The sequence below is a fragment of the Lepidochelys kempii genome, chromosome 9, assembly GCF_965140285.1.
Source record: "Lepidochelys kempii isolate rLepKem1 chromosome 9, rLepKem1.hap1, whole genome shotgun sequence".
In the NCBI taxonomy this organism is placed as follows: Eukaryota; Metazoa; Chordata; order Testudines; family Cheloniidae; genus Lepidochelys; species Lepidochelys kempii.
Window position 1 is genome coordinate 5,356,390 of NC_136388.1, and position 142,287 is coordinate 5,498,676.

The window sequence follows — 142,287 nt, forward strand, 5'->3', positions numbered from 1 at the left end:
TCACTGCATGTCACTGATCAGGAGCATTGTGACTTTCCATCCCCTACACATAGACACTAATACTTTCTCTACTCCTTTATTTTTGGGGTCAAGTATCAAGGGGTAGCCATGTTAGTCTGTATCCACAAAAACAACAAGGAGTCCGGTGGCCCCTTAAAGACTAACAGATTTATTTGAGCATAAGCTTTCGTGGGTAGACGTGAGGTTTTTACCCACGAAAGCTTATGCTCAAATAAATCTGTTAGTCTTTAAGGGGCCACCGGACTCCTTGTTGTTTTTATTTTTGGTGTCACTGAGCAGAAAACACGTCCATACATCTTCATTCCCAGAAAAGGCCCTTTCGCACCAAATCATTCAGCACTAATCCTTTTCGTTTTGCTTCTTCTACAAGCAAACGCCCAGCCGGGCATCTGTCTTTCCCTTGTAAGTCTCACTGGGCTGGTGGCAAAGTAATGTTTGGTGTGGCTGATAATCTTAAAAAAAGGACACAGTTTCTGAAAACCACCACAGAGCTGCAGACAGTGTAAAAAAAACCCAGAGGACTACTGATGTGATAAACAGCGATTAGCATCTGGATAACACGGTAGGGAGATGGGAATGCCGTACTGTTGACTGAATAATGCAGGACTTTAACATACGTTTGCAAAAGGTTCCCTAGTGGACTTGGATAGTAATTATTCGATGCACCGTCAATAGCACTGTACGTTGAATGTAACACGGTTATCATAGAGCTTTTATTACTACCATTTGTATGATCGTAGCCATGTCATGGCCTAGTCATGGCCCATTGTGCTAGGCACTGTACAAAGAACAAAAAGACAGTCCCTGCTCCAAAGAGCTTGCAATCTAAGAGACAACAGATGGATACAGACCGATGGGGAAGTATCACTGTGATCATTTCTACATTAAGGCAGGCTTCTGTTTTTCCCTTAACACTGGGACTGGCATGGCTTGGTCTGTATGAGGATTGCAAAGGTAACCTTGAGTACACAAGCACACACCACACCCTTCACTTGTGCACGAACACGTTTGCGCCTCTTGCTGACGTGGCAGGTAAGGTCTTGGGTTTCTACTAAGGGGAGTAACACCTTGGGTGTTTCCTCATCAACTGGAAGCAGTGGGAAGGCGTGGGGTCTGCCCGGGCAGTGCCATGTGGCTGGAAGGGTGTGGTAATCAGGCTTCCCGCAACTTGCGTTTCCTTGCTTTTTAAGGTTGTGCATGGCAGTGGATTCACACGCCCCTTCTAAATAAAGCTTCCACTAGCAAAGCTTTCCCGTTCCTCTCTCCCCCAAAGCTATTCCACACGAGGAGACCATTCCACAAAGACACCGAAAGGAAACATCACATTTTAATGAGTGACCGAGCAGTTCTCAATAGCTGTGGGAGAACACTTTTCGGCATGGCGTGCCATAGCGTCCTGATGGTATACTTTCCTCTGCTGAAGCGGCTGGCTATCCAAGAAGGGAGGGAGAACTCACTGGCTGGTGTTACGCCAACGGCTGCCTTGCTTTTGTGCTCAAGTGATGGTTTGATTTTCAGCTATGGAGGAAAGTGCCCATCTCACCTGTCTTTTTGAGCGGCCTCACAATCTTACCTAGGGACTGGCTTTGAGCTGGATCCACTTCTACATAGAATCATAGAATAGAATCATAGAATATCAGGGTTGGAAGGGACCCCAGAAGGTCATCTAGTCCAACCCCCTGCTCAAAGCAGGACCGATCCCCAATTAAATCATCCTAGCCAGGGCTTTGTCAAGCCTGACCTTAAAAACTTCTAAGGAAGGAGATTCTACCACCTCCCTAGGTAACGCATTCCAGTGTTTCACCACCCTCCTAGTAAAAAAGTTTTTCCTAATATCCAACCTAAACCTCCCCCACTGCAACTTGAGACCATTACTCCTTGTTCTGCCATCTTCTACCACTGCGAATAGTCTAGAACCATCCTCTTTGGAACCACCTCTCAGGTAGTTGAAAGCAGCTATCAAATCCCCCCTCATTCTTCTCTTCTGCAGACTAAACAATCCCAGTTCCCTCAGCCTCTCCTCATAAGTCATGTGTTCCAGTCCCCTAATCATTTTTGTTGCCCTTCGCTGGATTCTCTCCAATTTTCCCACATCTTTCTTGTAGTGTGGGGCCCAAAACTGGACACAGTACTCCAGATGAGGCCTCACCAATGTCAAATAGAGGGAAACGATCACGTCCCTCGATCTGCTGGCAATGCCCCTACTTATACATCCCAAAATGCCATTGGCCTTCTTGGCAACAAGGGCACACTGTTGACTCCTATCCAGCTTCTCGTCCACTGTCACCCCTAGGTCCTTTTCCGCAGAACTGCTGCCTAGCCATTCGGTCCCTAGTCTGTAGCGGTGCATTGGGTTCTTCCATCCTAAGTGCAGGACCCTGCACTTATCCTTGTTGAACCTCATCGGATTTCTTTTGGCCCAATCCTCCAATTTGTCTAGGTCCCTCTGTATCCTATCCCTACCTGCCACCATATTTACCACTCCTCCTAGGTTAGTATCATCCGCAAATTTGCTGAGAGTGCAATCCACACCATCCTCCAGATCATTTATGAAGATATTGAACAAAACTGGCCCCAGGACCGACCCTTGGGGCACTCCACTTGACACCGGCTGCCAACTAGACATGGAGCCATTGATCACTACCCGTTGAGCCCGACAATCTAACCAACTTTCCACCCACCTTATAGTGCATTCATCCAGCCCATACTTCTTTAACTTGCTGACAAGAATACTGTGGGAGACCATGTCAAAAGCTTTGCTAAAGTCAAGAAACAATACATCCACTGCTTTCCCCTCATCCACAGAACCAGTAATCTCATCATAAAAGGCAATTAGATTAGTCAGGCATGACCTTCCCTTGGTGAATCCATGCTGACTGTTCCTGATCACTTTCCTCTCGTGTAAGTGCTTCAGGATTGATTCCTTGAGGACCTGCTCCATGATTTTTCCGGGGACTGAGGTGAGGCTGACTGGCCTGTAGTTCCCAGGATCCTCCTTCTTCCCTTTTTTAAAGATGGGCACTACATTAGCCTTTTTCCAGTTGTCCGGGTCTTCCCTGGATCGCCATGAGTTTTCAAAGATAATGGCCAATGGCTCTGCAATCACAGCTGCCAACTCCTTTAGCACTCTCGGGTGCAACGCATCCGGCCCCATGGACTTGTACATGTCCAGCTTTTCTAAATAGTCCCTAACCACTTCTTTCTCCACAGAGGGCTGGCCACCTACTCCCCATGCTGTGTTGCCCAGCGCAGCAGTCTGGGAGCTGACCTTGTTCATGAAGACAGAGGCAAAAAAAGCATTGAGTACATTAGCTTTTTCCACATCCTCTGTCACTAGGTTGCCTCCCTCATTCAGTAAGGGGCCCACACTTTCCTTGGCTTTCTTCTTGTTGCCAACATCTGATAAAGAGAGAAACGCTCTCTGGTTCCCTTTGTCTTAGGTGAACCCAGGCAGACCCAATGTCCTATTGACAGAAAGGGTTCCGGAGGCTTAATAGCAGCCGCATGTTCTGACACCTCTGGGGCTAAGGGGTGAAATTAACCTCTGTGCAGAGGGCTAGCACAAAGTCTATCCATCGCCTGAGTCCGACATGCTGGGAAAAGGAGAGAGTTTGAACCCAGATCAGGATTCCGTCCTCTTCCCTCTCCTGTCTTCGCTTTGAAGCAGGGAGAGTCTGAGTGCGTCAGGATCTCACTCTCCTATTTCTTGCACCGTGCTCCCAACCATGCCCCCGCTCATGTCTGTCACTCGAATGAATGTGCTATAATCACCCGGAGCTCAGAAAGTGTTTCTCTCTCAGGCGAAGGTAATGAGACCTGATTCCCCCAGCAGCCAGCAGCCGGAATACTAAAGTCTGTGCAGCCTGCATTCTGCTCTGGAACCATCGCAAAGAGGAACTCCAGCATCCAGGGGGGTATCGTCCTTCCTGGGCATCCAGCTGCAGCGCGCCCCATGGCTCTGTCTTAGCCACTTGGGCAACTGGAAATGAGCAGTATTGTAGACAGAGAACAGGGTAGCATGGAGGAAGAGGAAGTCACTGCTTAACCAAAGCAGTGGTCCATCCATTGCAACATCCACCTACCCGTGAAGGGAGACCTTACAAAACCAGAGCTCTAATTGGTCAAGTGGGACCAATTTGGGGGGAGGGATAGCTCAGTGGTTTGAGTATTGGCCTGCTAAACCCAGGGTTGTGAGTTCAATCCCTGAGGGGGCCATTTAGGGATCTGGGGCAAAAATTGGGGATTGGTCCTGCTTCAAGCAGGGGGTTGGACTAGATGACCTCCTGAGGTCCCTTCCAACCCTAACCTTCTATGATTCTATGATTCACTTGCTAGAGCTGAAGAGACTCTAGTCAGCAGTGCTAGAGACAGAGCTCCCCGGCCCCGGGGACGATGGAAGGCCTCCTGTTACTCTGCAGCCCTTCTCTCTTGCACACACACCCCAGGCACACCAGGAATGGTACTAGCCTCCCTTGGGTTTTGGATCGAACCCTGAGGCCTGGAGAACAAAGAGGAGGAGACTGAAGGAATCTCCCAGTGCAAACATTGAGGACTTCATGTTCCACTCTGGTCACTTTCCCCGCATACAAGGTGCAAAGACAGCACTGATGAATCCGGCAGTTTGGAGCGGCGGAGCTGGGAGAGCCCCTCCCTGACTGTTGCCAAAGGGCTCGGGTACCCGTAGCAGGAACGCGGGCTTCATGGGGAGCAGTCGTTCCGCTAAGCGGAGCTGAAAGTCAGTGAGCTGCAGCCCCACAAGAGGGGCCGGACCCAAAGCCCACTGGCATGACCAGAAAGCTGCCAAGGCAAAGTCAGGAGTCCTGTGTTCTAAGCCCGGCTCTAGCCACTCTGTGGACAAATCACTTTTCTGCTCTGTTTCTCCTTCCACCCTTTGGCTGGCTTGTCTATTTAGATGGGAAGCTCTTTGGGGCAGAGTCTGTCTCTGGTTAGGTGTTTGTAGCGCACCTACCCAAATGGGGGCCCTGATCTCCCGTGGGCCCTCAGCATGCTACTGGAATAAAAATCTTCCACTCACACATCACCAGGAGCTGCAGCAGAGGATGAGCAATGAAAGCATTAACTCCTGCGAACAGCACTAGAGAAATATCTGTCTGCCATAGCAGCAGCTTCATCCTTTATTTATGCACCAATCTCTTCTCTACAGATTCTCTTTTGAATTTTTCAGTGAGCCCCCTGGACGCCCCCATCACCCAGAGTGGTTTAAATTTTTACCGGTTTCCTCACACACATGAAGAGGCAGGAGGACTGTAATTAAAGCAGGCCAGGAGATTCAAAAATCAGTCCCCAGACAAGAAGATTTATTTTACCCTGATGGGAAATGCAAAAATGTCTGTTTTACAAGATGAAAATGACCAGCCTGTTGGTCGACTCAGTGACCTACGAGAATTAGAACAGAAAAACAAAATTAGTTTTTCACTAAAATCGCTTAACAGACTTTCCGCCAAGGAGCCTTGCTGTTAAAAACAAACTCCTAAAGGATGGCAGTTCCCATGGAGGGGCTACCAGGTTTTAAGAGGACACACAATAATACCACCTAGCTCTTACATACAGCTTTTCATCACTAGATCTCACACCACTAGTCACTCATTTCAATGTATTTATGTCCTCTGAACACACTTATAAAGTTGGACAGTGCCCAACTCTTATCCCCATTGCACTGATGGGAAACTAAGGCACCAAGACTAAGAGACTTGCCCAAGGTCACACAGGAAAACTGTGGCAGAGAAGAGAACTGAACCCCAGTCCTAAACTGGTGCCTAACCCTGGGCCATCCTTCCTCTCTGATGTCCAAAAGTTCCTGAAAAGAGAGCTTAAAAATATAATAAATTAAGGTCAAGGTTTGCAAACTGACTAGTCACTTGGGGTGCTTCAACTTTCAGGTCCCCACTTGGGACACCTGAGAGGGCTCTGATTTTCATAAGGCAGATCTGCAGCACTTTCTGAAAACCGCGCCCCTTAAAGTGGCTCAAGCTGGACCACCCAAAATCACGAGTCACTAAGATCTTGGCCTAACCCTGTATTAGGTCCCATTCTGCAACTGGATCTGCTAGCACTGACTGCTCAATTTCCTGTACCCGTGTCACATGAGAACCTACAAGTCGTGTCGCCCTCTAGTGGCTGACCCCAGTAACTATAACAGCCTACCACTCACTTGCAGTTTGAGGAGTCCTCCTGTGGCAGGGACTTATGTATTTGAGCAGAAGGACCCAGGTTCAATCCCCAGGGACAACTGTGGGGTCTGTAGGTAGGTGGCCACGTGTCTCCTAGACACAGTCATGATGGCAAACCTATACTGAGGGCTCTGGGTGATCTGGTTGTTCATGTAAATAACCAACACAACTCACTGACTTTGCTGAAGAAATTTACAAGAAATTTACATCGGATGAAGTGAGCTGTAGCTCACAAAAGCTCATGCTCAAATAAATTGGTTAGTCTCTAAGGTGCCACAAGTACTCCTTTTCTTTTTGCGAATACAGACTAACACGGCTGCTACTCTGAAACCATTTTCATCTTAGTTACCTCATTCTTATTCATTGTATTGCAGAGCTGCCAATGGGCTAGGGACTGTACAAATACGAAGCAAGGCAGAGCCCTGGCCCCAAAGAGCTTACGATATAAGAAGACAGGACAAAGGACGTATTATGAGCTCCATGGGGAAACCGAGGCACAGAGCGAGCGAACAAGTGACGTGTCCAAAGCCACACAGAGAATCTGTGGCAGAGCTGGACCTGAACCCCGAGTTCACAAGTCCCAGTGAAACGCAATAACTAGAAGACCCGCCTTTCCCCCCCATTCTAGAGCAACTTTGTTGAAGTAAGTGGGGTTACTCACAATTCAGTCCAGTCTCACGGAGATTAGAATCTGCCCCTTGTGTCTTTAATATCCTTCGAGCCTAGCCTGGCATTATAGACCTCCATCTCTCCGCATATATGGCAAGAAGACAGCAAGATAAAACAGCACTGACAGGTCCTAAAGACATGTCATCAGTCCCAGGGGGCACCGGGGGGGGGGGGGGGTTTGCTTCAGGGGCAGAGAGGGAAAGTTTATTTGTTTTTTAACACACTGGAAGCTCTTTAATTGCACTAAGTTGTTTACCAAAGAAGGATGTAATTAAAAGTGAATGGATGTAATTTCTTTATCATCATGAATATTAATTAAAGATAAACACCGCATCAATATTAATTGAAGAGGGAATGGAAGATGAAAGGCAGGACTCGATCGGGGGCTGGCGTTTAAACCCTTGGCAAATGAAATTACCCAGAGACAAAGCAGAACAACAGAGACCTTCGGAACGAAACGAGGCGCTGCCAGACTGGATCAGAGCCGTGGCCCATTGCGACGGAAGCGGAGCTGAAATGCGCGAGGCTTAGGAATGGCTATATCTTAATTCATGAGTATTGATAAGCAATATTGGTATGGGCTCTGTATAAGACCAGGTCAGTATATGGGGTTCTAAGGCTTTCCTGTGGGTATGCATTGTTCTAACTTGGATTGCGCTTAGTGGAATATTTGTTATACGCCTGTAATGCTTGTATCCCATGGGAACTGTATAGGAAGGCAACACAATGGCTTCCCAGAATACCCACATACACACAAGAAAAATAGGGCGGGGGGGGGGTCTTGCTGATAGCTTCAAAGATCTTGTCTCCAGCACGCTGGAAAGCTGGGCTAGGAACTAGGGGGCAAAAGGAGACTAAAGAGTTAAAAAGGCACTCAGAGGGGGTGAAGAGGGTGGTCAGTTTCCCTTGTGAGCAGCTGTCTAGACAGACAGCCTGGGCCTCCCAGCCCCAGGGCATGGTGAGCCTTAGGGAAGAAGGAGGGATGCGTTCGCTATTGCTTTCAGAGGTCTTCACTGACGTGCTTTTGTCCTACATCAGTGATCCTTTGGTTTAAGGAAGCAGCTTGGTCGCTAAGTACAGCTGTCTTTGCCCCAGAAGGAAAGGAACTGCAGGGCCTGGGCCCAGGGCAGACCTGCTCTGGTGCTCACGGTTGCTACACAGGGGACTGCCACCCACCACCTGGTCTGAGAGTAGAAGCCTGTGTTTCCACCCCAAGAAAGAAGTGATCGCCAAGGCCTGAGACCTAGCGGGGGCGCACTCAGAGTCCAGGAGGCGCAGTTAACACAGTAGCAGACACCCATCCGGTCCAATAACCTCTCTCTAAGAATGACCGGCATCAGCTGCTTCAGGGGAGGGTGCAAGAAACCCCCTACTAGACAGTTCTGGAATAACCTGCCCATGGGGTGAGTTTCTTCCTGACCCCCATTAGTAAGTGGTTGCCTTAGGCCCTGAAGCATGAAGGTTTCTATGTACTGTTCTGTATTTTTTCAGTTCTCCCTGGCTGTTCTCATTGGCCTTATCAAGGTCTCATTCTTTCCTGAATCCCACCAAGCCCTGGAGCTGCCACGGACCAACCCAAACTACACTGGACAAGGCAACCCTAGTGCATTCACGCTCTGAGCACTGCTAACATCCCAGACAGGTCCAGGTAACCCAACCTTTCCCACGACTCCCACTGAGAAATGGCAGGCAGACAGTGGAAAAATGGATCCAAAGCCTGTTTCCTATGCACCATCCCCTTCTCTCCTCTCCTTTTTAAAAATCTTCACTTCTTAATTAATCTTCAGATCCTCATTTGAGTAACCAACACAACAGTGACAAAAATACGTGGTCAATAGCCTAGTATAAGATCTCTGTATCTCTTCTGGGTATATTAGCTAGCTGTTGCCTATGTATTTTGATTTCTTTATGAATTATTATATGTATTACAGTAGTCTCTAGATACCCCACTGTAGTAGGGGCTGTAAGTATACATCGCACACACAGATCTACATTAAAAGAACATTAAGGCAGCAAAGCCAAGCACTGCAAAGTTAGCAAAGCCCGTTTACAGTTGTCTTTGAAATCTGAATTCCCCCCACTCAGATGCAAACCTAATACCAAGAGAAGGGTGTGGGGTGGGACACAAAGGAAGACAGAGAAGACATGAGGCTTTTTCCCTTACAACACTCTATGTTCCCAGCTTGTAACTAGCATCATCGTACAGCACAACGGAAGACAGAACAGCCCACACTCCCCCAGAGATCTCTCAAACCCCTTTGCCCTCCAGGTAGCTGTTTATATAGAACTTCCTGGGTTCCCCCTCTGATTGGGCCTTGGGACTGCAGCCCTGCCTCGTTACCCCACCCTGCATAGCTGAGTGAGATCTGGGGAGGGACTTAACCCCCTGATTGCTGGTAGGCAGCCTCCACACAGTTCCTTAACACTACAAGAAATCCCCAACCTTACAGAAATGGGCTAGGGGCTGAAAATGAAATTGACCGGGGGGAATTTCACCATTCAGACTATAGCCACAATCCTGTAATGAGCTCTGCACAGGCCCAGGGGGGAGCTGGGCTCTCGTTTGTCTGAGCTGTGCAGCTGAAGTCTTAACCTTTCTAGTCCCAAAGACAAAGGTGAGACTAGCCCAGTGCCCTGATTACATTTCAGTTCAGGCATCCACCATCGTCTTCCTAAAATTCCCCTGTGACATTCTATACCTTGGGGGAGCGTCCTGTAACCCCCATATTCTTCATTTTTATACAATTGTGGTCTTACATATAAAGCATGCCTTGTAAGGTACCACAAGAAAGGTTATGATCTGTTGAAAGTCATTTCTCTCTCCATAGATGTGTATCATTGATGCATATGAAGTTATGAGAAGTGTGTTGTATGGTTGTCACTGAAACATGCTGTAAGTTGGGGAATCAGCCAGATATTAGCTCCCCAGAGGCAACAGCAAGGAAAGTCACCAACGCCCAGGCAGGGTGTCAACCCATCAACAGCCATTGTCCAGCAAGGGAGCTACAATGCTATGACTCACCTGCATGAGCCACACCAGGGGAATTGCTCAACCTTGCCTGAAGACTCAACAATGCCCGCAGACAGGCCTGGACTTGTGCTCCCCAAGCACATGGGACTGAGGGTATAAAACTGAACACAGGGGGCCCATGCTGTGCCTTTCTCCTTCACCCACCTATGCTGCAAACAACAAGGACACTCTGAAGACTCTGAAGACACTCTGAGGGGACTGGCCCAGATTTCAAGGGTGAAACCTGTGTACTATGAACTGCAATATCCAGTAGGGTGAGAAAAACTGCTTAGTCTAGCTGTTGCCCAGTCTAATAGGGTTCAGAGTTTAGACTGCGTGGTTATATTTTATTTCTGTTGGTAACTAACTCTGACCTTTTGGCCTATCACTTAATAACACTTAAAATCTATCTTTTGAAGTCAATAAATTTGTTTAACTCTTTATCTTTACCAGTGAGTTTGTATGTCCACTTTCCATTGACGAAGTGGTGAACCAATTAATAAATCTGCACTGCCCATCTTGAGCAGTGCAAGACTGCATATTCCTGAGGTACAGTGCTGAGAGCTGGGAGGCTTTGGCTCTGGTGCCTTTCTCTGGGTGATTCATGAGTGAATCTGGGAGCATTCATGCAATCTAGCTGGGCATGGGATCTCCCCATGCAGTTGTGCTGGGTGATAACAGCACCTGGAGGGGTTTGCTGCTGGTCACTAGCAAGGCATTGTGAGAGACAACCCAGGCTGGAGAGAGTTCAGGGGGCACAGCAGTCCCACAGTTCCAGGATGCACCCCGGGGATCCCGTCCCATCCCCCTTCACTTTCCATCAGACACTGCTTTCTTCTTCCCTTCCTCTCTTAAAAGGTGCTGTGCTGTGCTGCCATGTGTTGTTGTGCTCTGCCCCAGAAGTGTCTGCATTTCAGGGATGGGTGAAATGATTTCTGTATAAATCACTTTGAGATGAAAGCTGCTGTATAAACACAAAGTATTGATCTGTTATGATGGAATGTGCCACTGAGAATTCACTCCTGAAAGATGAGGGAAAACATCGCTCACCCTGAATAAAACCTGGAGCATCATCTATTACTATAAGCCACTAGATTGCCTTCAAGCTTGTTGTTTTTCTCTGCCTCTGAAATGCACTGTTAATCTTCGGTTTCATTTATATGTCATGCTTTTTATTTTGGAGGGGTGAGACACAACAAGCCTTGTGGCTTGAATGAGATTGTAAATACTGCACCGTGTCACATCGGGGACTATACGATAAATAATTACCTGCTACTAGATTTAATCAATGCAGAAAGGTCCTTAATATCAACCCAACGCGCCTGCCATCGGTTCTGTAATCCATAACACAACTTTTCTCCCCAGAACATGGTGTGGGTTGGCTGTAGTTCATAATGTTTCGCCTCAAGTTCCAATGACAGGCGGTTGGCGATCGTTTAATGGGTTATTAACGAGAAAGGAGCTGATGGCTTATCGATCATAGTCAGCAGCAAGCAGGCGAAAAGTCCTGCATGACGTATACGAGGAATGGCCATTTGCTGTCAGGTATGGAATAATACACGATGCTTCCTTGGACAAAAATGAACGGCATCCAGTTCATGTACAGTCCCTGACTTTTATTCATTCGTTTCCTATCCCACTCTTTGCCCGTCTATTCCCTCGATGTCTGGAGCTTTCATGGCTTTGTATTTTGCTTCAGGGGGAAAGTCAGTGAAAGGCTCACTAGAGGCTCTTAAGCAAAGTAAGCAGTCCTGGGAGAACAAGGAAGGACCTCTGGTGGCTCAGTCACTGGTTAAAAGATAGGAAACAATTGGGAGGAATAAATAGCCAGTTTTCACAATGGAGAGCGGGTCTTGTGCTGGTCAGTATGTTCATAAATGAGCTGAAAAGAGGGTGAACACTGAGGTGGCAAATTTCCCGGTGATGCAAAATGATTTAAGATAGTTAAGTCCAAAGCAGACTGCAAAGAGTTACCCACACAGAACTGGATGATGGGGCAACAAAATGGCAGGTGACATTCAACACTGGTAAGTGCAAAGTAATGCACATTGGAAAACATAATCCCAACTACGCATATATAAGAATGGGGTCTAAATTCGCTGTTAACATTCAAGAAAGAGATCTTGGAGTTATTGTGGATCGTGCTCTAGAAACTTCAGCTCACTGCACAACGGCTGTCAAAAAAGCAAACAGACCGTTAGGAACCATTAGGAAAGGGATAGATAATAAAATAGAAAATATCATAATGCCACAATATAAATCCATGGTGCAGTTCTGGTCACTCCATATATATGAACTGAAAAAGGTTCAGAGAAAGGTAACAAAGATGATTGAGGGTATGGAACAGCTTCCATGTGAGGAAAAACTAAAAGCATTAGGGATGTTCAGCGTAGGAAAGAGATGACTAAGGGGGGATATGATAGAGATCTATACATTATGAATGGTGTGGAAAAAGTGAATAGAGAAGTGTTATTTATTCTTTCCCACAATACAAAAAACAGGGGTCACCTGGTGAAATGAATAGGCAGGAGGTTTAATACAAACCAGAGGAAGTACTTTTCCCATGCAACACACAGTTAACCTGCGGAACTCATTGCCATGGGATGTTGTGATGGCCAAAAGTATAACTGGGTTCAAAAAAGAACTAGATAAGTTCATGGAGGATAGGTGCATCAATCATGGCGATTAGCTAAGGTGCTCAGGGATGCAACCCTAAACATCTGACTGCCAGAAGCTGGGAGGGGAAGACAGGTGTGAATCTTTTCAGTATTTCCCTATTCTGTACACTGCCCAATTCTGGCACTGGCCACTGTCAGCAGACAGGATACTGGGCTAGATGGACCATATGTCTGACCCAGTATAGCCGTTCTTATGGTCTCAAAGGGTTAAATGGATTCAGTTCAATTAAACTGGGGGAGTTTCTTGTACCTCTGAGGACCAGGATACCAGACCAGCTGTGGGGTGTGTTACTCTCTAGCTACCTGCTTCCGCTCACAGCATTATAAGGAGTCTGTTCTGGAAAACTCATTTTATTCAAAAACTGATTAAAGATTTTTCTCAATTCATTTTTATTTATAGGCTTTTTCCTGGCTCCATCACCACCCTATCTGAGCATCTCCCATGCACTAATGGGTTTATCCTCAGAGCACCTCTCAGAGCTAGGGCAGAGCTGTTATCCCCATGTGACAGAGAGAGAAACTGAGGTAAGCTGAAGTTAAGTGACTTGTCTCCGGCCACACAAGGACTTGATGACAGAACTGGGAAATAAATCAAGCTCTCCTGCATCTCAGGACAGTGCCCTAATGTGTCCCCAATTAGCAACATGGGTTTGGGAGCTTAGCTAAATATATCCCTATTTGAGCCAGGAAATGATGGGAACTCCACTGTGGGTTCTTAGCTAGTGCCGCTGCTATAGTGCAGTGCATTGTGGGTGCTGACCTGCAGAGATGCTCAGCCTAGGTCCCTCCTATCCATCCCTGGTGGTGGGCTAACTGCATGTGGTAAGCACTGATAAGCCAGTAGGTCCACTCAACTAGCCTCCCTTTTGATATAGAAGGGTTCCCTACTAGAAAAGGGCCCAGGGCTACTTAACTTGTAAGGGACCCAGGTTCTATTCCCATCTAAGCTACAAAATTTCTGAGTGACCTCTTGCCAGTAATTTAGGCCCACATCCTCAAAGATATTCAGGCTTTCAACTTCCATTGCAATCAGATCCACAGAGGCACTTAGATTTTTATTTCAATGGACATTAGGAACTTAAACAACAAGGAGTCCTTGTGGCACCTTAGAGACTAACAAATTTATTTGGGCATAAGCTTTCGTGGGCTAGAAACCACTTCATCAGATGCATGGAGTGGAAAATACAGGAGCAGGTATAAATAGGTAAAAAGATGGGCTTTGCCTTACCAAGTGTGAGGTCAGTCTAATGAGACAATTCAATTAACAGTAGGATACCAAGGGAGGAAAAATAACTTTTGAAGTGGTAATGAGAGTGGCCCATTGACAAGAAGGTGTGAGTAACAGTAGGGGGAAATTAGTCTTTGTAATGACCTGTCCACTCCCAGTCTTTATTCAGGCCTAATGTGATGGTGTCCAGTTTGCAAATTAATTCCAGTTCTGCAGTTTCACGTTGGAGTCTGTTTTTGATGGGTTTTTTGTTGAAGAATTGCCACTTTTAGGTGTGTTATTGAGGGACCAGGGAGATTGAAGTGTTCTCCTACTGGTTTTTGAATGTTATAATTCCTGATGTCAGATTTGTGTCCATTTATTCTTTTGCATAGAGACTGTCCAGTTTGGCCAATGTACATGGCAGAGGGGCATTGCTGGGTATGGGTTAGGGTTATAGGGTTATAGATCTGGGTCTTTGACTCTCTCTGCCTCAGTTTCCCATCTGCAAACTGGCACTGCCCTACCTCCCAAGGCCATGGGTGAGTACCAGGCACTCTGGGGCGGAAAACCATATGAGCAGATAGATAGAACATTCCCTCTGTTAGTAAAACAGGTTCTAACATCCAGAGCTAGGGCCGTTGCCTTTGCATCAATGCACTCGCTGCATTACCAGAATCTAACTCATTACTGAGTAAAGTGCTTTGGGAGACCTTGACTGTGAAAGGCACTAATACATACAACTCACTGATTTTCTGCTCTCCTCGCTGACTAAATCTTGGCCAATTTGGTGCCTAAGGATCTGTAGTAAAGAGCAAATAAAGTGCACATGAGAAACACTCTGAAGACAGGACTGGAAGAAAGTTTGACATTCGAAAAAAGGAAATTTAAAAGAGTGAGACTGGAGGAAGCTGCTAAGAATGTTTCCGGGCACAGGCTGAGGAGGGGTGGGGTCAGAGCAGCCTGGGGAGGCAGATTAGGAAGAGTAGCTCCAGGGAAGGGTTATGATGCATCGTCAGAGTTTGCACATGAAGAATTTGAAGCTGGAACAGAGATTCTTAGCCCTTAACCAGGCTGTTTGGGCGACAGATCTCACAGCAGGGTGAGCACTGTTATTTCAAATCGGGGACCAGGAGGCCCAGTGAGACAGGAAAGGTTGCCCGGTGACTGGCAGAACTGGGAATTTTCCCCCATCCATGTGCCTCATCCCTGTTCTAAAGGGACCAGTCCTATTGATCCAGGGGGTGCAGTCTGTCTATCTAAGGTACATACACGGCCCCCATGACCTCAGCACCTCACAATCCTTAACGTATTTATCCTCACAACCCCCCAGCAGGCAGGCCAGGGCTCCCATCCCCATGGTACAGCTGGGGCTCAGAAGCACAGAGAGAACTAGGGCCAGATTTTCACCTAAAGGTGCAGACTGGCATTTTGGAAAACCCCACTAGCTGCCTGGCTCTCGGTGGCTTATCCAGGGTCTCACACAAAATCTGCAGCAGAGCCAGGGGTGACGCCCCAATCTCTCAAGCACTAGGATCCCTGGACCATCCTCCCCGTCAAAGGCTGCCTGGCCAACTGCAACCGTGGCGTCTCTGCTGAGAATGCCAGTGAGGAGACCAGCGAGTGCTTCACAGAGACAGCAGGAACCTGAGCGAGACACGAAGGGCCAGGAATCTCCTGCCCTGGCGCCTGATTCCCCAGGGTACGGGGCGACCCACTGTCCTGCAGCTGCTACACAAGCAAAGGCAGTAGACAGGAGTGTCTGAAGAGCTGGAGATGTTTCAGCACCTGTAAATGGAGATAATGAGACTCATGTACTCTGGGGTCCGGGCCAGCCCTCTGATTATATGAATGGATGGATCTGAACCTCTCCCCTCACTTCAGAGGTGATGGGTATGTCACATGACAGGGGACACGTGATCTCCCCTGGATTGGCAATATGGTCTCGGATTGGACATGTGACTTCCATGTGCCCTGCTACTAATCATCTTCCAACAGGTAACGAACAAGCCAGGGAGTCAGGATTGTTTTACGGCTTTGCTAGAATTTGGCTTAGTGACTAGGAGGAAATTAGCAGAATTCGTTAGTTCTTGAGTTGTAATTGACACCCCCTGCCACGGGCTGGCTCCTCCTGGGAAGGGGAAGATGAGTGACGGGCAAAATGGGGAAATAAATACTACTGGCTTCAATCCCTGGCTTCAAAACCCAGGCCATCTCCCAGGCCCGGCCCGCACTGACTGGCTTTGTGGTCCCCTCTTTGAAAGTTCCACGACTCTTGAGTTTGTGCTGCTGACGCGAATGCTGGCACATGCAAGGCCGTGAACCTCGTTAAGTCCCGCCGACGGCAGATCCGCTTTGAAAACACATCGGCTTTCGCAAGCCTCTGCTGAGCTTCTGCCCAGGAAGGGAACAGACATGGCAGGAGAGCGTTGGGTGTAGGGTCCTTCCGTCAAAGCCACAGTCACGTCAGCTTGCGTCAATGCCTCTGAGCCCTTCCTCAGCAGGCGCTATTGTGTCTCCTCCGGGCGGCTGGTTTCAGCTCTGAGGGGATGGAAGACCCGGGTTCAATCCCTGCTGATGTCTGCATGAATGCTGCTAAGCGGTGTGTGATCTTATCGCCCCCTTGTGGCTGGCCCCAGTGAGGCTAAACTCCTGCTACCTGGGCACAGCTAATGGGATTACTCCTGCAGCTCAACTGGCGGGAGCTTGTGGCGAGGAAGGTCCCTGCTGATTACGGGTCTTGGCGGGCAGGGGGTCCTGGTGCATTAGGGAGGAGTAAAGCGCTTACAAGGGACCCAGCCGAATCTCTAGGCTGGAGATGCTTTGGGCACATGCCTGAACAGTGAGAACCGAACCCACAGAGGGTCTCCCATCCCTGACTCAGCAGCTCTCCAAATCAGCCAAGCCAGGGCCTCGGCATGCGGCGAAGGAACTGGGCTGTGCTCTCCAAGGGGCAGCCGCTCAGGTGAGACAGGAAGCCACGGTCCTGCCCAGGTGTGGCCATTCCTAACCCCAGGGCACTGGGGTATGCTGGTGCTGGCGGACACCGGGCTCGTGCTAGTGACTTCGCTGAGCTCCATTCTCCCCCTGCAGTTTCAACAGGACACGGTCTGCTTATTAACTTCCTGTCTTACGCTGCCGCGTTGCATTGCACTTCAACAGCATCCCCGTTCCACCCCAGAGGGGGCAGCGTTTCAGAAGCGAGCGGGACGTGATTCCTCCAAGTCGGGCTTGTGAAGCGCTTCGGAATGGAAGGTCCTGCACGTGTGGAGGGCACGACTGTCGCTGTAGCAGCGGGGCTCTCCTTCCCGGTCTCAGTTAAGAGTAACTTCTCCTGCTGACGGTGATGCTCACGTCTCCAGAGGGGGAGTCAAAGGCAGGGCTGATTGAACACTGAACCATTCAGGTGCCGGGAGTTTGCCTCCACGTTCCATCTCCTGAATCTGAAGCCACATGTCACGGTGACAGTTCGGCATGTGCCCGGCCCCCTTTATGTCTCTTTCCATACAGGCCACTTTGCTCAGAGGTGCTTACGCCATTCGGAAATGACACCAGCTGTTTTATACGCTGCCCATCAAAACCACAAGGGCCTGCTCCAGCCCCAGTCCTGTCGGAGCAGGCTTGTGACCAGTTCCCAGCTGCTTGAGGGCTAACAGCAAATGAGCCACTCAGGCCAGTGTGAAAGCCACACAGACCCACCCAGCGTCGCGGGAACCCTGTTGATTTCAATGGGGATCAATGTCTTCCATCGTGCTTCTAAGAGCCAAACATGACAGCTAGATCGTAATCTTTACCTGTGACGTTTTCCCAGCACCTCTCCCCATCTGGAGCCATCAGACAGCTCCCCCAGGCAGCCATGTATCACAGACCCAGAGATGGATCAAAGGTCGCTTTGCAGCATGCCCCCCACTGCGGCGGTGTGGTCCCCAGTCCTGCAGAGTAAAGACCCGCCCAGCCCAGCCCAACCTCTCCATGTTCCAGGAGGGATTTCTGCCATGTGTTCTCCAGGGCCTCGCCCAGTTACATTTCAAATGTCCCAATGAGTGGGGCTCCCAGCACTTCCCTTGGGGGTCCAGTCAAGTGTGTAGCAGCTCATGCTGTTAGCAGCCATGCCACTGCACATGGACGAGATGAGAGGGGTCCCTCGTCTGTTCGCTGCCCAGCCTCCAAGACGTCTCTCTAAGCCTCCGTGGCACGACTCACAGTCGGAGAATGGGCGTCTTTGTCCCTCTCTGGTGGCTGCCCTTCGAGGATAAAAGTCTGCTACAGCCACCAGCAACACTAGTTACTCCTTCAAGTCAAGCATCAGCAGAGGCCTGTTCTTTCCGTCCTGAAGGTCGAGGGTTCAGGCCCGAGCGAGGACACAGGTGGCGTTAGTTATGCATACAGGCAGCTTCAGAATGGCAAGCCCTCCTGTGGTGGGAGGCTGAACCAGTCCCCTGGCTTAGCCAAAGGAAAGGCAGGGCAAACAAACTGTTGATCTAAACAGAGAGAGGGATTTGACTAGCATCATCATGGTCTGCAGCCGGAAGTCGGTCCCTTGCAAATGCTGCGGCTTTGCTATCATCCCCTGACACCCGAGTAATTGCATCGGTCACACCACGCTCTTCCACTGCCGCAATTTCACGGCTCCTCAGCTGCGGGAAATCGTTATGATTTGGGCTTGTCTTAAAGTATTAAGGCTCTTGGCGCTTCCCTTTAAAGGGATGTAGACGTGGGCGGGGAAGGGGCTGAGCAGGGAGGGGGGCGTCTCGCTCTGGCCCCCGGCCGAGCCCAGCACTCCACGGTAATACACTTTCAACGCAGACAAGGCACCATGCATCTCAGTGCATGGCAGGGAAGAGAAAGGAGCTGGGTGGGAAGCTTTGAGCCTGCCCCATGTGTTGCATTAGAGGAGAGGGAGGGAACTCGTGTGTCACAACCCAGGATTGCCTAGTGGTTACAACACTAGCCTATGACTTAGGTGACCTGGGTTCAATTCCCTGCTCTGCTAAAGACTTCCTGTGTGACCTGGGGCAAATCACATAGCCAGTCCGTGCCTCAGTTTCCCCTCTGTACAATGGGGTTGCTAGTACATTGAAGACTATGAGATACTCTGATGGCATGTAGTATAGAAAGACAGGGGCGTTAGCCAGGTATTTGACCAAACTTAACTAAGAGGTGGCTGCCTCCTTGCTCCCTGGATGCCATCCTCTTGTTCACTTCCTGGCCTAAACCATCATGTGGCATTGCGCTGTTAAGCCGCTACCACCTTCCACCCCGGAATTAGCTCCATTAAGATTCTTCTCAGTAGGTACAAACCATAACAAATCTTTGGCCCCCAGGACCTAGCATTCGGTGTGTCTGCTGCCTCCCACAGCCACAGGGAATTGCACCATGGCAGTGGGAATAATTCAGCTCCCCCTGCTCCAAATCACAGGTTGCTGCCATTTGTGGTGAAGGAGAATCCCTTTCGACTCTTACCAGTGCAGGGCCTATGACACACATAGGTGAGAAAAGCTCCATGTCGGGCCCCCTACCAACACGGTTTTGCTGCAGAGGGTATTTTATCAAAGCACTCATTTAGAAAGAGTTTGGAGGGTTTGAAATTGCCTCTTTCCTTCACTGGGCTTCTCATGTCTGCAAAATCAGAGCCCTGCTAGATGGTGCAGGTCTGGCTAAGGAACTCCCCCTATACTCCTGGCAAGGAAGGGATTGAGAAAGCGCAGATGTACATACAGTTTATGTGTCTATTCTTACCCCAGCCGACCTGAGCAGTTTGCCAAACTCCTGCTGTTGCAGGTTGTTCCACCTTGGAGGAGAAATTGACAACGGAATGAGGTATTTTCTTCATTGCTGTCTTGTTTATTTACAAGGACCGTATGAAGTTCCATTTCCCCGAACACAGGAGGAACCAAACAACAGGAGACAGTTTCCTTGCTCACAGCACCACCACCAGAAGCCCCCTCTCCGGGCTTCTCCCAGGACCACACACCATGCTTGTCCAGGTTGTGTCTGTCTCGTTCTCTGTCTCTCTGTTTGCTAGCTCCTCCTTCTCTTGCAATGTCTTGTCAAAGCTCTCCTCCCACATAATTCAAATTTCTGGGCGAATTCCTCTTCCCATATGCCTTTGTTTTAGGGGGTGCCTTGTCTGCTCCAGCTGTTTTAAACAGAGGGCGGTGCCCACAATCTCAGCGACGCTTCGCCCAATCTACAGAAATATGGCCAGATCTCCATCATCTCGAAAAATCCCATGGACGTGAAAGGATTTAAATCTGGACAGGATAAGGCCCGTAGCTGGGGTCCTCTCCGATGATAAGACCTGCTTGTTATCACCAGAAGAGGGATAACACCTGGCTTAAATATTGGCACAAAGGAAGGGGTCCTCTGTGCCCAGTGGCAGGTAGCAGGCTGACGGAATCTCGGGGGTCAGCTGCCAAAGGGAGACATAGTCACCCGTGTGAAGGCGCCACGTGTGATCCTCTGCTTTATCAAAACATGACACACCACTTTTCCAAGGCTCCCTTTCAGGCGGCCCCGCCCCATCCTGATCCTCAGCCAATCCACAAGCTCACGCTGATGAACTAGCAGGCATGGCCAGGCCTGTCTCCACAGTGCTGAAGCTAGGCGAACAATGCCCGCTGGGTTTTCCGCCTGGCTCACTCCTGACTGCCCTCTGCCAGTTCCAAAGGCAAATGTGTCTGCTGTGATGTCCCTTCCCTGCTGACTGAGAAAGACCAGAGTGGGGCAAAGGAGCTGCGAGGGGGAAAGGAAGGATTGCAGATTTACACCCGTAGCCTGACAGAGCTAACGATCTTTTACGGCCAAACTAAGCCTAGATGTGTTAGGAATAACTCCTGGGGTCTTGTGGACTGTTAGCAAGATATGAAACAGGGGCCGTCTAATCAATGCTGTGTGTTGCCTCAAAGCGTCACTGGTTTAAAGGACACTGGGTAGCATCTTGTCCTGGGGCTATTTGCATGGGAGGTGCAGGGCTGTGTAGTTGTCTCGGTGGGTTGCGAGGTTATGGGAGGGGCGCATGCATCTCGCGAGTCCCTAGCAATCAGTCCTTCTTTAAAATTCCAGGCTGATGAGTCCCCCTGGAGGAATGACTCATGTGGCCCTTTGCACCAAGCAAAAACCCATCCAGGCGCTACCCACTGCCTTGGCATCTTCATCAAAGAGAGCAGTTTGGCCTCACATCACAGCACTCAGCAATCCGACCCCGGGCGGCTGCCTAACATCCACCATTAGAAAGTGAGAGAGACCAGGTGGGAGAGGAAACAGCTTTAGCTGTTCTTCAGGCCGGAAGAGCTCCGTGGAGCTTGCAAGCTTGTCTCTTTCGCCAACAGAAGTTGGTCCAGTAAAAGATGTTTCCTAACCCGCCTTGTCTCTCTCATATCCTGGGACCAACATGGCTACAACAGCACTGCAAACAATATTAGAAAGTGAGACAGTTCACACAGTACATTTCAATCACATCTGTGACTGAGAAAAGCCTCTGTCATTACATTCACGAGAATAAACGCGACCAGGCAGATCGATCCTCATGCTTCAGGGCATAAGCTGGTGTCAGGAAGAAATTTCACCTATGCTCCCCTATTGCTCAGTTGAGATGTGGAATTCCAATGCAACACGGTCAGACATAGGTTATCAGACTGAGTGGCTCCTTGTGATGTCTCAGTGCGTAATTATACTGATTCTGCAAACAGTTCTCCTTTTAGGGTTCATCATGTTCTCTGCCCAGCTAACAGGGCACAGGGCATGAACCCAGGGGCTGGGCTAGACTCTCCCCAGGCTCAGAAGGCCAAGAGCAGGGCAAAGAGCTGAAGTGGATTTTGATCATTGCTGTGTGAATTAATGGAGAGCTGTGGAGGGATTTCTGCAGCAGCCTGCACTAAGCCCAGGGCAGGCTCAACGCAAGCTTCCCACTGGGGTGCCCTGTTGAATTCTGCCACACAGGATGTTCCAGGCTTTAAAGGTGCAGTAGTGCCCTGCAGTTTTTACTGCACCATCTGTCGCCCTTACCTATCTGAATTCCTCCTGCAGGGCGAAGCTGTCACGGCGTGGGGAGCCGTGACACTGAGTTATGCCACTGGTGTCTTCAGGGCAAGCGCGGTGTGTAATTGCAGCAGCTCTATGATGCTGGCCTGGGCACGTTTACATATGTGCTACAGCACCTCCTACTGGCTAGAATAAGTCAAGGGTTACAATTGCCTTCCACCCACTGAGCTATGAGGATTTGCAGTCCCTGGAGAGAGCCCTGTGTTTTCACTGCTAAAGGTTTGTGGTTTTTTACAGAGCTTGAGGTGTTTTGCTCTTGACTTGGTAAAGCCTATCTGAGCTCAAAAGTTCCCCATTGAGCAGGTAACCCCAGGCTCTTATGTCAGCAAGGGTACAATCCAACCCATCCGGATGGTAATGAATGCTACCTTTCACCCCCAAGGATCCCAAACTGCTTTACAAAACACCCATGTAAGAATCATTAGGCCCATCATGGGAATGCAGCCACCTCTGGGGTGGAAAGTGGCAGCTGTGAACAGCTACCCGTAATGCTGCGCAACAGTTAAGGACTGGACGTGAAGGGTGCGCATTCCAGCTGAGGCCACAGGGGAACCCAGGGAGACAGAATGTAATGACTTGCACGGAAATGCAGCTCCACGAACACCCCCACTCTGACCCAACGGCCTCAGGTGCTGTGACCCTCAGATTTACATTGCCCCAGCAAGAGACAAGTCCAGCACCACCACATCCCTAGCCCCATGCCGGGGCATAGTTCACCAGCCCCACCGTTTTCCCTACGGCTCTCCCATCCACACACCGACCAGCCTCATCTCTGCTCAGCCTGGGAAATCCGACCAGAGCCCAGACCAAGGCGGGGTGACACTGGTGAGGTTTGGCCCTGAGAATGTTTTCACAGTCCGATTAGAAAGCACATGAAATGGGGGCACCCGGAGCAGCCCTGAGCCGGGACGGGTCAGGGTGAGAGGCTCGCTTTCCTGGTGCGTAGGGAGGTGAGGACACCCTGGCTCTGCTAAAGAGAGATTAAAGTGCCATCTAGTGGGCAAGAGAAGCCCCTGCCCCTACACAAAAAGCTCACTGCCTCATGTCAAGCGCCCGCTGTTCTTGTTCCTGGTATTTTTAAAAGCAGCGCGGGCCTAGCACCCACCACAGTGACAAAGACAAGTTACAAACAGAGAGAAAACAGGGGACGTCCCTGGCCCCTCGTCTGCAGACAGTCAGAAGAGATGGCAGCAAACACGAGAGCTTGCTTTTCCTACCTGAACAGCCCGGTGAAAGGGGCTGGCTAGACAGCGCTGGGGGCTTGAATCCCAGCGTGACAGGGGCTGTATAAAGAGAGACTCGTGCCGAGAAGGTAGTTCGGGGCCTCTGCCTACCACACTACTCTGGCCCCCTTTCCCAGGGTACCCGAGCACCTCGCAGTCGGTGCCTCATACCCGCCTGCGAGGTCGGGGGCTCTCCCCACGCTACGGCGAGACGCCGGCCTTGTCTGTGCTGCTGGAAAAGGTGCCGTTTTACCCCAGGGAAACGCATGCCTGAGGTAAACACTCACAGGCGGCGGGCCCCGTTCGTTCGGCCGCGAGGTGAACGGGGCAAGGGCCGCGCTATTCGCCCACCAACGCTGCATTTGTCTTCCCCGTGGTTTTGCGCGCTCGCGTACGAAAGACGCAGCTGTTAGCCGTGAAGACAAGGCCTTTGTGACCTGCCCCAGCTCAGCCAGGAAGCCTGGGACAGAGCAAGGACTTGAACCCAATTCCTACTCTGGCGCTCTGATCACTAGGCCACCCTTCCTCGCTCTCATAATACAAGAAAAGGAGGCTAGAGCTGGAATCCTGCCCCCGTGACACTCACCCAGGCTACTTGTGCTCTCCGGGGTCACAACACGGAGGCTGTGCTGGTCATCCTGACGGAGGGCTGTGGATGGCGGTCGAATGGTCATGCGAGTATTGTTAGATCTGCCGGCCACCTTTGACGCTGTTCACGACGAGGCCCGTTCGGAATCCTGACCAGGACTTTGGACCCACCAGCGAAGCGACAGCACCCGAGGCGGTTTTGCAGTGAGCCCAGGATGTGCCGGGCCAGGGCTTTGGGAGTTTGATCAGTGCCACGTGCAGGCAGGATCGGTGCTAGGGGGTCCCAGTGCCTCGGGAGTCACATTGGTTGGCTTCGCTCCCTCCTCCAAGGGCTGTGACATGCAGAGGCCCCTCCCGAGCGCCGTCTTGCAGGGAGCTCCGGGCCGCGGCTGGGAGAGATCAAGAGCTCCGCTGGGCAATGCGCCGATGACCCTGCCCTGTGGCTCCGGGAGCACGGGTGGTGCTGTGTGAGTGCCAGGGGAAAGGGGCACCAGGGTGGAAAACATCAAGGTCAGGCTTAGTCCAGGAGGAGAAATGATGAGGTCAGCAGGCAGAGGGGAACTCACCCCACGCAGCCCAGGGCAGGCCATGCCCAAGGGTCCCGTTGAACTCTTCACTGCTCATAGACAAGCAGAGGGCATCCCTGGTCAGCAAGGCTTTCCCCCATCTCCAAGGCTGGGCAGCTGCACCCTCCCCTCTCCAATGCCACCTACCCATGGAGATCCACATGCTGGCCACCACCCGGATGGACAGCGGCAATCTGCTCCGCCTTGGTCTGACCCATGGGCCACCTGCTGGGTGAGAGCACATCACGCTAATATTCTGCACCAGCTGCCAAGCCCAGACAGGGCCAGCCCCTTCCTGGGGCCCAGGGGCATCCTGATTGGACTAGGGGTGCAAAGCAGGATCTCCTGGGTGTGGAGCCAGGCCCCGGAACAGCAGCGGGGCAGAGAGTGGCTCAGCTGGAACCCCCCACCCCCACTCCAGAACTTGGCAGCCCCCTCAGTGATATCAGCCCCCTGGTGACATGAAGCCACGCCCAGATTCGCTGGACATACAGACCTCGACGAGTCTGTTACGGAGCCCGCACCAACGCAGGGAAATGAGCAGCACTTGGGATTCGTGCGGGGGCTGGATAAGGAAAGTTTCGCACACTTCGGTTCCGTGGCCTCATTAGGCCACAGCTCTCTACCTGCGCCACCAGGGGCCTCCTTGGCCAGGCCATTCCTTAGGAGAGCATCTGGGGCTGCCTGGCCACACCTTGCCCAGAACTCACCCAAAGTCAGGCTGCACCCTCATGGCATCTGCAGAGGGCCAGCCTCTCGGTTAGGAGCCTCCTCATGACCATAGGTGCTGCGCGTGGAGCAGCTGTGGTTGGTGGGTCAGGACGCAGGGGTGGCTGCAGAAGTCTGGAGGTCACCTTCCATCCTGGAGGGCAGGTGCAGCCGTCGCTGAGCTGCGTCATGTTCAAATAAAAGCATGTCTCTGGTACAATACTCATGCTCTTCTCTTCGTGCCGAGAACAGTGGTGCCTAACATTACCCTCTCCCCACCGGGTATAAACAATCCGGGCATGTGACTCATTTTTCCCCTCTACACAATCAGAAGAACACTCACACTCTCCTTCCTGCCAGGGTGCAGCAGGGAACAGGCAGAGGGAAAGGGGCAGGGCCACAACTGGTGTCGGTTGAAGTCAGCTGAGGATCTGTCCTAAGGCTCTTCTTATTAGGAGGACCTTGTTCTCCTCTCGCAGCAGGTTTGCCCAGTGCCCACAGTGATGTTGCACCTAATTTACACCATTGTCAGGGAGGGAGAAATCAGGCCCCAGAAGTTAAAGAAACGCCTGTGAAGAACAGCTGGATTTACTCAACAGTTTGCACTCGGAGCTGCAAACTGCGGTGCCCTTTTAATGAATCGAGTACCACAGGCCGGAGTCATGGGGTAATGAGCTTTTAACTACACACAGGAGTGAGGCGTCATCCGGGCTTTTCTACAGTGGAACAGCTGAGTCAATTCAAAAGCTTGCATCCAGCTTGGAACTTTTTGCAGGCATGTGAGCTGCCGAAGGAATCTCAAGAGCAGCTTCTGCTCTCAGACATGTTGCTTAAACAGCAATTGGAAAAGGAGACCTGCAAAGGGATGGGGTGGTGGGAATTGGCCCTGTGCATTTTTGTTTTTCTTTACAGTGGGTGATGAAGGCCTGGGTGATTTAAAAACTATGTGTGGAGGCATCTACATGGTTCTTTACACGAGAAATGCACCTATCTTGTTTATTTGAGCAGACCCAAAGGAGGATTGGGAAACTAGTAGGATTATGATATGCCAGGAGCCCAGGAAGTGAAATAGGGTCTGATTGAGACAGGGAGTGATTTATATTCAGGCTGTTCCGAGTGCTCCTTTTCTATTACTGTCACTTAACTCAAATGTCCAATCAACACTTAGGAAAAAACTCTAGTAAAGAGTCATCCAGGCCATTAAGGGCTGAGACAGCTGCTAAAATACATCTGTGTCCTCCAGCAAGACAAGGCCAATAAGACTCCATATTTCTGGTATTTCTAAGATATTTAAGAAAAAATGGCCAAATTAGAAACAAGAATTGTCTGACTGGACCAGACCTGAGGTCCATCTATCTTAATATCCTGTTTCTGACAGGGCCCAGCACCAGATAATTCATAGGAATCATAGAAATGTAGGACTGGAAGGGGCAGGACTAAGTATTATTTAAACCATCCCTACCAGGCATTTGTCTAACCTGGTCTTAAAAACTTCCATTGACAGAGATTCCACAACCTCCTTAGGTCGTTTGTTCCAGTGCTTAACTACCCTTATAGTTAGAAAGTTTTTCTTAATGTCCAACCTAAATCTCCCTTGCTGCAATTTAAGCCCATTGCTTCTTTTCCTGTCCTCAGTGGCTAAGGAAAACAGTTTATCACCCTGCTCCTTGTAACAACCTTTTACATACATGAAGACTGTTACCCTGTCCCCCCTCGGTCTTGTGTTTGGCAGACTAAACAAACCCATTTTTTTCAATCTTTCCTCGTAAATCATGTTTTCTAGACCCCGTTAATCTTTTTTTTTTTCTTGCTCTCCTCTGGACTTTCTCCAGTTTCTCCACATCTTTCCCATACTGGTCACAATACTCCAGCGGAGGCCTTATCCATGCTGAAGGTGCAAGAAAGCTCGCAGTAGGCAGACGTAGGATAATTTGCCCCTGACATTTGGTCTCATCCTAACCCCTAGCAGTTACAGATTGGCTTAAACCCTGAAACAGGGTTAATATCCCTGCCAAAAATTTTTTTGGGTGCAGTGTTGTTGTAGCCATGTTGATCCCAGGAGATCAGAGACAAGGTGGGTGGAGTGTGGATCACACGCCTGTAAAAATCCTTGTACAAAATATGCCTGGGGAGGTGTCATTTGAAAACTACCAACACACTGCTCATAATATTGTCATGTAATGTATGTTCAAAAGGTGTATTAAGAGTTATGAACATAAGCTGAAATCATGACTGAAGTGTGTTTACCAGACAAGTCTGGGGAAAGAGGTAAACATACTTCTCAAAGACAAAGGACAAGTTGACACCTCTAGCCAGGTGTCATCAAAGTTGATTGGCAATCACCTGTCAATGGCCATTCTTTGGCAAGGAAGGGGGGCAGGAACAGATCGAGTTGCGTTTTAGCAAACAATATGGAACCTCTTTCACTATGAGACTCCGTGTCTCCTTCCTCACAGCTGGAATGAGCTTTATTTGAGGGAACCCTCAGGAAAATGCATTTTAAAGGATGACTGGACTATAAAAGTGAGGGGCAAAACACCCCAGTTCATCTCTCTTTCACCTAAGAAGACAAAGGTACTAGCCCTTTGACTTTGGGGGGAGATTCTGGCCTGAGAATGGGGCCAGCCATGTTGCTGGGAACTGGTGATAAGGATTTTACCTTGAACCAAGTATATAGCTTGTTAAGTTTTAGCTACTAAGAAGTGTTTCATCTTGATTTTTCTTGTAACCATTGCTGACATTAATATCTTGTACTTGTACTCACTTAAAACCTACCTCTTTGCAGTTCAATAAACTTGTTTTATTTTTAACCTAAACCAATCCAGTGCTGTGTTTAAGGAGAACTGTTTGGGAACTCCAGTTAGAGTAGCACCCGTTACAGAGGCAGCAGATCATGAATATCTGAATTGTCTAGGAAAGCAAAAAACACATGCTTTGGGGGAAATTCAGGAGTGGGAGTGTGTTGAGGTCACTCTGCAGGCAGTAACCAAGGCTGGTGGAAGGGAGAATGTGGCTGGCATGTTGCTGACAGGCTGCTGGGGTCAGAGTTGCTGGCTCCAGGCTGCAGCTATACACGGATACTCAGGGGGTGACCTGCCTGTTGGCAGGCTGTTGTGAGTGGCCCAGGTGGAAGCTACAGCAGCAAAGCATCATGAGGCACCCCAGGTTGAAGGGCAGGTGGTGACACAACCCCCACACTGGTCTGTATTGCAGCTCATAGTGAGGTCATATCTTTTATTGGACCAACTTCTGTTGGTGAGAGAGACAAGCTGGCAGGCTTCCACAGAGCTCCTTTTCAGGTCTGGGAAACGTACTCAGGGATAGGTCCACACTGCAGTTAGACACCGCTGACTTGGGCTCACGGGGCTCGGGCTAAGGGGCCCTGGCTCTAGGATCCGGCAAGATGGGAGGGTTTGGGTGGGTTTCTAAGTAAAGACAGAATCCTGGTGCTTGTGTCATGATGACCTGTTAAAACTTCCTAAATAAACAGGCATTAGGAGGTAAATAGCAGCAACAGCTCCTCCCTCAGAGCCCCCAGCCGGGTTTTTGTGGTTTTACAATAACATTTTCCTATTTTAAAAGAAACACACGTTATTTCTTCCCCTGTGGCTGAAGAGGAGTCCCACACAAACAACAGAGGGCAGCAGTGAAACTGACAGCATACCAACTGCTGACAGGAAACATGGACAAAAGCAGAGCGAAATAGTTTCCTTCTTTCATTTATAATGATCTTGGAGGTCTCAAGGAGTTATAGAAGATGAAGGCCTTTCCTCCAGAAGTACAGGTCTTAAATCAACAGGTCCCCTCTGATTGCAGAGCCCCAGCCCTGCATCAGAGAGTTGGTGAAGTCCTGGAAGGTTTTAGAAACATGCTGTTTAGAATAAGTTGTGCCAACATATCTTCATTTCCCTGCCTGGTTGCTTTCCTTGCCTGGGTGTGTGTTTAACATGCTGCGTATGTACCCAGGCCTGCCTCTGGGTGTCTGCAGGATTTACATTAACCGGATTAAGCAGACATCGGCAAATAGCTATTAAAATTTTACTCTGAAACTCTCAAAGAGCATCTTATCTGGCAGAGGAGTGGGTGCTCCCTTTGATTCCTGGCTGACGGTCCCCTTGTTTGCACCCCATATAGATTTTGTTCCCTGTATGTGTTACAGGCAAGTCACTCCTTTTGTTCAGAGAAAGGGGGAAATGAATCTATTTAGGGTAGGAAAGCATTCATGGTTTTAGCTGTTCCTTTTAGAGATGTGCCTGAATCAAAGGCCTGCATCCCTGAGCTTTAAGGGGCTCTAAATCCAGAACCAAACCCAGATCTGAATGTTGCTGTTAACCCCAGAATGACAATCCTGAACCCAACCCCTTCTGAGCTTTGCGGGGGTTGGAAACCTGGATCTGAGCCTAGATCTGACTGTCGTGATTAGAATCTTTCTCTGAAACCAGAGTGGAACCCCAAACTCTGAACTTTGGAGCTGTGGTGGGGAGAGGCTGAAATCTGGTCCCAAAAACCCATATCTGAATTCCAGCGCCCGGGCCCAAGTCTAATTTCAGTTATTTATGTTGGACAATTTTGTGTTTCATACATTCCCAGCTCATCTTGTGCTGGTGTCTTTGCAGCGCGCCCTGTTGAGAAGCAAATTTTAGCCATCTGGCACAGCAGCCTGGAAAAAAAACTTACAACACAAACACACACACACATACCCTTGCAGATTTAGAGACAAAAACCTAGCTGAGCCCTATGGCTTTTGTTGAAGTCCAGGAGACATCCCTGTGGAGTGAGAGGAGGGACTGTGAGAACAGCCTGGCTGAGTGGAGGACAGTTTCAGCACAGTCAGGTTTGTGTGTGTAGAACTGTAGCAGGCAGAGGAAGGCGTGACCTGCATGGAGAATGCCAGACAACTCCAGACACACACACACACACACACACACAAATCTGTATTGAACAAAGATAAGGCAGACAGAGGAGCGTTTGGGACAAGACAGCCTATACCAAAAACACCCTCAGTGCAAGCAGATCAGAAAACACAAACAGCAGCAAAATGAGGTAAGTACCCATCTGGGAAACTGACAAGGGGATTCCCGTGCTATTTGGGCAGGGTTGGGGAGGGGATTTGCCTCTGGAAAATACTTTACTTTGACGATTGCTTTTTTTTTATTGCTTAGTCTGTGAGGCAAGCAACAAATAAAACATTGCCCGCATCTCGACTCCATGCCAGGGCTGGGATTGCGTGCCAGAGTCCCCAGGAATTCTAGCTTATGACTCGCCATGCAGGCTGGCTTTTTTGGGTTGCAAAGAAATCGCGTGATATCATTGCCGCTGAGTGCTGTATTTACACAGGGTTCGCTGGGATTCTGAAATGTGTGAGTTTCAGCAGAGGTGTTACATACTGTACGTGTTTCTGTTTCTCTGTTCACACCAAAGTCACTTTTCTCCCTTTCCTGAGGATAAGACTTTCCTGGCATGGCAGAGAAGTTTGATCTTATTTTTCCTCCTCTGTTACTGAGCAAGCAAAGCAAAGACATAACAGGCCAAATCTTGAGCTGGTGCAAAGTCGCATAGCTCCATCAAAGTCAAGGAGGCTTATACGGTTTACACCAGCTACAGATCTGCCCCCCCCCAAATGTATTTCAACGAGAAGAGAAACAGATTTTTCCCTTCACACATTTTTGTGGTTTCGAAGAAGCCATCAAAAAGTTGTATGCTAAAACTCACTTGCGTTGAGAGAAAAATCAATCCAAAGGTCTCAGTTCTCGTTACCTTTCTCTGCGTCTCAGCAAAACCTGAGGAAAGTGCCTGTGGTACACAGAACCACGGCCCCGCTTTTAAAAGGGCTCCATCAGGCTAAAAAGAATTCGTAGATACCCTTTTAATTTCTTCACTGGCATAACTAACTCCGACGCTGATCTTGCAAACATTTGTCCAGGCTTTGTGGATAAATAGTTCTGCTGCCTTTAATGGCTTCCGAACGTCAAAACCTGAGTGTCTAGTTTTTAAAACTTATTTTTAATGGATTTGACTTTTGACACGGTCCCTTTACTGTTGCACTTTATCCACTTGGATAATGGAACTAAACTGCTTCGGTTCTGGTCAGCTTCAAGCCGAATGTCTCACGCCAAGCAGACCTCCTGTTTTCACGGGTTTTGTTAAAAAAAAATACTTAATTATATTAGATTTTTGTGCTGGAAAAACGCACAAGACTGGACATCAGGATGGCTGGATTATCAGCATTAATTTCCTGGGACCTGAGACAGGCGAAGAATCCAAACTCTGTTGTGACTTCGGGCAAGTCACCTAGGCCCAGAACCGGACAGAAAGCCTGAGACATGGGTGCTCACTTCCAGTGATTTCAGTAGAAATTAGGAGCCTACCTGCCTTTGAGGATCTGAGCCTTAACCTCTCTGGGCCTCAGTTTCCCCATCTGTAAAATGGGGATAATACCTACTCCCAAGAGAAAGAAAGAAAGAAGACTCACAAACAGAAAAGAGGGAAATGGATAAAAATTTAACTTTAGCCTCTCCCTACATAACATACACAATACGTCTATTGTAGTGCAGTTATGGAGATATAGACACTTGGAGAGTCAGCACTGGTCTACACTGGGAACTTACATTGGCCTAGCTACGTCTCTCAGGGGCATGAGAAATCCACACCTCTGAGCGACGTAGTTATGTCGATCTAACTCCTGGTGTAGACAGCACTAGGTCAATGGCAGAATCCTTTCATTGACCTAGTTAGTGTCTGCCTTTGGATTACCTACGCTGATGAGACAACCCATCCCGGCAGTGTAGATAGTGTCTACAAACCCTCAGTGATCCAAGTTTAGTGAGATGAGGGTAAGTAGCAATAATAAGACTTAGCTGTTATACTCCTGATTCTTTCATTAAGCCTATTTTAAAAGCTCCATTATTTTATTAAACTTTCGCATGTTTATTCTTCCATTAAATTAACATTTCCTGAACAACGCAGCATTAGTTAGCAGGATACTTTGCTGCCCCCTGTCTGTTCCTCAGAAAGTGTTAGATACCCTAGGTTTGTGAGGAGGCCGTGTGCAGAGATAGGAAATATTAAGCTGTAGATTGCACCTGTGTGCTATATCGTTCAAAGAGACTTGATTCCCTATTATATCCTTTGAGTCAGCACTGACATCCGCCCCCCAGCATGGGGACAGAGGACACTGTGATGCTTGGGCGCCCACCGGCTGAATGAGATGAGGTCTCGACCACTTGTGTTCATTAACGATCCTAAACATTTCTCATCAGAGTCAGATTATTTACCCCAGTATCTCACCAAATTCCCATTTGGAGTCATTACAATCTGCTTAAGGAAATCCCCCCATGGGGGAGCCATTCCTGGTTTCATAGAGTTCAAGGCCAGAAGGTACCACCAGGTCATCTTGTCTCACCTCCTGCCAAGCATAGACTGTTAAATCCCACCCGGCTACCCCTATCTTAAGCTCAAAGGGCGAGTCAACCTTTCCAGTGCCATGGGCTGGATGCTACTTGAGCAGGGCAGCGTCGTGGGCCACATGCAGAAATATGTGCTCTACAAAATGGCGGCCTTCATGAGGCGTGACCTCGCGCATACAGTACATGGGAGGTCGCACCACTCCGGGATGCCATTTTCGTAGAGCAGGTCTGCTGAGGGGGCAGACACGTTCAGGGACTGGATGGAATCATTCCCTGGGCCAGATCTGGCCCACAGGCTGCCAGTTGGACTATCACAGGAGACTAAACTGCATGCCACCAGGAGGGAACATGAGAGACCGAGGTGTCACTAAGGCCCCTGCCCTGGCAGGAAATTGTTAAGTGAGACATGCCCCGGTGATTTTGGCAAGTGGACCACATCCCATGCTGCAGAGGAAGGTGAAAAGAACCTCCTCACTTGCCATCCTGAAGCCATAGTGTACTGGTCCCAGGCACTTTTCAAAGTAGAACCACCCTGGAACGTGGGACAAACCAAGTAGATTGTGTCCTCGGTGGGTTTCAGCCTGGGGAAACATTAATTTGATCTTCATGTGTGTTTTGCAGGTACCTTTTGGCCTGGTCCCTTTGTGCCTTCCTATTTGGTAGTGCAGCTGCCATTGAGTTAACAGACATGTTTGGGGAGATCCAGTCCCCTAACTTCCCAGATTCCTACCCCAGTGACTCAGAAGTGACTTGGAATATTTCTGTGCCAGATGGATTTAGAATCAAGCTCTACTTCATGCATTTTGACCTGGAATCGTCCTACCTCTGTGAATATGACTACGTGAAGGTGAGATGCCCAAACGGCTCTGTGCCGTTGCTGTAGTGTGTCAGCCCAAGAGCCAGGAGGGCATGCAGCTTGGCCGTGTTGGAGAGCTTAGTGTAGCAGCAGCGTGGGCGAGGAGCCTTTTTCATTCACAGGGCACAAGCGTTGCCTTGCCAAGTAGGAAACTAAGAGGGAGCTGAGTTGGCGCTTATCAGCCAATGGCAAAAGGGACAAAGGCAGATCAGGTGATGTTCTTTATTGGATTAACGAATATGTTGTGAAGAGGGACAGGCAGGATGTTCAGATACAGGGCTTAGACCCAGAGTGTGAACCTGAACCCAAATGCCAGCACACCGTGATGCTCCCTAAGGAGAACGTGTGGTGGCAAATGTGCCAGGATCATGGCAGGTGACAAAGATAATAAAGGCATGATGCCAAGGCCAGGAGCATGCATAGAAGATGCCTTTAATTTGGAAAGGTTTTTTCATGTGCCATGCCTCACATCTTGAAAGCTAAATGATCCTTGCAGGCTCCGCCTTACCCTCTAGTGAAGAAGAGTCCTGTATCCGATTCAAACTGTATCCAGTTCAAGTCACTAGCTATGGGCTTGAGCCACTACATTTGGATCTGGTCCCAGACTCTCCCAAAGGTCGTCAGACCTAAAGGTTTGGTCTGGTCCATTACAGGAGCAGGGATTGGCTGTTAAAGTTTGGGTCCAGACTTCCAGGCTGTCTTTTACAGTCATCCACATGGTAGGTAGGACTTTCTGGTTGACATCCCTCTGTGGGAGCTGTAACAACCCTGAGCAATCCAAGATTTTGGGCTGACACCTCCTCTGAAAGATAGCATCTCCAGCCACACCGCATTTCCTTACTACCGTCCCGGGGCAAAGAGATCAGTGCTGCCACGGAGCGCCACCTACTGGAGCAGCCAGTACAGACAAGCAAAACATTGGTAGTTAGCTCCCACTTTCTGTGCTGACCCTGGCCTATAGGACTGGACATACGTTACCATTACCGAAGGTTGTCAGTAGAGACGAGTCCAGTTCCAAACCCCGCCGATCATTGAGATGGGAGGAGCATGGATCTGGAGCTGAATTTCACGCCTTAGCCCCCATCTCTTGTTTCCAGCTCATTTAGATTTCTGCTTTGAGAAAACAAAAAAAAACATTTGTATTTTATTTTTCCTGCTTTAGTTGTTTTTTGAACTGTGCAGGCCTGTTTCCCTTACTAACAGCGCTCGCTGCTATTTGATTAGTCCTTTCTGCTTTTCCTGGCTTTCCTCCAAGAACAAAGGTCACAGACACATACATATATATATAACTTTACAAAAAAGCAATGAGCTTGAAGATAGAATTCATTGGAACCTCCCCAGTTCCAAGCATTACCCTTCACTCCCTCCCCCAACCCTCATGTTCTCATCATAACAATCCCTTTTATTTGCACCTGGTGCCATTTGGCAGCAGAACTCCTCTTGCTCCTGGGTTTCCATAAGAGGCTGGTATTTTTTACAGGGCTTTAGATCTCAGCTGTATAAATTTGCTCCAGGCTGAAATTTATCCTGCAAAGCCTCAGCCAGGGAATTACATTCTTGCTGTGAAACGCTCAGAAACATCCATCTGGCTGTTTTGATGGTGACCTGAAAACTATCCGTATGTATTTAGATGAAATAATTACAAAGTTCTGAGCCAAAATTCTGAGGAGAGTGTCCAAGCGGCTGTGCGAATCTATGGAGATTTCCAGCCTCGGTTCATCTCCCCAGCTTTTGTTAATATCGGTGGATTTTATGAAGGGGGCATATGCTCTAAAGGCCCATCGAACTGAGCGGGAGACTCTCCATTGATTTTGATGGATTTTGGACCAGTCAATAAGGCACTCTTCAAGGCACTCTACAACATCACCACTGCACAAACACCTGGGCTAATCCATTGTGACCATCATTGTAACACAGAACAAAATCCTGGCTTGGGACAGGAAGAGGAAAGGTCAAGTGGTGCGTCAGCCATGTGCCTCTGTTTCCCAGAGGTCAACACAACTGAGGCCGAGAGTCATATTAGCCGACATGGGTCCTGATTGACAGCTGCTGAATTCAGGGCAAAGGATGAATCACCTCTGAGCCAATCAGAGAACATGTCCAAATCTCGGCTTCCTGACTGGCTCTTCAGAGGTGAATAATAATTTTTCCGGAGCTCTAAATCCATTCCGCATTTTAAAACAATAGTTGTAAAAACAATAAAGGAAGAACTTGCTCCCTCGCAAGGAATTGGCAAATTAGACTTGGGGACTGTGATGAGTCTAGTCAAGGGCACAAAGAATTCCTCCTACAAAGAGAGATTGAATAGATTGGGCTTGTTCACCTTAGAAAGGAGCCGTATCAGAGGGGCCAGGAGAAAAGTACAAGAAATTACACACATGCACAACAACATGACAGGAATGTTAAGGGAGCAATCTCGAGCCCTCAGAAGCTAGGAGATACCAGAATTAAAGTCTCCTATGCAATCTTCATTCAGCCCCCCCCTTGTACATATGCATTATGAAACCATCTTTAATTGTATGAGCACGTACTATTCTTTCCAGAGGATCCCTGCCTTAATCAGTGCCCGGGATGGATGGTGCTCACTCTCTCTTTTCTTTTATCCTCATTGTTCAGTGGGTGGCCCCTGCCCTCACTTACTGCCCCCATCCAACTCTGCTCTGAAGACAGAATAATTCATTTCCTTGTGGGTTTTTCCATGGTGCTTATATCAAAGTGCTTCACAGACATTAATGGGTTTATTCTCCCAGCCTGCCTATGAGATAGGGCAGTGCTATTATCCTCATTTTACAAATGGGGAGCTGTGGTGCACAGGGACATTAAGGTCACAGGTCTTCACTAATTTGGGGTGGCCGATTTGACCCCCCCTAGGACCTGAGCTTTCAGAGTACTTAGCATTATACCACACTTTATATGGTCAGAGCATTGACTTCAGTTGTAGCTGTGAGTGCCCAGCGTTTCTATAAATCAGGCCCCAGCCTCTCAAGTCAGGCACCAAGAAAATGAGGAACCCATAGCTATGGCCACCTGTGAAAAGGCTGGTTTAAGTGACTTGCCCAGTATCACACAGGGACTCTATGGCAGAGGCAGGGACAGACTCTAATTCTCCAGCACAGCATTCAGCATGAATCTGTCCCTTCTCTTCCAACTGGCCCCAGCCTCGTTCGCTGCACACCTTCCAGCTTCTGCAACGGCCGACAACAGCCTCTTGCCCTACAAAATCCTGATTCACCCCAGGTCTGTCCTGTCCCAAGCTCTCCCACCCCAGGTCTGCCTCTTTCCCCCCCTGCATTCGAGTCAGACAGCTTCCTCCACCACACTGGGACTATTCACAGAGTAAGGCCTAGTTTCAGAGTAGCAGCCGTGTTAGTCTGCGTCCACAAAAAGAACAGGAGTACTTTGTGGCACCTTACAGACTAAATCAATTTGTTAGTCTCTAAGGTGCCACAAGAAGAAAAGGAGTACTTGTGGCACCTTAGAGACTAACCAATTTATTTGAGCATGAGCTTTCGTGAGCTACAGCTCACTTCATCAGATGTTTACCGTGGAAACTGCAGCAGACTTTATATACACACAGAAATCATGAAACAATACCTCCTCCCACCCCACTGTCCTGCTGGTAATAGCTTATCTAAAGTGATCAACAGGTGGGTAAGCTATTACCAGCAGGACAGTGGGGTGGGAGGAGGTATTGTTTCATGATTTCTGTGTGTATATAAAGTCTGCTGCAGTTTCCACGGTAAACATCTGATGAAGTGAGCTGTAGCTCACGAAAGCTCATGCTCAAATAAATTGGTTAGTCTCTAAGGTGCCACAAGTCCTCCTTTTCTTTTTGCGAATACAGACTAACACGGCTGTTCCTCTGAAACCTGTTAAGGTGCCACAAGTACTCCTGTTCTTTTCTTTAGAGTAAGGCCTAGGTACTACTTAGTGGGAATGCGGTTATTGGATTGTGGTCCTCCTGGGAAAATCTGGCTCAGTTCCAGGCGAACCGGTGCCGATCAGGGGTGGTTTTGTGCACAGTTCCACCTGAAACTTAGGCCTTGTCTACACTACGGGGGGGGGGGGTCCATCTAAGTTACACAACTTCAGCTATGTGAATAATGTAGCTGAAGTCAATATACTTAGATCTACTTACCGCGGGGTCCACACTAGGCAACACTGATGGGAGACGCTGTCCCGTCGACTCCCCTTCCGCCTCTCGTTCAGGTGGAGTAAGTAAAGGAGTCGATGGGAGAGTGACCTGCGATCGATTTAGCAGGTCAAGACCTGCTAAATCGACCTCCGATGCATCAATCACCGCACATTGATCCCTCAGTAAGTGTAGACAAGCCCTAAGCGAAATGCCTCAACTTCGGTGGAATTTCTCACCTCACTCAGACCCAGAAAATCAAAGTGGAGCTCCCAGGGATGTGACTCCGAAATAACAATAGGTTGGCATGATCTCCTGCGAACCAGACCAAGCAGCTTCACTCAGCTCAGGATAATAGACCTGGAGGCAGGGCAGCTTGAGATTCACTGGAACGAGAATCAATCATATTCATTGTTTATGTCACCTCGAGGCTCTTTACAGGCAAATTGGGAAGAAACAGCCTCATCCCCAAGGAGCTTACTGTGCTGGGCTGAGGTTTTCAAATCTAACTCGGGGATCTAGACCCACAACTTCCATTCCTTTCGAGGGAGGGATTCTGCCAAAAGCCCGTACCTGGATTTGAAAATTTCAGCCTAAGGCCCTGTGTTCCTCCAGTTTTATGCCCTCAGCAGGGATCTCTGTCATAGGAGTCAGCCCAGCGGATTTAATAGCAGGATCAGGGCTGAGGTTAGACATTCCTGACATTGATTTTAATCTGGTAATTTCTTTATTATAATTAAAAGTGAACCCCTTGAATGAGTCGATTGCATCACACTCTGCACATCACGAGCCTATGTAACCCACGTCCTCCTTCCCCAGTCTTTGCATCAGCACTGATTCAGGAAATCACTTAAGCTAGGACTAAGGGCCATTGATATCAGTGAGATTTTAGCATGTGCTTAAATGCTTTCTGGAATTAGGGGCTCAGTTTGCAACCCCCACATGTTGCATCGTGTATAAATGTAGACAGGACAAGGAGAGTCTCGGAGGGCTTGTCTAGCTATTCTGGAATTGCTCCACATGTGAACACTCTATTCCAGAATAAAAATCACTCTGGATTGGGAATAATTTGTGCACTCACCAAATTTATTCTGCGAGAGCTATTCTGATCAATTTCCCCGTGTAGACAAACCCATACTGTGTGTTCATGCAGCACCCAACACAATGGAGCTCTGAACTTCTGGGTGGTGCTGTCACACTGACCGACAGAGGGGAGGGCGTGACTGTAAGGTAAAGTCAGGAGATTTTTCATTGTTGAGATCAGCCGTGTCTCGAGTGGCTGCAGATTTTGCATTCACAACTAGTTGCAGAGGCAGGAGAGGCTGATTAGCCAGGAAAGGCCAAGCCAAAGAAGGGAGCTTTTAGGAGCAGCTGAAGGAGAAAACAGAGGTGGTTAGTCACATTGGATCAGGGAAGCTGCTCAATAGGGGGCATCGTGAAAGAAGCCAGTATTTACATTGTGAAGAGAGTGGTCACTTTGGATGGGCTATTACCAGCAGGAGAGTGAGTTTGTGTGGGGGGCGGGGAGGGTGAGAAAACCTGGATTTGTGCTGGAAATGGCCCAACTTGATGATCACTTTAGATAAGCTATTACCAGCAGGAGAGTGAGTTTGTGTGTGTATGGGGGTGGGGGGGGGGGTGAGAAAACCTGGATTTGTGCTGGAAATGGCCCACCTTGATTATCATACACATTGTGAAGAGAGTGGTCACTTTGGATGGGCTATTACCAGCAGAAGAGTGAGTTTGTGTGTGGGGGGGCGGAGGGTGAGAAAACCTGGATTTGTGCTGGAAATGGCCCAACTTGATGATCACTTTAGATAAGCTATTACCAGCAGGACAGTGGGGTGGGAGGGGGTATTTTTTCATGGTCTCTGTGTGTGTATAATGTCTACTGCAGTTTCCACGGTATGCATCCGATGAAGTGAGCTGTCGCTCACGAAAGCTCATGCTCAAATAAATTGGTTAGTCTCTAAGGTGCCACAAGTCCTCCTTTTCTTTTTGCGAAGACAGACTAACAGGGCTGTTACTCTGAAACCTGTCATTGTGTTGTGATACTGACGTGATCCCCCTGAGGACTGCAGCTGCATTCAGGGCGTGGGCTGCAAAGGGTCAGCCTCATGTTGTTTGAGGCGCTGTGCTACAGACTCTGGGTTTGCCATCCCTAGCCCATAAGAAGAGGAAGGAACTGGTGAAGACCCTGCTCTTGAGAGATATCTGCAGTGAAGTATATTGCAAGACCACAGGCCAGGCTGGACTGTGGAAAGGCCAAATGGTGCCCCAGTTGCATGGTTTTAGAAGTGTGTATAACACTGCAGAGTGGATACATCTTGTGCTACGCTCAAGCCACACGATGCCATCTTGAGAGCATCAGTGAGTGCCCCTGTCCTGTACACATTTCCATGGAACTGCAACTTGCTGCCATAAAAGGGTCCCTGCAGATTTGTCTTTATCAGTGGTTGTTTCCCCGGCCCTGCACTGTGCATGGCATTTGGAGAGTCCCATGTACGGATTCCTCCGCTCAGTGCTTGGACTACTGCAAAGGAACGTCTGGATGTACTGGATATTGATGTAATCGACAACATTCCTAGAGAAGCTTCATCGCAATGTGTGGTCAGATTCATGACATTCAAAAAGGCCGTATTCCTGGTGTCACGGAGTCCCTGGGCGATGCTCTGGAACTGCTCCCCATGAAGCCAGTCAGGACTCTGGGGTAGTCGCCTTTCTGTGAGCAGCCTGTCTTCAGGACACACAGCTCACACAGCTTCCACCTTCCTGGGTCTGACCTCGGAGCATTCAGCATCCTCTGCCCCTCCGTGCGCTTCCCCCCAGCGAGTCCACTCAGGTGGGGCTCCTGGGGAAGCCAGAGGGTCCTGCCCCCCAACTTCGCAGTCAGACGGGACTCTCAGCCAGCCAGTAAAACAGAAGGTTTGTTAGACGACAGGAACATGGTCTAAAACAGAGCTTGCAGGTGCAGAGAACGGGACCCCTCAGCTGGGTCCATTTTGGGGGGCAGTGAGCCAGACAACCACGTCTGCACTTCACTCCATGTCCCAGCCAGCCCCAAACTGAAACTCCCTCCAGCCCTCCTCCTCTGGGCTTTGTTCCTTTCCCGGGCCAGGTGGTCACCTGATTCCTTTGTTCTCCAACCCTTTAGCTCTCACCTCGCAGGGGGGAAGGGCCCAGGCCATCAGTTGCCAGGAAACAGGGTGTCGGCCATTCTCTGTGTCCAGACTCCTGCACACACCGGCCCTCTAGGGCTCTGCAATGATCATACACCCTTACCCCACCACCTAGATACTTAAGAACTGCCTAGGGGAAACTGAGGCACCCCCATACTATTCAGAGGAAACATTAAGAAGAGTCCCACTTCGTCACACCTGGCCAATCCAGATAGTGGAAATTCCCACAGCCTGGGAATATCCTCCAGTGACATACAGTCACTGTCCTGTGTCACTCACCCCTATTCACGTAGGTCACTAGCTTAAGTGTACAGTCAAGAGGATGGCCAGGACACCACTGCATCGGATTAATCCCTCCCTGCCAGAATGACCCCTTGAGACCCTTAGCAGCCAAGGTAAGACAGAGTTGCTCTGTCTTTATTACTGGCTCCAGCTTTGGAAATCTTTGCCCTCATCCCATTCTCCATTCCTGCCAGCCTGGGCTTGCAACGAGCGCAGATCAGCCAGTCCAGAGAACCTGGGTCTGTATATAGGGGGAGACCCAGAGTACTTTTTAACATTTCCTAAACTGGGCTAAATGACCTGCTGGTGACATGGAATTGTGTCCTTCCACATTAATGGTGGATTTGTCCCTAACTGCCTAATTTGTATGTGCACATTTGCAAGCTAAAGTGCCTCTAAGTACCGGCTTTGCACAATCCCACGCATATTTTCAAGGACAATTTAGAAAACGTGGCCCAGAAGATGTACATGAACCTAGAATCTTCATTCAACCCGCCTGCTGGGCTAGCAGAACAGCTGTGATCCCTGGCCAGCTCTCCAGGAAACTCCAGATTTCACAGCATGAGTGTCAAGAAAGAGACCTCGGAGTCATCAGGGAGAGTTCTCTGAACACCTCTACTCAATGTGCAGTGGCCGGTAAAAAAACAAACAGAATGTTTTAGGAACCAACAGGAAAGGGACAGATAATAAGACAGAAAATATCATAACGCCTCTGTATAAATCCATGGTATGCCCACACCTTGAATACTGCATGCGGTTCTGGTCACCCCCTTTCAGAAAAGATATATTAGAATTGCACAACATACAGAGAAGGGCAACGACAATGTTTGGGGGTGTGGAACAGCTTCCATATGAGAGAGATTAATAAGACTGGGACTGGTCAGCTTGGAAAAGAGACGACTAAGGGGGCATATGACAGAGGTCTATAAAATAATGACTGGTGTGGAGAAAAGTGAACAGGGAAGTGTTATTTACCCCTTCACATAACACAGGAACTAGGAGTCACCCAATGAAATTAACAGGCAGCAGGTTTAAAATAAACATAAGGAAGTATTTCTTCACACAACCCACAGTTAATCTGTGGAACTCATTGCCAGGGGATGCTGTGAAGACCAAAAGCATAAGCGGGTTCAAAAAAGAATAGATGAGTTCATGGAAGATAGGTCCATCAATGGCCCTTAGCCAAGATGGCCAGGCACACAGCCCCAAGCTCTGGGTGTCCCTAAACCTCCAACTGCCAGAGTGGGAGTGGACGACAGGGGATGGATCACTTGATAGTTGCCCTGTTCTGTTCATTCCCTCTGAAACACCTGGCACCAGCCACTGTCAGAAGACAGGATACTGGGCTAGATGGACTATTGGTCTGATCCAATATGGCCGTTCTTATGTCAGTGATTGGGATGTGGGTGGGCATGCCCAGTGGCTAGAGCAGGAGTCAGAAGTCAGAGCCCAGGCTCAGAGCTGGAGTGAGAGGCCAGATGCGAGAGCCCAGGGTCAGGGCCAAAGTCAGGAATTGGAACTGAGGGTCAGCGTGGAGTCAGGCAAAGCAGGAGCAGGAGATAGGAGATATCACAACTGTGAGCAAGCGCTTTAAGCAGCAGCTAAACGCTTCCTAACTCTTAGGGTAGGTAAGTCCTGAAACAGGTGACCCAGGAAGGCTGTAGAATCCCCATCATTGGAGGTTTTCAGGAATAGGCTGGACAAACACCTGTCAGGGATGGTCTAGGTATGCTTGGTCCTGCCTCAGTGCCCAGGACCAAACCAGATGACCTCTCGAGCTCCCTTCCAGCCTGACATTTCTAGGTTTTTATGGACGGAGACACAAACATCGAGCAAGAATCTGGAACCCTTCCGGGCGATGGCATTTTCCCACAGGACGAGTCCCACCTACTTAACGTGAGTAAGAGCTGCAGAGCCGGGCTCGCAGAAAAGACCAGCGTCCTTGCTGAAGGTATCTGCGACGCTTTATCTGCGATGGACTCCATCCCCTCCAGCACATGGCGCGGTGACAGGCCTCTGGCAGTAAAATAAACAGAAAGGTCACACTCCCTGGCTCATATTTGCTGCTGCTGCTGAGGACTGTATACTTTTTCGTAGATCATTTACATCCAGAGAGCTGGCTGGTAATTAAATCTCGGCTGTTTGTTTGGAGTCTCCCTGTCCGGGGTCATTATGTCAACATTTTCACTAGAGAAGATATGTCCCTTCGGGAAACATCAATTGCAGTGGAGAAATTCACTGCAAGAATACGCTGAACTTAATCCTGGTTTAAAAAACAGTAACATTCTCTCTACTGCATGTTAAATCCTCTTAAAAGTTGGACAACAAATGCCATTGGCCCCTTTACTATCTTTTCCAATTCAGTCAATCTCGCGTTCTTAGTTCAAAGCCATTTGCACCCAGATCAATCAGGAGGGTAATGATTTATGAGTCTACTCTGGCCTTTCTTCTTGGACAATTGCTGCGGGGTCCAAAAGAAATGAGGTCTCCTTGGGCACACACTGAATCAGGAGATGCAGCCCCTGCTCCCTCAGATTTCATATTCAAGGCCAGATTGTCCGCTGGTTTCAATCACCGTAGCTCCTTTGACTTAGCCAGAGCAACAACGGTTTTGTTGAGCACAGAGCCTGCCCTTCGTACGGCACCAGCGGAAGGATAACCAGGGCAATGACACCTTGCAGATCTGTTTTGAAATCCCCAAGTTAATGGAATTTTGTAAGCGCCAAATGGAATTTGTCTTTCCGCTCAGCACTGGAAATATCTGCAGCAGGAAAACAGCACAAAGCAGGCCATCAAGAAATGCAGCCATCACTGCTTCCTTTGCCCTCCCAAGAATGCACTAATTGGACAGAGGAGAGCAAAACATACCACTTGTAATGTATCTAAACGGCTCATTAGGCAGAGCAATCCTAGGGCAGGGCTGAAGGCCCTCTGGGAACATGACAGCAGGAGGGGAGATCCGGACAGATTGGAAAGGGACACTCAGTAGTGTCTGCAGAGCTTCTTTGCTTTTACCGTGTACAGCCTTCTGGAATGAAATAAGCCACACGTTCCGTGGGGTCCTCACAACATTACCAAAGATGATTCTTGTTATTAGAGATGAGGCCAAGCGGGGACATGAGACCCAAGCCCCCTCGGTCTCAGCAGAAAGTCAGATCTGAAGGATGTAGGACAGGTTCTCCACTGCATCAGGACCAGAACAGTGGATCTACACCTCTCAAAGCTTTGAAGATAGTTGGGGCTCAGAACCAATGGTGGAGACCTACCTTCAGTCACAGTTTAAATCTGGCAGTTGGGAGGGGAGGTGTTGAATTGACATTTCAGCTGGTGTTCTCATCTCCTTATGGGAGGGAGTTCCCCAGTCTACGTCCAACTCCTGGGAAGGTTCCTGTCTCTGACGCTTGTGACCCTCCCACTACTGGCGGACGGATTCGTTGTTCCAGTCCAATGGAGCTGTGGTGGGAGATCACAGTTGCAGAGGGCGTGGTGTCTCTCCGATAGCTACGGTCAATCCCACAGAGGGCTCTGAGTACTGGGGCAGAGGCCTGGTGAGGCAGAGCAGAGAGCAAAGTGCCCAGCTGATGCCTTCGCAGTGACTTGTGTCCACAAGCAGATGGGCTGCTGCGTTTTGTACCAGCCGGAGCTTTTTCCAGGAGCTAGCATTCTCCATATGCTGCCTCTGCCTTGTAGGCACCATACAGGGAGCATACAGATGGCTTTCTGCTTTGTGCGGCCGGCCCTGTCTGCAGCTGGCGTTTGCACTGGATCCGTCGGACCCCAACGCCAGCGGAGAACTGCTCACCGTAATGTGATACGATATGTGCCCTGGTGCTGTGAGCAGGGGGGTCTGTGCCTGGAGTCTGGGTTAAATCAAGCCAGAGTTGTAGATCGGCTCCGCCTTTACATATTTGTCCTTCATTTAATACAAATTCTAAAACTGTTGTGGTCCAAATGCTGCCCCCTTTCTCTGGGGGCTCTGGCCCAACTGAACCCGTGCCACTGCATGGCAGAAAGGGTGGGCTGTACGTGGGGCCTACGTCCCCAGTGAGCCAAGAGACAGGCTGCCACAGGGGCTCCCTGCACCCCAGGATTTGGAGGGGAGGAGCTAGACATGGGCTCCAAGAAGTGAGGCTGGAGCCCAAGGAGCACCACAGTGAAATCCTCCAGCCCAGGAAGGGGGATCGCACATGTCCCCAGGGCTGCTGCTGCCTTGAGGCAACAGAAATGGCCAGGCAGAGCTGTCAGGGGAACGGATTCCAGGCCAAGCTCGCCACCCAGCCACCACTGTGAGCCTGGCACCTCCCCCAGGTGCTGGGTTGCAGGCCTGGCACTAGGTGAGGAGGAAAGATTTTGCAGCTCTGCATGCTAGCGAGAGCTTTAGGAACACCTTGAAAGCTCCTGCCTGTCATGCTCACAGTTTCCACATGCACCCTCCTCACTCGTACAAACACAACCCTGTCCAACTCACAACCCCCCACGTGCCCATTCCCCTGATGTCTGCAAATACACACACACACAATTGCCGCACACACTCATTCCCCTCCCTCGCACACACACACTCCTCACACACTCACTTGCCTCTCTCTCACACCTGTCACACTCCCAGACCCCTTCATTTTGTTGGTGCAGGCCCCTGTGTCACACCCACCCCATCCGTATCCCAACAGAAACAGGAGCTCAGTCACTTGGCCGCCCATCCTCACATTCCCAGGACAGTCCAGATCATCCAAACCCACCAGCATGCAGAGCCCTCTCCTCTGTGGGACATGGGGAGCCAGCCGTTCCAAACCCCAAGACCAGAGAACCCTCCAGAGGGAGGGAGATGGGAAGATCAGGGCAGCCGCAGTGCTGATCCATCCTCTGGCAATGGGGGACGGCTTCTTTAGTCCTCCCCTTAATAGAATTCACTTGGCATGAAAAGGAGCAGGGCTGGCACAAGCTGGGAAAGCAACATTCCTCCACCACCCCCTCCCCCAGTGGGGGAAAGCAGGGGGGCTCTTCCTATTCAAATCTCCTCATAGGAACGCAGGCAGGGTGCTGCGAACAGCAGCTGGAGGTTACAATGCCCAGGCCAGCATGGAGCTAGGAGCCGAGGGAGGGGACAAGCTGACAACACAACACCACAGCAACGGACCAAGATGGGCTGACTGCAGCGGCATTTATGTGGGGTCTCTCTCTGCTCTGTACAGCAGGCAATCTGTACCCACGCTGGTTTTCACTGAGGCAGCGTCATTCCCAGCATGGGTACGCGTACTCCCACCGGCCTGATGGAGCTAGCATGCTAAAAATAGCAGTGTCACTCTGATCTGCACGGGCAGCCACCCCAGCCAAGATCCCAGGGACGTACTCTGGGTGGCTAGCCCCTTCCCGCAGAGCTCACACGCGGATGTCTGCCCAAGATGGAAATTGTACCTCCAGTGCCAGTGAACTCCAGCAAAGGCGTATGAGACCTTATTCACATGCGGATCCCCGGGGTATTAAACAATACCAGCCTACTGACATCCTGAACTGACAATCATTTAAAATGACTCATTTGTCCCCCTTCCGTGGAGAGATCACAAAGGGGAACATTTTCAAAAGCATCCAAAGTTCCATTTTCAAAAGTCACCTGCAGGACTTTCAGTGGGACTTGGGCATCTAAGCCTTTTGAAATTGGGAACCCAGGCTCCGAAGTCATTTCAGGTGCATTAGAAAACTTGACCCCAGTGCCTTTAGCAAACATAAATGAATTTAGCCTCCCCGTCCCACTGGGAGTCAGGAATTAGCTCCATTTTATGAGCAGGACAAAGAGGCACAGAGCGATTTACCCGAGATCAGAGGCAGAGCTAGAGCAGAACACAAGAGTCATCTCTCCTTTGCCACGACACCGACAACAAACCTCTCGGCGGTTAGGCAGCTGGTGGACTGAGATCACTCCCTCTGACATTGACCAGTATTGTTGCACTATGGCCTTGGTCACCTCTCTCTGCCTGTATCCATCAGTATACTTAGGCTGTCAGCTCTGCGAGGCAGGGCGGGTCATTTCTGTTCTGTGTTTGTACCGCACCTTGCAGAGTGGGGTCCTGGTCAAGGACTGGGGTGCCTATGTGCTACCACACTATGAATAAATAATAACAGTAATAATCACTTATATATGAAATAGAGCTGGCTGAACATATTCAGCTAAATGAAATTTCACTGAAATAGGCTGTTTCATCAAAGCTGAAATGTTTTGGAGAGACATATGGGTTCCAATGATCTTTTCATTAGAATGGTTTTGAGGTCCAATGCTCTTGGTTTATTTCTGAGCAGAGAGGGAGGGGGCAAGTGCCATTCTGACCCAATTCCATTTCGCGAAAAATGTTCAAAGGATTTTGGTTTTGTTCTGATGCCTAATGAAAACAAATTTCGAAACCCCGGGAGTCGTTGTGAAATGGCATTGTCCTATTGCTGTCGGTTCTAATCATCTCTGTGCATACCACATAGGTCCCAGGAGTTTAGCATGCAAGAACACAGGCATGCTAATTCAGAGGAGAAAGACTGGAGACTGGGCTGGGGTGGTGGTGGGGTACTTGGTCCCATCTGATTATTTTAAAAATCTCCCTGCCCCTGTTCCTAATCTCTCTTTCAGATGTTCAAAGTGAATGCAATTCCACAGGCTCCTGATGCAGTTCAGTTACTTATCACACTTTGCTCAGCTGAGACATAAAACTAGGCTGGTCAGTTTCACTTCAGTTCCTAGTCAGTTTCACTTTCTGGATCTCCTTCATAGGACAAAACCAGTTGTGATTGGGTCTCCAGCACTGCCAGGGAAGGGACATCCCAACAATCCCCCAAACGCTTCTCAATTCCATTTTTAAAAATAAGCCTGTAGAAATGTTTGGGGTGGTTTGTTTTTTTTAACACAATCTAAATGCTGGGCCTCCCTCTCCTTGATGGCCTCCTCGAATTTGCTGATTGGAGTTCCCTTGTCGCCCTGTTACTCGGCCTGTTTACACGGTCACTGGCCATCTCCTGGGGTTCTGAAGAGGCTCCCAGAACTAAGTGCAGAGAAAGGTGAGGCTGGGGCTGTGGAGCTGGTCAGCATGGAGGCAGGAGATGGGCGGGGGGAACCTTCCAGAGGCAAACAGCTGTGAATAGAAATTGCACACCTGGACTCTAAGTTAACCTTCACATTCTCTCCTCCACAGTCTGTCCTGATTCCCCACTCTCCCAAAGCAGACTCACCTCCCCTTTTCTCTGTTATGTGTAGCTGATATTACCAGGTCTTTTGGATGTCTCCTTCTGCCTGACCAGCTGGGTGAGGTAATATCTTTAGCGGGCCAACTGCTGTGGGTGAGAGAGACAAGCTTTCGCTCGGAAGACACGGAAATAACCCCCTTGATTTCTGTCCAGGAATAGAACACACAGCAGTGTCCCTGACCCTGCATGTGTATGTCAAGCTGATGTCGCGTTATGTCGCTTCGATGTTGCGTCTTAGGGACAGAGGAATTACCACATTGCATCAGATCAATGGCCCAGCTAATGCTGTCCGTGAGAGTGGCCAGTACCAGCTGAGGTTTCAAACATCCGTAAGGGACACTTATAGAACAATCTCGCATAGAGGAATCTTCTTCTTAACCCCAAGCAGCTGGCTTTTGCTGCAACGATATCATGAAAGATGCATGGCCATGATCTCTATGGGTGGGACAGCGAATGGGGGAAGTCTGCAGCATCCTTGCCAGCACAGGGCCTGGTAGGTGGTTAAGCAGAAGACTTCAGTCTTTAGGGATGTAAATCTGGCACCTTTCAATCTGGTGGCTCTTTGGCAACCATCGAGAAGGGAGTGTTGGTTTTTCTGTCTGCTTCTAAGTGAGTAGGTGCCTCCAGCATAAATGTGTAAGTGGCATCCGGATGTCAGGCTCCGCAGAGAGGTTAGAATCAAATGGCTCGTGGGGAGTGGGCTCTCTCTCCGTTCTCTGGTACACTAGCAGGGTTGGGGGTGAATGGAAGTTCATCCAAACGCTGTGCAGCTAAAGAGGAAGCTTCAGTCTTCAGCAGCGTCGATCTGACATTTCTCGCTAGCTCTTTATCAGCTAAAATGCAGATATATCTTTTTAAATAAAAATCATAACCCTCTGGAAACTATTTTTTTCATAACTCATGAGAGAGTCATTCCTCAGCTGTTCCTAAGCACTGGTAATTAAGACAACCTGCTGAACCATTTCAAGTGGTCACATGATAGATGGCCCTTGACTCGCAGCCTAAGCTGCAGCAAACAGAATGTAAGTTAAATAGGAATGTAAGTTAAATAGTTATGTAGCTGCAAGATGGGCCTGGGCAGTGGGGAAGCTACCAAGAGCTGTTGCAAAGATGCCAGCGTTGAAGTGCTTCCAAGCTCATCTGGTCTTCATCACTTGGAGATGCCTTACTCAATGTTCAACTGCACGTTACTGGGTTCAGCGGTGTTTACTTACCCAGCCGGGGAGAAAAATTGTCTTCACTACAGAAATTACTGGGTGAAGTCCTGTGGCTTGTGCTGTGTAGGGGGCGTCTCACTGGCTGATCATGGTGGGACCTTTGGGTCTTAGTGTCTATTAAATGAGTGGTTTAGGAAGAAATCTAACTTGACATGATACAGGATTGGCTAGAGACCTCACTGGAAGCTCTTCCACACCAAGTCAGTCTCCTCGTTGATGCCTTTGGTGCCCTGAGCCCTTTCCTATGAGCAGAGTGCCAATTGTGAATACCGTGCACCACGCTGGCTGAGCAGCTGAGCAGACTGGTGCATCTCCAGCCATGCCTTGTGTTAACGGAGTCTTTCTTTGGCTTTTAATAGGTTGAGGCTGAAGACCAAGTCTTGGCAACTTTCTGTGGCAGGGAGACGACAGACACAGAGCAGGCCCCCGGGCAGCAGGTGGTCTTGTCTCCAAGTTCTTACATGGGCCTCACGTTCAGATCCGACTTCTCCAATGAGGAGCGCTTCACTGGCTTTGACGCCCATTACACAGCAGTGGGTAAGTAGCTCCTTTGCAGTGAAGTAGCAGGTACACTATGATACTGCTACAAACCTATAGCCCCTTAGGACTCCAAGGCTCTGAGGATGATGCAGAACTTCATGGCTCGAGAGGGGTAGAGTTCAGATCCTTCCGCTCCAAACGCACAGGCCCCTGCTTCTTGAACAAAGAGAATTTCCATCAGCTGTTAGCAGTGCAGGGCCTATGGTCACTGTGGAAAGTGCTGAGTATTAGCAGAGCCGGGGGTGACTTCCACTGAAGCTCAAGCAATCCCAAAGGAGTGCTTGGCAAATTGAGACATTTTCAGGGGGGTGCAGAAGGATGTGTGATGCCCACTGCCATGACATGTTGGCACACAGCAGAGGCTGCCCAAACTGCAGTCTGCAGGGCACTTGCTGGTGGCATGTGGAGAGTTGGCTGGGCACATGGTGCTGGTTTCTCTTCCCTGTTCCCAGCCACTGAATTGCATCAAAGACCGTTAAAGACACTCACATTTTTCCTAGTGTTGCTTTCAATGAGAACACTTTCTGTAGAGATGTTACGGCATTGTGAATGGCAGGTGAAGTGGTCTGGGAGTTTGCCAATGAGAGGAGAGGTGTCCAGGAGACAATCTCTGTATTAAGATGTGGTGCGCACTATGAACAAGCTTGAGATCCCCTGCTGGACAGCATGCCAGTCCTCTCTCCTCCCACCCTGGCTTTCCATCATTCTCTTTTATTTATCCTCTTCTGATTTAGTCTTGACCCCTGCAGTGGCAAAGTCTGTTGCGTGCACCATGGGCTGGGTAATAACATGAGAGGACTTCATGTTTCTAAACCTAAACTGGCTCTTTATTAGGAGAACTATTTACAGAGATGCTCCAACTGCAGCTAGCATTCCAGCCATGTGCACACAGACTGACTTGCTGGTGTCTCTTTCTAACTCTTCCCCCACTGCAACCTCTACTCCTCCCTCCAAGTTCCAGGCAGGTTGCCACAGAGTAACTGCAGATTGTCAGGTCAGTGTCTGTCACTCCCCAAAGTGCCCCCAGATTCTGGGAATCGGGGCTTCAGGCTGATATACCAGCCCAGCTCCTACACTCCAAGACTGGCCCAGCATCACCTTTCCCTCTCATACTCAAAGGAATCCCCAGTGAGATTATCCTTCCCTCAGCCCTCAATTTTGGGGACCAGGCTTCAGACCCCTTAATCTACCCTTGCATCTCAGCTGCCATTTTGGTGAGGTGGAGAGGACTTTTAAGGGAAACCGTTCCATCTACCATTTATTGCTGCTTTGAGGGATTCTTACACCAGGGTGACATCATGCAGTTACTCCAGAATGATGCCAGTGTAGCTGAGAGCAGAATCTGGCCCTAAGTGTTTAGAAGGCAACACAAAGTGATCTGAGCACTGGGAGACGGAGGGAACAGACTAAGCATGACCCTTGTAACGCACAGAAAACACAGCCCTAGGGCCCCGGTCCCAGCAGTAGAATTCCTGCCCTGCGGGGGCACTCCATTGATAGACAGTGAGTTGCTATTGCAAACAAAACCCTCGCTTGCTGCTGGACAGTTGGGTGTGTCAGGCTGTAGGATCATAACTCTACGCCCCCCACCCCCTACGCGGTGGGGCAGGTGTACCGATTGCCATGGCAGGCCAGCTCCTCCTTTTCTCACACCAGTCAGCCCCGTGTTAACCCATCATGGGATGGTCAGATGTGAGCTTTTGCTTCAGCCCATTACGGATGAGCCATGAAATATGGACCAAAACTTCGTCGCCATTTGGTCCGAGTGCATCCTAGCTCCTCCTTGTTGCCTGTGTCTAAACGCCCCCTCGGGAGCAGTGCCGGGAGGAGTGTGGGGGTGCTCCTGTCTTGATGCCTGTCTTTCTAAGGCTCTGCTCAACTCTTGCTCCCCTGCAGATGTGGACGAGTGCCTGGAAAAGAGCGATGAGGAGCTGGCCTGCGACCACAACTGCCACAATTACATCGGGGGGTACTACTGCTCCTGCCGATTTGGCTACATCCTGCACTCTGACAACAGGACCTGCAAAGGTACGGCCCAGCTCCGGGCTCTGCCAGAGACATCAGGCAGCTGGGACAGATCATGCCGCGCTCTCTGCCACACTTGGATCCTTAGGGCAAATCTGCCCTCCCTGGCCTGTGTCTGCTTTCCCTGCCCACCCCCCAGCTGGGGCTTGGGGAGCACGCTGGCCATGCACTCTCTGCTCAGAGTGCCCAAGTGGGTGCGGTCAGCCAGTGTGGCCGGTTCACCTCTGCTCTTGGCTTGTGCGACACCAAAATAAAGACTGACCTTGGCCCAAAGAATGCATTAGGACTGGCCGGTGCAGATTCCTGCACTGGAAGGTCTCAGCATGCTTGTTCTGAGCACATCTGTAAGGGGGCTCCCTGCACCCGAGCAGCCTGTGGGGGGCTATGGCAGGGAAGGGCCAGTGGATCCACAATGACACAGATCCACCAGCCAATCCCCCCGGGCATGGGTGAGGGTCGGAGCAGCGATGGGGGCTGTAACAGCTGAGCAGCCTGGGGATGGAGATGTCCTTCCCCGGATCCCAGTGGATCTCCCCTGCGGCCAGCACTTGTCCTCTCAGCAGCGTTGGGCCCGATTCCCCTCTGGCTCATACCAGCATAACTTCACTGGCATCGGTGGCCCCACTCCTGGTGGGTGCGGGTGTGCGTGAGATCAGGATCCGGTCCAGAGGTTCCCTGTCAGCTCAGTCAGGTGGAGGTGTTCTGAGGGGAGATTGCCCAGGGCTAGGAATAGAAGACAACGCTGGGACAGCAGGCCAGATTTTAACCCTGGGCTCCTTCCGGGACCCAGGGTCTAGCCCGGAGAGGCCGGTTGCTCAGGGTTCCCGTGTGCCTTTCAGTGGAGTGCAGCAGCAACCTCTTCACCCAGAGAAGTGGGGTGATCACCAGCGCCGACTTCCCCAGCCCCTATCCCAAGAGCTCCGACTGCCTGTACCGCATCGAGTTGGAGGAAGGCTTCCTCATCAGCCTGCAGTTCGAAGACAGCTTCGACATTGAGGACCACCCGGAGGTGTCCTGCCCCTACGATTACATCAAGGTGAGCTGGCTGGGCTGGCCCCAGCTCTGGGAGATCTCTGGGCATGACTCCCCCCACGTTACCTCAACTCCTAGCTCATCAGACCACCCGCAACCCAGGCCCAAGTGAGTACAGCCAGTGGGAGCAGAGCCTGCTTACAGCAGGGCTGAATATTTACCGCAGCTCCGCTCCGGACAGCTCCAGCTGAATTTAAGCCCTGCCTGCAAAACTAAAAGCCCACCACTGAAGATTTGCTCAGGTTTTACTCAGGCAAACTTCCTCATGCCATTCCGAGTACGAACAGAGCCCCAGCTCACCCCCTATTTGCAGCACCCCCTGCTAGTCCAGCACTGGTGCCCTCCTCGCACCCCTTGCTTTGCCAGTGCACCCCATTCCTGAGCTATCACGTAGCACCATGGCTGGGTCAGTCCTGAGCATCTCATGGCGATCCCAGCTTGTGTGTGACCTTGAGAAGCCTTTGAGATTTGGGCAAACATTCATTGGAGACCAGTGAGAGGTGCCCCTCCTTGTCCCCCTCCCCCAAAGCCTTTCACAGAGGGTCTAAGACATATTTATATTGGCAAGGCCTCAGGGCATAGAGAGACCCACGCGCCAGCCTCAGGGTGTAGTGAGCCCCCAGTGGATCCTAACTCTCTGCACCATCTCCTCTTGTTGCTCTGGCAGATTAAAGCTGGTCGGAAGGAGTTTGGCCCTTTCTGTGGGGAAAAATCCCCAGGACGTCTTGAAACCCAAAGCAATAGCGTTCAGATCCTGTTCCACAGCGACAGCTCAGGAGAGAACCAAGGGTGGAAGTTATCCTACACAGCAATCGGTAACTGCTCTGGCTTCTTCCCTTCACCGTGCACAGGGGGCTGGACCCTGCACATAGACACCAAGGCTCCACCTGGTCTAGAATCCTGTCTCTGACGATGGCCAAGGCCAGAGACTTCAGGCAAGAGATGGGATAGATCTTGCATAAGTAATTTAACTGAGCAATCCTGTTCTTTGGACGGGGACTTCTTCCTGAGCATGGCTGTGCCCTCAAACATGGGGACAGGGATCTCCCATGATCCTCACTAGTCAAGGTCACTGCACATGCTACTGCTATTCAGACAAGCATCACCCCCTCTTTTTTGGACCTTACCAAGCTCTTTATTTACCTCACTAACATCCTGCGGCAGCGAGTTCCACAGGTTAACGCTGCAGGCTAAATGGGCTGCCTTTTTAGTTTCACAGCGTGCCCTCCCTTAATAATGCTGCTCTGTGCCATTGCCACAGCGGTCCTGAGCCAGGCCTGGGTAACAGTTTGAAGCCTGTGTGCAGCCTGCCCGGCAGCGCAGCCCGGACTGGCACGCAGGAGCCTGCTGGCCTGTAGGTGTAACCCGTCCACATTCCGCGCAGCACTCTGTCCCCCAGGCCCGCAGAAACAGGTGGCGGCAGCCTGGGCTAATACAGCTAGGTAGTGGTCTGAGCTTAGGAGAGGCTTATGCTTTTGGATCCAGAGGTTCCCAGGGTCAGTTTCTGCTACTGGCACCCCACCCAGGGGCGCAGCCTTGCACGGGGTGGCCCCCTGGGGGACCTGACCTTGGGTGTGTCTCTGAGGGGTTGTAAAGGCAGCAGCTCTGCTAGGCTAGTGGCGGGGAAGTGTTTGCTGGGCAGCGCCAAAGCCTGTCTCGCTGCACAGCTCCCGCTGGGGAATTCCCTGCTCCCTCCACTCCGGGACTCAGGCTTTCTCCAACACCAGCTCTTCCCCAGCCTTCACCCCCAACCCTAACCCTCCTCTTCTGCACGGTGCTGCCCAGGAGAGGTCACTGAGACCATCCTAATCAGTGCTTGTGTCACGCCACCCCACAGCTGGGTTCCTTGCTTCCCCCATTGGCTTGCCCTGACCTCCCAGCTGGATGGATCAGTCACAGCCTGGTGCCCGGTGGGCCAGTCACATTGCCGGCACAGCACAGCACGCCAGCTCACCCCGGGCATCAGCTTAGCTACAGGGGCGACCTCACTGACCGACCGACCTCGCTATCAAATATTTTTGCCACTTGGAAACCACCTTGATGTACCTGCCACTCACAGCAGCAGTGCCAGGCCTGGGGCCACTGGGAGGAACAGGATGTCTATGCTAAGTGTGCAGTCATCAGTCCTCGTTTCATCCAAAATACACAGCTATGTTCGAAAATAGCCAGGCCAGTAAGCAGGCAAGACACCTCGGGGGGGATTCCAAAGGCAACCCCATAGGAAGCAACAGTCTCTGTGCCCCCCGTGACATGCCCCTCTGCCTGCATGTCTGGCCCAGTGAGAATTGGTGGGAACTATTGCCCTAATAAACAGCTGTGGGCCCTGGAATTCGGAGCAGCCTCCATTGGTTGGGGCGCCACCCTCACACACCCTCGCCAGTCGGTCAGCATGGTCTTTCTTTGTTCCCCTCTCCCCCCTCAAAGGGAACCCGTGCCCACTGGTGCAGCCGCCAATCAACGGGAAAATCGAGCCCTCGCAGGCCAAGTACACTTTTAAGGACCAGGTGGTCATCAGCTGCAACACCGGCTACAACGTGCTAAAGGTACCAGAGCCACTGGCTTTGATGTGAGCGTTCGGGGCGCTGGGCCAGATTCTCTCCTCTCCTCCACCAGAGGAAACCTGGGGCCACTGGAGGGCACTCCACCTGTCTGGCATTCGAGCCAGAGGCATGTCCGTATTTAAGGACGCCTACAATGTTCTATGGTAATGAGCCGAAGCACAGGAGGTCAGGCTAGATGATCGGATGGTCCCTTCAGCCCTAAACGCTCTGAAACTATCCCGGGATGGGCGTCGCTGCCAAAGGAGGCTGCAGCCGTGCTCTGGAGAAATTAATCAAACAAAAGCCCATCCAACTCTCCCGGCGCAAGAACTATCCACAAGGGCCCGATACACTTAGAGCCACAAACTAGCCACTAAAGAAGTGGGAGGAGAGAGAATACAGCATGTCCCCCAACCACCAGCTAAACCTCTCGCCCACGCCAGCAAACTAACTACTTGCAAATAAGCCAGACGCGAGGCTTGGCGTCTCCCCAAGAGACGGAGGCACCTGGGGTGCTGCTCTGTCTGTGATTTCCTGCTACGCTCTCCCAAGCCAAGCAGGGCTGGTCCTTTGGTAGGTGACCTTCACGGAGTAGCTGGTAACTGAAGAAAATGCTGATGAATCAGTAGGTGGAGCTCTTACCTCTGAATCAGTACTGAGCCATCCTCGGCTCTACCTACCCCATCCCTGAGGCTTCATAAAATGACCTCTCTCTTTATATAATCCATCTCTAGCATCACTCCTATGTCCCAGTACACTAATACCCTATGATAGGCTGCTCCATCCTCCTGGCTAGGTTCTAATACTGCGCCCACTGCCGTCATATTTGGAAAGAAACACATTTGTTTTCTAATTTTCTTTCAAACTCAATAAACGGAGGGGTTCTCTCCGAAACTCTCTTTGTTACTGGCTTGCCCAGTGAGCAACGTCTCTTTACGGTGGATAGCTGGCCCGGTCAGGCCATTGGGAAGATGAGTCTTTGCAGTGGGAGGGGGAGGTCCTTTGGCTGCATGGATAATGGTTTTCGCTTGTCCCTTCTGCCCAGGATAACATGGAGAGTGACTCCTTCCAGATCGAGTGTCTGAAGGACGGAACATGGAGCAACAAGATCCCCATCTGCAAAAGTAAGAAACCCTCCCCCCGACCACTGAACGCTATATAGAACTACTATGCCAGGCTCACAGAGTGCAATCCGCTGCTCAGAGGCACCTCACCAGCCAGGGTGGCTATTAATTATACCTCTGCAAAACCCGGTTGGCTCTTTCTCCTAAACGGAACAGGGTTTGTGCCCAATGCCACAGGTCGGCTGTTTATTTTTTTCCTTGAGTGACTTACTAATGTAATTGGATTTCCAAGCTGTTTGACCTTCTCACGTCTCAGACAGCCAAGCAAGCCCTAGCCTGGCTCATCTGAGAAAATCTTCAGCCAGTCATTAAGGGCCTGATCCAATGCCCGTTGACATCTGTGGGAAGGCTCCAGTTAACTTTGCTGGGAGCTGGATCAAGCCCAAAAGCTACTAGCAATGGGTGGGGGGGATATGGAAAGGTTCAGGTACCGATTAAGACCTTCTCAGAACTTCTTTCATCCACAAAATCTGGGTCAAGCTCTCAGCAGACAGTCTTTATTGTGATCATTCCGCTCCTTCACTTCTACTCACAGCTGCAGGGAGCCAGCTGCTGAGTTCTGGTGTGAATCTGGACTTGTCCAAGTCTGGGGGATGTCTGGAGCTGGGCGGATGGATGTGGTTACTCTGCCCATTATAGACATAAGGACAGTTTGTAAAATCTGAATACAGATCTGAATTTCTTGCCAGTTTTGGGGGTGTCCAAAACCAGGGCTTTGGTGTGGTCCTGTCTCTACCCAGAACGAGACAATGCAGAGACAAATCAAACAAATTAGAAAAGTTGGCCAAATATTTTTTGCAAACCTCAAAAAGAAAAAGTTCCCTTTGAAAGAATGTGTGAAGCCTCAGACCACGTCTACGCTACAGACTTTGGTCGACACAAGTTGCGTCGGTGTACAGTGCCGAAGTTAGTACATCGCCTGTGCACATGCATCCTGGCTGCTTGCACACAAGGGAGAGCTGGTAAGGTGCTCACCAAGCTGGGGTCAGCGCCGTTCAAGGAAGTAGTTTTACTTCATCACCATCGTGGGGCGCTTATGTCAGCCAGAGACAAATTTGAGTGGAGACTCTTGCACAAATAGGTCTGCGCAAGGCGACTTATGTCAACCTAACTTTGCAGTGTAGACCAGGCCTCAGATCACTTCTGTGTCTTCTGACCCAGTTCCCCTGTCTCTGAAATCAAGCTAATGAAATGCACTATTTACACCTTCATCACAATCAATTTTTTCCTGCAAACCACTGACTTCTTTTCTCCAGCATGCACAGCTATGGCTCTCATCACTAATGTCTGCCTTTTGAATTAGCTTCCTGGTGTCCATGTCAGGAATGTATAGATTGCTTAAACCCAAATGTCCCTGCTCTCATGTCATCCACAGTTGGATCTTACAGAACAGGAATAGCTGCATCCCAGGGTTTGAGAACGCTGGGTGGTACCAGGCTGGCAGTCCAGGCTCACTCTTGTGCTGCAGTTGAAGCTAGAAAGGAACGGTAACGTTCCTCCGAATGATCAGCTGTGTGAAATGTTCAAGATTAAAAAATTAATGCCAGGGTAAGGAGCCTTTGACCTCAAGGTCATCGGTTCTGATCCAGCCCAGGTCAGAAGTAACCGAAAGGCATTATCATCTGACAGTGGCCAGTGTTAAATGAACTGGCAGAGTCCACCCCAGTGGCATACAGTGGCACATTTAGGCAGGCGCGCAGTTCTACACTTGTATGCAAAATGGTGTCCTCCATGCAGCACGACCTTGCACCTACGGCGCACGCGAGGTTATGCTATGCGGAGAACGCCATTTTCTTCTAGCATCCTCTGTGCACACTTGGGGAGCAGACAGGAGTGCACAGCCAGTCCTGGGGCATGCGTTGCACAGGCAGAGGGCACACCACTGGTCCACCCAGTTCCTAGCAGAGAAGTGTGTGCATTAAGAAAAACACCACCCCAATAGGCAGTAGCTAGCACCCTAATGTTGGCAGTGTCAGCGTGGAGAGTGAACTCCCCTCTGTCCCCTCTAGGTGGTCTGTCAGGGGCCTGGTCCCCCTGCAGCTCCCCTTTGGGGTGCACCAGGGTCACGTCCTCTCTTGGGCTCTCATCGTCCAGGTCGTGGATGTTAACATCACCGGCCCAAAGATGGAAACCCAGCCCTCCGGCTGAGCTCCTCTGGAGTTCACCCCCACCGAGGTTACAGGCAGAGAGAAAAAATGAAACAAACAAGTCCCAGACGAGCCCCCAGCCTCTCTTCCTTCAGGCAGTCTTGGGCTAGCCACAGTCTATCTCAATGTCCTCTGCGCGGCCACCAGAAAGGGTCTTGAGGTGATTGTTTATAGCCTGGCTCTCCTCTCATGGGGCCTGGACAGTCTGTGGTTATGGGAGCAGCCCCTGCCTTCCATCAGGCCTCTCCTTGGGAGCTGGAGACTTGAGGTCTGTCCTCGCCCCAGAGTAGCCTCCTGCTGAGCTCTCACACCACTCCTGACAGGCCATGCAGGTATGGCCGGGCAGGGCGGGGTGAGCCCATAACCACTTCACCATCCCTTCCAGTCTGATACAGGGTTTGCACACCCCATCACACCGGCCTGGTCAGCGTGGAGGCACATGGGGCAGTGTGAGGGAAGCATGCACCAAGCTGGAGTTGATCTGTGACAAAGGGAGGACTTCAGCCTCCAGGGCAGTACATTCAGAACCGTCCAGTTTAACGCCTCTACGAAAACGAAGTACCGGTCCTCAAACACTGACAGTTTCCTGTATGCTCCAATGCATTGAACTTGCTGCCACCTATCCCAGAGCAGAGCAGAGGGAAGGGTGGGGGAAGTCAGCCGGTCTCCCTCACTTGGCAACGACCACCCAGGACGTCTCGAAGAGTTCTGTAAAAGGAGATAAGGGGTTACTTTTCCTGCCATTGCACAATGTTCTACTCACACTGAGAGCAATGGCAGCCTGGCCTGAAAACCTTGTGGGACTCTTTGAACCTTGACCCTTAGCCCCTATCACCATCTATCGACCAAGCACACACTTGAGGAGAGAACATAAGAATGGCCACACTGGGTCAGACCAAAGGTCCATCTAGCCCAGTATCCTGTCTGCCGACATTGGCCAGTGCCAGGTGCCCCAGAGGCAATGAACAGAACAGGGAATCATCAAGTGATCCATCCCCTGTCGTCCATTTCCAGCTTCTGGCGAACAGAGGCTAGGGACACCATCCCTGCCCATCCTGGCTAATAGCCATTGATGGACGTATCATCCATGAATTTATCTAGTTCTTTTTTGAACCCTGTTATAGTCTTGGCCTTCAAAACATCCTCTGGCAAAGAGTTCCACAGGTTGACTGTGCATTGTGTGAAGAAACACTCTGGTGGCTGACCAGAGGACCGAGGTAGGTTTTGTTGGTTATGGATGGAGGAGCTTCAGAAGGCTCTGGGAAGTTGTGCAGCTCAAAGAAGGCCCCTGCATTTTGAAGGTTGACCTGAGCTTTTTTGCTTCAAAATCACAGTTGCAATCTCGTGGGTGTGGACTCTGTCCTAAGCTTTCCAGTACATCCAGCCTGTGACTAGGCTGGGCGTGCTGGGATGATTTAGTTGGGGATTGGTCCTGCTTTGAGCAGGGGGTTGGACTAGATGACCTCCTGAGGTCCCTTCCAACCCTGATATTCTATGATTCTATGATTTCCACTTCTGATCCCATACAAGCCCAGGAAGCTCATTCCCAGCCTTTGAACTTTGGTGGACCTCGGACCTGGATCCCGATTCAATCTTTGGAGTCTTGGGACCCATTCAGCTGATAAATCCAAACACCCATGTGAAATAATGGATCCAAATCCTGTGGCTTGGACCCTTCTGTAGCCGTGAGGAAACATTGCCTGTCCCCCATCTACTCTCTCTCCACACACCCTAGACTATCAGGGCTGGAAGGGACCTCAGGAGGTCATCTAGTCCAACCTCCTGCTCAAAGCAGGACCAATCCCCAATTTTTGCCCCAGATCCCTAAATGGCCCCCTCAAGGATTGGACTCACAACCCTGAGTTTAGCAGGCCAAAGCTCAAACCACTGAGCTACCCCTCCCCCTAATACTTCAGGCACCTACAGAACCCGCTGCACAGTGGTGTTTGTAAGGGTACATTTTGGTTTGCAAATCTCGCTGAGGATGGAAAGCGTGACGCTGCTAGAATTGCTAAATAGTATCATATCTCACTACATTGCCTTTGAAGCACGTGGCACAATTATTACAATTATTACTGGAAAATACAGAGGAATCCTCCTAATTCAATCAAACCTTGAGGTTCCAATTGCCCCGTTCCTAGACCTGTCTCCCACAGATTTCACTGGAGTTCTGCTTGCACGGAGACTGAATAAAAACTAGAACTGGTTGGGGGGTTTTCCTCACAGACTGTTTTCCCCACCAGCTTTTGGACCAAAGAGAAATTGTCATCCAAATCTTGTTGAGGTTTCGTTGAAAAATTGAACCCCCCCCCCCCCCGCCCCCGCCCCCAACTGACAGTTTTGGCTGTCAAAAAATGGGGGGAGGGGCTGTTGTCAATTAAAATCCCTCCAAAGAAATAATCGATGAAAAAGTTGCACAAAAATGAAACTTCCCCCCCCCCCCCCAGAACATTTGGCGGTAAATACATATATTTTGGAACGAGCGCTAATAAACATTGATGGGGGAGCTGACTTGGGCCTGGTGAGGCAAGTTTCATTGGACCAGGAGCCAGCCACGCTGGTGCGGGCTGCATCCCACTGGGGAATTGAGCACAGTGAGGCCAAGGAGGACGCGTGAAATGAGAAAGCCCACTGAAGCAACAGAGGACAGTTACTCCGCTAAGGCAGGTTTCCCTTTAAGCGGGTTCCATTGCACTGCAGTGCCTATCGACCTTTAATAGAGATGGATCCCTGTGCAGCGCCCAGTCAGTGTGTATAACCCAAGCTGCCTTTCACGCTTGCTGAATTGCTACCGTGTAGCATTAACTATTTCTGGTGTTATTGGGCTGTGTTTCCTGCATGAACTTTCTCTGCTCGGCCACTGATTCTGCTTTCTCTCTCTCTGCTTTCCTCTTCCCCCCTTTCTCCTCTGCTTTCGGTGCAGCTGCAGAAACAACCGACCACAGGCCAGAGAGAGGAGCTGAGCTGGACCAAGCGACAGCATGAGCCTGGGTGCCATCAAGCCGCACCCCTTAGAGTGGCCAGTGTCTCTGAGACGTGTCAGGGAGTCATTAGGGCTCCAGCGGGGCATCCCCACCCCCGTCACCCTTCCTGATCTGTATGGGACACAATGGAATCCATCGCCGCTGTAGGTATGGTGCCGTGCTCTGTTAACCCTTCCTGCCCGGCACACGCTTAACTCCCACTGGGTCTCCGGACAGGGAAAGAAAAACAAAACTGAAACGAATTCAAACGCTCAGGCCCCCGCCGGAAAAACAAATAACCCTCTAGGCTGCTGAGAGACATAACACAGGCCAGGGAGCTCGCATCCTGGCGGTCTTCATGGACAGGGCCTCTCCTCCCACTCCATCCCAGCCCTGCGCCCCACCACAATGAAAGTCGTTCTGCACAGGTTGGCAGCCTCGTCTGTGCTTGTTTTGTTCAGTTGGTTTAATTTATCTGCTGCCTGGTCTCTCTGGGTAAATCTGGGGATCTGTTCCAGTGTAATGAATAAGAAACGTTCCTCCCTCTAGCTAAATAGCATGGGGCAAAAAAAGCCAGGCTAGGCCAGCATGTTCCAGTGCACTTCAACCCCCTACCCCCAGCTCTTTGGGACTAAAAGGTGCTTTCAAGATAAATCCACAAGGAAGCAATCTGTGATCACAAGTCTCTTTAAGCTGCTTTTGCCTGCCCAAAGCCCTGACACGACTGGATGCCTCATGGCCCCATGTTGAGGGCTCCATCTCCTTGCCACCCATCCCAGATCTAGCAGAGACCTCCAGGGCCAGAGAGCACCGGCTGGAAGGAATTGTGGCAAGGGCTGCTATCATGCTCTTGGGGACAGAAAGGGGAAAAAAAACAGAGCAAGCCAGGGAAAGGAGCAGAGTGGGGGAAGGGCTAGGTGGTCGTGACAGTGCATGGGCAGGGGAAGTGATGGGCTGCGGTGGGAATGAGTGGAGAGAGTGGATGAAGATGGGCTCTTGAGAGCTATGGGACCACATACACAGAGCCAGCCAAAGTCCATTGAAGTTGCTGGAAATCTTGGCACAGGCCCATAGAGAGCAGGGCTTAGGGAGGAGGAACGCCGGGCTCGGGCAGGAGCCAGACCTTGCATAAGGAGAGAGATCAGAGTGGGGGCTCCCAGGGCTGGACGCTGAAACAGTCTGAGAGTCAGCAGCACCCAAAAAGCAGCAGAGGGGAGGAGCTCGCAGCTGACGCAGAGAGGAGGAAAGAAAGAGAGGGGCCGGCGAGGAGAAGGCCAGGCCTGGCAGGGGGTGGGCAGCTGCAAATGGGGACTGGAGGCGTCGAGCACAGTGCAGCAGGGCCCTGAAATAAAACGTGGGCGAAGAGAAGGGCCGGCCTGAGGCAGAGAGGGGCCGGGCAGTGGAGAGAGGAGTGGGGCTAGCAGCCACGAGGGAGATACTGAGCGTGAGGCTGTGGAGGCAGAGAGGGAGGAGCTGACCCAGAACAGGAAGAGAGGATCTAGCAGCGTGGAGATGCTGGTACCCAGGACGAGCGAACGCTGGGGACCCAAGAGCAGGGAGTGGCTGCAGCACCAGGCCCAGCTGAGAGCGGGGGCCAGGGGCCAGTGTCAGAAAATGGGGCCTGAGGAGGGACCTCCGTCACCAGGGGACACAGTCCTGTGTCCCATCCAGACCCAGGCAAGGCACCGGAGAGTGGGGCTCCTCCTTCCAGTCCCAGCAGGGTGAATCACGTGGTAGCTTAAATGCAAGCGGACACGGGTTTGTGGTTCATTCTCTGAGCAGCTTGGACTGAATCCGTTCATAAAGCCCTGGAGGGCAGGGGACACGTGCCGGACGGCCCTGAGGTCTCCCAGAGCATGACATCATCTGCTCCTCAGCGTAGGCCTGCACTGCAGCTGGGAGGGCGCGCCCCAGCGCACGGAGACGGGCCACGCTAGCTCTGCTCCAGTTTGTGCGCTTAAAAAGAGCCGTGTAGCCGGGGGTAGCGCTGGCCATGCCTACGACTAGCTGCCTCAGTACAAACCCGCCCAGTGCACGAGCTCCAGCAGCCGGGGGTGCAGCCTGGTCTGGATGGAAGGAATTACAGGCAGAGATCAGCTACAGGTGGGCTGTTTGCAGTCAGTGGCTAACCCACATCCCCAAGCACTGTGTGTCTTCTCCCCAGCTCGGAGCATGGCCGGGAGAAAACAAGGATCTGGAGTGGGGGCGGGAGAAGTGAAAGGAGGGCAAACGGACGGAAGGACTCGCAGTCCGGGTCTGGGTGGGACAAGGTACCCACACAATGCAGGGTCACTGTGGCAGGCACTGACTGGCCCCCGTGCCTTCAATCTCAGCAAAGAGGCCAAAGTTTGGATGGGCCGTGGGAGTATAAACTTAAGGTGGTCCCTTCGGGGCAGGGTCCAAGGACACTGGTGGGGTAACAGGGGGAAGCCAGCCCTCTCGTTGCCCATGCTGGACCTGTCCAGTCTCCAGGGCTGTCTCTCTGGTGCCTGCCAGTACTAGACTTGATTTTTTCATCACCAACACCAGCTGCTGCTGTAAAGACTGTGTCCCACCCCGAAAGCACGGAGCAGGGGAAGGTATTGCTCGAACTATTTGTACGTTCCCTGGAAGGAGCTGGGTGACCATTAGAAAGATGCCGTTTGGCAGGATAAAGCATAACATTTTAACAGTGAGAGTAACTAACCCCTGGAACCATTTGCCAAGAGTCGTGGGGGGATTCTCCATCACTGGCCATTTTTAAATCACATCTGGGTGTTTTTTCTAAAAGCTCTGCTCTAGGAATTACGCTGGGGCAGTTCTCTGGCCTGTGTCAGACAGGAGGTTGGACTAGAGGGAAGATCACAACTGTCCCTTCTGCTTTGGAATCTGTGAATCTATGATAGGACAAGCGTCTGGTGCATCAGCGATGCTGGCGTGAGCGCAGTCCCTGGGAAGCAGTAGGAGCATGTTCACCCCAGTCTTCCCAGTGCACACTTTTCCTGACGGCACATCAATCCTTGCTGGTCCTCCTGTCCTCTCAAGAACATGCAGCTGGCAGAAGACACTCAAACATAAATTAGCACCGATGAACGCTGGCAAATTTTGGCTTGATCAGCAATTTTATCAGGCGACTCCTCCTGAAGTTTTGCAAATGTTTCCATCTCTCTGGTGTCATGGGCCATGCCATGGCCTTCCTGCCCTCTACTGTAGCTTCCCTTCATCTGCCCCACATGGGAGGACCAGCAGATCCATCTTCTCTTCCCTGCTGTGGGGACCAGCAGCAGTAGACCCCCATGGAAAGAAAGCTACAGAATTCATAACTACCTTTGCCCCAGGCCACATTCACTGTCCTGGTCAAATCTATCTGTGAGAGCCCCACATACCTGGACATACCTGCTGTGGCCCCATCCCCTTTGCTCTGTTCCCAGGACTCTGCATCTGCTAGGTTGCTGAAAGAATGTTAGGAACCATTAGGAAAGAGATCGATAATAGGACAGAAAATATCATAATGCTACTGTATAAACCCATGGAACATCCACACCTTAAATACTGCGTGCAGTTCTGGTCAACCCAATCTCAAAAGAGATATAGTAGAATTAGAAAAAGTACAGTGAAGGGAAACACAAATGATTAAGGGTATGGAACAGCTTCTGTATGAGGAGAGATTAAAGAGACTGGGACTGTTTAGCTAAGAAAAGAGACGACTAAGGGGATATGATAGAGGTCTATAAAAGCATGACTGGTGTGGAGAAATTGAATAAGGAAGTGTTACTTACCCCGTCACATAACTTAAGAACCAAGGGTCACCTAATGAAATTAACAAGCAGCAGGTTTAAAACAAGCATAAGGAAGTATCCTTCACACAATGTCCAGTCAGCCTGTGGAACTCATTGCCAGGGGATGTTGTGGCCAAAAGTATTAGTGGGTTCAAAAAAGAATTGATAAGCTCATGGAGGATAGGTCCATTAATGGCTATTAGTCAAGACAGTCAGGGATGGAACCTTATGCTCCGAGTGTCCCTAAAGCTCTGACTGCCAGAAGGTGGGATTGGACAGCCGGGGATGGCTCACTCAATAAATTGTTCTGTTCTGCTCATTTCCTCTGAAGCACCTGGCACTGGACACTGTCCGAAGACAGGATACTGGGCTAGATGGACCTTTGGTCTGACCAGCATGGTTGTTCTTAGGTTCCTGGGGGCTACACTGTGACATAAACCTCAGTAATATTTAAGGCCTGGAATCAGCATTACTGTGAAGCCTCAGAGAGCTCCCCAAAGGGGTAGTGCCAGGCGAGTAAAAAGTGGTCTTTGCATGACTGAGAATCAGGACCCTGGAGTTTAACTTCACTCCATACCGCCCCAACACCACCTCCCTGCAAAGACAGGCCTGAGGCAAACCCTCTCTGTACAAGTCACAAGGCGCGACATTTTCCATCCATAATCCAGTGCAAATTCTCTTCATAACACAGGCACCTTGGAAGGCCAGGAATCAGGTCAGGTCATCCTTATGAAGAGTAGAAACGGCCACTGGGTCACAGGTTGTACCGACGCTCTCAACCAGTGGCAGCAGGGGGTGGGAGCGGGCATTGTGAGGGGTGAGCAGAGGAGAAGTAGATCCTGCCTGTAGAGACTGCAGGTTTCAACGCCCTGAGAAGGCCACATCCTCAGCCCATTGCTGCCAGCACCACTACGCACCGCCCATCATTCACGAGGAAGGCCTGTGACCCGGTCCATCTCTGGCAGCTTAAAGACCTTGCTAACTGGAGGCCTTTTCCCCACAGCGGGCAGCATGAGACTGAAAGGCGGAGGACGATCATGATGATGGAGCAGAAGAAGCTGCCGCCACCTCTGGAAGACCATTGTCTCTCCATTCCTGACCCTCCCCTTTTGCTGTCCATCTCAAGAGACCACAGTCTCTCTCCAACTGCAAACCCACCCTCAACGATTCATAACCAAGTCTGCTTGGGTGCCACTCAACTCTTGTGCAGTGTTTTGAAGCAAAGGCTCAGAGATTGGTGCATCTGAGTGTGCACAGGCCTGGAAGTACCGGCAGTCGAAGGCAGAGGCCCTGGAAATGGCATGACAGCGTTACCGTCATGCCCAGTGCTAATAACTTGTGGAGGGCATTGATTGATACACGCTGGTAACTCCATAATGTTGTGCATACAGACACCTGAATGGCCAGGGCTGTCTGGGTTAGGGCTTTAGGGCTTTCCAGTCACAAAGAGCATAATCTGTAGTCTCAGCCCAGATGGCTTTGACATCCAGCAGTGCCCCAAGCAAAGGCAGAGCGGAGGAAGAAGGCAGAGTGTGTGTCTGTCTGGAGAGGGATGTTCGGACAATACCATCCTACCCCTCTTTGTCTGGTAATTCTTTTCCAAGAGGCTCATTGCTCACCTGTAACTCAGAGCCTCTACCGAAAATCAATCGTGTGGAAGACTGAGCCAGTGCTCATTTCTGCCTGGGCCCTCAGCTCCCCCAGGCAGGTACCCGAGGCTCACCAGATAAAAGAGCTCTGATCTTAATGACCTCACCACGGTTCTCGTAGCCAGTTTGGCAGTAGCCTGTGAAAGTTCTGATCTGTGCAGCTTAGTAACTACAGGCTGTTCTCTGTGTGTACAGGGCCTAGTGCAATAAGAACATAAGAACGGGCAGACTGGGTCAGACCAAAAGGTCCACCCAGCCCAGTATCCTGTCTACCGACAGTGGCCAGTGCCAGGTGCCCCAGAGGGAGTGAACCTAACAGGTAATGATCAAGTGATCTCTCTCCTGCCATCCATCTCCACCCTCTGACAAACAGAGGCTAGGGACACCATTCCTTACTTATCCTGGCTAATAGCCATTAATGGACTTAACCTCCATGAATTTATCCAGTTCTCTTTTAAACCCTGTTATAGTCCTAGCCTTCCTAACCTCGTCAGGCAAGGAGTTCCACAGGTTGACTGTGCGCTGAGTGAAAAAGAACTTCCTTTTATTTGTTTTAAACCTGCTGCCCATTAATTTCATTTGGTGGCCCCAAGTTCTTATGAGAACAAGTAAATAACTTTTCCTTATTCACTTTCTCCACAGCACTCATGATTTTATATACCTCTACCCTATCCCCCCTTAGGCTCCTCTTTTCCAAGCTGAAAAGTCCTAGCCTCTTTAATCTCTCCTCATATGGGACCCGTTCCAAACCCCTAATCATTTTAGTTGCCCTTTTCTGAACCTTTTCTAATGCCAGTATATCTTTTTTGAGATGATGCGGCCCTGGTTCGTTCCCAGGTGATACCGTAATACACATAATAATAATTAACAACAACAGCATACGTTTCCCATGGGCTTTCTTATAACACCCCGGAGTTACTGCTTCTGGTCAGCAGGTCACCACAGACGTTGATTAGCCCCAGAGTCATGACAGCAACCTCCATTTCCAATCCAAATGTGTTGCCACTTTAAAACATGACAAAGCCCCAGCCAGGAAGCTGCAAGAAAATAAAACGGCAGGGGAGGAAGTTTTGAAGTGATGCAGGGTTTGTCCAGTTTTACCATGAAGATCCATTTTTCCCCATGACGTCAGTTGCGTGACTCAGCACTCCCGACGTCAAAAATGTAGCCCGTCGGCTGATTATTATTTATACAGTGCCAACAATGCGCTATGCAGCTCAGAGACAAATATGACGTCCTTGTCCGGAAGAACAGGCAGTCTTCTCAATTTGTAGAAGAATTTGCAGGGCTTGTCTTAACCTGCGTGTTAGCTCAAGGTATAACTTGAGTGTTGCCGCTACCCTGACTCCATCCACACACACAAATCTCTAGCTTAAGTTAAGTGGGGCTTTAAACCAGAGCTAGCTGACACATTTCAGGGGTGGTGGGAGCTCAAATCTTACTGCTGCTCCATCTAATGATGCAGTAGGCATGGGACTACAGCCGGTGTTAACACAACTCCTCAGCGGCTGACCCAATAGCGCTGTGTCGCTCCAGTGTTCTTTTGCAGCGTGGCCGCTCTCACTCACCCTAAGCTAGCTCATAACTTCAGTGTGGTAACCGGCGCTAATGGTTGCAATGGAGACAAAACCTAAGTCTCTGATCCTTCAAACACTTCCTAGCTGGTGTGGTGCTTGCTAGGGGAGTAGCTCTGTTGGTTTCCGGTAGCGTTTGCAGGGCTGAGCTCTAGACAAAGTGAGGGATGGGGAACAACAAAAGCCCACGTTTAAGCAAAAGCATCAATCCAAGCAGCCATGTGAGTCAATGGACAGAGCACTAGGCTGGGATCCAGGACACGTGGGTTCTCTTCCTGTCTCTGACCCGACTTACTGAATGACTTTGTACCAGGTGTTTCCTGCCTCTCTTCACCTCCCCCCGAGTCTGTCCGTCTTCTATTCAGATTGTAAGCTCATCGGGGCAGGCAGCGTCTCTCACCCTGTGCTTGTACAGTGCCAAGCACAATGCAGGCTAAGGTGGCAGTAGGTGCTGCTGAAATAATAAATAGCCCATTGAGAGGATCTGAATTCACAGCACACCCTGCTTACTGCACCAAGTTGCCAGAGAATCTTTAAAGATCAAGTGGCCTTTTTCACAGGCTGTCTGTCCTATGAAAAAGGCAGTTGTAGGGGTTAGTATGAGCAGGGCCTGCCCTTTGAATGCCTCACCCTTGTGTTTATATCATTAGTTTGCTCTTGTGCTGGCTGTTACGTTCCTGGGGCTGCATTGCGCCTTCTAGTGATTAATTTGCTGCCTGACAATTCTAGGTATTTGTCTACCAGCAACTGTGTAGCCGGATAAAGCTACTGACGTGTTTATCATGGGATCCCCCCTTGTCTGGGCCCGGCTGGTCATGATTACACCAATGCCTGCCTTTCCCAGGCTCTGATGGGAATGAACACTCACCAGGAAGCAAGGCAAAGTGTAATAACTGAGTGTCTAAAAGCTGGTCAAATCTTTTGAGAACCCAACCCCAGCCCAGGTTCCAGGTTCCCCATACAGTACTCAGTCCAGCAATGGCATGAACCCTTCGCACTCCATTCCCAGAGTTCCCGTGAAGCCATCAGAACCACTTTGACATGCGTATCTGACAGGATAGCTCCTACTCACCTGTGCAGTATTCATTCCCTAACCAATAATATCGAGGGATTTTATGGTAACAAATCCATAGCTGCCTAGTGATTTTGGTTACAATGCACACCACAATGGCTCAGACTTTCACAGCAACAGCAGGGCTAGAACTCACATTCTCCTCAACCCAAAGGCCAGGCCCTACCACTGGAGCCAAAAGAGAATCTCCCTTAGCTATTAGCAGTATAATGCCTATGACACACAGCTGAGCAATCCTGGTTCTGTTCAGTGCAACACAAGGCTGAACATACACACTGGCTGGTTCATTGCATCAGTGACCTGGACTGGATTTGGTAAGACAGAGTCATCTCTGCTCACAGACTGACTGGAGTTAGGGTTTATCACAGGAAACCATTGTCCTGCATAGGGATGGAGTAGGCAGACTCACAAAGGGAAGGGTTGGTTTGGGGCATAGTGCAAGGCATTGCGTGGTGAGGCTAAAGCGTGAAATCACGGCCTGTTGAAATCAATGCCAAAACTCCCGTTGACTTCGACAGGGCCAGGACTTCAATGGGGAAGGAAGGAGCGAGTCCAATGGGAAAGGGCTGAGAGGGCCCGCTGGAAGGAAAGAGAAAGACGAGGAACTAAAGACAGATATACTTCTCCTCGGTGCCTGAAGGGTTAAAACCATCTCACGCGCTAGCTCTGGGGGAACTGGCAGGCCAGCTGATATACAAACCCCTTTCAAACTCCCCCAGCCCTAGAGCCATACCCGACAGAGGCAGCGGACAGAGCCTGCTAAGGCGGGATATGTACATATGCTACTAAAAATCTCCTTTCCTCGTGGACTTTTAGTTGCGGACTGCAAAGTGCCGGTGGAGCTGGAACACGGGTCCGTCACCTTCGCCACAAGGAACAATCTCACCACGTACCGGTCAGGGGTCCGGTACTCCTGCCAGCGACCCTACTATCAGCTGGCCCCAAATATCACCGGTGAGGCCATCCGCCGCTGGGGAAGGGGCTGTGGCCACGCAAGTCGGGGTGGGGCTCTGAACAGGGAGAGCGTGCGGCATGCCCATTGCTGGGCTAGTCGATGTGCAGTAGGCTAGTGTTAATAATAAGCATATATCTGCAAAGATTGTGCAAATAATAATCTAGTGGGTATCTAAGTATCTATTACATATATTGGGCATAAGCTTTCGTGAGTAAAAAACCCCACTTCATCAGATGCATGGAGTGAAAATTACAGATACAGGCATAAATATACTGACACGTGGAGAAGGGAGTTACCTCACAAGTGGGGAACCAGTGCTGACAAGGCCAATTCAGTCAGGGTGGATGTGGTCCCCTCCCAATAATTGATGAGGCGGTGTCAAGACCAAGAGAGGGAAAATTGCAGGGAAAACCTCCCTGGACATTCAACAACAGATTTAAAAGTAGCCATCCTCAACAAAAAAAACCTTCCAAAACAGACTTCAAAGAGAAACTGCAGAGCTACAATTCATTTGCAAACTTGACACCATTAATCTGGGCTTGAATAGGGACTGGGAGAGGCTGGCTCACTACAGAAGCAATTTTCCCTCTTTTGGTCTTGACACCTCCTCATCAATTATTCAGAGGGGACCACATCCACCCGGACGGAATTGGCCTTGTCAGCACTGGTTCTCCACTTGTGAGGCGACTCCCCTCTCTTCATGTGCCAGTATGTAGTTATGCCTGTATCTGTAATGTTCATTCCATGCATCTGAAGAAGTGGATTTTTTTTACCCACAAAAGCTTATGCCCAAATAAATCTGTTAGTCTTTAAGGTGCCAATGGACTCCTCGTTGTTTTTGTGGATACAGACTAACACGGCTGCCCCTCTGATATATTACGCAGATTGACTCTCTGCCATGGCAGGGTCGAACTGACCATGGTGCGCTGCGGAATCAGGGGCAGAAAGAGCAATTGAGATTTGATCTTGTTGCTAAAGGCAGAACAGGCAGTTAAAGTGCAGTTGTTCTCTGCAAAGTGCCCCCTTGTTATTCGGCAGCCCTGTCCCCTGGGTGTGGCTCCGTCAGAAATACAGCTTTACGCCTGTTCGCTCTTGTTAGCCCTGCAGGACTAGTGCAGTTCCAGGAGCTGGATTTTACGCGACACAAGTGTTCACTAAATTGCGATTGCACAGCCCAGTGGTGCCCTCAGTGGAAAACGGAGTCACACATCTGTATCCCAGAGCGGAGCGAGAAGGCAGCAGGGCTGCCAGGGTGTAGCAGAGGGAACATGAGGCTTGTCTGTGTGCAAAAGTTGCCCCAATTTCACTAAACCGGTGCAGAACCCTGGTGTATTTCAAATGCAGAGAGACTCCTACTGATTTAATGTCCGTCCACTGAGGCCAATCAGTATAAAGCACTGTGCTGCCAAACCCAGAGTGTGCATGTGAGAGGATCGCACCGATTGAACTAAATGGATTTCCAAACTGACGCAGTTAAATCAGGGCTGAAGCAGTGTGTGAACCAGCCCTCACTGGTGACTCAGGCCAGGCTGACCCCAGCCTGGCGCACGCATCTGTGGGGATGCTTGCCGGGGTAGCAGTTTGAAGAACTATGCTTTTCCTCACAACAGTGGATTGAAATGCTTTAACCTAACTAAAGTTAGTGGGCTCAGTGTCAGGAGATCTGGGGGGAACGTAACGGCCTGTGATATGCAGGAGGGCCAGACTAGCTGCTCTCCTGGTCCTATGGATTTGATACAGGGCCTGATCTACAGAAGATCTGAGGAGCCAGTGCTCCAGATGAAGTCAATGGGAGCTGGGGGAGCCTAGCACCCCTCCAGGTCAGGCCCCTGGAATCACCTAGAGACAATAAAATTGTCACAGGGTCGGCTGCTTCCTGAGCTCCCCCTCATGGCCAGAGGTGGACCTGCGGCGTTCTGCCTCTGTTTCCTTTCTTCAGGGCCCTTTAAGAACTCCGCACACAAACGCATCTCTAGCTCAGCCAAACCCTTCCTTGAGCCTGGATTTCTTACATTAACAAAATAATTCCCCAAACAGAGTTCTCAAATCCCTGTGAAGGCTGTGCTCCCAGTCATCCCAGTGGGAGCTCCCAGGCCTTCCCTGCCTGGAGTCTGCTCACTCCCAGCAGCCACTCCTTGCCCTGGCAGGCCCCGGTCTCCCTCCAGCTTCACTCTGGCACCTCTTCCTACACAGCCCCACTCCTCAGCAGCTTCCAGCTCAGTGGTTTGAGCATTGGCCTGCTAAACCCAGGGTTGTGAGTTCAATCCTTGAGGGGGCCATTTAGGGATCTGGGGCAAAAATTGGGGATTGGTCCTGCTTTGAGCAGGGGGTTGGACTAGATGATCTCCTGAGGTCCCTTCCAACCCTGATATTCTATGATTCTATGATCCCTGCTTACATGTGCCTCCTGGGCTCCGAGGCCCCACAAGGGAGGGACCCAGAGCCCAGACTCCAGCCGGAGCCTGAACCTCTACACTGCAATCTGATAGCCCCACCGCCCCAGCCGGAGTCAGCTGCCGCGGGCTGGCCGCAGCTTCAGCCTTGGGTCTTTGATTGCAGTTTAGAAATAGCCTTACTGTACAGCGGACAGAGCTCTGCTTCCATCGACAGCCAGGTATCATCTCAGCTACTCTCCCCTCTCACGGGGAGCGGTCTGCAGCGACAACAGGTTTGTAGCAGATCGAGCACCTCCCCCCGCATGTCCCTCCCAGACCCCAGTGCCCCTTACCATGGGGTTCTGCCCGCAGCAGCTGGGTCTCCCTTTCCAAGGGAACCCCTTCCCCCTAGGCCCACCTTGCCTGAGTGGCTACTGCCAGTCATCATCTAGCCCCCTTTCTCTGGGACAGACTGCAGTCTGTACTGGCCACTCAGCATTGGTGAGGGGGTTGGACCAGCTGCCTCTGCCTCTCCCCAGGCTGCACCTCTGCAGCCCCAGTACCTCCTGAGGCCTTCAACAAGGCCTCAGCCTGGGGAGTTGCCAGGCTGGAGCTCCCCAGCTCCTCTTGCCTTTCCCTAGCTCTGCTCCAGGTATCCTGCTCCAAGGCAGCCAAATTCCACCTTCAGGGCACCTCCGCAAGCCCAGCATAGACTATGGCCCCTAGAATATATTTATGGCAACACCCCATAGGCTGTCTGTCAACATGCGTGGCTAACCCACAGCCAACGGTACACGCACCGGCTGCATGTGCAAACCCTGCATTCGGATAAGCAACAGGCGCGTCTATGCTCCCAGCTAACGTTGTGCTCTCTTCCAGGCACGTACATCTGTGATGCTAAGGGGGTGTGGAAGAGCGAGGAGCTGGGGACCAAGCTGCCGTCTTGTCGACCAGGTACCTAGAGAGCTCTGGCATGGTGCACCACCAAACGAGCTGCCGTCTCGTAGCAGAGTTGCTTATGCCACGAGTCAGCCAATCCGGCATTCGCTCTCCAAGGGGTAACAGAGCATGATGCGATGGGTACACGTTGGGGAAGGTGGGGGTCTGTTCAGCACAGATCCGCTGACGTCACTCCATGGCTGGGGCAGCCCAATGCCTTCACTATGCAGGGGTGCCCCAGGCTGTGATCCACAGGTACGTCACCTTAGGAACACCTCAGCAGCGGGCAGGGACAGGGCGTATCCGCAGCGCTATACACAGGGGATGAGGGGTCTTGTGGCTATAAAGGGCAGAGCAATGAGCAACAGCCGTGTGTCACCGAGATGGGGCTGGATTCTGAACGCTCCAAAGTCCACAGGAGTTGAGCTCCAGCGGGCTGGTTCAGGGCCACCTCTAATGCCAGGTGGCCAAATCCTGCCCTGGAGGCCACTAGAGATGTCAGCGCAATTGCACTGGTGGAATTTGGCCCAGGATGTGCGGCACCTTAGAACCTGCCTCAAGCAGCCACCCAAGAGCCCAGCAAAAATCAGAAACCCAGCAGGGGCGGATCTTTAAATAACGGCCCAACAGCGTCCCCTCTGGGGGGTGCTATACTGTGCCCACTGAGATCTACTCCGACAGCACGCAGTGCTCCACAGACATTTACTGATTGGTCCCCACTAGGCCCCGGGTGAGAACTAGCCCCACTTTAGAGCTGGGGACACTGAGGCTGAGCGGGTAAGGGACCGGCCCCAGGGGGCAGGGAGAGGCATTGTCAGAGGAGGGAATTAGGCTCAGCGGCTCCTAGGTACCGTGCCTGTAGTCAGACCGCCTCAGACAGTGGCTTAGGTGGCTGATTGCCTCGTGCCAGTGGCTGTTAATGCAGGTTCTCTCTGTGTATGCGCATCCAGGCTGCAGTATTTTAGGAACAATTAGAGCCTAGAGTCTGAGCCAGAGAGAGAGGAAGCAAAACCTCCGCTGGCTCATGGGTGAGGAAAGGCCCGTATCTGTTCCTCTCCCACCTTCACTCCTTCTCCAGCTCACTGGCCGGCTTTGTCTTTGAAAAAGAGAGAACCCCGACTCCTGCCCTCCCTCTGATCTGCACACACTGCTCACTCGTCTCTGGCAAGCATACCGCTTGCTGCAGTTACACTCCAGCCCTGCCTTACATGCCCCCACTATGGTGCATGCTGCTATCTCCTGGGACCCCGCAGGCCAGCAATGATACCTCTCAGTGGACATGAAAAAGGGAAACGTTCCCCTCTGCTCACAGCAGATGCAGCACTGGGCAGAGCGGTCTGCCCTTTAGAAACACCCTCCCCGCCTTTCCCTCTCCTCACAATGCACCTAGATCTGACCTGGAGCTGGGCAAATCCCAGCACATGGTTTCTGGGAATATTTGCTGGGACTCGTTCAAGAATCCCACACACCTTCAGCAGTCTTATCCCAAGAGCCTTTGTGGGGTCGGGATGCGCTGGCAGGAGTGTTTGTGGACAGCGAATTTCAAGGCCAAGTTATTCACAGTTATTCACTGAAACTGACCATTGCAGCCACATACCCCTGTTCGAAGTGTTTGCAACCTCCCCTTGTCGGGGAGGGCTCGACATAATACCATGGGACTTTGCTGGCAAACCACACCTAACCAAGAGAGTCCAGGTGTAGTACGTTTCAACGACACACCATACCCGGTCAATCCAGAGAGAGCCCAAGCTGCAAAGCGAGGTTTGGCATCTGGATTTGGAACCCACCATTGCCTGGGATGTTTGGATCCCTCAGATCCTGGAACGCAGCCAGATGGTGGTGACTTCACTTTGCCCGCTACCAGCTGAGCCAGGGTCCGACCTGTGACCTAGAGGTGAAAATGGAGCCTGGTGTCCTATTGCCATTCCTCTCCCTGAGCTATGCTCCACAGTCTCCTGGCGAAACAAACACAGCCGTGTTAATTTCAGCCCCATTCATAAAACTTATTTTCTTTTTACATTGTTAAATGGAAAAGGATAAAATTAGCCAGAACGTGTGCACCCCCCTACCCCCCGAATGTTCAAGGGTTTCAGGGCCAATGGAGAGTGAAGAGGATTGATTACTGTGTGTGTGTGTGTGTGTTTTAAGTACAATTATGGACCCCAATCCTGCACTTGGATCTGCATGAACAGATCTCTGGAGGGGTGCATGGATTTGATTGCAGGGTTGGGGCCAAGCCAGAGAATAAATGATATTGTGGCTCCATATTTATTCTCTCTTAACCACGCCCGAGGACACGGGAATTGCCAGCCCTGTGGCCCATCTAGTCCAGTAAACTGTTTCTACCAGTGGCCATACCAGATGCTCCAAAGGATGGTGTGAGAACCCCCTAAGCTGTGACTATGGCAACCTCCTCTTTTCTGGCTGCTCCTTGCCCCCCTCCATTGTGCTCCGGCTCCAGATAACACGACTGGGAGCCTATGGTAACAAACATTTGGACTGGAGTCCTTGGTGCTTCTGTTGGGCTAGGGAATCAATACAGGCAGCCTTTGTGCGCCGCTTCCAGTGTTCCAGCTTCTGATCCCCGAGGGCAGCCAGCAGCGCACAGAGACTCGGGGGTAATGAAGCATGACAGCGGGGAGAAAGCTGTCCAAATATCTGCGGCAGTTCAGCTGTGGTTAGATTCCTCTCCCCCTTTGGCTCAAGCCAGTTGCCCACCACAACTAAACCCCATTCTCAGCCCCTGCTCTGCACCCCCTAACTGCCGATAGCAAGAGCACGTCCAGGGCTTTCCGTGTCTCTTACGTATTTTTATTAGAATCAATATTTGGCTAGAAGAGCTTCCTCTAAACGCATCCCATCGCCTTAGGAGGAAAGGCAGCTTCCCGGCAGCCTGACAGCTGGGATACAGGAAACGTTTGGCTAGGTGCGTTTTATATTCCTGACAGTATTTGACATGGCAGGGAACCTAAACACACACAAGTAAATGTACACACGCGTGCACATGCTCGTACCATGCATACACACACGCGTGCGTATACACGTACCCACACAAACACATGCACGTACACTTACACACACATACATGTACACGCGTGCATATACACGTACCCGCACAAACACATGCATGGACAGATGTAGCTGTAGATACACACCTACACGTACATATTTCCGGGAGGTTTCATCTTTTCAAGTCAAGCTTTCCCCAGTGCTAGATTTCAGACACAACCGTGTCACGCTGGTGTAACAAAATCGGCAGCACAGAGGAATGAAGCTGTTCCCGTCCCTGCTCCGTATTATGGGGCTCAGCGTTATTGTGCTTCCTTAATTGCTGGGGCCCTCTCCCAAAGAGGCAGAGCAGTCTACTGGATTGAGCATGTGGCTGTGAGCCGTGAATCAACCTAATCATCTACTTATGTGGCCCCCCTCACTGAAGTCTGTGAGTGTCTGAATCTGTCACTGGCTTGCTCTGTGACCCACTTTCCCAGGCACCAGACAGAACCGCAGCGATCTGTCCTGTTGCTTTCCTTTATCTTCTCCACTCAGCCCCACTCCACGCCAGCCTCCCTCGGAATGCCTGGCTAGAAATCGAATTGCCAACTGTCTTCCTCTAGCGGGCATCTTTCCTTCCCAAACTGCGTGAAATAAACAGTTAAGGAGATAATTCACAGGCCTGTGAGTAGCCTATTAGGGCTCTTGGCAGACTGATTTGGGGCCTATTGACTACAGTGGGCTATGGATCAAGCTCTTAAAGCCAAGACTGTGCCGCTTGGCAGCCAAACCGATTTGCTTGCATGAGCCTGGCAAAGGGGAAGGTTGTTTGGTAGCCAAAAAAGTGGTGGGGGCTGGAGAGGAATAACTGCCAGAGGAGTCATTAAGGGAAGACAGCTGTGCTAGATGCATCAGAACACTGTGTACCTTCCAGACACCGTGCTCTGGAGAGAGCCGACCTAGCAGCCGGGTTTTCTTAAAGGACCCTTGTATCGAACAGACCTCGGGACAAGGAGCTGAGCCAGCGGTGAGAACATTTCCACCCGAAGTGGGTGCACTAAGAGAGAGCTAGAGTTCAGCTACGCTCCTGCAAGTCTACGGCTCCACCGGCTTCCCGGAGAGCAGGAAGTGGCTGTATGGGGGTGGCACATGAGCGAGGATGGAGTCGAAATTGCACAAGAACGTCAGGCTTCCGCAGAATCAGACATGTGATGCTGGAAGGGACCTCGAGAGGTCGGCTAGTCCAGAGACAGGACCGTGTAAACCTTCACCAACCCCAGCAGGTGTTGGTCCCACCTGTTCTTAAAATCCTCCGCTGACGGGGATTCCACAACCTCCCTTGGAAGCCTGTTCCAGAGCTTCACTGCCCTTAGAGTTAGAAAGCTTTTCCTAATATCTCACCTACATCTCCTTTGCTGCAGATTAAGCCCAGTACTTCTGGTCTTGCCTTCAGTAGCCAGGGAGAACCATTGATCCCATCCTCTTCAGACCAGCCCTTCGCTTATTTGGAGACTGTGATCAGGTCCCGCCTCAGTCTTTTCTCAACACTAAACATGCCCCATTTTTTTAACCTTCCCTCACAGGTCAGGGTTTCTAAACCCTTTCTCATATTTGTTGCTCTCCTCTGGACTCTCTCCAATTTGTCCACATCTTTTCTAAAGGGTGGCGCCCAGAACTGGACGCAGTCCTGCAATGGAGGCCTCACCAGTGCCGCATAGAGCGGGACAAATTACACTCCTGTTAATACCCCCCAGAATGACCTTAGCCCTTTTCGCGATTGCATCCCATTGGAGACTCCGTCCGTGTGTGATCCACTATAGTACCCCATATCCTTTTCCATAGTGCTACCACCTAGCCAGTTATTCCCTGTTTTGTAGTTGCGCCTTTGAGTTTTCCTTTCTAAGTGTAGCACTCTGCTTTACTGGATTTCATTTGGCTGGTTTTGGACCAATTCTCCAATTTGTCACGGTCATTTTAAAGTCTGATCCTGGCCTCCAAAGTGCTTGCAACCCCTCCCAAGCTTGGTGTCATCTGCAGATTTTAAAGTCACACTCTCCATTCCACTATCCAAGTCACTAATGAAAATATTGACCAATGCCAATTGACCAGACCCAGGACTGACCCCTGCAGGACTCCACTAGGTATGTCCTCCCAGTCTGAGGGTGAACCATTGGGCATGGTCTTTCAGCCACTTGGACATCCATCTAGACCACATCGCCCTAGTTTGCCTATGAGAATGTCATCTGGGACTGTGTCAAAAGCCTTACTATAGTTTCACTTAAGTCAAGATATATCATATCTATTATTTCCCCCCATCCATCCACTAGATCAGCAAACCTTGGGCCTCTTGTTGTTAATATTTATTATTTCCCTCTTATTTTGCTGGATCAGGTCTTTATTTAGCATCAGTTTGCACCTGTCTTGTTAATAGCATCGATTAAAGCATTGGTTTTGAATGGCCATTTAAATTGCGACCCAGTTTGTCACTGAAACACAAGGGTCGGCCCTGCAGATCTAGAACACGTAAGACATGTAACCCGGGCCTGGTATTTTGGGGCCTTAGCGTAAGTGGGATGACACCCACCTACATGGACCACTGATAAAGACTTGAGGCCTGATGCTGTTCTCAGTGACACAGGAGCAAGGCCTGATTCAAGTCAACGGACTCCTTGCACACTTAAGGTTACACACAGGCTTAGCTGGATCAGAGCCTAACTTCTTCAAAATCAGCTGAGTTACATCAGTGCAGAACTGGTGCCAGAGAGATAGGGCTCAGCTCCCGGTTTCTGAGGTGCTTCCAGCATCAGCCCAGTAATATACAAAGTGCATTAGGAAACCTAATGCTTTTCCTTTGAGAGCTGCAAGAAAAGCAGTGATGTCTCTTGCGGGGAGAGAAGATGGCCACAGGTCTATGATGGGGGCAGAAGAAAGGATACTGGGTATAAGGGAGTCCATCCCATTAACTGAACCATGGGTCTTGGGATCAATTCAGCTTCATCTACACAGGCATTGAATTCCAGCTCGACTTGCACAGCACGCTGATGGAAAAATCAGGGGTGGGGTCAAGTTCCATGGATCCCTCCATCCCAGCTCCTGGGTGGGGTGGGGATGGTGCAACTTGTTTTTGTTCTGTTTCGTTGCCAGCCTAGGCTAGAACCGAAGATCTTCCAATTCTGGGTGAGGTGCACTGGCAGTGGGACCCTTGCAGCCTTGCTTCAGTGTGTGTGTTGGGGCGGGGGGGACGGAGAGAGTTCAAACTCTCCCCCCCCCCCTTCCCCTTCCCCATGAAGGTATTCTGGGCTTCAAAAGATGCAATGATGGATGGTGCTAGGCAGCATGCATCATTGCTGGTAGATTATGCCATGGGCCTATCTTTTCCGCCTAAGTAATGCTGATAATACGGCACATTGTAGGAAGGATGTGCTGTAGAAAGGCAATGTGTGATCAGAAATCCAAGAGGAAACACATGCATTGGTAATTCATTTAATTAAATACATCAATGACACAGGACCGAGGTCACCAAGGGAAAGCAGGATGACCTAGAGGAAGGACATAGGCAGAAGACCTGGTTCTAATTCTGGCTCTGCCACCAATTCACTGTCTAAATAGTGAAGACAGAAAAATAGGGGAAGGTGAAACTGAGGCACAAAGCGACTTGCCCAGGAGATCAATGGTAGAGGTAGGACTAGAACCCAGGTCTCCTGAGCCACATTCCAGTGCCCTGTCTACTGGACTGCTCAGACCTAGTGATGGAAGTAATCTGGCCCTAACTCCAAAGCCCATTGAAATCAATGGGCAGACCCAGCGTCTTCAGCAGACTCTGGGGCAGCCCATATAGGCCCTGACTGACATTAACAGGAGCATAATAAGGCTAAGCAATTATGGTTATCACCACCACCCCTGCCACAACACTAGAGTAATGGACCATGGTACTCCATTACGGGGTCCCTCCCAGCCCAAGCAATTCCACCAAGCTATGGAGCGAGTGACTATCTTTAGGGACTCAAAGAAGGTAGAAAAATGTATGTACCCATTTTCCAGACATAACAGAGAAGGCCCATTCAGGACATGGAATTGGGGTGCCCATGTCATTTAAAGATCAGCCTGCTCCATGCCCTGGTGTATATATTGTAGGAACCAAACCTGCAGAGGCAGACGGGGTTGGGTCTTTTCCAGCACAGATGTCCACGAGAACAAGGATTGGCCCCTGGGGACAGAAATAAGAGTATTTGGTTCTTAAGAGACCAATCCAAACTGGCATAATCTACTGGAGAATCGCCTTTCTGCTGTTTCCTGTGGAAGTGCTTGCCCCGTTAGATTAACTGTCCTGTCCTTTCTCTCACCAGTGTGTGGCCAGCCAGTTCGCCCTCTCCCCGGGATAATCAAGCGCATCATTGGAGGGCGGAACGCAGAGCCCGGCTTCTTCCCCTGGCAGGCCCTGATCGTAGTGGAGGACACGTCCAGGGTCCCCAACGACAAGTGGTTTGGCAGCGGGGCCCTCCTCTCTGACTCCTGGGTGCTAACGGCGGCTCACGTCCTCCGCTCCCAGCGCCGGGACAACACCATCATCCCAGTGTCCAAGGAACACGTCACAGTCTACCTGGGCCTACATGACGTGAGGAACAAGAAGGATGCCATCAACCGGACGGTGGAGGAGATCATCCTGCACGGGGGATTTGACATCCAGAACTACAACCATGACATCGCCCTGGTCAAGCTGAAGGAGAAGGTGACCATGGATGCCTATGTAATGCCAGTCTGCCTGCCCCAGTTTGAGCACGAGCTGGAAGGGCCTCACCCCAACACCTTGGGCCTGGTGGCTGGCTGGGGCATCTCCAACCCCAACATCACCGTGGACGAGATCATCAGCTCGGGGATGAGGACGCTGTCCGACATCCTGCAGTACGTCAAGCTGCCGGTGGTACTGCATGCCGAGTGCAAGACCAGCTACGAGTCCCGTTCGGGCAACTACAGCGTGACCGAGAATATGTTCTGTGCTGGCTATTATGAAGGGGGGAAGGACACCTGCCTGGGAGACAGCGGAGGAGCCTTCGTCATTCAGGACCCCAGGACCCAGAGGTGGGTGGCCCAAGGCCTGGTCTCGTGGGGTGGGCCAGAAGAGTGCGGAAGCAAGCAAGTGTACGGGGTGTACACCAAAGTGTCTAACTACGTGGACTGGGTGGGGGAGAAGATGGGATCCTCACACAGGTGGACATTCCTGGATCCTGAGCTGAAGAGATGAGCTCGCCCCAGCCAGCAGGCACGACTCTGGTCTTCTGCAACACTCAGTCCCCTACAGCCTTATTTCACGAGGTTTGCTTGGCATCACGTTCCTTCATGTGCGGTCGTAGGAAACGTCCGCTCAGCGGCTCATGGGATGTGAGCTGGTGGACCTCAGCCAGGTTCCTTAGCGGGACAGGCATCCATGTCACCCAGAAGATACCTCCGCGGCTACCTGGCCCCTGTGCCGGCATCTGCGCAGAGGGGCCAAGGACTGGGTGGGGCTGTGGAGACTGACCTGCACCCTCACGCTTGCTGAGGGATGGTTCCTTCAGGTCAGGGTTGACGTACCCTCACGGGGGAAGCCGTGCCCTGCCGCTGCCTGACCCGCACCCCGCACTGTGCAGAGAGGCCATCAGCACCCAGGGCTGTCAAGCCAGCACATTCCACCAGCACTACACCCACTTCTGAAATTCCCCCGGGGCGGGGAGAGGCAGGAAAGCCCAGCTGAAGTGACACAGGGCCCACAAAGCCCCTCACCCTGACTCCAGACAAAGAGCTCACCTCCGTGATAGCGATAACAGGGGAGGGGAGGGGGTTCTTGCTGATCTCTTTTTCCTGCTTTATCTTCAAACCAAGCTCCCTTCAGCACCAGGCGGTCAGTGGTGTCCTAACATCAGTCCAGAATAAAGGCCATGGTTCCACCAGGGCTTCTGGCTAGGTCAAGGCACCAGAATCTGCCCTTAACTGACATGCATTTGGGGGCGGGGGTCACTGACCAGAATTCAGAGTGAAACAAGATATCCCAGCTCTGTCCTCTGAGGCCAGATCCTGATATCGTTTACACTAGTGTAGATCCAGAGTCACTCCACTGACTTCAGCAACCCCCTGGATTGATGTTCACCATCAGCTCCAAATCGAGCCCACCCGGTGCATGCTTTCCCTGCTGTTTCCGCCTCCATCTTCTCTGCGCTGAGATGCCACAGCTGCTAAACTCGGAGCTGGCTTTTCAGTGTGGATGCACAGGAGCAAAGGGTGTGAAATCCATCCTGCTCCCTTCCATTGGTGCCCTAGGCTGGGGTCTGGGTGGAGGTTTCCTTGCTCCCTTTCCTAGGATAGCATCAGTTCTTTAGCGATGATGAGGCTATGCCCACTACACCTGTGGCATGAGAAGCCTATAAGCACAGCAAACAGAGGTTCAGTGATTGAGAGACCTCTGCACTGCACTACACCCAGGCTTTTCCGTCTTCCCCCTACAAAGCGCAGACTGCCAAGCAATGGCCTGAGCTTCATCCCAGATGGGGAGAGTCTGGGTGCATTTCATGGCACTTACTACGCATGACCCTTTCCCTGTTCTAGAGTCCAGTGGGCCCCACTGTCCGCGCTGAGCGTGTGATGCTGTGACTTGCAGCGTGTGCGTTGGAGCTTAACACTATCAATGCCTGGTGAGAGGACGAATCCCTCTTGCTAGCAAACCCAGCTTGTTCTGAGAGCGAGATGGGCAGAGTATAAAGCAGAATAAAGCCAGGCAAAGGAGTTTCCACGCTAGACGCACGCGCACTGCAAGAGTCTTCCCTCTCTTCCAGGGCTGTGTGGCTTGGCAGGCATTTGCAATCCTTTCCTTGCACTTCATTTCCAGTGGGGTATGCCCCATGTGAGTTCCGCGTTGAGTTGGAGGGTTCCCAAAGCCAAATCTCCCATGTTTCCCTTGGTTGCACATTGAAGCCACATAAAACTCCTGAGTTTGGATACCTTCAGCATGACTCCAAAAACTGACTCAGATTTGGGCAGAAGTCAACCCCAGGTTCACTGGAGACTTGTTTCTGGGTGTGGTGCATGTCACAGCTACTGGGCAAATGGCACTGCTGACCCCTCCTGGTCTCCGAGTGCCTCCCCCATCCTGAGCCTCAAGCCTCGAGTCGTCAGCTGGCGTAGGGTGGAATCACACGATTCTCCCTCTCTCAAACTGGGTCGGGACTACAGTCCCATTACGTTCAGCTCCTGCAATGGAGCGTGACGGTGGTACCCAGTGACCAGATGCCTCCTTAAAGCAAAGTGTTTATTTACAGCAAAAGCATTTCAGCGAAAGCGGCTCTTACAAACCAAAAAAACCACACTCTGTGCATGTCTAGCTCTCCAGGTGTTTAAACTCTCTCCTCTGTGTACTTGTGAGCCCCCACGTACACTCACATAGCGATGCCGGTTAGTAAAACACGGAAGGGTAGCTGCTCTCTGATGGATACCTGCATATAGCTTCTGTTGGGCCGAACCTTACTATTCTGGCTTGTTTTTACTCAGACCTGGGGAGTTTTACCTGGGTATGGGGTGAGCAAACACTGAACTAGACCCTCAGGCTTTGACCCACAATCATTTAAGCAATGCAGATAGCAGCAAGAGGAGCGAGATCCTCCGGAGACCAAAGGAACATGTCTGTGGTACACACATGCTACGGCCTGTAATCCTGACTACGCCACGTAGTTAGAAGATATTATATTTTTTGTACTCTATTCTGTCAGCTGTCGAACGCTGCGTATGGACTGTCTGTATCATTCTTACCGGGAAGGAAATAAAGCCCTGGTATGAACAAAGCACGTGTCCTGGCAATCCACTGTTCGAACCAGGAGACTGCCGCCTGAGTGAAGTTCATGGGCCTGCAACCTGCATTCACCCTGCAGTGTTGTGCTCCTCCCACTTCCACAACCTCAGGGCTTCTTCTTGATGTGCATCCCCTCCCAATGCACTTGAGCCACGAGCTCTCTCCTCTTCTTAATCCAATCACAAAAATAATGCGCCAAAGCACGGGGAATAATGGGAAGGGTGAGTCTTACCAACGTCCAACCCCTGGGGCCACGGGCAACTAGCCATATGTGGATACACCTATTTGATCCCAGCAGACAATCCCTGCTCCCAAAGAGAAGCGAAACATCACTCCTGGGTCCTGCCAGCGTGCCCCTGGGTGGGGAATTCCTTCCTGACCCATGATCAGTTTAGCCCTGTGTGCATCAGTGGGATTCAACCTACCAATGACCAAGTGTCCTCTCCTTGCTGAGGACTGCAAAACAGGGAACGCGCTCCTCTGCATCGAGACCATCTTTGAGGTGTCTTCGGGCAGAGAGGAAGGAGCAGAGGAATGCATATGAAACAAGCAAATACCTCCATGCAAACATCCTTCTAATAAAGGAGAGAGAGGGACTATAGAGTATCAAACCTGGGGCTAACTAAAAGGCTGCTTTCAAAGTTTCTAAGTGGTCTGACAGCTTTTCATGCCACGCCGACCCATCCCCAGCTGCTGGCATGCACCGTGCCAATCCATCACCCCAGTCCTAGCTCTTGGAGTGCTGGTCCATCTTCCAGCATGGCTCATTCTTTGAGTGCAGTTCACCCCTCCTGCCCCCCCAGTGCCAGGCTGTAGCAGATCGAGCACTCACCACTACGGTGCCTCCTGCTGGTCAGTCCAGGAATTAGCTCTTTCCAGTCTCGGAGCGCCTCCTGCTGGCCGGTGTCTTGCCTGCCACTGGCTCCCCGTGTCCCTCCCAGACCCTGGTGCCCGTTCCTAGGAGTGCTGCCCCACAGCAGCACCCCCACACTCTGGGTCTCCCCTCCCAGGGGAACCCCCTCCCCTTAGGCCCACCTTACCTCAGTGGCTACTGCCAGTCATCATCTAGCCCCCTTTCCCTGGGGCAGACTGCAGTCTGTAATGGTCACTCATCATTGGCAAGGGGGTTGGACCAGCTGCCTCTGCTTTTCCCCAGGCTGTATCTCTGCAGCCCCAGTACCTCCTTAGGCCTTTAACAAGGCCTCAGCCTGGGGAGTTGCCAGGCTGGAGCTCCCCAGCTCCTCTTGCCCTTCTCCTAGCACTGGTCTGCTTCAGGTACTCTGTGCTCCCAGGCAGCCAGCTTCTTCTCACTCCAAAGCTAGAGAGAGACTAAGTGCCTTCTGGCCCTGCAGCTCTTTTATAGGGCCCGGCCTGGCCCTGATTGGCCACCTCTCAGCCTTTCCTTTTTGGCTTTCAGTCCCAGCCCGCTCCAAGGGCTGGCTTTTAACCCTTTCAGGGGCGGAGCGGGGTGACTACCCCACTACACAGGCCTTTGAGTCCCATCCCATCATTGCCAGTGAACAACACCTTCCTTTAGAAAGACTAACGTACATGCTTCAGAGTCATACCATGGGAGACCATGGATCATGCACATACAGGATTTATGATCAGTGCGACGCTGCATGGGCTAGGCTATAAGAACATAAGAACGGCCACACTGGGTCAGACAAAAGTCCATCCAACCCAGTGTCCTGTCTTCCTACAGTGGCCAGAGCCAGGTGCCCCAGAGGGAATGAACAGAACAGGTAATAAGCAAGTGATCCATCCCCTGTCGCCCATTCCCAGCCTCTGGCAAACAGAGGCTAGGGACACCATCCCTGCCCAGCCTGGCAAACAGCCATTGATGGACCTATCCTCCATAAATTTATCTAATTATTTTTTGAACCCTGTTATGGTCTTGGCCTTCACAACATCTTCTGGCAAAGAGTTCCACAGGTTGACTGGGCACTGTGTGAAGAAATACTTCCTTTTGCTTGTTTTAAACCTGCTGCCTGTTAATTTCATTGGGTGACCCCTAGTTCTTGTGTTATGAGAAGGAGTAAACAACACTTCCTTATTTACTTTCTCCACACCAGTCATGATTTTATAGACCTCTATCATATCCCCCCCCTTATCATCTCTTTTCCAAGCTAAAAAGTCGCAGTCTTATTAATCTCGCCTCATATGGAAGCTTTTCCATACTCCTAATCATTGTTGTTGCCCTTTTCTGACCCTTTTCCAATTGCAATATACCTTTTTTGAGATGGGGCGGCCACATCTGCACGCAGTATTCAAGGTGTGGGCGTACCATGGATTTATCTAGAGGCAACATGATATTTTCTGTCTTATTACCTATCCCTTTCTTAATGATTCCCAGCATTCTGTTTGCTTTTTTGACGGCCGCTGCACACGGAGTGGATGTTTTCAGAGAACTCTCCACAGTGACTCCAAGACTTTCAAGAGCTACTCAAGAGCTTTTTTAAGAGGGCCAGATCCTAAAGTCCTGTCTCAGTTTTGCTCATTCGAGGGGGGATTTTCCAGAGTATCTAAACTGCGCACTAAGTCCTGCCTGGCCTCTGGTTTGAGCCCAAGCCGCTCCTCTGTCCACACTCAAATCAGCCTGATTCAGGTCAACGAGCACACAGGAGCGAGGCCCTAGATCCAGCTGCGGGGTGGGTCAGAACCCGAGTCATGCCGTGACTCTGGTCCTCGGCTGGTCATGCTGCAGGGCGGACGTAGGCCGAGCTGCAGGCCTGAGGCAGAAGGTCTGCATGGTGCAATAGAGACACGTTAGCATGGCTGTGAGACCCAGGTACGGCCATTGTAAACCCAGGTCTCCAGTGCAGCGTGGACACTCCGGCACAGTCTTGGAAACACCGAGACCACAAGCCCGGGTCCCACAGCCCCTGGTGTACAACGCCATGTAAGACAAACTTTGAAAGATTTACGAGTGTAAGTCCCCTTGACTTTCAGTGTTATTTGTGCTTCTAAGTCACTCGGTCACCTCTGGAACTCTCACCGCCTACTGCCATTGGCTTCCTTGGCAACGTGCCTGCATCAGAACCCAGCCAAGGGACTCAGGACTTGTCCCAAAGGGCAGCTACATTTTAAAAAAAACCCAAATCTATGGAATACGGGCTGCAAAGTGAGTTGCTCCATGAGCCTTTTCTCTCTGGAGGCCTGGGGTCCCCATTGGTTGCGTCTCAGGGATGCCAAGGGGCCTTATTTTGCTCTGTGATAATCCAGTAACTCTCAGGTAACTCCATCACACTTACGCTGGATATATTTAGAGAAATGACATCAGATGCGGGGGAGGTGAACTGAGGGGGAAGGGGTCTTGGGAACTGTTTAGAATTCAACAGGAGATGATTTCTTGTTGATGTCTTGTAGTAACATCTGACTAAGCCGAATCCTGGGGTCCTGACGCAATCTTTACTCCAGTTTTACTCAAATTCCCAATAAAACCAGTGTAAACAACTGATCTGGGGATTTGCTTCCATCTATGCTAGAAAACTCGGTTTCTCAGGTGGGGTTTCACATATGTCTCTCTTGCGTCTGACCTTACTCCTTGCGGTTTCAGTGTGTGGGAAGCCAAAGTTTTCCAGGAGTTTGCTGGCTCGGATTTCCAATGGACGCTATGCCCAGCGGGGAGTATCTCCGTGGATCGCCATGCTGTATAGGGGATCGCAGCCTTTCTGCGGAGGCTCTCTGCTAGGTAAGAATCTCTTTGGTACTCGGCGTCATCTGGGCTGATGACTGGAGCGATAACGCTCTGATTCAACAGCTCGAAGAATTCAGAGGAAAATGAGCAAGCCCTGGTTGACTGGCGATTCGTATGGCACAGAGTAGAATCACATCTGGTTTGACACAATGCTATCCAGAGACCCTGGAGTGCATTGCATGAGTTAGACACTGACTGCTCAGTGTCCGTGGAGGGCTATGAAGCCATCACTATGTGCAATAGACCCCATGCAGCCTTGAAGAGTGGAGTTTGTTTTACCAGGAGAAGAAAATTCAGCTCAGACACAAGGGTTCTCCCCTGATCTCTTCAAACACGACATAGACGCCGGCTTCCTCCAGGCCCGGGGGGTGCTCAACCTCCCACTCCACCCCAGGCCCTGCTCCCACCCGACCCCTTCCCCCAAGCCCCCGCCCCCATCCCACCTCTTCCCTCCCCCGCTCCGCGCCAGACCACATCCCCACCCCATCCCTTCCCCCAGCCCCCATCCTGCCCCATCTCTTCCTGCCCTGCCCTGCCCCGCCTCTTTCCCACCCAGTTCCGCCCCCTCCCCCCGGGGTGCCCCATCCCCACTCCTCCCCCTCCCTCCCAGAGCCTCCAGCACGCCAGGAAACAGCTGATCACGCCGGGTGATAGGTGCTGGGAGGCAGGGAGGCGCGGGGAGGTTCTGAGCGGTGTGGCAGCAAGTGGGCGGGAGGCGCTGGGGGGGCAAAAGGGGGAGCTGGCTGCCAGTGGGTGCTAAGCACCCACAATTTTTTTCCTGTGGGTGAAACAAGACTTTAACTTCCAACCAGGCAGCCAGCAGAGGGGACAATTTAATACCTTATTCCAAAAAGGCATCTCTGGGACCCCCTCGTGCTGCCCTGGATCAGAAACGGGGGTGGTTTGGAGTCCACACATAAGACATGAACCCACCAGTGACTGGCCCACTAGGCAAGAGTACTGTTAAGCGAGCCATGCCCCTGGTATCTGATCACACACACTGCTGGGGGAATTGGCTATAAAGGACACATAAGAACATAAGAACGGCCATACTGGGTCAGACCAAAGGTCCATCTAGCCCAGTATCCTGTCCTCCGACAATGGCCAATGCCAGGTGCCCAAGCGGGACTGAACAGAACAGGGAATCATCAAGTGATCCATCCCCTGTCACCCATTCCCAGCCTCTGGCAAACAGAGGCTAGGGACACCATCCCTGCCCATTCTGGCCAATAGCCATTGATGGACCTATCCTCCATGAACTTACCAAGTTCTTTTTTGAACCCTGTTATAGTCTTGGCCTTCACAACATCCTCTGGCAAGGAGTTCCACAGGTTGACTGTGCGCTGTGTAAAAAAAATGCTACTTTTTAAGTAAAGATATGCTCTGCTTTAAACCTATGCTGCAGAGCCCGATCCTGTGTAGCACAATCACTCCTACCGCCTGAAAGTGGGGAGGCCTAGGAGGGGAATGAGCACCTCCGAGCCGCATTAGCATGCGGAGGCCCAAGTGTCGAACCACGTCCGCTATGTCTAGTCCCTGTGCAGACCTTGCGCTCTTGCATGCCAAGGCCTGCGCATGGAGGGGGACTGAGCCCCTCTGTGCAGAAATCTCAGCCTCCTGCTTACCCTGCCTGGAGCTCACGCGTGGGCTCTGTCCCCAGTGGTGGGGGAGCACAATGACATAGTGCTGCCAGCTGGTTTCCTTGCAAAGACTCAAGGAACTCACCATCCCCCTACGAAATACCGACAGGAGCGGGGTGGCTGGGTTTGGTGGGTACCGCGGTGGGGCACAGGAGAGAGCCTCCTGCTGGGCAACGATGACTCCTGGGTTGTATTGATGGATCAGTGGCTCTTTGGCCACCTTCTTGCCATCGGTTTCTTTTGACCAGCCAGTAGTGGGTCTCAGGGCTCCCCTCCTGAAAGGCCCTGAGAGCTGGGACTCCCCTTAGGGTCAGTGGGCTTTGGCGGCTTCTCTCTTGTGCTCAGCCCCGGGCCCCAGGACTGTGGAGCAGCCCCTCTGGACATGGGGTGAAATTCAGCACGAGGTCTACCTCCCACATGAGCCCCAGTTCAACCAAGAGTCCAGCACATGGTTTCTTGGTCCCATTTGGACGTAAGCGGTGCCTGGCCCTAGTGCAGACCCCACGTACAGGTGTGAATGACCACCCCCGCCCCAGTGGAAGGAGTTCAGACGCCATAACCGCCCAGCCCTGGGGACCAAGAAACCTTTTGAAAGCAGCCGATGGCCTGGAGGACATCCAGTGTTTTCTCAGCATGGTGCTCCCTATGGAGCAGAGGTGTTGAGAGATGTAACTGATCTGTGTAAAGGGCCTGCAGACCCTTAGATAAAAGGTGCCGTGTACATTATAAGCAGGGTTATTGTTAGAGAGGAGGTTGGGTGTTGTGAACGATCCCATGCGTGGGCACTGGGCTGGACGGGTGTGGTGAGCTATCCTGTGGGTGGGAACCGCTGTTCCCTCTAAGCTGTGCGTGTGGGCGCACACACAGATCCTAAACCCTGCGTGCACGGCGAAACACCACGTGCACAAAAATTTGCACAGAAGAAATTTTTTGCGCAGATGGCCTGTCATAAATAGAGGGAACACTGGTGGGAACTGGGCTGGGTGGGTGTTGTGAGCTATCCCGTGCATGGGGACTGGGCTGGGTGGGTGTTGTGAGCTATCCCGTGCGTGGGGACTGGGCTGGGTGGGTGTTGTGAGCTATCCCATGCGTGGGGACTAGGCTGGGTGGGTGTTGTGAGCTATCCCGTGCATGGGGACTGGGCTGGGTGGGTGTTGTGAGCTATCCCGTGCATGGGGACTGGGCTGGGTGGGTGTTGTGAGCTATCCCGTGCGTGAGGACTGGGCTGGGTGGGTGTTGTGAGCTATCCCGTGTGTGGGGACTGGGCTGGGTGGGTGTTGTGAGCTATCCCGTGCGTGGGGACTGGGCTGGGTGGGTGTTGTGAGCTATCCCGTGCATGGGGACTGGGCTGGGTGGGTGTTGTGAGCTATCCCGTGCGTGGGGACTGGGCTGGGTGGGTGTTGTGAGCTATCCTGTGCATGGGGACTGGGCTGGGTGGGTGTTGTGAGCTATCCCGTGCGTGGGGACTGGGCTGGGTGGGTGTTGTGAGCTATCCCGTGCTTGGGGACTGGGCTGGGTGGGTGTTGTGAGCTATCCCGTGCATGGGGACTGGGCTGGGTGGGTGTTGTGAGCTATCCCGTGCGTGGGGACTGGGCTGGGTGGGTGTTGTGAGCTATCCCGTGCGTGGGCACTGGGCTGGGTGGGTGTTGTGAGCTATCCCGTGCATGGGGACTGGGCTGGGTGGGTGTTGTGAGCTATCCCGTGCGTGGGAACTGGGCTGGGTGGGTGTTGTGAGCTATCCCGTGCGTGGGCACTGGGCTGGGTGGGTGTTGTGAGCTATCCCGTGCGTGGGGACTGGGCTGGGTGGGTGTTGTGAGCTATCCCGTGCATGGGGACTGGGCTGGGTGGGTGTTGTGAGCTATCCCGTGCGTGGGAACTGGGCTGGGTGGGTGTTGTGAGCTATCCCGTGCGTGGGGACTGGGCTGGGTGGGTGTTGTGAGCTATCCCGTGCGTGGGGACTGGGCTGGGTGGGTGTTGTGAGCTATCCCGTGCGTGGGCACTGGGCTGGGTGGGTGTTGTGAGCTATCCCGTGCGTGGGCACTGGGCTGGGTGGGTGTTGTGAGCTATCCCGTGCGTGGGCACTGGGCTGGGTGGGTGTTGTGAGCTATCCCGTGCGTGGGCACTGGGCTGGGTGGGTGTTGTGAGCTATCCCGTGAGTGGGGACTGGGCTGGGTGGGTGTTGTGAGCTATCCCGTGCGTGGGCACTGGGCTGGGTGGGTGTTGTGAGCTATCCCGTGCGTGGGGACTGGGCTGGGTGGGTGTTGTGAGCTATCCCGTGCGTGGGCACTGGGCTGGGTGGGTGTTGTGAGCTATCCCGTGCGTGGGGACTGGGCTGGGTGGGTGTTGTGAGCTATCCCGTGCTTGGGGACTGGGCTGGGTGGGTGTTGTGAGCTATCCCGTGCGTGGGGACTGGGCTGGGTGGGTGTTGTGAGCTATCCCGTGCTTGGGGACTGGGCTGGGTGGGTGTTGTGAGCTATCCCGTGCATGGGGACTGGGCTGGGTGGGTGTTGTGAGCTATCCCGTGCATGGGGACTGGGCTGGGTGGGTGTTGTGAGCTATCCCGTGCGTGGGGACTGGGCTGGGTGGGTGTTGTGAGCTATCCCGTGCGTGGGAACTGGGCTGGGTGGGTGTTGTGAGCTATCCCGTGCGTGGGCACTGGGCTGGGTGGGTGTTGTGAGCTATCCCGTGCGTGAGCACTGGGCTGGGTGGGTGTTGTGAGCTATCCCGTGCGTGGGGACTGGGCTGGGTGGGTGTTGTGAGCTATCCCGTGCGTGGGCACTGGGCTGGGTGGGTGTTGTGAGCTATCCCGTGTGTGGGCACTGGGCTGGGTGGGTGTTGTGAGCTATCCCGTGCGTGGGAACTGGGCTGGGTGGGTGTTGTGAGCTATCCCGTGCGTGGGCACTGGGCTGGGTGGGTGTTGTGAGCTATCCCATGCTTGAGGACTGGGCTGGACTGGACAGATGTTCTGACTCTTTTATGTTCTAGGAACCAAATGGATTGTCACTGCTGCTCACTGCCTCCACCAGGAACTGGAACTGGAGAACCCAGTTTTCCGCAGCTCGGATGCTGTCAGCCCTTCATCATTCAGCATAATCCTGGGTGAGTGACCAGCAATCAGCACTGCACACTGTCTCAAGGGGTGGCGATGGGGCAGAGACAGATCACTGACTACAAGTCCCTCCAGGCGGGCAGAGGTATGGTGCTCTCCCAAGATCCCATGGCCTGGGTAATTAAAGGCAAAGTGGACTCAGGCCAGGACCCTTTATGCCATTCCCCTGTGAAATTGCTGTGTGTGTCCTTGGTTCACACACTGGCTCACCACTTCCTCCAGGAACCCTTCAATATACAGTCTCTGATGTTCTCTGTGGCTCCTCTCTGCCCCTTCCTGCTGAACTGGGTTCCCTGCCATGGGAGCCCCACAAGCTAGCTGTGTCATGATGATACATTATGTCTGCCAGGCACAAATTTGCTAGGACGTGTCCTGCTCTGAGCTATTTGCTTCTCCAAGCCCCCAAATGACTTTAATGGGAATTCACGCCCCTTTGGGAGGGTAGGGTGATGGCCTCTCATAACTGCACGTAGCCACCTCTCCCTGGCCCTTCTTTCTTCACAGGGAAACACCGGACTCTAAAGCAAGACGACACCGAGCAGCAGCTGCAGCCGAAGAACATCATCATCCACCCCTCCTACAGGGCGGCCACCTTTGAGTACGACATAGGCCTGGTGGAGCTGTCTGAGCAGGCGGTGCTGAATGACTACGTGATGCCGATTTGCTTTCCTGATGGTTCACACCACCAAGGCAAGAGCTGGCTCTTTCTCCTCGCCCACCCAGGGACAGTGCTGGGCCAGCTCCGAAACAGGCAACAAAACTTGCTACAGCTCTTGAGATTCAGGGACTGATCTTGCAGAGGTGCCAATCAGCTGGCAGCTCCCACTGCGAGCAGGCCATAAAGCCCAACTGCCGGGCTAAACACAGACCAAGGTGGATACGGTAACCAGAAGATATGTGCAAGACAGAGACCCCAAGGAGGGTGGAGAGGAAGTACTTATGATGCCTCAAGGGGCTATTAGTGGGAGGCCACTGGGCAAAACTGATCCAAAGGCTAGAAAGATTTTCACGACAGCCAGCCTAGCTGTGAGGAGTTTGTTATGGGATGATGGCATTATCTCCCCAAGGAAGGTTTGGATGGTCCTTCATGTCAGTCACTGGACAAAGTGCTAGCAAATATGTGATAGGGACAATCTTGACTTGGGATCAGCACGGACTAAATGACCTAGAGGTGCCCAGCTCTGACCCATGTGATTCTTTGATCCAACCCCCAGAGTTTTTTCTCTCTCTCTGGTTCTCCTGGCTGCTGTGTTCTTTATCCCCTAGGCAAAGGGGACAGAGGACTGGTCCAGCAGGCATCTCCTCTGCCTGAGACAGTCAGACACAGACTCTCTCAAGAACCGCTCGCCGTGTGTGTGAGCCTCACATCTCCCCAGGCAGCCTTCTCTCCCAAGACCTGCTTTGCTTGTGATCCTCACAGCACCTAGTTTCAGAAAAGGGGACTTACAAGCTAGGATCAGTGCCTCAGGCCAATATCAGAGCAGCTAAGTGGAAGGGCAATTACGGATGCAGCTGGCTGCATGAGAGGAATCTATACGCCTGCCCTGGACTCCTCTTGTACAACAAACCAGGCATATTGGGTACAAAATCTGCTTCAAGGGAGATAACAGTTGCCTGGAGACAGGCCACTTCTGGGGTAGTGAAGGAATGGCTTAGAAAGATGCTAACACATAGACCGGTTTCAGAGTAGCAGCCGTGTTAGTCTGTATCCACAAAAAGAACAGGAGGACTTAATTTGTTAGTCTCTAAGGTGCCACAAGTCCTCCTTTTCTTTTAACACGTAGACTGATTCACTGCCATGTTCAGCAGGGTCCAGTTAATAGCAGAATCCTCTTCCCACACCCGAGTATCTCTTTGCTAGCAAACTCTTCTTGATTTTGCTTTCAGATGCCATGGTCGTTGTCAGCGGATGGGGGAAGCAATTCTTGCAAAAACGCCCTGAAGCCTTGATGGAGGTGAGAACTATTAACCTGAGAATAGCAGGATCTAGGGGCCTGAGCACAGGGGTGGGGTCCAGCGTCCTGCCTCTGACACAGGCCTCCTCTGTGACCTTGGGCATGTCACTTCCCCTCTTTGTGCCTCAGCTACCGCAGCTGTAAAATGAGGATGCTGGCGCTGGCCTCCTTCTCGGTAGCCAAGTGAGAGTTCAGGTTTGCCCAGTGCTGGGAGCTGAGCAGCACCACAGACACAGCAGGAAAGCCAGCAAGGGCTGCTGGAATCCTGGTAGTGCCTTGCCTGGAAAACTCCGCAGAAAAATGCACCTGTCTAAAGCCCGAGTGGGTCCAAACTCCATGCCTGTTGTGTACATTGCTGCCATCAAACAGCCACCAGGGCCTTGAACATGAGTAAACACACCACTCGGGCCTAGCATCATTTCTCCAAAATCGCTGCATGCAGCCAGCGACCTGGGAGAAACCAACAGACACGTATGCAACCATTGAGCAATGAGCAAATAGGAGCGCTTTGCTCAACCGCTTCACTCGGCTACAAGGCATTGGGGGCTTTGATATATATCGATTGTGGACGAGGCTGCCAGCAGCAGAGTCCAAAGGAGAAGCAGGTCAAACCTTCAGCATCAACTGGAGACGTGTAATATCAGCTGTGCTAATGGAATCCAAATGGCTTGGCTTTCTCTCCCTTTACAACAGGCTGTCCATGAACGCTGCATCCAATGGGAACATGGTATATTCTGCTAACCCTAGCCCCACCAGACCTCACCAAGGTTTCACCTCTTCAGTGTGATGTTAGTTTGCAGGTCAGCCCAGATGGCTCGTCCTTTTCCCAGTTATCCTTTTCCCAGACAAACCCCAACAGGAGGTGCTGGGGGACCTACAGGCAGATCTCATGGTGCCAGTTTAGCCCCGGAGCATAATTATTATTTGTCTGGATGATGATAGTGCCCACAATGTGGTCAAGGGCTCACCACACACACAGGAACATGTGGTCCTTGCCTTGAAGAGCTTAAAATTTAACGGCATGTCTCCACTGCTGCCGGAGGTCTGAGTGCAGTCATTGATTCGATTTCAAGGCCTGAAGGAACCCCTGTCATCACTTAGTCAGACCTCCTGTGTAACACGGGCCCTCGGACATCCCACAGATAACTCCAGTTTGAATTCAGCAATGTGAGCCTGTCCCCAGGGTTTCTGGCATGCTCACACAGCCCACGCCGCTGCAGCTACACTGATATTCTTCACCAGGCTAGCAAGGGTAAAGCTAGCATGGGTCCGTCGACCTGATCTGGAGTCACACCTGGGATCGCAGTGTAGACATAACCTACAAAGTCAAGAAGAGCGCAGGAGACAATCAAGAATAGGTAGATTACACCTTTTGGCAAATACAGGGAGAGCCCATAATCATCCCCCTGGCATAGGAGCCCCATGTCCACCTCTTCACCCCACCACCTCTGCTTAGTAAGAGCAGCTGTGTCCTCGTGTCCCTTCCTGGTCCTAAGCTGTGTTTGCTCCCTGTTCCATCATGCTTTGGGCCAGACTCTGTCATCAAACACACGAGTGTGAATGGGAACTGCACACACGTGTCTGAGGGCAGGATTAGACCCTTTGCATGAAGGCATTCGGCGTGAACGCCCACTCCTGCCCTCTTCAAGTAGGACACGATAAGGAAGCTTTCAGTATACACAAGGAGCTGGGTCTTCTCCATCTCCGATTTCTCTAGGTTAACTGCTACGGTTACAGGTGTATGCTCCACGCCGGCGTGTCGTGGTGGTCTGTCCCCCTCTGACAGCGGCTCGGCCACATAGCAGTTAAGAAACCTGCTGCAGTGTTGAGTACGGGGGGAAGGCTCCTTTGGCTCAGCAAAGGCACTTTCACTTGGGGGTCCAGATGTCCCAGGTTCAATCCCTGTTTCCAACCCCCAGCCAAGGGTGTGCATAACATAAAGCAATAGGATACTGCTAGACTAAAGGCTGTTCGGGCTTATGTAGTTGTAGCTGTGTCAGTCCCAGCATATTAGAAAGAGAAGGCGGGCAAGGTGTTTGCAGAACTCAATTTTAATTTTTTTTATCATTTCAGTGGATAACATCGGTGTTTATTTATACGCTTTTTTTTTTCAATTTTTAGCCATTTAAATATTCACAGGTGTGAGAAATCATGGGGGCTGCAGGCAAAGGTGGAGATTAGAGGATTATTTCTCGCCAGTTGAGGCGGAGATTCAAAAAGTTAAAGCTTTATAAACCATTACGATGCAAACTGTGACTATCAGGTGTCAACATTTTAGCCTTGACTCAAACGCTCACAGCTTCTCAAGCAGCATTCTTCTGACTTGGGCAATGTGTGAATTTCAGTTGCTCTCGATGGAAATATTTTTCCGTTGGTTTGCGTGTGTGCGGTTTGTGTGCCTCTAGGGTGCGGTGTGTGACATTTAGTGACATTTACCACTACAAATTGGATCCTTCCAAGCCTGCGTAGATACAGCAGGGGCCCCCGCGAGCCAATGGGCACCTGGTAACGAAGTGTTTTTCCTGTCTTGCAGATTGAGATCCCGCTCACTGACCATGCGTTATGCCAGGAAGCCTATGCGAGGCTGCAGAAAAAGGTGACGGATGATATGATCTGCGCTGGAGAGAAAGAAGGTGCAGCTCCCTTCTACCCACAGCAGCTTTGGTGCAAGTGTGTCCTTCCATCCGCCCCAGGGGGCAGGTCTCACCCTCATGCTGTTAGACACCTGGCTAGGGGGTGAACATTAAAGGGGGACACAGGTCTTTACCAACTCCTCGTCCGAAGAGGGGGCAAGGGGCACGTCACCCTGTGGAGAGGCCAGCACGAGGCTTACGCGCCACCCAGCAGAGCTTATGGTGGATTGAAGAGATGCACAGCCCTTGTGCTGACCCGCCGCGGGGTGTGACCCTTCAGCATGGCCCTGTCTGCTTCCCCCGAACAGGCTCTATCCATTAGGGGACGTGGATGGGGCTCTGTGCCCTGAGGCTGTGCTGAAGGGCTGGGGCCAGCAGGGGTCTCTGTCTGTCAGAGAAAGGGCAGTATTCCCAGGGTGCAGCCTGCAGCCCCCCACTCAGAGTCCGTGTCTGCCTCCCCAGAAGAGGAGGGAGACTGCAGCAGTGGGGGGAGGGAACCAGATCCTGGCAGCCGAGACTGCCTCCACAGAGCCCCTCCTGCTTCCCATCCGGACAGATCCCGCTGCTGACTCTGGCCCTTCAGCTCAGCCGTGTCCAGTCCTTACACGCACCACAGGGTCATGCCCCACGCTTTGAAAATCTCTGACTAATGCAACCAAAAGTTATTGGGCTGTTGTCAGGAATCCCTGGGTGAGCTTCTCTGGCCTGCGTTGGATGAGACATCAAAACAGATGCTCACTGTCTGGCCTTACAGCCATGAACTCTGGGAAATTCTGCAGTGGGGATGGGCTTATGGACAGAGGTTCACGCCGCACAACTAGTGCAGGGGATTCAAAGGGGACGCAGCTTCCGGTTTGGTTCCGGACAGATAGATTCGCCCATACCATGCCAGGCCCGGTTTCCTGATAAGATGTGGTGACATCTTAACATCTGGTTTTCACATCTCCTTGAAACCAGTTTGAGAAGTTAACCCATCTTTTCTCCTGTGCTGGATGTCTTTGGATTGGGGTGACCAGATACCAAGTGTAAAAAATCGTGACGGTGGTGGGAAGTAATAAGTGTCTATATAAGACAAAGCCCCAAATATCGGGACTGTCCCTATAAATTCGGGACATCTGGTCACCCTGCTTTGCAGGAAACATCAAACCGAGGTCCTGGCCACATGTGGTCACTAAAGGATCTACACTGGGGGGAGGGATAGCTCAGTGGTTTGAGCATTGGCCTGCTAAACCCAGGGTTGTGAGTCCAATCCTTGAGGAGGCCGTTTAGGGATCTGGAGCAAAAATTGGGGATTGGTCCTGCTTTGGGCAGGGGGTTGGACTAGATGACCTCTTGAGGTCCCTTCCAACCCTGATATTCTATGATCACTTTCCAGGGTGTTAACTCTGGTGTCCTGGCCAAATTTTAGGTTGGGTCATTCTGCCTCCCTCTAGTTCTCCTTTAGTTTCAACTAGGTCCAGAATTCTTCCTCCCTTCCCACCTTAAATCGCTTCTCAGCCTTGCTGTGCACTGGTAAAGAGTTGCCACATTCTCCACTCAGAGGTGGCTGCATTTTAGTGGGGGCACGTGGCTAACCCTGTCCGTAAAGTTGGAGTAGCAATTTGCAAAGTCTGCGGCGCGTTTGGGTCCCTTGGGCGCCACGGAAATGACCACCCTTCTCTTCTACCCACAGGAGGAAAAGATGCTTGTAGCGGAGATTCAGGGGGGCCCATGGTCACCTTAACCAACCAGAATAACCACTGGCAGCTGATTGGCACAGTGTCCTGGGGAGATGGATGCGGGCAGAATGATCGGTATGGAGTGTATTCCAATGTGTCCAAGAGCTTGGCCTGGATTAAGCAGGTCACTGGGGTGGAATATTGAATTCTCTGGCCTGCTCACAACCCTGGCTAGGTGAGAACAGCTGGGAGGAGTACCAAGTTTGCCAGTTCTGCAGCAGACAATTAAGTCGATGACACATGAATGGGTCGTTCCAATTTCTGCCAAAAAAGCCACCTCAGGGAGATGCCTTGCCTGCCTCAGAGTGTAAATTCCCGCAGGATATAGTGGTAGGAAAGGCTTAGACTGGATTCCTGCACCCACCTGAACTGACCTGTGACCTGAGCCCATCTCTGCAGCCAATCCTGCAGGGATAAGCCAATTTCCCCTTGGTTTCCAGGCACCAAGAGCCACGGACGGACCACTCTGCAATTCCATTGTAACTTCATTGACCAGGAAAGCACAGGATAAACCTGATGCCATAATCAATACTGCTGATTTAGACTGGGGGGGCCCCGCCAGAGTTTGGGGTTTTACAAAACCCATGAGACTTTAAAAAAAATGGGGTTTCACAAACCGTCTCTGTTATGAAACACGGCAAAGGAAACTTTGCTCCTTAAACCAAATCATTATTTTTTAGACCATTGAATGTTTGTAAAAGTGCTTCGAATTAATTGTAGCCTATGCTATGCAAACAAAGGGCCCAATGCTGCAAATACTTAAGTATTCTCGACTGTGATGCTAATGGGAGCATTCAAAGTACAACGCCCAGTAATATTTCCAGGATCAACTCTGAGAAAGATGTATCAGAGGGGCAGCCGTGTTAGTCTGTATCCACAAAAACAACGAGGAGTCTGGTGGCACCTTAAAGACTAACAGATTTATTTGGGCATAAGCTTTCGTGGGTAAAAAAAAACACTTCTTCAGATGCATGGAGTGAAAATTACAGATACAAGCCTGAGAAAGATACTCCTTCTCTGCCTCTGGGAATAGAGTGGTTGAAATTCACCCCTCTGTGTAAAGCCAGCACAAGATCTATGTCACATTTAAGTCATAAGTGGGACTTAGGTGGCATGTCCGGCTCTGCCCAGGGGTGAATTTCACCTAGGCAGAAGAATGTCTTTCAAAACATGCAGCCGCTCCGAATTCAGGATCTGCCAGACCAAAGGGTCCTGGACCTTTGGAAGTTTCAAGTTCTTCCCTCAGCGTACAACCAATGATCGCCATGTGACTTCTCCATTCCCTCTCCCAGTGTCTTTGTTGTCTCTAGTCGGCAGCTGCGTCTTAGTAACCCACAAGTTAAACAATGTTATTCTTTCAACACCCAGTATTCATACCAAAGGAAAGGTGAGGAGGGGTTTACAGCAAGCAGAACTTGGTCCAAATCTATGCCCTGATTCTGCCCCCCCCCCCCGAAATCAGTAACAAAACTCCCCCTGAGCAGAGCAGCAGCCAGGTCAGACCCAGGCCTGCTGGAACACATAGGCCTGCTGGTGGCACCTAGCATTTGCACTTGAGGCGTTCCATGTCTGAGACTCTAATTAAAGCCTCTTAAAATAAGGTGAGGCTGAGACAACTGGTGCCCACAGGACTGACCCAAAGCCCACTGAACTCAATAGACAGGCGCCCATTTCCGTGGGCTTTGACCAGGCCCTAGGTCACCATTGCTCCTGCTGGGGGACGCTCACCAGTCAGGTACCAAAAGGCTGCAATGGTGACGATGTGCATAATAAAGCTCGCCACTCTGTCAGCTCTGCCAGCTTCCACATCTGCTTTTCCTGGCTTCATTTGCGCGGTCTGAAAGATCCACCAGACCCAGGCGACTCAGTCCACAGCATGCAACCCAAACACTCAATGCTCCTTGCAAGATGCAACATGTAACGTGCAAAAAACCACATCATGCACACAGACGATGTATGCAACATAGAGGGAACACAGTGCCTTGTGCAGCACTCCCATGCAACCTGTGTAATACTTGGGCTCGTATTCTCTCTTGCCTTTGAGCTACCGCAAGGGCGGCCGTTTAGCTATTGCTCTTCTAGCATCGCTCAGGAAGGAAGATCGGAAGCAGGTCTCTACAATTGCACGTGAATAGGGTTTGTTAAAAATGACTCTGGCTTACGCCTTGCAGGTCGATTATTTAGAACCTTGAAACAGCCTTAAAGAAGCACTCGGCAGCCAGCCGGGAGGTATCTGCACGTAGGCTGCGAACAGAGAGAGTAACAGAAATTAACAATGTGGCTGGGCAAGTAGCAAGCAGCTACCATCCCAGAAAAGTACATTTCACATCAAACTAGCTGAAAACCAGTCAGTCCCTCTACTTTCCTGCTAAGTCTTGAGTTGAGGGGTCAGCTCTCTGCCATAGAATGGGGAGTGGGCTGGACATTGACCTCTGGGAGACCCTGGTGATACAACCTTTCTGGCTGTCTTTCTCCCCTGAAGAAGGCAGGATGGGGGAGATATCGGGGTGGGGGCTGGGGGGGAATTGCAGGTAGAAGGTTATTGGGTCACTTCCCAGAAAAGACAGTGGAAGGGAAGAATGGGGTGACCTGTTGTGGGGTGAGAGATCTCAGCTCAGCCAGGCAAAACCCCAAGCCAGATGAGACTCACCCCCCACCCGCCCCTTTACAACACTCCACTCGGGTCTGTGATGCAGGGAGAGATGCATCTGAGTCTGAGCTCTGAGACGGGCACCACATATCCCAGCCCTGACTCTGATCTCACTGGCACTGGCTTTCCCCTGGGGTGACCAAGAGCAGAATCAGGCCCCATATCTCCCCAAATCCCTGCAGCAAAGGCTCCTGAGGACCCTGAGGAGTGTTCAAAATCCAGATCTGCACCCAAACCTTGCCATATTTCAGGCTGGGTGGATTCGGCCTGCTGAGAGAGGTTCGAGCTGCAAAAACGGGATCCAAACACAGGCCTGGATCCAGGGGGCCAGATCTGGGGTGCTGATCCAAATTCATCTCTAGCAAAAGGAGTCCAGATTTTATTCAGAGGTACACACTGGTCCAGATCTGAAATAAACGCACTGACTTCAGTGGAGTCACTTCAGATTCACACCAGGGCAGAGGAGAGCCGGTGGCCTATAGCCCCATAGAGTGTATTTCACAGGCCTTTTTTTCTTAGGAAACTTTTTTTCTTAGGAAAGGGCGAAATGAAAGTCTGGCTCCTGTAGCATCAACCACTGGGCTCTAGGATCTGCACTTCGACAGCTCCAGGGCAGCTCTCACCCAGCCAGAGCTGATGAATTGCTGCTACAAGAAAGAAAAGGAGGACTTGTGGCACCTTAGAGAATAACCAATTTATTTGAGCATAAGCTTTCGTGAGCTACAGCTCACTTCATCGGATGCATACTGTGGAAAATACAGAAGATGTTCTTATACATACAAACCATGAAAAAATGGGTGTTTACCACTACGAAAGGTTTTCTCTCCCTCCACCCCACTCTCCTGCTGGTAATAGCTTATCTAAAGTGATCACTCTCTTTACAATGTGTATGATAATCAAGCTGGGCCATTTCCAGCACAAATCCATCCCGCCCCCACAAACCCACTCCTTTTCTTTTTGTGAATACAGACTAACACGGCTGTTACTCTGAAACCTGCTACAAGAAAGTTTCTTCCTCTCTCCTTTCATAGCTCTGCAGTTAATCACTGATGCTGGACACGGAGCCCATCTGGCCCACTTCCCTTTGTTCATTAAATGCACGGAGGTGCTGTCCTGGGCTTTGGTCCCTCTGTGCTCACCCAGCAGCTGATCATTGCAGGGCTAGAAAACAGGGCACAGAAGAGAAAAGGAAAAGCAGTGACAGACGCCACCTTTGCTGGCACCTCTTGACCTGTTGGCGGCACAAGACCTGTTCTGCAGCCAGAGGCCAGCTCATTCTGCGGAGAGCACTAGGCAGGCAGAGTCTGGCTGCTCCGTCCAGGGATGAGGACAAGGTCACTGGGATGGAGCATGTCCACTCGCTGACCCTGTGACCAACAAGGGTCAGGCACCCGCAGCTGTATACTCCTTACGCACGGTGCGTACCACGGGCCGGCCCCTGTGTTCTGCCCACTGGACTCACTCAGTGACAGCCTCCAGACCTGCTACAACAAGGACAAGGAAGGGAGAATGGGTCAGCTGTGCGTACCATGCAGAAACTGCCGGGGGGCACCCCTGCTTGCTAGAGAGATATTGGCCCAGAGAAGCTGGGATACAGGGCACTACGCTGGGCTACTCCAGACCTAGCCTCAGGAGGAGAACCTGAGTGTGCGCTTGCTATCCCACCCTGCCATGCTGCTGGCCTAGGGGGAATAGCCAGCTGATCCCCGGGGCAGTAACTGACCCTTGCGTGCGCACACACACACAAGCTGTAACTGTGTTCCTCGACCATAGCGGAGGAGCTGGTTAACGGCATGGCTCTGCTGCAAAATTCAGCTCTGGATCTCCACCTCTATTATCGTGTAAATTCAGTCAAGGAAGAAGAAAGGGAATGACTATGGGAGATTCTTGAGCAGGAGGGGATGAAAGCTTTACTTCAAAAGAAACCAAATTCCTTTCCTGGGACATTTGCCAAAGGGAGTTGAATCTTAAAAGGGGGAGTTGGAAGGACTTAGAGCCAGATTCTGATCTCATGGACACCAGGGTAAAACCAGAGTTACTCAGATGAAGTCAATGGCACAAAGATACTGCCCTAAAAATGCCTACAGACAGACCGATTAAATTAGACAGAAAACCACTGCAAGGGTTGATTAGGTTTCCGCTGTTGCCGCTGAGTTCAGAATTGAATCATCTGTATTCTAGTTTGTGCTGGGAACTGTCCAAACACGTAGCAAGAGCCAGGCCCTGTGCTGAAGAGCTTGCAGTCTAGACAAAGAGTGGGACAAAGCAACGATCTTCATCCTTTCCCCAGAGAGAGTAAGTGACATGCCAAGGTCACACCAGGAGTCTGTGGCAGAGAAGCTACAACAACAGGAGGTTTTTTAAAATCTCCTTTTTATCTGAAGAAACATTTTTTTAGCAAAGAAAATGAGGGTCGGTACGTTTTGATAGCACCCATCCCAGGAATGCCACTGGGCACGGTGTGATTAGACTCGAGGCTGGTGCACACTGGAAGCCAACAGTCGGGGTGTTTCTTTGGAACAGACAGGGCGTTCCAAGCGGAGACAAGGGGCATCACAACTAGCGCTAAGCAATGCTGTCATTACCAAACTCCCCCCCCCACCCCCCCGCCCCCTCAGAAGGTGGGGACGGGATGCAGCACAAACCCCACGACATCGGAGCTGGAGCAAAACCCTGGGCGGTCTGCTTTGCCTGGGGACTGTGGACGTCCCTCTCCTATTGACTGGAATGGAGAATCTGAGGCACAGCACCCGGTATTGTTCTGGGCGAGGGGGCTGGCCGGGCCTAGCCCCCCGAGCCGTTTAGTCCCAGACATTGTTCCAGCAGCCAAACCTCTGGACTGGGGAGTGGGGCTTTCCTGGCCTTTCCCCGCCAGTGGGAATGAACACTGGAGCACAAGTGGTGGGGCGTTTGGTCACCCTCTGTGCCTGGTGCAGCAAAGGAGGGGATGGAAGGTGAGCGTGGCTGAAATCAGCATCTGCTCCAAGCCCCTTCTTCCACTGAGGAACTCCGGGGAGTCTCCTAAAGCCAGAGGGGCCTCAGGTGCCAGGGGCCTGCGTCAGAGCTCTTAGTGTGTCATTTCATTTCTGTCTCATCTGCACGAACATGAACAATCGGCCCATGTGCGAGAGAGAGTGTAGTGTCTGTGTGAGTGTGCATGTGTACCGGGACGGGCTCAGGAGACATCGATTCACACCCACAAATGCAACGGGAAACACGTTATTCATGGAAACAAGGAACACAGCTGCTCCTCCCCAACAAAAAACCTCAGAAAAGTCCCCACTGCCAACATGGAGCTGGCTTGTGCTCTTGGTTGCAGTGGAATAGCTGAAATCATTGGCGCCAGTGGCCTATCATCAGGGGTTACTTTCGCCCGTTATGTTTCAGTGGATGTGTATTTTTGACGCTCAATAGCTAAGAAACAGCGTCAACAAACACAGGAATCATGGGAAGTCCCTGGCCACTTTTTAGCAGCCAAAAGGCCACTTTGGCTTGAAAGACAGAGTCACAGAAGAATTCAGCTTAGTTTGAATGCCCAACGGTGTGCACTGGGTTTAGTATAAAGCAAGCAGGATAATTAACTCTCAGTCACAGTAACTTTCTCACAGCTGAAAGAGTCCAGCAGAAATTTTCAAATACCTTGGCTGGCTAGTAGGTAAAATACAGAGGAGCACGGAGCTCGGGACTCTACCCTGGTTGCCCCGATGAGATTTCGGTAGCCTTTAAATTAGGCCAGCCATATGTTTGACTAACTGCAGATTCAGTTGCTTCAGGCTGGATTCTGTGCAAGGCCCGAGGAATATTTCTGAGGATCTAGCTATCTAATTGAGTTTTGTACTACTGCCCACCATCGCAACATGCGATCACTTTCCAAGTACCATCAATAGCAATAGCAAAGTCCATAGTGGATTTTATGGCACTTCTCCCTTTTCAGGGCAAAAACTCAGGGATAGGGTTAACATTTGTTTCGATTTTACTAATTTCTATTTGGCTTTGGTTGGTAGGGGTCAGTTAGGCAGAAGGGGCAAAACTGAGATGAGAGAAGTAACATTCATTGCCTTGCACTTCAACAGCACAGACCCCGGGTGGAGATTTAACTGAACCAGGCTTCTCTAGGTTAAGTCTCAGAGTAGCAGTCGTGTTAGTCTGTATCCGCAAAAAGAAAAGGAGGGCTTTTGGCACCTTAGAGACTAACCCATTTATTTGAGCATAAGTGAATGCATCCGATGAAGTGAGATGTAGCACACGAAAGCTTATGCTCAAATCCATTTGTGAGTCTCTAAGGTGCCACAAGTCCTCCTGTTTTTAGGTTAAGTCTGTCCCTGAGTCAGTCGTAACCCAAAGGCAATGGGTGGTTTAAAGTGTTGTCTGGGAGGAATAAAATCTCAGGCTAAGGGTGCTGGGCGCCATCTGCAGGCACAGGCTCAGGGCAACACTTTGGTTGATAGGTTTCAGAGTGGCAGCCGTGTTAGTCTGTATAAGCAAAAAGCCAAGGAGTCCTTGTGGCACCTTAGAGACTAAGGCATAAGCTTTAGTTTTAAGGTTTGGCCCACGAAAGCTTATGCCCAAATAAATGTATTCGTCTCTAAGGTGCCACAAGGACTCCTCGTTTTTTTTTTACTTTGCTTGATGCCTCTCTCCTCTGGGTTCAGGACAGAGATTACCTTTCAGACCCAGCCTAACAGGGGGGGTGGGAGGGTGGGAATGGGGGCCTGCCAGGGGGAGGGCAGGAAACTCACCAGAAGAGCGCGTTGTGGGAGCGCCGCACAGTTGCACTAAGCAAGGCCATGCAGCAGCATCTCTGATTGCCTGTAGCAGGGAACGGTTACAAGCGAGGATTATCTATGCCCACCTCCTTGAGCCGAGTCAGCGCTGCACTTGGGATACAAGAGAGATGGCCAGAGCGGGAGCTTCAAAACATTGATTGCAACATCCTGAACTCCGGAAATGCCAGCGCTAAGGTCGCCTGTGCAGCTTTAATTCAGCTCCCTTGTGCCTATGAATTATGATAATGTAATTTACATGATCGGGCACTATATTTTCCCCAGGACCTCTGCTTCTTTCAGTGCACAAGACAGGTGGTTCTTGGAGAACGAAGCAGGCCTGAGAAGCGAATGAGGCTAGATAGCCCCTGCCTCATTTGGTAAAGAAGTTGGTGACGGGTGCGCCAATGCCCACCCCCCTCAGCCAAGAGAGTGGAACCACTGAACCCAGGCCACAAAAGAAGCCTTAGAACTGTGGGTAAATTGTCTAGTCAGTCGCTTCACCACCCTTTGGTTCATTATGAAATCTACTCAAGAGACTAAACCATCAATGTCACTCAGGTTTATTAAGATGGTCTAGAGAAAGGTTCTATATGATGCCAGTCTCCGCAGAGCAGCCCCGTGCCATGTGTGCGCCCCAAAGTGACATCCCTAAAGCCATCTTTTTATACCCTACTTATTTACCAGTGAAAGCTAGTATGTACATCACCTGAAACTGGATATCACTAATCAGCTTTTCACCTTGTTTGTTCCTGGTACCATAGTGTATCTTTTGTTCTTCTGACCACATGCATTCCAGGTATTAAGGGGCATGAGGACACCCTTTAGGCCTGTACCAGGATAAACAGGCTTGTCAGGGTAACTCCCTCTCGTTAGCTATGAGGCAATGCTCACATGTCCTGATCCCGACAGTTTGCACATCTACTTAAGCCAGGGTTAATTTCAGCTAATGAGAGGTGTTATGGGACACTTAGCATAAGTGAACAGGATCATAGTAAAGTTACAGGCCAATCTGGGCTATATAACTGCTGTATTAATGCTTAATAATATATAGAAGCTTAAAGGCTTGGAACATGTATTGCGGGTGGTATTACCAGCATCTAATGTAAGTATGCTAGTCAGCATATATTAGTCAACAGGAACAACCTGTCTCAAGGGCAAACCGAAGAGTTGCTTCACTGTTAACCACAACATTACACATGTGGCTTTGTGACTACCCAACCTGCATTATGGCGTTTAAAGACACAGCAACGGAGCTTCCCATCACTTTGGCTTTTTCAGTTACTCACTTTTTTTGAAAGAGACACAAAATTATTGATGGAACAATTCATTTCCTGCACAAGAGGAAAGAAGGGTGAGCAACACAGAAGGTAATTGACTGCATCGCAGCGAAGCCGTCGGTGTTATGAGTTGCACTGGGGGTCCGTATCATCTTTGTAAAAGTTGCATCCACAATTTTGGGCATGTTTAGTCTAGAGAAGAGGAGGCTGAGGGCGGATGTGATAACTCTCTTTAACTATGTCAAAGGCAAGGGGACGGTGATCAGTTGTTCTCCATGTTCACCGAGGGTAGGACAACAAGTAATGGGTTTTGTTGGCAGCAATGGTGATTTAGGTTGGATATCAGGAAAAACTTTAGGGACAGCTGGGCACTGGAACAGGTTACCAAGTGAGGCTGTGGAATCTCCATCACTGAAGGGTTTTAAAAGTAGGGTAGACAAACATCTATCCAAGATGGTCTAGGTTTACTTTATCCTGCCTTAGCATGGAGGGGGTGGGGGTAGACTAGATGACCTCTTGACTTCCCCTCCAGCATGACATTGCTATGATTCTCTTTTGAATTAGCTCATCTCCTTTGGCCCATCTTTCCTCAAATAGTTCAGTTGCTAAATCCAGTCTCTCTCCTGTTGTTCAATTTTCAACGTCAAATGCCTTAAAAAGCGGGAAGGTAACAGATAGAGCCAGCTGAACCAGTCGTCAAAAATCATGTTCATTATTAAAGTAGCTCCTTTCTGGGTTCATGGATCCAACGTGTTGGTTATTTGGATTTGCCAAAGAGTCCAGACAAATAATTTCAGTCTCTGGGGCTATTCACAAACTTCGTTTTAGCCATTTGTTACTCCTGGTGTGTGGTTGGTCACCTGAGTCAGGTGGTAGTGTTTCTGCTCCTTGATTAGCCAACTGGAAGTTTTCAAACCGGAGAACAATAACGAGAGGAAAGAGAGGGATGAATGATGTAGTTCTGGTTGGAATTTTCAGATGCAGAATCACTCCCACCAGAATTCATGAAGTTTTTGGGGACTTTCAAAAATGTTCTTGAATACCCAGCAATTATTTACACACTCAGGTAAAATAAGTAAGACAAATGCACCAATCAGAGCAAACCAAACTAGCTGACTATATTTGCAATTATTCATGAATCGGGGGGGGGTTACCCCCACTATTTGACTAGCTGTGGTATCCAACTGCTCATATAAATAAAAATCAAAATGCAAATAGTACAGAAAACGCAGCAAATCGTGTCTTGGGGTAAATTGTGTGATGGGAGCTGAACTGGTGGCATTGTGTCTTTGGATGTCCCATGGTACACTGTGTCTTTGGGTCTTCCATAATACATTGAGCGTTTGGGCCTCTGATGTATTCCCAACCGACAAGCCTCACAATGGTCACTCTGATGTGGTCCATAGTGCTGTCCTATCACTGTAACCTCAGATAACTGGGTGTGGTCCACGTACTCTCCATAGCATTTCTCCCTAATGCTGATGACCAAGTTCTCCAAGACCCTCTGGACGCTTTCCTCCTTGAAATCTGGCTCTTCTAACTTACCCTTGGAGCACTCATAACATTCTTGTCTGAAGACTCTCATCTTCACGCAACCTTTTCTCCTTGCAGGTCCCGGTACATGTGGAACAGAATAACCACTTGAACTGATGCCCAGAAATGCTGGCACCATGAGCACTGGAAGCTAAAAAGAGGAAAGAGATATATCATGCATAGCGTGACCAGATGTCCCACTATTATCGGGACCATCCTGATATTAGAGGGTTTGTCTTATATAGGCAACTATTACCTCCCCCACGCCCCAAAAAAGTGTCTCCATGATTGGCAGCTCCAGCAGCTGCCTGTAGGTGTGGTCGAGCTGCTTGCCTGCAGACAGGAGGGGGTCCACTCCCCACCCTGCCTAAGCTCAGTATGGGGTTTGTAGATCCCATTACAGCAACCAACCAGCAGTGCCTGCTGCCAAACTCAAGGCTAATCAAAGCCATGGGGCCAACCTCGGATCTGGTATAAGCAGGTGTAATGCTCACCGGCTGTGTCCGCCACTGCTTTGCCTTATTTTTAACGCATTTCAGTGTAATTACAGATTCATAGATTCTCAGGCCAAAAGGGACCATTGTGATCATCTCGTCTGGCCTCCTGGGTAACTCAGGCCAGAGAACTGCCCTAAAATAATTCCTAGAGCAGAGCTTTTAGAAAAACATCCTGTCCTGATTTTAAAATGGCCACTGAGGAAGAATCCACCACGACCCTTGGTAAATTGTTCCAATGGTTAATTACTCCCAGTGTTAAAATTTTACACCTTATTTCTAGTCTGAATTTCTCTAGCTTCAACTTCTAGCCATTGAGTCCTCTTAGACCTTTCTCTTCTAGATTGAAAGCCCATTATTAAATATTTGTTCCCCATGTAGATAGTTATAGACTGTAATCAAGTCACCTCTTAGCCTTCTCTCTGTTAAGCTAAATAGATTCATAGATACTAAGGTCAGAAGGGACCATTATGATCATCTAGTCTGACCTCCTGCACAACGCAGGCCACAGAATTTCACCCACCCACTCCTGCGAAAAACCTCTCACCTATGTCTGAGCTACTGAAGTCCTCAAATCGTGGTTTAAAGACTTCAATGAGCAGAGAATCCTCCAGCAAGTGACCCGTGCCCCATGCTACAGAGGAAGGCGAAAAACCTCCAGGGCCTCTTCCAATCTGCCCTGGAGGAAAATTCCTTCCTGACCCCAAATATGGGGATCAGCTAAACCCTGAGCATATGGGCAAGATTCACCAGCCAGATACTACAGAAAATTCTTTCCTGGGTAATTCAGATCCCACCCCATCTAACATCACATCCCAGGCCATTAGGCATATTTACCATGAAGATTTAATTACCAAAACCATGTTATCCCATCATACCATCTCCTCCATAAACTTATCAAGTTTAATCTTAAAGCCAGATAGATCTTTTGCCCCCACTGCTTCCCTTGGAAGGCTATTCCAAAACTTCACTCCTCTGATGGTTAGAAACCTTCGTCTAATTTCAAGTCTAAACTTCCTGGTGGCCAGTTTATATCCATTTGTTCTTGTGTCCACATTGGTACTGAGCTTAAATAATTCCTCTCCCTCTCTGGTATTTATCCCTCTGATATATTTATAGAGAGCAATCATATCTCCCCTCAACCTTCTTTTAGTTAGGCTAAACAAGCCAAGCTCCTTGAGTCTCCTTTCATAAGACAAGTTTTCCATTCCTCGGATCATCCTAGTAGCCCTTCTCTGTACCTGTTCCAGTTTGAATTCATCCTTCTTAAACATGGGAGACCAGAACTGCACACAGTATTCCAGGTGAGGTCTCACCAGTGCCTTGTATAACGGTACTAAAACCTCCTTATCTCTACTGGAAATACCTCGCCTGATGCATCCCAAGACCACATTGCTCCCAAATCTTTCTACAATGAGGTAAAACCGAAGAAGCGCCTTGTATCAGGCACCATCGATGTCAGTCCAGCACCTTCCACCAGCACTAAGTGTACCAGAGGCTTTCACAACAATACATACCCTTGGGGCGGTACTGACCTGACTGCCAGCCAACTGGATATACAGTTATCCATATTCATACCATATCTACTTGATCAGCGAATCCTCAGCTGGTGGAAATTGACCTAGCTCCAGGACACCCAAAGGAGCCGAGGATCTGGTGGTCTTTGTTTCACTATATATGACGAGAGAATTGCCCCCGGGTTCTATGAAATGTATTTGTCTTGGAGGCGTTTAAGCCATAACTTCAACATTGCACCAAGGGTTTGACAGTCAGTCAGTGCTGCCCATGGTGTCTAGCAGCGCTAAATGCTGCATAGGCAGGAATCAGACCTGACTGTGTTTGGAATTATTGATTTCTGTCTAAGGCAATGGTTTTCAAACCGCAGTGCCAGGACAGGCAAGAAGCCTGCCTTAGGCTGCTGCCCTGCTGACCAGGAGCCGCCCGAAGTAAGTCCGTGCCCCATCCTGTGCCCCAATCCCCTGCCCTAGCCCTGAGCCCCCCCCCCAACCAGTAGCCCCTTCCTGCACCCCAAACCCGTCATCCCCGACCCCAGCCTGAAGCCTGCACCCCCATCCCAGAGCCCTGACCCCCTCCCACACCCCAACCCTCTGCCCCAGCCCTGAGCCCCCCAAACCCAGAGCCCCCTCCTACACCCCAAACCCCTCATCCCCGGCCCCAGCCTGAAGCCTGCACCCCCAGCCCAGAGCCCTGACCCCCTCCCGCAGCCCTGCCCCAGTCCTGAGCCCTCCCCAAACCCAGAGTCCCCTCCTGCACCCCAAACCCCTCATCCCCAGACCCATCCCGCAGCCCTCACCGCTGCATTCCAACCCTTTGCCCCAGCCCTGAGCCCTTCCACACCCCAAACCCCTCATCCCCAGCTCCGCTGGATCACAGGCATCAACAATTTTCTTCAACTGGGTAGCCAGAAAAAAAGTTTGAAAACCACTGGCCTAAGGTACTTATCTGGCTCTCGTCACCATAGTAACTGGGCACCTCACAAGCTTTAAAGCATTTACACTCACAAGACCCCCGTGAGGCAGGGCAATGCTCTCACCCCCATTTTACAGATGGAAAACTGAGGCACAGAGTGACTAAGGCCCAGATCCTCAGACCTATTTAGCCAGGCAGGGGCTTGAACCCGGGTCCCCCAAACCTTTTGATAGTGCCATAACTACTGAAGCATTAGAAGGAGCGCCTCATCACTAGGCCCTGGGGACAGTCCTTAATTTGTGCCGGGCCCTGCTGCGGTTGAGCCCCAGCGCTTCTAGGCTCGGCAATCCATAGCCCCTGCGCCGCGGGGCTCCCGGCCACACGCTCCAGCCACCCAGCTCCGAAGGCAGCCCCGTCGCCCGCAGCAGCACAGAAGTCTGGGTGGCAATACACCGTGCCAGGCTATCCTTGTTCTGCACTGCTGCTGGCGACACCGCTGCCTTCAGAGCTGGGGGACTGGCCGGCAGCCTCCGCTCTCCAACCGCCCAGCCAGTGCTTAACCTGCGCTGCGGCTTGCCGAGGCCGGGCCCCAGTGCCTCTTTCATTGCAAATTAAGCCCTGCCGTGGGTTGCTGTCCTGGTGCTCTCTCTGTGTCCAGCAACTTTCAAGTAGCGTCAGAGAGAGAGACTGTAAAACCCAAACGAAAAACTACACGTCTAAAACAGGAGGAGTAGCAGCAGCTTTTGCAGAAACCGGGGGCGGGGGGAGGCAGGGGCGTGTGGTGGCTGAAACGGCAAACGCCTCTAAAAAAAGGAAACATTTTTGAAAGCGGGGGATGCATTTAAAGGCATAGTTCATTCCAAGGCATAAGTAAAGCCATTACACGGATGCTACTACGCCCCCATACACACACTGCATCCCTCACAAAAAATAGATCATTTGTCAATGACTAAGGAGGCAGTTGTATCAGCTGCTGTATCGGCCCCTATCAGCTGCTGCTCCTCACCTGGCAAATGCACGTTCTTGCAGTGATTTTTTCCAGCCAGGTCCCAAGTCATTGTAATCAAGGTTCTGTTGCATCTTTAAGTCCCAGTTGTCTTGTGGCTTCACCTCCTCTATCTTCTCATAAAACATTTCTCTCCAGGAATCCATGTTCAGCTTCTTCATCTCTCCTGATGTTCGTGTGGGGACTGCGCTGAGTTACAAACGGAGTTGCAATGGTTTACTTCCCACTTCTATCTCATCACCTGCTGAGCGGCAGGGTGGGGATTTGAGTTCCTTCCCTGCTAGAGATACCGGATAACTTCTCTATGTGTGAGAAATGAAACTGAAAGGAGTTTTGTTTCCAAAGCCAATCTGGTTCTCCAGTTTCTGCCTGGGGTATACGATAAGGACTGTATTTCCGAGATGGGTGAATGCCTCCAAACGATGTGTGTGAATAGTCACACAACAATGCAACCGATGAAGTGAGCTGTAGCTCACGAAAGCTTATGCTCAAATAAATTGGTTAGTCTCTAAGGTGCCACAAGTACTCCTTTTCTTTTTGCGAATACAGACTAACACGGCTGCTACTCTGAAACCTGTCAAATAAAAAGCTGGATTGGCTTTGTTTTCCACATTGGCATTCAGATTCAGCTGAGCTGCGGCCATGTGAATACTGAGACAGACAGAAATGAAAACGGGACACAGACGTCAACCCAGGGCCTAGGTTTTTCCCATGTCATTGTGTCAGCATGCAAATGTCATGACATCTGGATTAAAGGTGGGCTCCTTCACTGCCCATGGCTGCTGACATGGGACAGACATGGGACAGACCCATGGAAGCAGGACCAGTCAGCCAGTCCCTGGTCAAGAACTCCTCCCGGGAAGTCTTTCTCCAGCACTCAGCCCTGCAGGACTGGGCCATTCTGTCACTTAGTCCTCCGGTTCTGAGCTGCTGCTACTAACTTTGTTCCGTGGTTGTTCCTCAGCATCTCCTCTGGCGGTTCCAACTCCCTCAACTCAATAAGTTGCCTCCACTTACATCAGCTCTGCATCTGAATGCCCACGTGTTGTATCGAGCCCAGAGCACTATCTGGGCTGATGTCTCTTACTCCATCAAACCAAGACACTCCTAGCTAACCTTGGAAGCATGGTGATCCCACCACCAGCCATCGTGGTCGCTATGTCAAGAACTTACGCCTGGTCAAATGTAATCAGGCGGTGAACGCATTGAGAATACAGCCCGAGGGGCAGACGCTGGGAATGACGGTTCCCTGTGCTGGTGGCGCGTGATGGGGCAGACACATGCTATGCACAGTGGGGAGCCTTCACTTGTTCTCCAGTAGCTGAGAGGTTAATAGACCTTAGCGTGCTGTTAAACGAATAGCTTTAGTTCCAGACTTTAGCCATTGCGGTGTAGATGTGCCACGGATCTGTGGAGTCCCCACCCCCCAGATCAGCAGCCGTGCTGTGAAGGCCAGCCCTGCCCCCGGAGCCGTGACTGGCTAAAGGACGGGCAAGCAGGAGAAGCATCTCCTGACACCCCCAGCCTTGGCTGGCTAGAGAGCTGCCAGGACATCCTTCCCCTACATCCCACTACCAGTTCTCCTCTGATTGGAGGGTGGGTGTGACAGTCGTCTGTCACAGTGGGTCTGCCATTCCAGGCTGCAGGAGAGGGCGTCTGCTGGCTGGACAAACCCAGCCCAACCAGAGCTGGGAGGGATGGCGGGGCAAGCCCAGGGGGTGTGGCCCCGTCAGCCTGCCCTGCACCTCAGAATGTGCCCGAACCCGGGACTGAGGCGCTGAGGCTGGAGGGATTGTGGAGGCTTTGAGTGTTGGATGGACATAGAGCTTCCTCTCAGGCATCTGGGATTTCTGTTACACTCCCACTGAATGGCTACGGTTTGCAATGACCCTGGGGTGCTGCCCCTGCTAATGAAGGTAGCAGGATACTACCTACTAGATACTACTAGAAGGTACTAGGATAGATCTGTGCACCAGGGCAATTGCTGGGTGAACGCCTGCCTCCCCAAAGGGTGTAGGGGTCACTCCACACTTCAGCAGAGAGGGAAGCTCCCCTGCTTCCACTGATATTTCAATTTAAATGTGATGCTTTATTGAACTGATACAATCAGGACAAAATACCAAAGCTAAGTATTGGTCTATTAACATGGAAAATACAGGAAGCAGGAGGAGGAACTGCTCTATCCAGAACAGGCCCTTCTATTGCAGACGCACTAAAATTCAGCGGGGGCCGTATTTCAACAGCGACGCAGACAGAGTTGCCTTTTCCGTGTTACGTATAAACCAAGCCAAGAAACTCCTTCATCTTCAGGCCACGGCTCTGCCCAGGATTCTGTTCGAGAGAAGGAAAAGCACGCTGCAAAGCAGGATGGGACCAATGATTGATAAGCAACCCCTCGTTTCCTGCCATGCAAACACCCAGGTATGTAATGCCCAAGAGGGCTGTAATTAAGGATCTAAACTCGCTGTCCTGTGAACATGGTCCATGCTTCTGGCCTGCTTTAGTGCCAAGCTCCTCCACTGGGGACTCTACTCAAATCTAGGCCTACATCAGCCCCACTCCCATGGAAGGGGACAAGTTATCAGGGGATAGATTAACTCCTCGGGCCAGATGCTCAGCTGGTGAAATCAGCATAGCTTCACTGCAGCCAATGGAGCTACATGGCTCCTCTGGCTCCTGGCGTTTACCCCTCCCGCCACCCCAGAAGGGATCGGGGAGTGGCCCTCCAGTTCTGCAGATGATCCAGGATGCATCTTGCACACAAGAGCAGCTACTCTCAAGTCCAGCCTCCCCTGGGGCAGCAAAGCCCCCTCTGGGGTCCTACCCTTCCCCTCTCAGGGGGTACAAGGCATAGAGAGTATCTGACAGGGGCACAGGGCCCGATCTAATGCCCACTGGAGTCAGTGGGAGTCTTTCCATTCATTCCACTGGGCGCTGGATCAGACCCACAGAGGGGGGCACAGGTGTCAACAAGAGGGGGCATAATGTGCCCTCCTGCTTTTGAGGAGGCCAGTTTTTTTTACAGTCCCTGTTTATTACCCTGGTGCATTACAAATGGACATTATCAGTCTCGCTAGAGCATTTCATGGTAACATTAAGCATATGGTGATTTCCCAGGCAAACGGCTTGAGCCAGATTTTTTTTTCTCCGTGAAAAAGGGAAGGTGCATTAGCAACCCATGTGGATAATATTAGGGAACCATTCTGAGCACTGAATTTCCTACTTCCCACCAAAAAGCACAGCAAGGATGAGCAAAGCAACCAGAACTGGTAACATATAACACAAGAGCTTCCAGTCGCTCTCTGTGTCTGTTCCCCGCCAAGCCAGCTGGCCAGGCTGAGAAGTTGCAGGCAGAGAAGCAGGGATAACGAATCTGTAGGTAAACAGATAACAGATCCCCAGAGCACATGCCTCACAATGGGTCGTGTCATGTGGCCCTTCCACATCTTCTTCAACTATGGGGCCAGCTAAATCACGGTTTTTGATGAACTCTTGGTAGCATTTCTCACGGATCTTCAGCACCAAGTTGTCCAGGATCCTCTCAATGTTCTCCTGGCTGAATGTGGGTGTCTCAAACTTTGCTCCATGGCACTTCTTAACTTCTGCCCACAGACCCTCATCTTTACCTGGCCCTGGCCCTGGCTCCAGTCCAGGTGCATGTGGAAGAGAATGAGCACTTGAGCCGATGGCCAGTGATGGGCACAGCTTGAGCACTGAAACCTACAGGGGGAAAGGAAAGGACATTTAACCCGCCGCCCACGCCAGCCCCCAAACTTAATGCTGAGAAAGACTCATCCACTGACATTGGGCTTGATCCTGCAAGGTGCTGAGCACCCCCAAACCCTGTTGCTGTCCATGCAAGCACCTCCCAGCAGCGCTCAGCACTCTGCAGGATCAAGTCCCTGTATGGCATAGTCATAACAGCATTCACTCACATTCACCTGCCCCCCTGAAGGATCATGCAGCAAAGTGTTGGACAAATTCATAGTGTTGCCAGCTTGGTAATAGTTAATAACTGAACACTCCAGCAGACGTGCCAGAGCCTCCCCTGCCCCGCCTCTTCCCCCTGAGGCCCCACCCCTGCCCCACCTATTCCCCCCCAAAGCCCTGCCCCCATCCACTCCTCTTCCCCCCCCCGCCCCCCAGATCAGGAGGGACTCGCTTGTGGAGCCGGGGCTGGGAGCTGCAGCTGCCCGATGAAGGGAGGAGGTGGCACCAGCTGAGCCGGGGCTGGAGAGGGTGATGACCCAGCGCCTCCCCGCCTCCCCTGCTCGCAGCAACGGGATTTGGGGTGTCTGGTCAGTAGATCTGACCAGACACTGTCAGGTCCCCTTTTTGACCGGACTGTCCGGTCGAAAACCCTACAGATTCAACATATTGGGTTTCAAAGCTGGCTCCGGTTGGACTCAATGGGAGTTTTGCCCATAATATCCAGACCTTTCTACAAACATTGCCAACTCAAAGAACTTCCCCAGAGGAAAGCTCCAATGCAATTAAGTTTCCGCCCCTAGTTCTAGATGGGCAAAGACTCCACTTACTAAACAATCAGAGTAAAACCCAGCCCCCGTTCCGCCTCGGGTTTCGCTGGGGAGAATAGTCCCTTCCTCTACATGGGTTCAGCATGCCCGGGGGTCACATTTCATGCAGCACACCCCCTGCAGCTTTCCAACTGGTTTCTAATGAACCCTTCCGAGCAGGACTGAGCCTAGAACTGAGGCACCTTCCAATTTACAGCTGAAGTCTAGGCTCATTAAGGAGCAGCCTCCAATCAGAATTTGTTTGCATCTGTGGATCAGTCTCTCGCCCATAACGAGAGATGAGCAAAAAATTCATTTGGAATCATTTATTCCACAGTTTTCCTCTCTCCTTCTCTTCATAGCCAGCAAGCAGAGCACGGTTGTCTTGACCGCTGCCTATCACACTGACCAATACTGGCTAAATTTTTCCTGATGCTGTCTGTATCCATCTGTTGTCTCTTGTCTTATACTTAGACTGTAAACTCTTTGGGGCAAGGACTGTCTTTGTTCTGTGGTCAGTTATGAAATTGAAGGCGGCATATATCCTGCAACAGTAAATTCACTGCTTCCGCCAGCTTTCTGCTTGTTTGCTAAACTACGGATGGAAATTCAAGGGAATTTGTTTAAATACGCCGTCTTGCTCTAACCACGACATCATTTCCACTTGTGAGAGGGGGGAGTCACAATTTCCTGCTCTACAGACTTTGACAGTGGTGGAAAATGCTAATTAACAGGAGGCAAATATTTAGTGCCCTCACGGTGACTCATCAACACTAATAGCTAGGTGCCGTACAGCTAAATCCCTTTTACACGTGTGTGCAGCGAACACAAGGACTAGCCCAATCGATCGTTCAATCGCAGCTAGTCCCAAATCTCTCACCTGCCCTCCCTGCTTCGCTCCCCACTAAAACTAATGCCAGGAGAAATTCACCTTAGAGCATGGGCGGCTGGTATGATAGGCCGGGGGAGACGACCTTAACCCAGGCTGTGGCATCACCCACGCTCCACCCCAAGGCCCCGTCTTCACTCCCCATCTCCCCCAAAGCCAGCGGCGGCTCAGCTCGGGCCGGTGGCCAGGGCTCAGGATGGTTTGGCCGGGGCTCCTCCTGCCACAGTGGGCGGGGAGGGGGCTCAGGGCTCTGGCAGGCAAGGGAGGAGAAAGGGACAGGAACGGGGGGCTAGCCTCCCCAAAGGCGGGGTTCCCGCGTCACCCATGCCTTTGCGCCTCATTCACGGCCCAGTTTGTCTGCTCCCCCTCACCTGGCAAATGCTTTTCTCTGCTAGTATAGGCGCCATCTGCGTTCTGGGTTTCGAGGACGGAGGTTATCCTCCACAGTGAGAGACCAGGTGTCGTCTGGCTTCTCCCATGCCATCTTCTGATCAAACATCCGCTGCCAGGCCTTCATCTTCTCACCTTCCCCTTTACAGCCTCTCTTGAGCAGCAGCATTTACTGTCTGAACCAGGAATGTGACTTATTTAAGGGGGGATGGGGGGGCTCCCGGGTCTGCAACCTTCCCCTCCCGCTCTGAGGAACAGCCTCGCACAGGCGGGCTCCTTTGCCTCCTTGCTACAGACTCAGGACCCTGGGTGTGGAACCAAGCTCAGGGCTTGTGAGAAACGAAACTGAAAGGGGAGCTGACGTGCTGCCGGTCTGCAGGACTGCCCTGCCCACAGGGATCAACTCCAGATTCAGCCCGGGGACCACACATCCCTGCTGGAAGTCCGCAGCTTTCTCGCCCCCTCGTACACACACAGCCACCCCACGTGGACAGGGCTCCGCAGATTGGGACAGGGCTCCCCACGTGGACAGGGCTCTGCGTCCCGCTGTATCCCAGCTGGCTTTGCCGCACTGACTCCCTCCGGCAGGCATCTATCTCCCTTTCCATACGGGGGTGCTGCCACGTTGCTGCCACCAGGGGGTGCTGCTTCAGGGAGAAAGGGGGGGACTTGCAGCCGGGGCAGATGGTCTCTGGATCAACGTTTGGTGGAGCGTGATGGGACAGACACATGCTATGCATGTGGGGTCTTGGGGTGCAGTGCAAGAGGAGCAGGCCGGGGCCCCTTCTGAGCATGGGCCCGGCTCCATGGAGCCACTGGAGCCATTGTAAACCCGGCACTGAGCAAAACTCTACAAACTGGGAGTCATCAGTGGAGAGGGAAAAGCCCAGCGGAGGGATCTGCTGTCAGGTCCCTAGAGGCCAGTTCTCAGGGGGGAACCCTGCATGCAGGCCTGGGACTCACCAGCTCCCCACACAGCCAGTCCTGCCCTTGCCCTGGCTGGCTCCAGACTGCCTCAAAAATGGCCTCTCCCCTTTCCTGAGCTCCCTGGGAAGGGCTTCTCACTCCCTATTGGTGCCAGGCAGACTCTGAGTCTGCCGTGGCTCCCCCTCCCTACCAGGGACAGTGCACCTCCCCCTGAGCTGCCAGCAGACCGAGCCCCAGGAATCTAGGTCATCTCCTTGGGGGTTACACTTGTAACACCGCCCTTTAAAGGAAAGGGTGCGGAGGAGAACTTGCCAGGGGGTTGCAGCAGACTTTCCAGCTGGCCCGTGGGACGGGGAGGTTTCCAGGACGTTTCATGGGAACGCATCAGACCCTCGTTGAATTGAAAGGGCTCAAGGCCAGGCCAAGCAGCCTGACAGACAAAAGGCCTGAAGTTGTGAAACAGCTCCCAAGTGCGGGTGGGAAACGTTGTGTCGACAGTCACTGAAGTTACAGGCACCACGGAGGGTACCTAGACTCCTCGCGACTCGATTGCAGCCACATATTTAACCTCAGGCAGCTTAGAAAATCATGCCCAAGGGGCAGGGGTTCCGCCGGCCCAAGAATCAATGAAGCCCTAAACGCTCCTTTGAACTCCTGAGGATCAGGTGAGCTAATTCAAAGGTCTTTTGCCTGACGTACCTCTTTCTGTTCTATTGCTCGGCTTCTCCAGGGCTGGATCCTGGGAAAGATTATGCGATAATTAAAGGGCAGTTCTACTCTGAAAAATGACCACGTAAAAAGGCCACTTAGAGGTCCTTAGCTACCATCCCTCAATGGCTCCTAGAGGAAATCTGCTCAGCTGGCCAATAAAAATATTTTTTCTAGCTCTCAGCCCAGTGCACGCATTCCGCCCTACATAGACAGGTACATTATCTATTATTACTAGGCTTGGCAGAATTTGATTATTTATATAATTTTGGCAGGAAATAGCCACGGTTATTTTTAAGCATTTTTTTTTATTTTATTTTTATCTCTGTAAATTTTCACAGCTGCAAAACATAATGGCTTAGGCTTTTTCCCCCCCAAACATTTATTGATTTAAATTTTCATAGTTGTGGGAAATTATGAGGCAGGCGGGGGGTGGGGGGTCAGACAATAATTACTTCATGATAGACAATGCTGCAATTCAAAAAATTAACGCTTTTTAACCGTTAAAGCGCAAACTGTCAACATTGCCTGTCAAAATATACCAAGTAAATATCCTGAAATCAAATGCTAACAAGGCCCCAAGCAACATTTGTCTTACTTTGCCGATCGGTAAATTTCAATTACTGATGGAAATATTTTTGTATTGGTTTATGTGTGTGTGGTGGAAATTGACATTCACTGACATTTACGGAAAAAAATGTAATCTTTCCAAGCCCAATTATTACTCAGGTTATTACAGTTCAGTTATATTAGGGACAAGTATGAGTGTCGAATTTCCACTAGATTTTGAGATAAAGCAGAACAAAAATGAGCACAGCCAAAAAAATGACCAAACAACAAATGTAGCAACAGCAGCGCCGCCCGTCACAGCTGCTCCCCATGTTGCGGCTGCTCCCCATCTCTGCTTCGCTCCATTCCTCATGGGCAGGAGAGCTGCGTGGAAAAAGAGAAACAGCCCTAAAGAAGGTGTTGGCTGGTGCTTGGGCTTCATATTTCGCATAACAGATGCCCAGCTGGCAGGCTTCACAGTGGGAGCTGTCATGTGGCCCCATTATCTGAGCTTCCACGATGTTCTTGGACAGGCTGTTGGGACTGATGGCTTCTCTGTAGCATTTCCCGCGAATCTTCAGCATCAGGTTCTCCAGGACTCTCTCGGTGTTCTCCTGGCTGAATTCAGGCAGTTCCAGTTTCGGCACGAGACACTTCTTGCACTCCTGTCTGAAGATTTTCATCTTCACCTGGCCCCGTCTCTGCTTCCGGTCCAGGTGCATGTGGAAGAGAATGTTCACCTGAGCTGAGTGCCACATATGCCAGCACTGTGAACACTGAAACCTAACAGGAGAAAGCAGGAGACAAAACTTAACCCAGATTCAAAGCCCTGAACCAGCTGCAGCTGCTAATCTGAGAACTCAGCCTCTGTCCCGCAGGAGGGATTCTGGAGCACTGTACACAGGAGGGGTCGATCGAGCGGTGTAGGAGCGCTATCTACTAGCACTGAGGATTGTACAGCACCGTTTATTAGTTAGTAGGTTCAATACAGCTGTCGTCGTTATGCCTTGCAGACGGTTTCCAGCATGAGTCCACTCTAAACAGGATGCTTCTGCTCCTCTGTACGATGGATATTGAGACCTGGTTTTGGCTACAGATGTTTGACGTTCAAATAGCTATGGGCTCTGGTGACCTCCAGGCCATATCTCATGCTTCCCCGATTCCTAGAATTCCTTCCTGATCTGGAGCAGCAGCTATCGGATGCTGACGCAACACACAGCTTTTTGTAACGGCGACCCATGTGTGGTGACTAGGGCCAGGAAATAAAGAGCAGTCCGTTACCAGCCCCCCTGCATGTCATGCCCTCACTGCGTCTTAGACCACAGCTCCCCTTGGCCACCTTCACACCCCTCCTCCAAACCTACTGCTTCAAGAAGGCTTTGGAGCTGTAGCCCCTCAGAGGTTTAAAAATAATAATGGTCGTGGTCATAAAAATCCCCTTTAGCCCCATCTATTGAGTGTTTAAGCTTTCTAGGGGCAGAGATTCGTTGCTATATGGCTGAGAGTGCCTAGCCCAAGGGAGTGCAAGCTGACAGAGGCCTTTGGGTCCTATCACCATACAAATAACTGTACATCGCATGCGTTAGCGTCCTAAGTGACCACACGCTCATACTGTCCTCTCCCTCCTCTCTCCCTTTCCCGGCTCCTCCTTCTCCTCCTTAATTGAGATTGTAAGCTCTTTGGGGCAGGAATCTCACTTTCATTGTATTGTACAGCCCCATAGTGCTACCTAAGTAACATATAACTATCATCCAAGTGTTCAGTAGAACGAGGTATAGTTTTAGCTGCTCCTGCATCCATATTTGCTCCCAGAATTCCTTCTGCAAGCCACTCCTTGGCGGCTGCCTGCCCACAGCAACCAGCCCCTGGCTCCAGCTGATCTTTCCATTGTTATATGGATCCAGGCTGACCCTTAGAATCTTCCTCTCCTTCTCAAGCCAGGATGGGCCCCGCTGCCTGGAAATGCAGGCAAGGAACACAGAGGTGACGCTAGAGAAGTAAAGCGCCAGCAGCAAAGCCGACCCAGTCTGGGCTTGGTGGCTCCATAGGCGCCTACGAGGAGAGCAAGCTCAGCATAATTCAGCAGCAATAAAGCTTCAGGCCTGAAGCCCTGGGGATGGGGAAATAAACACAGCGGATGAAAATCAGCAGAATGAGTGGGCGGCGGCACTGGGTCAGATTTTGAGATGACACTGACGATGTCTAGAAGAGTCGAGGTGGGTGTAATTCACTGCTTCCTCCAGCCCCGTCCATGTGCATGACCCAGCCCTCCGCTGCCACCCCTGCATTGCCTGGCCTCACTCACCCACCCCCATTCTACCCCTCGGCCTTCTCATCTCCCTCCTTCCAGGCCAACCTCTTGGTCTCTCCCCACCCCCTCTTCCTCTGCCCCTTCTTAGCCCTCCCCTCTGTCACCTTCTCCCTCCCTGCTGGTACTTTCCAGCCGCTTCTCCCTCCCCGCCCATGGCTTTCTGTGGTCTGTGACGGGTCTAGCATGCTCCAGAGCACTAGATTATGATGATAAACATCCAGCACCCAGATACTGCAATGATGGTCACACTGCAAATATTCAGGTAACTAGACATTGTTAGAACTGGTCAAATTATTCCTTAAGATTATTTGCAATGATTGAGCCCTATTTTCTGGTTAAAAGAAAAGGAGTACTTGTGGCACCTTAGAGACTAACCAATTTATTTGAGCATAAGCTTTCATGAGCTACATGAAGTGAGCTGTAGCTCACGAAAGCTCATGCTCAAATAAATTGGTTAGTCTCTAAGGTGCCACAAGTACTCCTTTTCTTTTTGCGAATACAGACTAACACGGCTGTTACTCTGAAACCTGTCATTTTCTGGTTAGTGAATCATTCATAAACTGATCCTGCATTTGTTCATGGGCTTGCTATTTGTAAGGATTCATCAAATGCTTTGGGCTAATAGCCTTCAGCTTCTTCCGTTGTTGCCAAGCTGGCTCTTTAACTGGTCACCTGAGCCACATGGTATTGCTTCTCCTCCCTGATTGGATGACAAGCTTTCTAAAGTGGAGGATAACAAACGATGGAGTTCAGGTGTGAATTTTCAGGCAATGAATCAATTCACTGCTGCTACATTTCGTGCAACTCCTGGGTTTCGCAAACATTTTGATAAATGCCCACTAGTTGTGCAGACATGGACAAATATAGAATAATATGATCTCACTTATCACAGGAAACGGAACTTGGAGCCTGTATTCACAAGAATATTAGCGAATAGAGCTTGCCGGAAAGTTCAAAAATGTCACCAAAAATAGTGCAAAAAATCCACAAAATTTGTCAGTAAACATCTCTTTGTTAGAGCCGATAAGTGATTCCTCCTGTCCTCCCTCCCCATGAAAAATTTTGAGGGAATGTCGAAAAACCAAAACATTTTCCATTTGGGGCTTTGGGGGAAAACCCCCTAAGTTTTTTGAAAAACCAGCTGTTTTTCATGAAAATTTCCATTTGATCCAAAAAGCCGTTTCCCTTTGAATAATCATTTAGGGGGAAGATTTGTCACCAGCCCAAGTCTTTGTGAATTAATTCTTCCTTTACTATTCAACCAGCTCTTAACAGCCTATGGTAGTGCTATAGAAGGAAGATGCAGCTGCTCACAAAGCCCTTTGCTAACCGTGTTCTCCTGCTACCTACCCCTCACCTGGCAAACGCATGTTGTTGCAGGAATTGCTTCCATCCAGGATCCCGGTCGTTGAACTGAAGGTTATAATCCGCCTTCAGAGTCCATGTGTCTCCTGGTTTCATCTGCCCAATCTTCTGAGAAAATATTTGCTGCCATATCTCCATGGTCCCAACTCATCTGCCTTTAGAGCTGGTTTTGTTTCTGGACTGTGACCGTGATCTGCTGAAGGGATCTGGACTGAAATTTAAGTCTCCTGGCTTGTGACTTCCACGGCTGTGGTGGGGGAAGAGACCTTTGCCGGTTGTTTTTCCTTTCCCCATGGCACAGAACCAAGTTTTGTGTTTGCAAAGGTGGACCTTTGCTTCCAGACAAAGTCCCTGTGCTGAGTCACACCCAGAATGACTTTGCTCACACTGCTGGCACTCCGTGGCACAATTTGGCCAGGGCACAATTTGGCCACAACACAATACGGAGCAGCTCTCCCAAAGGAGCCTGCTGTTTTTGCACCTGTAGGACGGTAAATTAGTGGTGGTGCACACTGGTGGCTCTCTCTGTCAGTGTCTCTGTGCATCTCCCATGCCAACCCAGCACTTCGGCAAGTCTGGGTGTGCTTAGGAAGTGTCCTAGGGAGTGTTATCATTTGGGGAGTTCAAATGATAATGATTAAGCTAGTATCAGGATGTTTCTAATATCAGGATGTTTCTAGCCGCCCCCCCCATACATACAAAGGAGCTGGCTGCCTCCCAAATATATAGCAAGGACAGTTCTCTGCTCCAAAGCGGTATAAATAGACAACACACAGGGGAGGATTCAGGAAACGCAATTCACCGCATTCCTTGCTATTTTCATTTTGCTTTAACCCAGTTCCTATGTATTTGTTCACCCCAAACTAGGGTTTATTGTGTGTGTCCATAGGCAAATACTAGCCATTTGGTCCATCTCTCACCACTTCCCCCTATGACCTCCGCTCCCTATATCCACAGTCTTCCTCCCACAGCTTCTTAGGATCTTGTCCCATGCCCGCCAAAAATGCATTGCAAAGTTTCTTATAAGAATGTTGTTTGCATCTCGTGTTCATTTCCCCAGCCCCTCTCCTCCCCATGCCACAGTTTTGATCTTGCCCATCTCCTAGCCAGCCAAGGCAGCTTAAAGCAAGGCAGTAAACAAAGCAATGCCTCATTTAGTTACAGAGGAGAGAATTGCCTTACCCCAGCTCAGTTATGGCCATCCTGAGCCAAATTGTTTCTTAGGTTGTAAACTCTTCATAGAATCCTAGAATCCTAGAATCTCAGGGTTGGAAGGGACCTCAGGAGGTCATCTAGTCCCACCCCCTGCTCAAAGCAGGACCAACCCCAACTAAATCATCCCAGCCAGGGCTTTGTCAAGCCTGACCTTAAAAACCTCTAAGGAAGGAGATTCCACCACCTCCCTAGGTAACGGATTCCAGTGTTTCACCACCCTCCTAGTGAAAAAGTTTTTCCTAATATCCAACCTAAACCTCCCCCACTGCAACTTGTGACCAGCAGCGGATTTACCATGTAACAAACCGTGCAGTGGCATGGGTCCCCGAATGACAGGGGGGCCCCCAAAATGCAGGACAAATCTCATCTGACAACCTGCCCCTGAGTCCCGGCTGGCGGTGCAGCAGGGCTCCGTGGCTGGTGGCCCCACGCTGCTCCCAGAAGCAGCCGGCTGCTGGAATGTCTCTGCGTACCCCTAGTGGCAGGGGAGGCAGCTCCATGCGCTGTCCCTGCCTCAGACAGCTTACGGAGACCCACTGTCCCCCTCCCCACAAGGGGCGCGCAGAGATGGGCCAGCAGCAGGACTAAGGCAGCTCCCTGCCCACGTTGCCTCCCTCCCTCCACACCGCTCCCGGAAGCAGCCGGCATGTTCCTGCAGCCTGGGGGGGGGGGGTGTATGTGTGTGTGTGTCTCCGTGTGTTGCCCCCTCCCCGACTCCGCAGCTCCCATTGGCCGGGAACTCCGCAGCTCCCATTGGCCGGGAACTCCCTCCCCATGAAAAATTTTGAGGGAATGTCGAAAAACCAAAACATTTTCCGTTTGGGGCTTTGGGGGAAAATCCCAAAGTTTTTTGAAAAACCAGCTGTTTTTCATGAAAATTTCCATTTGATCGAAAGAGCCGTTTCCCTTTGAATAATCATTTAGGGGGAAGATTTGCCACCAGCCCGAGTCTTTGTGAATTAATTCTTCCTTTATTATTCAACCAGCTCTTAACAGCCTATGGTGGTGCTATGGAAGGAAGATGCAGCTGCTCACAAAGCTAACCCTGTTCTGGAAACTGGCTGGGAACTGCAGCCAATGGGAGCTGCTGGGTGATGCCTGTGGGCAGCAGCGTGCAGAGACCCGTGTGTCCCCCCCGCCCCACCTAGCCACTGCCAGAGGGGTGTGCCGGTCGCTTTGGGAGCTGTGCCCCCCAAGATAAATGCCAACCCCCTGCCCCAGCCCAAAGCTTGCACCCAGCACCCAAACTCCCTCCCAGAGCCTGACCCGCGCACTCCCTCCTGCACCCCAACCCCCTGCCCCAATCAAGGTACCTCACTTTATTGTCATTTACTTCCTATTACTTATAATATAGGAGGAGGATGAAGAAAAAAAGAATGAAAAATGGGTGGGGAGGGGAGATAAGAGAGAATGTTCTTTTTCTTGGCTGGGTCCCGGGGTGCGGGGGGCAAAAATGAAGCTGCGCACAGGGTCCCGCTAACTCTACATCTGCCACTGCTTGTGACTTCACATCTCAGCAGTGTTTTCCCCAGGGATTGAAATTAGCAGGGGTGTTCAAATTTACAGGGGGGGAGGTCAGGGCCAATGAGGGGTGAGACCGTGAGGGTGAAGGGGGGCTGTATGGCACCATAGTAAAACTGAAAAATGTTTCATGACTATTTTATTAGATTTAACTCATGTTTTAAAATCATCACACAAATTAAAGTTGGCGACTCAAGACTTCTATGAAGCACGAAGTCTACATCCTTCTTGGTTTCTTGTTATAATTTTGCACCCTCTGTTAATGAACTTCTTGACTGCAATGTGTTCATTTTTGGTGGCTTCTCATGTGTCCGGTACTTCCATTCCTTCCATTGTGTTAAGGAAAAGTTAGCACATGTGACTCCATTTTGGTTTGGGGCCCACCATTGTTTAAATGCCAGCACATCATACACCAGGAGGAGTGATCCTTAGATACTGAATCCCTGTGAAAATCCTCCTCCTTGACTCCAACCTGCCTTGACTCCCAGTATCTGGTTTTTGTCAGTCTCTAACTCCCTGTCTCTTGGCCTTGATGTGAGCCCTCCCATCCTGATAATAAAGGTTACTGATGCATGGCTTTAGGACCATGCTATGTAATTAACATACTGGTATAGCACGAGGAATGCACCAAGCAGGGATAGGTGGTAGATAAGAAAAGGGTTTGTTTATTGGCGAAGGTTTCCGATGCACGAGGGCAACATGCTTTGCTAAAAAGTATATAACCTTTGTATAATCTGTATGCAGGGGGGCACTACGCTCGAGCGTAATAAACTTAGTGTCTTTTGGGAACTCTGCAGTTGTGGACTTTGTTTATGTGCCTCAGCCTAGATTCGAACTGTGCGTGTCCTATCAGGTATAATTCGCAGCATTAGTGTGCGTGTCCTACCAGGTGTAATTCGTAGCAGTTGTGTGCGTGTCCTCTCAGGTGTAATTCGTAACAATTGATATGCTCATTAGTTCATTCACATGATCAGGCAGAAGGTGACTTCTTTCAGAGCACAAAATTCTATTCACACAGTGACAATACTTGATGCCCATTTGCATTGGTGCACTGATCAGCCATGTATACACATTTTTTGAATGTGGTGAGAGAGTTCTTCACTTTTTCAACTGTTGAGTCTTTCACTGTTACACCACATACTTCTAGCCAGTCAGTTGAGTTTCTTGCAGAAAGACAGTGAGCATTTGTTGGTCTTGTTCGGAACCAGTGTTCAACTTCAGGATGAACAAGTGACCATGCACTTAACATTGGCCTCCAGTTCGTAGCGTGCGGCATCTCTTGCTTAAATAGAAAGTAGGATGCCGCAGCCATGTTGGTTCTCATGAACTGTGTTGTGTCTCCAGCATTCTTAACAGCCTCATGAACACTCACCGGTGTTGTCCTTGGTCAGTGGAGACTCAGAGTTCAGAGGTGCTTTCACATGAGTTCATCTCCCAGGTGCGGGGCAAGAAGGCACCTTGCTCGTTCCTCCAGCTGATCACTGTTCGCTCTGGCCGCTGTTGTTCGTTGTGCCCCCGTTCACTCCATCGCCAATGGCCCTGCGCCGTCACCTTCGGCTGCCACCTGCCCCTGTGACCTCTGCGAGTGGGTCTCTTGAGGTTCCACCGGCTCTCCGTGATTTCAGCCGAGCTCTCAGTGGGGGAACCGCGCTGCTGGTGCAGACTGGGCCGTCTCTGCCACAGAAACACTGTCCCACAGCAGGTCTAAGCATTTAGTCCTGATTATCAGTGATTTCAGCTGTAGTAAGAAAAGGAGGACTTGTGGCATCTTAGAGACTAACCAATTTATTTGAGCGTAAGCTTTCGTGAGCTACAGCTCACTTCATCGGATGCATGCAGTGGAAGATACAGGGGGGAGATTTTATATACAGAGAACATGAAACAATGGGTGTTACCGTACACTTTAACACTTTAACGAGAGTGATCAGGTAAGGTGAGCTATTACCAGCAGGAGAGAAAAAAAAACCTTTTGTAGTGATAATCAAGGGGGGCCATTTCCAGCAGTTGATAAGAATGTGTGAGGAACAGTGTGTGTGGGGGGGGGGAATAAACATGGGGAAATAGTTTTACTTTGTGTAATGACACGTCCACTCCCAGTCTTTATTCAAGCCTAAGTTAATGGTGTCCAGTTTGCAAATCAATTCCAATTCAGCAGTCTCTCGTTGGAGTCTGTTTCTGAAGTTTTTTGTTGAAGAATTGCCACTTTTAGGTCTGTAATCGAGTGACCAGAGTGATTGACATGTTCTCCTACTGATTTTTGAATGTTATAATTCTTGACATCTGATTTGTGTCCATTTATTCTTTTACGTAGAGACTGTCTGGTTTGGCCAATGTACATAGCAGAGGGGCATTGCTGGCACATGATGGCATCTATCACATTGGTAGATGTGCAGGTGAACGAGCCTCTGATAATGTGGCTGATGTGATTAGGCTCTATGATGGTGTCCCCTGAATAGATGTGTGGACACAGTTGGCAATGGGCTTTGTTGCAAGGATAGAGAAGCTGGATATGAGTCAGCAGTGTGCCCTTGTTGCCAAGAAGGCCAATGGCATTTTGGGATGTATAAGTAGGGGCATAGCGAGCAGATCGAGGGACGTGATCGTTCCCCTCTATTCGACATTGGTGAGGCCTCATCTGGAGTACTGTGTCCAGTTTTGGGCCCCACACTACAAGAAGGATGTGGATAAATTGGAGAGAGTCCAGCGAAGGGCAACAAAAATGATTAGGGGTCTGGAACACATGACTTATGAGGAGAGGCTGAGGGAACTGGGATTGTTTAGTCTGCAGAAGAGAAGAATGAGGGGGGATTTGATAGCTGCTTTCAACTACCTGAGAGGTGGTTCCAGAGAGGATGGTTCTAGACTATTCTCAGTGGTAGAAGAGAACAGGACAAGGAGTAATGGTCTCAAGTTGCAGTGCGGGAGGTTTAGGTTGGATATTAGGAAAAACTTTTTCACTAGGAGAGTGGTGAAACACTGGAATACATTACCTAGGGAGGTGGTAGAATCTCCTTCCTTAGAAGTTTTTAAGGTCAGGCTTGACAAAGCCCTGGCTGGGATGATTTAATTGGGGATTGGTCCTGCTTTGAGCAGGGGGTTGGACTAGATGACCTCCTGAGGTCCCTTCCAACCCTGATATTCTATGATTCTATGATTCTATGATAGGTTCCTGGGTTAGTGGTTCTGTTGTGTGGTGTGTGGTTGCTGGTGAGTATTTGCTTCAGGTTGGGGGGCTGTTTGTAGGCAAGGACTGGCCTGTCTCCCAAGATCTGTGAGAGTGGTGGGTCGTCCTTCAGGATAGGTTGTAGATCCTTGATAACGCGTTGGAGAGGTTTTAGTTGGGGGCTGAAGGTGACGGCTAGTGGCGTTCTGTTATTTTATTTGTTGGGCCTGTCCTGTAGTAGGTGACTTCTGGGTACTCTTCTGGCTCTGTCAATCTGGTTCTTCACTTCAGCAGGTGGGTATTATAGTTGTAAGAACGCTTGATAGAGATCTTGTAGGTGTTTGTCTGAGGGGTTGGAGCAAATGTGGTTGTATCGTAGAGCTTGGCTGTAGACAATGGATCGTGTGGTGTGGTCTGGATGAAAGCTGGAGGCATGTAGGTAGGAATAGCGGTCAGTAGGTTTCCGGTATAGGGTGATGTTTATGTGACCATCGCTTATTAGCACTGTAGTGTCCAGGAAGTGGATTTCTTGTGTGGACTGGTCCAGGCTGAGGTTGATGGTGGGATGGAAATTGTTGAAATCATCGTGGAATTCCTCAAGGGCTTCTTTTCCATGGGTCCAGATGATGAAGATGTCATCAATGTAGCGCAAGTAGAGTAGGGGCATTAGGGGACAAGAGCTAAGGAAGCGTTGTTCTAAGTCAGCCATAAAAATGTTGGCATACTGTGGGGCCATGTGGGTACCCATAGCAGTGCCACTGATTTGAAGGTATACATTGTCCCCAGTTTGAAATAGTTATGGGTGAGGACAAAGTCACAAAGTTCAGCCACCAGGTTTGCCGTGACATTATCAGGGATACTGTTCCTGACGGCTTGTAGTCCATCTTTTGTGTGGAATGTTGGTGTAGAGGGCTTCTACATCCATAGTGGCCAGGATGGTGTTTTCAGGAAGATCACCGATGGATTGTAGTTTCCTCAGGAAATCAGTGGTGTCTCGAAGATGGCTGGGAGTGCTGGTAGCGTAGGGCCTGAGGAGGGAGTCTACATAGCCAGACAATCCTGCTGTCAGGGTGCCAATGCCTGAGATGATGGGGCGCCCAGGATTTCCAGGTTTATGGATCTTGGGTAGCAGATAGAATATTCCAGGTCGGGGTTCCAGGGGTGTGTCTGTGAGGATTTGTTCTTGTGCTTTTTCAGGGAGTTTCTTGAGCAGATGATGTTGTTTCTTTTGGTAACCCTCAGTGGGATCAGAGGGTAATGGCCTGTAGAATCTGGTGTTGGAGAGCTGCCGAGCAGCCTCTTGTTCACATTCCGACCTATTCATGATGACGACAGCACCTCCTTTGTCAGCCTTTTTGATTATGATGTCAGAGTTGTTTCTGAGGCTGTGGATGGCATTGTGTTCTGCATGGCTGAGGTTATGGGGCAAGTGATGCTGCTTTTCCACAATTTCAGCCCGTGCACGTCGGCGGAAGCACTCTATGTAGAAGTCCAGTCTGTTGTTTCGACCTTCAGGAGGAGTCCACCCAGAATCCTTCTTTTTGTAGTGTTGGTAGGAAGGTCTCTGTGGGTTAGTGTGCTGTTCAGAGGTGTGTTGGAAATATTCCTTGAGTTGGACATGTCGAAAATAGGATTCTAGATCACCACAGAACTGTATCATGTTCAGCTGTAGTGGTCACTGAACAGAACAAAAGGCTCTTTATGGAGACTAATCAGCTCTGTCTTTAAACAGTGGAGAGGGGCAGGTCAAATGGTACTTGTGACTCAGGCCAACCATCAAGCAAAACACCTGTCCCCTGCCTCTCTCTTGATACCCTCAGTCAGCACAGGTCGAGTACAGTTCTGCTGCCCTTTACTCAGACAATAAGAACAATAACATTTCATTCCCCCACCCTCCCACATTCAGGTAATTTGTAAACCAACCCCAGCCAAAATCTATCACTTGGGCAAGGCAGCTCTGTTTGCTGGATACCTAGGTAGATTAGGTGTGAATGTAAATACAGTCTGGTCGTGAAGCCTTTCCCCCCAGCCCCCAGCTCATCACTAGCTGTCAGGGAGAGCTCATTTAGATTTTGCTTACACATCATCATTTGAAATTATTAGGTTGGCCAACATCACCTAAATGAATGCACTGACATTGTCATAAAAAACAACAGCTGTATAAGGAAGCTAGTCTATGTTCATACTTTTCAAATCTATTATACTTTTTCAGATACACGTATTTTTTTCATACACTTTATATGCTTTTAAAGTGTGTTTATGTTTCAATTTCAATTCAAATTTCCAAACAATCACTAAATTGGCAACACTGCATGTAACTAGTTCACAAAACTGGGGAGGGTTGGGGAAATTCAGGGGGGTGCTGGGAAATCCCTGCATCTCGGTCAGACTCAGAACCATAGAGATCTAGGGACACAGGACTGGAAGAGACCCTCCTGTGTCATCGAGTCCAGCACCCGGCTACCACAGGCAGCCCTGTTATATAATCCCATTCATAAATGTACCAAGCTCCATCTTCAAACTAACCAGGTGGTCCCCACCCCGCACTGGGGGCTGGTCCCAATCCTCACTCTTCAGCTGGTTAGAAACTTTGTTCTCATTTCCAGTCTAAATTTACTCAGAGCTGGGAAGGGGGACGTGGGGCAAATGCTCCGCGGCGTCGAAGCTGGGAAGGGAACATTGGGGAACAGACTCTATTGGCGTATAGAGATAAGCCCGACTGGTGTGAAGGGCTTCGAAATATGCTTGCTTGGAAACTAACCCAAATAAACATTGCATTGTCTCCGCTTCAGACTTCTGGTCTTTTGCTGCTTGCTCTCTGTGTGACAAGAACCAGGGAAGCGGGAGGGTTGAGGAAAGCCCTCTAACACACAGGCCTTCTCTTTCAGCAGCTTCTCCTTCCATATCAGCTATTTTTTGCTTTTGTTCAAGTTCTAGCTGCTGGTTTCCCACAGTCCCACTGCAGGCATTTTCCCTGGGCCTGCTTCCTTATCACCGGCAATTAACAGATTTTTCAGTTCCTGCTCTGCAGTCTTTTGCTTAAAATACAACCCTCTCTGTAAGCACAATTCTTCCAGGCTTTTTCTGTCATGGGCCGCTCACTGTAACTGATTTTTAACCCTTAAACTCTCCAATATCAAAATTAAATTTTGACAAGTGTGTGGTTCTGATCCAAAAACCCAATTAACCTGTGATAATGTGTATCCAAACACAACAACGCCACTGTGACCGGGGTCCTAGTGGGGGCCAGCTATGGTCACTCAATTAGGGTGAACTGCAAAGAATGGGGCAGCCAAACCCCCAAAAGCTGGTGGATATTCCAATACTTAGATTCACCAAGCCAGCATAAAACAGCTTCTTTATTACCTTACTGGTTATTCAGACGTCCAAATAACACAGTTCCCTTAAAGTGATCCAGCCTCAGGCCTCCATCATATCCACGTCAAATATGATGAAAATTTTTGTAAATCTTATTTCATCATATAAAAGAAAAGGTTCTCCCAATCCCACATGATTGGACACGTTACCTCCCAGGTGAACAAATGTTTCAGATCTTACCCAAATACACGCTACAGCCAGTTCTTATTAACTAAACTAAAATTTATTAAAAAAACAAAAGAGAGTACGGTTAAAAGATCAATGTACATACAGACATGAGTTCAATTCATTGAGGTTCAGATTCACAGCAGAGCTGGTGAGCTTTGTAGTTGCAAAGTGTTCCTTTAGAATTCAGTTCATAGGTTATAGTCCAATGTCCAAATCTCATATTCAAGGCCTACCAGCATAACTGGGACCTCAGTCTTCCGACTCAAACTTCCCCTGAGGAAGTCTAAGCAGATCTGAGATGACAGAATCAGGACCCAAGGATCTTTTATACAATTTCATGTCCTCTTTGACAAGTTGGGATTTGCTCAGGGAACAAAAGGTAATTAGGATGACTTTGAAGGAGGTCCATCGCCAGGGTACTTAGCTATACGAATTAACATAAGGCCATTTGCTTTTTCCTCCAGTACATTTCAAAGAGAGATGATGCTTTTTCCTCCACCATTCCCAGTACAGGTTTCAGTGTATTAGCCGTGTTAGTCTGTATTCGCAAAAAGAAAAGGAGTACTTGTGGCACCCTAGAGACTAACAAATTTATTTGAGCATAAGCTTTCGTGAGCTACAGCTCACTTCATCAGATGCATTCAGTGGAAAATATAGTGGGGAGATTTATATACATAGAGAAACCTTTTGTTGTGATAATCAAGGTGGGCCATTTCCCAGTACATTTCAAAGAGAGATGAATACCGAGATATCCCACGTTTACAATTCATTTAAATGCTAGGATCTTCTTTTGACCCCTGAATTATCAGAATTGTCGACCCTACTCATACATATGTAGATACACAAAAACACAAACATTATCTGCCCATGTGTCTTTTAAGGGTTATTTATTTTGCAGGATGTGTAACCCTTTCTAGCCATGCATCACAACAACAAATAATATTTAACAATCCTCAGTGGAAAAACTGTAACCAGTAATTATTGACTCAAACTGGTGGAAGGAATTTGTCCAGTAAACTATCTGACCAATCCTGCCTAGTGCTCAGCTTTGGGATAGCTATAGCCACCTCCAATGAATGATACAGGGGCACCTACATCCCCTCCCCTCTCTGACTTTCTCTTGAGAGCTCCATGTTGGGAAATGCTGTTCTTGGGGGGAAAGAAAAGGAGGTTGGAGATTTTGTTTTGAGGGTTGGAGGCCTGGGAGAAGACTAAATTGCTGCATCTGGCAGCGTGGGAGCTGTTGTGGGACATAGAAGTAGGGCTTCTTTGGAGGATCTCCCAGGTGAAGGTGAGGGAAGTGGTACAAGACTGCTTCCTTCAGGGCATTTCCCAACTGCTATGGGGCAAAAGCTAACCACAGTAGGGATCAGTAACCAGCTCCACTTGTGCCTACCCCAGTCTCCCTGGCCCAGCGATCAGCCTAGCAATCTCCATAGCAGGGGCAGGGAGCTGCAGTGTTTTCTCTGCTCAGGGAGAGGCTGTTAACCCCTCGTGTGTCAATTACCTGCTGCTGCCAGCTCTCCATGCTCTGATTCATTTGCTACCAGAGCCTTTTCAAGTGGTTACATCTAGTTCCTGAGCTGTTTTTGGAGGGAGCTGCACTGAAACAGACTTTCCATGTTTATAGCAGGGGCAGAGCCGTTTGTGGGCTGCTTTCTTTCTCCCTTTGTTTCCACTAAAGGCCAGACAAAACACACACACTCCTCCCTCCCCACCCCCGCTGCTCAGCCTGTTCCTTGAATTCACAATGACATAGGGTGACATTCCCATCTTCCACCCCACCCTGAGGCCCCCGCCGCAGTCTGGAGAGACTCCATGGATCACTCTGGAGTTATCGGGACATCCGTGTCACTGAGATGAGAACTTGGCCCAGACAGTGGAGTGTAAAATACCAGATTGGCGGGTGACAGGTCATTTTCACGAGCCCCCAGAGGACTCATCCATTGGAGCTCAGACCCCACTACCAAATGGTGAACAGGGTGCAAAGATGGGCTGTGTCTTCCTTAGTGAGCGCTTACCCACTGGATCCACGGCTGATAAGCAAAGCACCGTGACCTTTGCAGCCGAGCTGTGAGCTCTAGACAGACGCTTCTTCCTCCTACAGTGGAAACTGATGTTCTCTTGAAGTTAAAACTCCTTGTGTCTGGGTGAGAACTTTAGTCACCTCTCACTCTCAAGCTGCCTGAGCTTAGCCAGGCAATACCCAGGCCATAGTTTTAATGCTGAGAACATGTCAGGGAAGCAGATATTGAATGGGCTTGCCTTTGCAGGTGGATGGGTTTATCTAGCTCAAAGGCATTTGGATGTGGGGTCTGGGGGTCCCAGGTTACAATAATAAGAATATTAATAGTAATTTGCATGAGGAGAAGGGAGAGTGCTGGCCGTTTATCCATGGTCTATGTGGAAGCCCCACACAGAGCCACTCTCCTAGGGAACAGAGCCTGCCTTCAGCTGTGCCCAGAGCAGAACCCACAACTCAGCAAGGGTCAAGCCTGGGACATGAATTTCCACCCCTGATCCCAGCAGCAGAATCATGGGCCAATGGTCTCCTCGTGAACCATGAAGCGATCCCATCATGGGGAATGAAAGCCCCGGCCCCATAAGGATGAGAAGAGAAAACTGGCAACATTAAAGCACCAGTCACCTGTTCTTTGAATTTCTCTCACTGATCAGTCACATACAGGATTTTAGACTGCCATAGATTAGCATTAGTATTTATTTATATAACGTGTATATGGTGCTGTATAGTGTGCTGGACACTGCTGAACAAAGACATAGTCCCTGCCCCAGAGTGCTTGCAGGCTAACTTTATACACGACATTATTTATTAATTATTATTCATTATTAATTATTATTGTTGTTGTTAATTAATATTATTATTATTGTTATTATTATGTTAGCAGTGCACCTGGGAACCCCGATTATGGCTCGGGGCCCCATTGTGTCGGATGCAGATGTGAGTTGGTGTCATTAACGGGAGGGGAGGATGGATAAGGACATGGGGTCCAGCACTCAGAGCATGTGGTCACTTGGTTATGGTACCTGCCCATCTTCCTTCAGCGTTACTGGTTGAGATTTTCAGAGAAGGCTAGGGGATTTAGACACATACCTTCCATTTATTTTAATGGCAGATGTGCCCAAATCCTCTAGGATGGACTAAAAATCTCAGTCCAGTTTGAATGGTAGTAAAACATCTGTGAAGTTAGCCTGTCATGAGTGCATTGTAACTTTTCTTCCTTGTGCCCATACAAACCAGCCCCTTCAGCAGGAGCAATTGTGGTACAAGCAGAATAGCTTTTCCTCCTACCATCTGCTACAGCCATGGAGGAAGGAGCCCTGGTAATCAAGTCTATTATTTTCCCCCTCGGGTAGCTAGCTGGTCCCGAATGCCCTCTCATCTCCAAACCGATTATGAGAAACGTGCCTGTAGCAGATGTAAAGTAAACCAGCATCTTTTTCTAGCCCCTGCATGTGAAATGCGCCCCGCCTTAGAAAAACTGGTGTCATGGAAATCAGCCCTCACTGTATCACAGTAACAATACTCAGATCACAACTCCTCAAGTTCTGAGACTCCGGAGTCATCGCTGGGCTCTGCTCCCTTTATTAAAGTCTCTGATTTGCTATTACTAAAGGGGACTTTCCCATTACCTCCCCTGAGGCTGAAAGTGTGCTGACGTTCTAGTCCAATGCATACACACACCTACCAGCCCTGCCCGGGCACCCTGCCTCTTCCCGGCAGTCACTGTGGAAACAAAAGCGTGCTCTGCAGTACCAGCGCCTTGGTTGGTAGGATGCCACGCCAACACCTCCCTGATGGCGGCTCATCAGAATAAAGAGATTTTTAAGGCGGCAAACACCAGGCACAGCCCAGTGTGTAGCTCCCCTGCCTCATTCACACCCCCTGGAGCTGTTTGTGCTTAAACCAAGCGTCCACGTTAATCTAACCTCAGCTCTATTAATGAGGCAGCCTTCCTAGCTGACTGGGTGGAGCTGGGCCTCTCTTCTTCAGCTCACCCCACCATCTCTTCCTTCTCTCTTATCTGTCCTCCCCTTGGCTGCGGGGTAGAGCAGCCCACGACCTCCAACAATCTTCCCCTCTCCGGGTCACCTTCAGCTCCCTCTCTCTCTCAGTGACCCGCCTCCTGCCGGGCAGCACCCAGTCATTCTCTGTTCCCTGTCCTAGACAAACAGATCACACCGCCCATCCTCTCGGGGGCTGTGGTATGAACTGCAGGCTCCCTGCATACACCCTCTGCCCCTGGCTACCCCTCACATCCAGTTTTCAAGGATCCCGCCTCTATGTCTCCATTTGAAGCGATGTCTACACTTATGGTGGGGATGTAGAGAGCAGGCCGTATTCGTGTAGCTACATGCCACAGTGAAAGGCTCCGGTAGCGGGGAAAGGCTCCGGCAGAGGGGAGGCAACCACCGGAAAATACGCTGCTAAAAATAGCAGCGTAGACATGAGAAGCACGGCTTGGGCATGTAGAGAGCTGGGTAGGGTACATACCCTGGTGTTCAGGCAGATAGGGCACTCTATCCACTTATGCAGTGCCTCCCCGTCTACACTGCTATTTCCACCCACGCTGGCTGGGCGGGCAGTGTCTGTACTCTGCATGCTGCCCTAATCGTAGCTGTACTTGAGAGGAAGGCTGGTCGAGTGGTGATGGCACTGGGCTGGGGTGCAGGAGGCCTGGGCTCAATTCCCTGCTCTGCCACTGGTGCCTGTGTGACCTTGGGCAAGTCCCTTAGTCTCTCTGTGCCTTGGTTCCTGCCCCCTGCCTCCCAGGGGCATCGGGAGGGTGAGTATGTTAGTGACTGTGAAGAGCCCAGAGGAGGCCCATTAAGTAGCTAGATCTGCATCGTCCTTCAGTCCTCCTTGGTAAGGTACTGGGATGTAGACGCCAGAACAGGAACGCCGGCCTCATGTAACATAGGGCAGTGAACAGCTACCAGCTCACCCCCAAGCTAGGCTAAATTCATATTTGTGACCATGGAGGAAGGTTCTGCCAACACTGTAAGCCATCCACTTCCCCCAAACTGTGTGGGATTTGAACTCTAAAGGAGGTAGGGGATGGGAATTAGGCCCAGACACTCACTGAACTGCAGAGATGAAATGTCAGCCCGGGGATCCTTGAGGTTTTAGAAGGGAAACAGAAGTGGGGGGAAAGGGGGAACTGACATAAAGGGGGGACAGAAAGCTGTGTATTGCTGGTATGGAAACCCTAAAAGCGATACCCACAAAGACAAACATTGGCGCCTCCTCTAGGAAAGTAGGGATCTGGCTGTTCCCTCAACGGCAGCACCCCAATGAGATGCTCCCTCCCTGGGGGACACCCCACTGAGACGTGCTTCCTTTCCAACCCCTGGAAGCTGGTGTATTTCCAGGACAGGATACTGCTGAGCCAGTTCAATCCAGCCACGTGCAGGGCTGATTCCTCAGTACTTAGGAAGGAAGGAAGGAAGCCACAGAACAACGAGATGCCAGAGCAAACTCAAAGCAAAACTAGAGAAAGCAAAACTAGTCAACAGGGAGGAAATGCAGACTGAATATAGCCCTGAAGCTTGCTCAGTGAAAGGCAGCCAAAGATCTCAAGTGGGGGAAAGATGGAGAAGACTTTCTGACAGAGGGAAATTTGAGAGAGAGAAACTGGTTAGGACAGGGGTCGGCAACCTTTCAGAAGTGGTGTGCCGAGTCTTCATTTATTCACTTTAATTTAAGGTTTCGCGTGCCTGTCATACATTTTAACATTTTTTAGAAGGTCTCTCTGTATAAGTCTATATATTATATAACTAAACTATTGTCGTATGTAAAGTAAACAAGGTTTTCAAAATGTTTAAGAAGCTTCATTTAAAATTAAATTAAAATGTTGATCTTACGCCACCGGCCCACTCAGCCCGCTGCCAGCCCGGGGTTCCGTTCACCTAAACTGGCAGCAGGCTGAGTGGGGCCTGCGGCCAGGACCCGGGCTGGCAAGGGGCCAGTAGCCAGAACCCCAGACCGGCCGTGGGCTGAGTGGGGCCAGTGGCCGGGACCCCGGCTGGCAAGGGGCTGGCAGCCAGAACCCCAGCTTGGTCGTGGGCTGAGCGGGGCCAGTGGCTGGGACCCTGGCTGGCAAGGGGCCGGCAGCCAGAACCCCAGACCGGCAGTGGGCTGAGCGGGGCCGGCAGCTGGGACCGCAGACCGGCAGTGGGCTGAGCAGCTCTCGGGTTCCATCCACCGGCTCCTGCCAGCCAGGGTCCCAGCTGCCGGCCCCACTCAGCCCGCTGCCGGTCTGGGATCCCGGCCCTGCCCACATAGAGTGGATACCTACCTTCTCCCTGGTTCTAGCCCATTCTCTTCCTCTCTCTGCACTGAGCTGAGGGTGGGAGAGCACTGAGCACAGGGCTGGGGGTGAAGGAGCAGGCTGGGGGTTGGGGTGTAGGGTCTGGCCAGGAGGTAGAATGAGGGAGGGGGCTCAGGGTTGGGGCAGGAGGTTTGGGTGTGGAGGGCTTACCTGGGCAGCTCCCATTTGGTGCGAGGGGTGCAGGCAGGAATGGGGGGGTGCAGAAGCTCCTGTTTGGTGCTCAGGGTGGGGGTGAGAATGTGGGGGGTGCAAGAGTCAGGGCAAGGGGTGTGGGGGGTGCTGGAGTCAAGGCTGGGGTTGTGGGGGAGTGCAGGGGTCAGGGCAGAGGGCTGGGGGTGTATGAGGGGGGTCCAGGAGTCAGGGCAGAGGGCTGGGGTGTGGGGGGGTGCAGAAGTCAGGGCATGAGAGCTGGGGGTGTGCGGGGGGGTCAGGGCAGAGGGCTGGGGGTGTGGGCTAGGGTCGTGGCAGTGCTCCCAGCCCCCTGCCCAGAGCAGGGGGCTGGAGGGGATATGCCCTGATTCCCCCCTTCCCCACGGCCCCATTCCCACCTCTTCTCCGCCTCCCCCCCCAGAGCAGCGAGCGCGCTGTGGCTCCGCTTCTCCCCCTCCCTCGCCAGGGCCGTCAGCTGATGGGCGGCAGGGAGGGAGAGGAGGAGGGGCAGGAACAATATGGGCGGGAGGGGGGAACCTTGCCTGCCCTGCAGCAGCAGCCGGCAGGACCAAGCTTCTTCACCCTGCCCCCATGGGGGTGGGGGGGTGAAGAGGCGGAGAAGAGCGGGCCGGGGCGGGCAGGATTTTTAATGGCTCGCTGCTGCCTGCCGGGGTCCCGGCCTGGGTTCGGCAGCGGGCTGAGCGGGGCCGGCAGCTGGGACCCGGCAGGCAGAAGCATGCCATTAAAAATCGGCTCGTGTGCCGTCTTTGGCACGCGTGCCATAGGTTGCTGACCCCTGGGTTAGGAGGTGCCAGCTGACAGCATGCAGGTGAACGTATCCATAGATCCACTGATTATTACTGCATAGGACCTTCCAGTTTACTGCTTGTCCAGATGCAGCGATGGGAGCCTTATTTCTCAACTCTAGGTCATCATCATAAGCCCCAGAGTGGCCATCAGCCATTATCCCAGTGAGAGCTTCCAGTCCATGGCTCATGCTTAGCCACCTAGGGACAGGCCCAGCTCCGGATCCCAATGGTCCCAGGATGCCTGCTTTGTCCTTCCGTAGCAGCACCTT

At 50.8% G+C, this 142,287-nt stretch overlaps 3 protein-coding genes and 1 pseudogene across 7 annotated transcripts; 1 reads left to right on the plus strand and 3 right to left on the minus strand.

Moving 5' to 3' along the window:
- Positions 1 to 29,675: 29,675 nt before the first annotated feature.
- On the plus strand, positions 29,676 to 100,391 carry MASP1 (MBL associated serine protease 1). Of its 4 annotated transcripts, XM_073359067.2 has the most exons (16): positions 29,676 to 29,947; positions 32,932 to 33,157; positions 49,557 to 49,734; positions 51,634 to 51,765; positions 52,602 to 52,798; positions 53,462 to 53,609; positions 55,219 to 55,337; positions 56,380 to 56,458; positions 70,438 to 70,575; positions 73,831 to 73,905; positions 88,257 to 88,391; positions 93,023 to 93,136; positions 93,651 to 93,836; positions 95,034 to 95,101; positions 97,635 to 97,734; positions 99,407 to 100,391. In XM_073359067.2, exons 1-16 carry the CDS (start codon positions 29,943 to 29,945, stop codon positions 99,595 to 99,597), a joined length of 2,091 nt encoding a protein of 696 aa, XP_073215168.2. In that variant the 5' UTR covers positions 29,676 to 29,942; the 3' UTR covers positions 99,598 to 100,391. The 4 variants fall into 4 exon arrangements, with proteins under 4 accessions (XP_073215168.2, XP_073215166.2, XP_073215165.2 ...); XM_073359065.2 differs by lacking the exons at positions 93,651 to 93,836; positions 95,034 to 95,101; positions 97,635 to 97,734; positions 99,407 to 100,391 and adding an exon at positions 81,228 to 81,960 and having other exon boundaries at positions 93,023 to 93,102; XM_073359064.2 differs by lacking the exons at positions 88,257 to 88,391; positions 93,023 to 93,136; positions 93,651 to 93,836; ... (1 more) ...; positions 97,635 to 97,734; positions 99,407 to 100,391 and adding an exon at positions 81,228 to 84,917.
- Positions 100,392 to 108,169: 7,778 nt separating this feature from the next.
- Positions 108,170 to 113,908, minus strand: LOC140917057 (receptor-transporting protein 1-like). Its single transcript, XM_073359068.2, is given in 3 exon segments — positions 108,170 to 109,753; positions 109,756 to 109,829; positions 113,609 to 113,908. Coding segments are annotated over 3 exon segments (684 nt in total). The 5' UTR covers positions 113,770 to 113,908; the 3' UTR covers positions 108,170 to 109,304.
- Positions 113,909 to 115,699: 1,791 nt separating this feature from the next.
- LOC140916849 (receptor-transporting protein 3-like) lies at positions 115,700 to 119,694 on the minus strand (annotated as a pseudogene). Its single transcript, XR_013636308.1, has 2 exons — positions 119,386 to 119,694; positions 115,700 to 117,328 (listed from the first exon to the last, which is right to left on the minus strand). The product of XR_013636308.1 is annotated as a receptor-transporting protein 3-like (transcript).
- Positions 119,695 to 121,365: 1,671 nt separating this feature from the next.
- Positions 121,366 to 125,508, minus strand: LOC140916850 (receptor-transporting protein 3). The gene is made up of 2 exons (XM_073358737.1): positions 125,257 to 125,508; positions 121,366 to 122,371 (listed from the first exon to the last, which is right to left on the minus strand). Exons 1-2 carry the CDS (start codon positions 125,400 to 125,402, stop codon positions 121,819 to 121,821), a joined length of 699 nt encoding a protein of 232 aa, XP_073214838.1. The 5' UTR covers positions 125,403 to 125,508; the 3' UTR covers positions 121,366 to 121,818.
- Positions 125,509 to 142,287: the final 16,779 nt, after the last annotated feature.

Coding starts and splice junctions, on each gene's coding strand:
- MASP1 (XM_073359064.2), top strand. Junction 55,338..56,379: donor CCGGCTACAACGTGCTAAAG/GTACCAGAGCCA, acceptor CCTTCTGCCCAG/GATAACATGGAGAGTGACTC. Junction 70,576..73,830: donor GCTGGCCCCAAATATCACCG/GTGAGGCCATCC, acceptor GCTCTCTTCCAG/GCACGTACATCTGTGATGCT.
- LOC140916850 (XM_073358737.1), bottom strand. CDS start 125,402: ATGGAGATATGGCAGCAAATATTTTCTCAGAAGATTGGGCAGATGAAA. Junction 122,372..125,256: donor CAACAACATGCGTTTGCCAG/GTGAGGGGTAGG, acceptor TTCTCCTGTTAG/GTTTCAGTGTTCACAGTGCT.